The sequence below is a fragment of the Telopea speciosissima genome, chromosome 10, assembly GCF_018873765.1.
Source record: "Telopea speciosissima isolate NSW1024214 ecotype Mountain lineage chromosome 10, Tspe_v1, whole genome shotgun sequence".
Lineage (NCBI taxonomy): Eukaryota > Viridiplantae > Streptophyta > Magnoliopsida > Proteales > Proteaceae > Telopea > Telopea speciosissima.
Genome location: NC_057925.1, coordinates 39,328,000 through 39,456,369, shown reverse-complemented (window position 1 = coordinate 39,456,369; position 128,370 = coordinate 39,328,000). Strand labels below are relative to the sequence as shown.

The window sequence follows — 128,370 nt, the reverse complement described above, 5'->3', positions numbered from 1 at the left end:
GAGAAGAAGCACTTAGCGGACATCGAACGACGAACCTAACTTCGATTTCTAAGTCAATCGGTGAGTAGTTTTGGGTTGATTCTTGGGTTTGTATTTAAATGCATACTATCTTATATATATTGCATCATTAATAAACATGTTGCATACTTGCATTTTATAAACTTGCTTATTGAAATGTGATGATTATGTGATTTGATCATGGACTTTAGTGTTTCTGCTGGGTTACAGTGTCGAGAAGTACTGGTACCGAATCCTATGAGTTGTATCATTCTTGCATGTCATATTGGCATGTATGCGCTGTGTCGTGCTGGTACCCGGGTGCTAGATAAAATGGGATGTTGATGCACCCAGAATACCTCTCTACATGATAGGATTCATGTAGTATAACTATGGTTAGGTTATCGTTCCCTATGCTACGAACAGGGGTTTAGATGTTAGGTAACTAAGGCTCTTTGCGTGCCTGAGGAGTGATACGAGGCTAGGTTAGGGATGACCATGTAGACGCTGAATTTTTTCACCTCCCCAATGATGACAACAACCAGACACGAAAGATTGAAAACGTCCTTTGAAACCCCTTTTAAAACACCAAATAACCCAAGCACCACCCCATTTCACCTCAGAGGGCACGCACGACCCTACTATCCTACACCGCGGCAGAACCGGCAAGCAAGATGCAACCCTACGCGGTAGCGCCACATACGTTGCATGACATGCCTTGTGGCCGTGCCATACATACTATGCGGTGCCGCCACACAGCTTTGCACATGCCCAGAATCTGATTTTCCCCTATTTTTACTGTAACGCCCCCAAACCGGCCTAGGGGTAAGGGTCGTCACCCAAATCCACAAGATCGAAATGGTTTTAGATAGATGAACCAAAATTGAACCATTAGTCATAATCTCCAAATAAATCCTCAATAATACCATCATATAACACAGCGGAAGACTTAAACAGTTAAATTCAGCATTCGATTAATATGAATTCGAATATTTAAAACTAAAGTGTTGGTGGCACCACAACTAAAAGTAAGAATAAATCCCTATTACATCCATCCATCCAAATATTAAAATAAACCATGTATCAAGGTCAAATCCAAATCCAAAATCATTACAACCATTCTAAATAAAAGAAGGATAAACGATTCCACACCAAATTTCAAACCTAAATTCTAAGTATTAGTTGGGCTTTCATTATTCCCAAGTTCAGGTTCAAATTCTGCCAAGACAACAGATTAGTCCCAAGTTCGCATTTAGATGGGATACCAAACGAAATTGGATGGGCCTCAAATTTGAAATAATATTTCATCTACATGTCATCTATAATCCCACCAAAATTGGGGCCCAAAATCCTCACTCATTAAGAAATACAATTCTTTTCCTAACAGAAGATAAAATTTGTCCAAAACTGTACACCGTAACAATACCACCTTAAGAATCAATCTCCTATATTCAAATGATCATGAAATAGAGTATAAAAATATTAAAATGTATACCTTCAAAAAAAAAAAAACGAGTCTAATGAATCCTCTTCTCTCTTGCTCTTACGTGAAATTCTTTTCTCCCTCTCTTTTTTTTTGTTTTTCCTCCTCCTTCTTCTTCTTTATTTCTTCATCTTTATTTCTTCTTCTTCAATCCTTGTTTATTTCCTCTTCTTTAATTCTTCTTCTTTATTTGTTAGAATAGGTTTCAACCCCCTTTTAATTAAATTTTAAGTTTTAATCTCTTAATTTATTTTACAGTTTATTAATTCATTAAACTTTAAGTTTCTTCATTCTCTCCCTTCCCTTAATTTATTTCAACTTCTCAAGTACACTTGACAAAGTGAATCTTTCTTCTCCTTTCAATATCGATTACAGTCCCCAAGTCAAAAGTCAATATTGTGTCTACCAAGCTATCCAAAGCAAAACAAATAAAATTCCTTTCAATTGCTTCCCTCAAGAATTGATCCTTAGACCTGTTTAAATCCATATGGGGTCCTAACCACTAGGCTAACCTCTCTTAGATGTTAATAAACTTATAAATAAATATATTTGGATACTAGCAACATATAACCATGCCTAAAGAAGGAAAAATAAATAAATAAATAAGCATACCCTGTACTACTACTAATAAAATACTAGCAAGGTTTTACCTCTAGTGTGCATGCTAACAACCACAATTTCACCCTTCATTGGTCCATTGGTACAGATTCTGCACACAAAGTGAAAAGTCCAAATTACCCTTATATTTTGGGCAAGGGTATTACATCCCTCCCCCCTTATAAAAATTTTGTCCTCGAAATTTACATACCTGGATCGGTAAAAAGTTGTGGATGCTTTCTCTGCATATCTTCTTCTGTTTCCCAAGAAGCCTCGTGAATGCCATGATTATTCCAAAGAACTTTCACGTATGATATGGTGCGGTTCCATAGGACTTGTTCTTTATGATCCAAAATACGAATAGGAGTTTTTTCATAGGATAGGTCTTCTCTTAGCTGCAACGGTTCATAACCGAGGACGTGCGATGGGTCTGCAACATATTTTCTGAGTAAGGAGATGTGAAAGACATCATGTACTCCAGCTAAAGTTGGGGGTAGTGCAAGTCGGTAAGCTACTGGTCCAATCCTCTACAAAATATCGAATGGACCAATGAATCTGGGGCTAAGCTTCCCTTTCTTGCCAAATCTTACTACTCCCTTCATCGGTGCAATCTTCAAGAAAACACTGTCTCCCACATTGAATTCTAGCTCCTTCCTTTTTGTGTTAGCGTAGCTCTTCTATCTGTCTTGTGCTGCCTTGATTCTTTTTTGTATGAGCTGTATTTTCTCCTGAGCTTCTTGTATCAATTCTGGTCCCATAACTTTTCGTTCACCAACCTCATTCCAATGAAGAGGAGATCGACACTTCTTGCCATATAATGCTTCATATGGGGCCATACCAATGGTCGCCTGAAAACTATTGTTATATGTAAATTCAACCAGAGGTAAGTGTTTCTCCCAACTTCCTTTCAAGTCTAGAGCACAGGCTCTCAACATGTCTTCAAGTATCTATATCACTCTCTCGGACTGTCCATCGGTCTATGGGTGAAAAGCTGTACTAAACTTTAGTCTTGTCCCCAAGGCTTCATGTAAGCTCTTCCAAAATCTGGACGTGAACCTCGGGTCTCTGTCTGACACTATCGAAACTGGTACTCCATAAAGTTTGACTACCACATCAATATACAACTGCATCAACTTCTCCAGAGAATGCTTCATAGAGTAAGCAATGAGATGTGTCAACTTAGTCAGACGGTCTACCACTACCCAAACTGAATCATGTCCCTTAGGGGTCTTTGGTAGTGCAGTGATAAAATCCATGCTTATATGCTCACATTTCCATTGCAGAATTTTCAATGGATGCAACAATCCTGATGGTCTCTGATGCTCAGCTTTCATGTGTTGACAAGTCAAACATTTTTCTACATACAGAGCAATTTCTCTCTTCATATTATTCCACCAGTAATGTTCCTTTAGATCCCGGTACATCTTGGTACCGCCCGGATGAATGGTGTAAGGAGAATAATGAACCTCCTTCAACATTAAATCTCTCAGCTCAGTGTCATTTGGTACACACAAGCGAGTGCCATACATTACAACCCCATCCTCTGTCAACTGGAACTGTGTTTGTTTCCCTGCCTGAATTTCACCTCTGACCTTCATTAAGTAAGGGTCTATAGTCTGAGCTGATTTGATTTGGTCAATCAATGATGGTTTGATAGTCGATTTGGAAAATAATGATGTGGGGCAACTGAAAATAAGTTCTAGTTCCAAGCTTATGATGTCCTCCTGAAGTTGTATTTGTTCAGTCAAAATGGCTACTGAAAATCCTTGTGACTTCCTGCTCAATGCATCTGCAACCACATTCCCCTTCCCTGGGTGGTAGTGAATGTCACAATCATAGTCTTTTATTAGCACTAACCACCGTCTCTGTCTCATATTCAATTCTTTCTGGGTAAAGAAGTACCTTAGACTCTTATGCTCTGCGTAAATCTCACACTTCTCACCATACAAGTAGTGCCGCCAAATTTTTAGCATGAACACCACCGCTGCCAGTTCTAAATCATGTGTGGGATAGTTCTTCTCATGATTTTTCAATTGCCTCGAAGCGTAGGCTACCACCTTGCCATATTGCATAAGTACGCAGCCCAAACCTCTGTGTGAAGCATCACTATAAATAACCATCCCTCCAGTTCCTACTGGTATCGTCAACACTGGTGCTGTCACCAATCTGTGCTTCAATTCTTGAAAACTTTTCTCACATTCCTCTGACCAATCAAATTTCACACCCTTCCTGGTAAGTCTAGTCAAAGGCACAACAATTTTGGAGAAGCCTTCAATAAACCTTCTATAATAACCAGCCAAACCCAAAAAGCTTCTGATCTCAGTAACTGTGGTTGGCCTGGCCCAATCTGTAACTACCTTGACTTTAGCAGGATCAACTGAAATCCCACTAGCTGATATAACATGACCCAGAAATGCAACTTGGTTGAGCCAAAAATCGCACTTGCTTAGCTTGGCATACAACTGTTTTTCTCTGAGTCTCTGCAGTACAATCCTTAAATGTTCCTCATGATCTTCCTTGTCCTTGGAATATATCAAGATATCATCAATAAACACAATAACAAATCTGTCTAGGAAGTCATGGAACACCCGGTTCATCAAGTCCATAAATGCAGCTGGTGCATTAGTCAACCCAAATGGCATAACCACAAATTCATAGTGGCCATAACGGGTCCTGAATGTAGTCTTTGGTATGTCTTCACCCTTGATCTTCAATTGATGGTACCCAGATCTCAAATCAATCTTGGAAAAGATACTTGCACCCTGCAACTGATCGAACAAATCATCGATCCGGGGTAAAGGGTATCTGTTCTTGATGGTCACCTTGTTCAGGTCTCTGTAGTCAATGCACAATCTCAAGGTCCCATCCTTTATCTTCACAAATAAAACTGGTGCTCCCCAAGGAGACACACTAGGTCTAATATACCCTTTCTCTAATAATTCTTGCAGCTGGTCTTTTAACTCTTTCAGTTCTAATGGTGTCATTCGGTATGGTGCTTTAGAGATCAGTGCCATACCGGGTACTAGATCAATGGTAAACTCCAATTCCCTATCGGGTGGTAACCCAACAAGGTCATCAGGGAACACATCTGGAAAGTCCCTAATGATATGGATATCCTCCAACTGTTGCTCCTCTTTCTTTAAATCAAATAGAGAAGCCAAAAATCCATGGCAACCTTGAGCAAGTAACTTCCTTGCACGCACTGCTGATATCAGAGGCGATGCAGGTTTACCCGTCCTTAACCCACTAAACTTAAATTCAGTCTTATTCTTGGGTTTAAAAACTATCTCCTTCTCATAACATTGTATACTAGCGTGATAAGTAGACAACCAGTCCATGCCAAGTATGACATCAAAGTCTGTCATGTCTAGAAGAATTAAGTTTGCTAACATCTCTCTACCCTCTATCTGAAGCAAACAAGACTCAAACACAGTGTCTGCAACCAAATTCTCTTCAGATGGTAAGGTCACCAATAAGGAGGGTTTCAATGGTCTAGGGTCAACACTAATCTTCTCAGAAAATGATTTAGATAGAAAGGAGTGTGTCGAACCTGAGTCAAATAATACATTGGCAGATATGGTAGAAATGTTTAGTGTACCTGAAAGATGTTCAAGGTTTTAGTTTTCATTTCCTATTTTTAGATGCAATTCATCAATCAATCAAAGTAATATATCACTCCAACGCCAAAATTTCTAGTACACAAGAAGCTAAGACAAGCTACCCTATTGATAGGGGTTTAATCCTAGGTGTAATATCTCTATGATTAAGATCCGATGCCACCAATTCTAGTTCATACTCTACTATAAAACTCTGCTCTGATACCACCGCTGTAACGCCCCCAAACCGGCCTATGGGTAAGGGTCGTCACCCAAATCCACAAGATCGAAATGGTTTTAGATAGATGAACCAAAATTGAACCATTAGTCATAATCTCCAAATAAATCCTTAATAATACCATCATATAACACAACGGAAGACTTAAACAGTTAAATTCAGCATTTGATTAATATGAGTTCGAATAATTAAAACTAAAGTGTTGGTGGCACCACAACTAAAAGTAAGAATAAATCCCTATTACATCCATCCATCCAAATATTAAAATAAACCATGTATCAAGGTCAAATCCAAATCCAAAATCATTACAACCATTCCAAATAAAAGAAGGATAAATGATTCCACACCAAATTTCAAACCTAAATTCTAAGTATTAGTTGGGCTTTCATTATTCTTAAGTTCATATTCAAATTCTGCCAAGACAGTAGATTAGTCCCAAGTTCTCATTCAGATGGGATACCAAACGAAATTGGATGGGCCTCAAATTTGAAAAAATATTTCATCTACATGTCATCTATAATCCCACCAAAATTGAGGCCTAAAATCCTCACTCATTAAGAAATACAATTCTTTTCCTAACAGAAGATAGAATCTGTCCAAAACTGTACATCGTAACAATACCACCTCAAGAATCAATCTCCTATATTCAAATGATCATGAAATAGAGTATAAAAATATTAAAATGTATACCTTCAAAAAAAAAAAAAGAACAAGTCTAATGAATCCTCTTCTCTCTTGCTCTTACGTAAAATTCTTTTCTCCCTCTTTTTTTTTTTGTTTTTCCTCCTCCTTCTTCTTCTTTATTTCTTCATCTATATTTCTTCTTCTTCAATCCTTGTTTATTTCCTCTTCTTTACTTCTTCTTCTTTATTTGTTAGAATAGGTTTCAACCCCCTTTTAATTAAATTTTAAGTTTTAATCTCTTAATTTATTTTACAGTTTAATAATTCATTAAACTTTAAGTTTCTTCATTCTCTCCCTTCCCTTAATTTATCTCAACTTCTCAAGTACACTTGACAAAGAGAATCTTTGTTCTCCTTTCAATATCGATTATAGTCCCCAAGTCAAAAGTCAATATTGTGTCTACCAAGCTATCCAAAGCAAAACAAATAAAATTCCTTTCAATTGCTTCCCTCAAGAATTGATCCTTAGACCTGTTTAAATCCATATGGGGTCCTAACAACTAGGCTAACCTCTCTTAGATGTTAATAAACTTATAAATAAATATATTTGGATACTAGCAACATATAACCATGCCTAAAGAAGGAAAAATAAATAAATAAATAAGCATACCCTGCACTAATACTAATAAAATACTAGCAAGGTTTTACCTCTAGTGTGCATGCTAACAACCATAATTCCACCCTTCATTGGTCCATTGGTACAGATTCTGCACACAAAGTGAAAAGTCCAAATTACCCTTATATTTTGGGCAAGGGTATTACATTTACTCCCTATGGCCCTATCGTGCAGCCCCACACATCCCCAAGAGGTCCACCAAGCACGATTTTATCTATAATAGCCCCCTTCTACCCCTCATTTCAACACAACACACTTCCAGGTTCGTGGGAGAGGGGGCACCCCCAAAGCTCCATTTTTTCCTCTTTTCCTATTTTACTTGTTTCGAGGCCCTTCCCAAACCTGATTTCAAGCCATTGAGCCGAGTCCCTCTATCCGAAGCCCCGGGTTCCCCGAATCCACCATCCCCGATCAATTTCCACCCAAGCCTCAGGAATTTCCCATGGCCTAGTCACCCTACCCGATGTTTGAATACCTACTTTACGAAGCTTCCAACGTCATTATTCTGTCCGAGGTCCTAGTGCCAGACACCCGAGTGTCTGGATTCCAAAACTACCCAATGCCTTTATTTTGTTTGAGGTCTAAGTACCCAACACTCATAAGCCATTACTCTGTCTGAGATCCTAGAATTCGACACTTGTAAGCCATTACTCTATCTGACGAAGGACAAAGCCAGTCTCTTGCCTCCACCAGAGCTGGAGGATGTTATCTGTCTCGTATAATTACATTGCTTTAAAGCATACAGGTATCTATTTCCTTCATTGAACTTTAAATTTGGTATAATGTAAACTTTTAAAGCATTCTGGTTTAGTGTATAATAGTTAATGTAAAGTAGATTAATTTTATTTGTGTAGTTTATGCATCATTTTATCCTTGCATGTGGGAATAGGACATTCATAAAGAGAGAATATTCAAAAATAAGCATCTTGTAGAAAGACTAGTTTATCCGGGCATGGGTGCCTAACACATTCCCACTCTCGTAACTTGACTGCTTACCCTGAATCTCTGATCAAACCAAATGAAGTCCCATAGCCCTTCACAAGGCTACACCAATGGGTCCTAGGCCCTAATCCTAGGTGGCGACTCCATTTAATTTAATTGTATGACCCCCATCCCCCGATAATTTGACATAACCCCCTGAGAAGACGCATTCCTTCTCTCCCTCCAACCAAGGAACAGATAAAACCATCCGTGCGCATCGGCTGCTCAGGACGGATCCTCACAGTGGCGACTCCGCTTGGGAAGCTTATGGTCAAGCTTTTAATACTAGACGCTACTGTTGAATACAAGAATATTTTTCCTTAAGCATTGTTTGATTGATAACATGTTTGGCTAACCCCTTTTGTTGTACTAATTACATTATGCATCGTGTTCAAAGTGAAATCAAATGACGAGGGTACTCCCTATTGTGCCTCTACCCTTGGGGAGGTGAGGCACATCATACTAAGTACTCTGAGATCGGATGATACCCGCTTCTGCCACTACTATCATGCACACACACACGACATGGAAACACACAGCCCCGTGGTTAGTCATTGGACCCCATGTGTAGTCATGGATAATTCACAACGAAGCCACAACCCTTGATATTTACTGTATGAGTTTAGAATCGTCGACGAGGATATTCACTAGTGTGCCGTGGGGTACTAAGCTACTCAAAAAGGGCACTAGTTTGATTACTCTGAGATAGCGTGACCTACTCTCCAGGTATATTAAAAGAATCACGTGCCTATAATTCGCGACCACAAGCGATAGGTATATTGGTTCTGTCAAGAGTGACCTTGTTCTATCCTATCAACCTACCTATTGCATGCATCATATAGGAAATTAGACCATATATGATTAGGGTATGCCACAAACTAATGTTGCAACCCTTTGGGGCTAAAAGCAAGGTTTTTGATAGTGTATCTCCCTTAATGTAAATTACCTACCATGGGAAAGAGCTCTATTCATCCCTCGAATGTCCCTTGATAGTCCCTCGATGAAAGCAACATGCCTATCCAAGGTAGTGTATCAAAAAAGTCGTAGCCTCGATAGTCCCTTGAAAAATGATGCGCTACCTAGGATAGTATGTCAATGATGGAGCTTTGATTGTCCCAAAATGAAGGTATTCTATATTCGGGTACTTTTATGTATATTCAGGGTACAGGGGTATTTTTGGCATATTGGAAGAATTGGAAAAAAGTGCATTTTTGGAGCCTAAATTGAGAAAACCAAATTTGAGGAGTTCAATGCTACACAAGCCCGGCCCAATGGAGACCTCTTGTATTTTTGAGTTCAGGGGGTGGCCCCCACCTATCTCCACTGAATTTGGTCTTAGGGGATCATGTGCATAAAAGATGCTGAATGGAAGGATTTGATGCAATCTAAGCACCAGTTTACCTATGGATCGACTCACATGTGATCAAGGGCAAGATGGGAAGAAGTTTCACCGAAGACCCAAGGGCATAAATGTAATTTTAAAAAATTGGGAAATTTTTAGAAGATATTCGATGTTGGGCTCATATCGTCCGAAACATTAATTGGAACAACTTTAATTCTTAAATTGGGTTCATCCGGGCCAGGATGGAGAGTTATTTTCACAAAGAGGATTTTGATTCTCTCTCCTCCCTAATATCTCTCTCTCATCCCACTACGGTTCCTAACTTTCCTACTTCTCTCAATTCTCTTTTCTCTCTCCCATTTCTTCTCTTCCCTAAAATCTCTCTTCTCTCACATGTTGCCTACATCTCTCTCCCATCTCTCCTAAATCTCTCCCATCTCCCCATGGCTCTATCCCCTAATCTCTCCTAAAATCCTCCACGATCTCATCTCACTGAGGATTTCCATTCCCTCTCTCCCATCTCTTATTATATCTCTTCACTTCCTCAAGGTTCCCCATCGTGGCTTTTATCACTCTCATCTCTCCCATCTCGGACTAGCTCTCCTTTTCTCTTTTATTCTTCTTCTTCTAAGGATTTTTCATGGACAGCATTCCATAAGAAGACCAGCCTCACCATTGAAGCCACTCCAACTCTCTACCTGCGTATCACGTTCATGGAAGATCACCATTACTACCCTCTGTCTCTTAGTGCCATGAGAGGCTAAGTATTATCTATCTTTGGGTGTAGATGAACCAATGATAGTTGTTATTTAAAATTCCGTTTGCATTCTTAATTGCTTGATGTTGAGACCCCATCCCTATTTGGATAATTTTATTTGATGTATTTAGTTGAGGAATTTTGTTCTATGATTCAATATTTTTTTCATTCAACCAATTGTATTTTATTCTTATGTGGTTGTACCGATGATGGATTATAGCTGAACAAACTAAGCGTACCAAGCCCTATAGCAAAGGTCGATAGTACTCGTCAAGACATTCCATACCTAGGAAGAACCCTACATTCTATGGTGTTATTAGGCCTATGGTTATAATAACCCGAAACATCCAACCGAATTGAATAACAACCCATTGGGGATTCAAACCCTAAAGATAGTCTTCTCCCGTATTTGCATATCGTTGTTAGCTTAGATTCGTTTCTTTCGTTCATAGTTTAAAACCAGATTTATTGCACTTTAATTTTCATCACTTTCATCTAATCATCTTAGTAATTTAGCCTTCTAGTTTCCCGTAGATCGACCCCTTACTTGCTACTTGCTAGATTAATTTAGGGTTTTATTTTTTTTACTGGTTAACGAAACGATCAAATTTTGGCGCCGTTGCCGGGTAACTGAAGCACAGTTGCTAAGATTGATTTGTGTTAGTGTGTTTTAGTTCTAATTTTATAATTCCATAACTTTATTTTTCATTTATTTTTTCTTATTATTAGGTTAGTTTTAGTACCGTATAACTAGCATTCTCTTTGTTTTTACAAGAAACCGAGTAGATAGAGCAAGGACGGATTTTACGTTTGGACTGCTCCTTTTAGTTTCGGTTCTTTTCTAGATTTTATGTAATTAATTTTATTTCCTAGCATTAGATTGGGTGTTTTGGTTTAATTTTAATTTTCCCAGCCCCTTAAGATCATATGTGTAACCATTCATCGGGGGGCAACACATGGAACTGTGTAACCCCCAACACCAGGTAAATATTTTTATTAGTTTTAAATTAGGTTTTTTTAGTTTTTAGTTCTACTTTTATTTTTATTAATTGTTTTTGTATTAGTTATCATGTTTTACTTTACTAGTTTTAGTTTTTGTTTAATTAACACGTTCAACCTATGTTGTGTTTTATGCATGATCGGCATTCTTTGCACCCCAACCTGACTACCCTTGACCTGGAAATAGAGCAACTTTAGCTAGACTTAAGGATAGTAATAAAATGGGTGACGAGGATCAGCCAAGAAGGCCGCTGAGTGAGCACTTCACTCCAACTGCCTATGCCCATACGTCTTGTATTCAGTTGCTTCCCATTCAAGCCGCTCAATATTAGATCAAGTCCAGCATCATACAGATGTTACCATCCTATTATGGACTTGCTAATGAGGAGCCTTACAAGCATCTTGATGAGTTCTTAAAGGTATGCTCTATAGTCAAAATCCAAAACCTCTCTGAAGATGCCTTAAAGTTGCTTCTGTTCCCAGGATCCCCATATTAATTCCTCGAAGTTCATCTGGCGCTTCTGCCAGTACTTATAGTCGCGGTTCCAAGAAATCATCAGCTAAAAGGGGTTATCGTGTTCGTAAACCCCAGCACGATTCCACCATAGGAAAAGGGGTGGATGAGATCCCCTCCATACTAACAGAGTATAATCTGTTGGAGATTCGAGATGTTTATGTAATCCCATAGTCTATTAACCTCAGGGTTCCATCTCCCGAGGATAGGTTAAACCAACCGCAACCCAACGAGACTGACCTCATTCTAGATGCTTTTGAGGCAGGGCTCCATTATTCTCTTCCTACCTTTATTTCTTTTCTCCTTAGGCATTGCAGGGTTACCCCCAACGAACTGGTCCCCAACTGCTGGAGGTCTGTAGGAGCCTTCGTTGTTAGATGTTCTCGGTTAGGTAGACATCCTTCTCCTGCTCTGTTCATCAGTTGCTTTACCTTGAACTCAAATAGCGGTCATCCGGGGTGGTACTATCTCCGTCAACTTGACATTCCTGCTATGGACAAGATCCTATTGGCCATTCATGGCTAAAAATAGAGGTTCTTCTGGGCTTTATTTAAGGGGCCCAAGTGTCCCAGTGTGTGGGGTTACCCAGATACCACTGCCTAGAATAGAATCCCTTTCCTTGACCCTGAGGATCGGTCCACTCTAGAGAAGATGATGACCGACAAGGAGCGTGTGGAAGTAGCTGCTATCGACGCTCTAAATATGAATGATTTGGAGAGGGGTGAGCACCTGGGGGGTTTCCTTTTACCGTCTCCTTCCCATAGACCTTTGCGTTGTACTAACTTTCTTTTTTATGTTGGTTGTAGTGGAATTTGCTTTGGATTCCCTTACTATATTCATGGAGGCCAAGAATCTCCAGGTAGCCAAGGATGTTGTTCTTCCTTCCCTGGATAAGAGCAAGAAAAGAAAAGTGCCCCCAATCGAGTACGACAAGGGTCTCCCTAAGAAGGGGTTGAAGAAACTTCCTTCCCCGTCTTCTTAGGATCTCAAAATTCGAGAGCAACATTCAGATAAGGGGAAGACATCTTCCTCTTCCAGTCATGCAACACAGGAGGAGGGCTCTCTCACAGTTTTCAAGGATCCCCTGCCTTCGGATATGACCAAGAAGAGCAAGGGAAAGGAGAAAGTAAGCTCAGATGTGTTTGTCCCCAAGTGGTTGATTAATACCGGCCAAAAAGTGATTGGCAACACAGCTGCCGCTGAGAATCTGGCCCTAAACTGCCTTTCTCCTACTGACCAAGACTTGCTCTCAGAGATGGATGATGACACGCTGGAGAGATCTACCCTTGCGCGGCCTTATGAGGTAATATTCCTTTCTTTCTTTGAAGCTCGGGTTTCAGGTGACCCTTGCTAATTTTTCTTGTTTCAGGCTTTGTCTTTTGTCTCTGGATTGGTGGAGCGTAAGAGAAAAATTGCCTCCGTGTATACTGAACTGGAGAAAGAGAGCCAGGAGCTGAAGAGGGCTAGTCATGAGTGCGATGATCGGATTTATCTTCGGGACACCAAGGTGAAGGACCTGAAGGCAGGGAAGAAGACTATGAAAAAGGCTCCGCCGAGGCAGAGGTGAAGTGTGCGGCGGCGGAGAAGCAAGCTAAGTCTCTCTCTTATTCTTATGAGAAGACTAAAGAGAAGCTGCGTGAGAAGGAGCAACTGATCAAGGATCAGAAGAATGAAATTGCCACTTTGAAGTCCCAGCTTGAGGATCCCTGCACCAAGGCCGTAGAAGAATATATCAGCTCGGAGGCCAACACCAGAGAGCATCTGAATACAGTCTCAAAGGTTTTTCTGAAAGTGGCTTATTCCATCTGGCGGCAAGTGAAGGAAAAGTAGCCCGATTACAATTTACTGGAGATTCCCCGGCCGCATCCTTCTTCTGTTGTTCCTTCTGTGGCTAGCACTGAGGTGGGGGTTAACCTCTTCAGCTGGTGTGGTGGAGACTAAGACCCTGGCTCCTGAGTAGACTGAGGCAACTACCCCCGTTTCTGAGTAGGTCACCGAGCAGAATACTGGGCTGAGTACTGAGCTGGGAGAGGAGAATCTTCCATTAACCAGCAAAGGGCACAGTTCCTGCCCCAGGATGCTCTTATAGTTTAGTTCTCCTACTTTTCCTGAGTCTTTGTCATGTGTCGCTTTTTTTTCTTTTTTTTTTTAAGATGTAATTTGTCTCTAGGGCTCTTAATGAAGAACGATCATATTCTCCTTACTTTTTCCACGCTTCTTATCCCATGCTAATTTCTTTGATTTTACACTTATCTGACCATGACCTTTGTCTTATCTATAGGATAATTTTCTTGCGCCCGATAGCACCCCATCTGTCACCGTGGAGTGAGAAAAGGAGTTACAAACAAGCTCAAATAACAGCGTATGCCAATGCGAATGCTATGCTGAGAAAGCGTTATTCTCGTCTTAAGAATGAACTAGATTACTACAAGTCCCTTGAGAGCTGGGGAAAAGATTTGCTGGCAAGGCTGGAGTTTGCTCGGGATATTGTAGATAATGTTGCTGACTATCTCTGGACTAAAAAATATGCCACTGTCAATCTTACTATAGAGCACGTTGTGCGGTCGACGGCCTTTCAGCGCTTTAGCGAGGATAAGGCACTAGAAGGTGCACTGCGTTTGTACGACAAGATAAAGGAAGTTGTCCTCCATTTCAAATGGGTGAAGATTAAGTTGGGCTTCAATCCTTGGATTCTTGTACGGGAGGTGGTGTTGGATCCATCTTCCCTCTTAATACCGTTCTTTCCTCCTCCTCAGGATGTTCCAGGACCTTTGCCCCCCAATCCTCCATGCCCTGAGTGTAGATATGTGTAGGTAATTCATTGTGCCTCGGGCAGCAATAGCTGTTACATTTTATGTATGGAATCATCATATTGCTTGGTATTTGTCTGGCTCATGTTGCTCAGTTTATTTGTCTTAACGAGTAATTCTCTTCTTTTCTTTTCTTTTTTTTTGTGGCACTTGCCCTTCCTTTTGGCAAGAACTGTCTTTCTGACAAAGATCTTTTTTTAGGGGATTTTGTTTGTACTTCCCAACGTAAAACATTTATTGCCCGTGCCTTAATTAACACTTTATTTATTGTGCCATTAATGGAACTTAAGTAGGAGCCGAATCGCTGCCTCCGTAGTTGAACCCCTTCCCAGTTCTCGAAAGGTTTAGTTATGATGAGATTGGGCCACGTGGGCCAAGCAGTTATTTCCCTTAATTTTGATGGTTGTCTTTTGATATTCTTCTCTTGGATCGAATTGTCGGTTTTGCCCGTTAAATAGTGCCTTTACTGTCCACTTCTGCTATTCATAGCAAAGCCATAAGTCCCCTCTGCATATGTACTTCCTGTGGTTTTGTTGAAGCTCTCCCTCTTCTCTAGTCTCTTAGCTGCCATTGCCTTTATGGTTATACAGGGTGCATGTTTTTGAAGGCTTATCCTCTTGTAGATGCTAATGTTTTTGGCTCCGATCTTCAATCGACATTGGCCCTTACAGCTTCAATCCTCAATCGACACATATTGCCCTTCGGGTTTCCAGGCTTCTGGGCCATCTCTCTACATAGTGTGCCCTTATCATTGCTTAGCGAGGTTATGCTGTTGCAGAGAGAATGAGAATCTTGAGGGGGCTGTTTCCTGCCAACCCTAACCTCTTCAGGATTCAAGGTGTGGTAGTTTTGCACAAGCAGTACACTGGAGAACCTAAACCGGTGGCGCACTTATCATCTTTTACCTCCTCGTCTCTTACAGATGTAGGAGACCAGTAATGGGGGCTATTTTGGGCTTTGGAGGAGCTTCAAGATGTCCTGATGGTGATTCCCATTTTGGCAAAGTAGTCCCCCCTTGGCTTCTCAGGGTCGTTTTGGAACAAGTCGTATTGCATCATGAATGTCGGTGTTAGTCATACACTACCTGATGTTCTTGTTATGACTACGCCTGTTTCATATTTCTCGTCCCCTGGTTCATGCATTCTTCAATACTCTTCTCGGGAGGATCAAGACAAGGCACATCGGGCTTATGGGTTAGGCACATTTCGATCTTGCCCGACTTTCATCTTCTAGGAGAAGAATCCACTTGGAATCGAGCACAGTTTAACCTTTGTATTTGCTGCACTGGTAGATGTTTGTAACAATCTCATGTACTTGTACTAGCATTTTGAAATGTCAATAAAGAACTCTGTTGCTTCTAACTTGTGTCTGCTTGTATTCTTTCTATTGAACTTTGCTTTCTGTGCTCAGTCTTTTAGCTCCATAGTAATAAAATGAACTCTAGACCTTTTCTTTAGCTCGTTGTACAATTCATATTCATGTTCATATCTCCGTTCTCTTCATTGGGGAAACACCCCTATGGTGCAACTCACCATTATGGTCGGATAGCCATTGTTTTCATTAGGGAAACGCCCTTATGATGCAACTAACCATTATGGTCGAATGACCATTGTCTTCATTGAGGAAATGCCCCTATGGTGCAACTCACTATTGTGGTCGGATGTCCATTGTCTTCATTAGGAAAATGCACCTATGATGCAACTCACCATTATGGTCAGATGACCATTGTCTTCATTGGGGAAACGCCCCTATGGTGATACTCACCATTATGGTCGAATGATCATTGTCTTCATTGGGAAAACGCTCCTATGGTGCAACTCACCATTATGGTCGGATGACCATTGTCTTCATTGGAGAAACGCCCCTATGATACAACTCACCATTATGGTCGGATGACCATTGTCATCATTGGGGAAACTCCCCTATGGTACAACTCACCATTATGGTCAGATGACCATTGTCTTCATTGGGGAAACGCCCCTATGATGCAACTCACTATTATGGTCGGATGCCCATTGTCTTCATTAGGGAAACGCCCCTATGGTGCAACTCATCATTATGGTCGGATGACCATTGTCTTCATTGGAGAAACGCCCCTATGGTGCAACTCACCATTATGGTCGAATAACCATTGTCTTCCTTAGGAAAATGCCCCTACGGTGCAACTCGCCATTATGGTCGGATGACCATTGTCTTCATTGGCACATCATTAGTAACAACATATAAAATTTACTTAAATGAATAATTCTGAATTTTTATTGCAATAATAAACCATTGCTATAGTTTGCTGAATAAGCATTAACATTTTTATTTGCCTTAGCCATATGAGACTTGGAAACAATTTCTACTTTGATTCAAAACAGATGAGAACTGACCTTATTGATAGAATTTTCGTAAATTTTTTACATTCTAAGACCGTGGTATAGGTACTCCCTCTAAAGTTTCCAAATAAAAAGTTACTGGCGCCACTTGTTTGGAGATTCTGTATGGTCCTTCCCAATTGCGCGTTAGCTTTCCTATGGATCTCGGGTCAGAGGTTTCTACCTTGCGGAGAACCAATTCTCCTTGATGGAATTTTCTGAGCTTCAACTTCAAGTTATAATGGTGTATCGTTCGCTATTGGTGAGCAGCATTCCTTACCCGAGCTATTTCTCGGATTTCCTCCAATAGGTCTAAATTTGCTCTTAACTCTCCATCATTAGCTTCAGGATTGTATAATTTCACCCTCATTGATGTTTCCCCTATCTCCACGTGGATTACTGCCTCAGTTCCATATGCTAGCATGAAGGGTGTTTCACAGGTCGCAAGCCTTATTGTCGTTCGGTACGCCCATAAAGTGCTGGGCAATTCCTCTACCCATAATCCTTTGACTATCTCCAACTTCTTTTTAATTCCATCCAGTAGGATTTTATTCATGCCTTCTGCTAGGCCATTGGATTATGGGTGCGCTACCGAGATCTTTCTCAGTTGAATTTCATATGGATCACTAAATTCTTTGAACTTTTACTCAAATTACTTCCCGTTGTTAGCGATGAGAGTTCTTGGAATTCCATATCTATAGATGACAGAGTGGAGGAAGAATCTCCATACTTTCGTAGCTGAAATTACTGCTAAAGCTTCTGCCTCTACCCATTTAGTGAAGTAATCCACGGCCACAACCACAAATTGTCTACCCCCTGATGCCTTCGAGAAAGGACCTAGTATGTCCATCCCCCACTGTACAAAAGGTAATAGGCTTGAGATTGAGGTGAGCTCAATGGCTGGTTGACCCGTGATCGGCACAAACGTTTGGCACTTAAGGCATTTGCACACAAAACTCATTGCTTCCTTCCATAGTTATGGCCAAAAGTATCCTTGCATGATGGCCTTGTGAGCCAAAGCTATACCCCCCAAGTGTTGTCCGCAAATGCCTATGTGGATTTCCCTTAGAATATATTCTGCTTTGGATGGCCTGAGACATTTCAGGTATGGCATGACATATGCTTTCTTGTACAGCAATCCCCCAATCGTCGTGTAACGTGCTATCCTCATCCTTATCTTCTTGACTTCTTCCTTGTCTATAAGGAGTGAGCCCCTTTGGAGATAGGCTATTAGGGGGTCCATCCAGCAAGGTTCCATCTCAATGGGTAGTATATCCTCCACTTCTTCTATGCTCGGCGTATTGAGCACGTCTATGTACACGGTTCTGCCGAGGTCTTGAAATTTCGAGGTGGTTAGCCTAGAAAGTGCGTCTGTTGAGGCATTATGTGCTCAGGGTACTTGCAGTATTTGAAAGCTGGTGAACTCATTAATTAAGTTGCGCACTTTGCCCAGGTATTGTGCCATGCACGATTCCTTCGCCTCATATTCTCCGTTTACCTAATTGACTACCAATTGGGAGTCACTATGCACTGTGATGTTCCTCACCACCAAACTCTTATCCAAATTCAGTCCTGCAATTAGGGCTTCATATTCTGCTCTGTTGTTTGTGGTTTGGAATTTGAATATCAGTGCATATTGTACTAAGAATCCCCCTAGGCTTGTCAATATCAGGCCCGCGCCAGAACCATTGGCATTAGATGAACCATCCACAAACAAAATCCAAGCCTCTGATACCTCCTCCATCTTCCCCTCTGGTGCTATTTCCTCATTTAGTAAGGTGCATTCAACGATAAAACCTATAAGGGCTTGGGCCTTAATGGCAGTGCGTGGCCTGTACTGAATGTCAAATTCTCCCAGCTCTACCGACTATGCTATAAGCCTTCTAGAATGATCGTGCTTGGCCAAGATTTTCTTCAGAGGTTAATTTGTTATTTCCTCTATGGTATAGGCTTGAAAATAAGGTCTCAACTTCTGAGCTGCCGTTATCAATGCATAGGCATACTTCTCCACATTCTTGTATCTGGTTTCTGCGTCTAGGGGTACCTTGCTAACATAATAGATGGCTCTCTGTACCCGTCCGTCTCCTCGGACCAGTACAATGCTTATCACTACTGTAGTAATGGCTAAATAAAGCTGTAGAGTGTCTCCTGGTTTTGGCTTGGTCAAGAGTGGTGGTTGGGCCAAATACCTCTTCAATTCGGTGAACACTGTCTGGCATTCATTCGTCCATTCAAAAGTGAGCTTGGTCCCCCTTGTTTCTCTCTCCCGCACTCGATTTTTCAAAGCCTTAAAGAAGGGTAGGCAGCGATCACCCGAGATCGAGATGAACCTCCCTAGCACTGCTACTCTCCCTGTTAGCTTTTGCAATTCTTTGACTCTGCTCGGTGGATGCATTTCCAGTATGGCTTTGATCTTAGCTGGATTAGCCTCTATTCCCTTTTTTGAGACCATAAAACCAAGAAACTTCTCTGAGGTAACGCCAAAGGCGCATTTTGTTGGGTTCAACTTCATCTTGCTTTTTCTCAAGACTTAAAACGCCTCATCTAGGTCGGAGATATGGTGTTCTGCCCTCAAGGTTTTTACCAGCATAGCATCTACATATACTTCCATATTACACCCTATCTGACTCTTGAAGATGTAGTTTACCAAATGTTGATACATGGCTTCGGCGTTTTTCAATCCAAAGGGCATACGAGTATAACAATATGTATTTCTTCCAGTGATAAAAGAAGTTTTCAAAATATCAAGCTTGTACATCCTAATCTGATTATATCCTGAATAGGCGTCCATGAAACTCAATATCTCATGGCCAGCCATTGCACCTATCATTAAATCAATACGAGGCAAAGGTTGTAGTCTTTAGGGCATGCTTTATTCAGATCAGTGAAATCAATACACATTCGCCATTTGCCGTTAAGCTTGGCACCATTACAACATTAGAGAGCCCTTCTAGATAGATGGCCTCCTCTATAAAGCTTGCCTCTAACAGCTTGGTTACCTCCTCGACCACCTTTTTCTGTCATTCTGGGGCACGTAAATATATCAACATTGGCTCTTAGGAAATTCACAAGGGCCCTCCTTTGCTCATCATTCAGACTTGACCCAATCTGTACAGTACCTTCTGCATCTCCTTTAACAATCTCGACGGGGACCAAATCCTCCGCTGGCTCTGTTCTCTCATGCTCTATGGTATCCCGGTTATCATCCAAGTTGATTAAAAGCATATGTAGCTCCTTTCCCTTGGTTCTCAAATATCCCTCGTAGCATCTCCTAGCAGTTGTCTAACTTCCTCGGTACTCCCCTATTCCCTGATCAATTGGGAATTTCATCACCAGATGTGGGGTGGAGACCACTGCCTGTAGAGCATTAAGCCCAGGTTGTCCCAATATTCCATTGTGGGTAGGGTTTATTTTCACCACCAGGAATTTCATCTTCACTATAGAGAATTTGGGCTCCGTCCCCACTGTCACCAACAGCTCAATTGACCCTTCAACATTTACCAGGGCCCTATTGAATCCATACAGGGGGATTCAACCCTCTTCAGCATCTCGGGTTTCAAGAGCATCTTCACAAATGCATCATAGTACAAGATGTCAACTGAGCTTCCATTATCAACAAGGGTCCTTCCCACTGTACAATTGGCGATGGTCATCTTGATTACCAGAGCATCATCATGGGGAGACTGGATGTCAGACAGATCTTCATCTGAGAAGGTAATATGATGCTCAGTCTTCCTCCTCTTGTCGGGTACTTCTGTTTGAAACACACTCCGAACATGGTTTTTTCTGGAGTTGCAAGTCTTGCCTCCCAGCCCTGGGCCTCCATATATTGTAGTTATTTCTCTCATGGGGGCATTTTTAGCAAGTTGTTTCCCTCAGGCGTGGTCTTCTCTGTCCAACCGAGCAGGTGATCTTTGCTTCAGCTCGGGTTCCCGTGCATGATAATATTGCCTCCTATCATTGCCATCTTTCTTGACAAATCGGCCTAGGCGGCCTCTTTGGATGAGCGCTTCTATCTCGTCCTTTAATTTCCTGTAGTCCTCAATGTCGTGGTCATGATCTTAGTGAAATCTGTAGTATTTGTTCTTATTGCGCTCATGCGCAGGTTTCACCATCTTAGCTGGCCAACGCAAGGTCACCTGGCCCTTTATCTCATTCAAGATATATGCTTGGTTGTGAGTGAGGGCCGTGTAGATAGGCTCTGGTTCCACATCACCCTTGGGCACCTAAGCCTTCTTGTCCTCTTTCTTCATTCTACCATCCTTCTCATCTCTGCCGCTCTTTGAACCGCTCTCCCCGACCTAGATGTCTTTCTTCTCTTGACCTTTCTTCTCAGGTTTGTCTTCTTTTTCTTGCTCGGCGGCCAGAGCTTCAGCCAGATTGATATATTTCTCACAGTGTGAGAAAAGCTCATACATATCTCCTAGTTCATCCATGATCAAGGACTTCTTCAACTCGGTATCTTGGATGCCACTGTGCAACGCCTGAAACTTCACCATCTGGTCTAGATTTCGCACCTCCAAGGCTTCTTTATTGAATCTTGTAAGAAAGTTCCTGATTGACTCATCGGGGCGCTACTTTACGGCCAGAAGATTGGCGGCCCACTTCTTGTGGACCCTCCTGCTTACAAATTGAGCCAGAAAGGCTCGCCCCAAGCCTACGAAGTTGGAGAGGGAGCGCGGCTGGAGGCGTGAGAACCATTGTTTCGCCACCTCCTTCAGGATGGAGGGAAAGGTTCTGCACATTATGGCGTCTGAGATGCCTTGAAAGAACATCAAGGACTTAAAGGTTTCCAGGTGATCTTCTGAATTTTTTGTGCCCACGTATTGTTCTATGGTCAGCATCTTGAGCCCCTTCAGCAGAGGCTCCATCCGGATCTCATCCGTAAACTCCAGATCAGTGGTGAAGTGGAAGTCATGGTTAGGGGCTAGGTTCTTTACTTTCATGACCTCCTGGATCTGATCCTGTAGTTCCAAGACTTTGTCGTTCAAGGCTTGTTCAACCTTGGTCATCTGGGAATCCTGATTCCTGGCGTTCCCCGGTATTTCTTTGTTCTTCCACCTGGTGTTGTTCGCGTTGCTGTGGTTCTCGCTATGGCCCAAGGAATGAGTTCTTTCTCTGTCCTATGGTAGGCGTGGGGGTATTTGGATTCCATGTAAGAAATCGCGTTACAACTCCATCATTTGCTCCATCTTGTCCTGCCAGTGAGTTTGCAGAGCATCAAATTGTTCCACCATCACGTATCGTGGTGGGTCTCCAGGAAGTCTTGGATGAGATTCCTCATGCTGTGATTCATTTACCTTGAGGATAGGATCTTCCGCCGCCTGACGAGAGCCTGCAGGTTAGCCCAAAGTTCCCCCCAGGGCGACGGCAGGAGGAACAGTTGGAGCAGCGACTGCTGCAACGGCGGCGACGGCGACGGCGGCCCTGGTGACTTTTGACTGATTTCTGGTGTTAGTCATGGTGGGAACTTCGCGGGTCTCTGTTCTTCATTTCCCACAGACGGCGCCAAAATGTTGCACAAAGAATGTTGTCGGAGGAAAAATCCTCAAGCAGTTCAACTTTCAAGCTAGCCTTGGGCTAGGAATGAATTAGGGAAAAACGAAGTTAACCCTGCAAAGTCTCTTGATTTCTTTATTGATAAAAAGAATGGATCTACACGAGCACTAGGGCTCTAATTTATACAAGTTTGGACCTAACCCCTTTCCTTTTTAGTAAGACGGTCCCTGCGTGCTCAGATTAGGAAACTATGATAGGAACCGAGATTCTCTCATTAAATCTTTGGATCCTTACATACGTGGCACGTGAGTTACGATTATCAGCGTGTTCCCACTTGGAAGTTTTACAACCATCTTTGTTGACATGTCTTGGTTGGTATAACTGTCTCGAGCGTGGCTCTTCGGATCCGGGTTTGGGAACTGGTTTGCTTGTGGCCCAAGGGAGACCAATGTAAGACAGAGATTGGTCACATAAAAAGTGGTGTATCAATAATGTAAATAGAATGCATGTTACATAGTCATTTTAGGCATACATCATAAAGAGAGAATATTCATCATCCATCATCTATAATAGGAAGACCGGGCTTTCCGGGCAAGATGGGTGCATGATACCTTCCCATACTTGTGACCTGACCCCTTACCCATTCTCTAACCTGATTAGATGGAATCACGAAGTCTGTTTCCACTCATGTCGGATAGGGCTACACCCATTAGGTCCTAGGCCCTAATCCTAGGTGGCGACACCATTTTTTTTAAGAAGCATGACCCCAATCCCCCTGATGATCTGTCGAAATGACATGCCGCTAATTTAAGTAGACTAATCTCTGTTGCCATAAGGCTGGGGAACCCCTCGTCCCGTGGACCGCGGTACTTGCACTAATAGAGTTAGTACTTAGGGATACAGAATTAATTTTTAAAATTCCAAGAGTTGTAGACGTAATTGTTTGAAGCCCCAGGGGTGGTAGACATAAATTTTCCTTTAGGGAATGAATAAGGAATCCATTATATATGTAATACAATTTAACATATTTTCAAGTAAGAACAGTCTCAGTAGTTACATTAATTTAAGCAAGAATAGTCTATTATGTTGCATGTTGCACAGTCCTAAGCAAAACAATCTCCCGATCCCATTTACAAGCTTTACAATTTGGAGGTTCTTCATCTTCAATTGACAACTACCCAGCAGAATTTATCAATCCATTTCTCTTATATTTGCAAACTAAATTGGTACAGATGAGTTCAGTTGGTTTTGGGAGAGAAACAGTACTAGTCCATATTTCACCGATTATCTCCTTCGATCACTAGCTTACAGCATTTTTGGATCTTTATTGATGATGATAATGAACATCCGTGCTCCCCCTTTTTTAGAATTTCTAAAGTTTATGCTTTAAATGGGTAATTAGTGCACAAGAGGATTAATCCGAGCATGTATGCGGCTTCTTCATGCCCAAGATAAGTTGCTTTCTTCAATAACTCAATTCGTAATTCTTGTTTCTTTCTACTAAAATATTTCACCTGAAAGCAAATAAGGCCCCACGTTAGCTACCATAATTATATTTCTAAATCGACAAAGAAAAATTTGCAAAATTTTGAATTCTTGATTTATTAATCACACATTAAAAAAAAAAATTTAACCCGCCATGGAATTGCCGGTAGCTTCTCTAATGAGACCCTTCGAAGCACTTCTGCGTCAACCCCAGCCCTGTAGAATTCTTTGCAACTGCAAACCAATAAGACGAGAAATTTTAGATAACCCTTCAAAGGAAAATGGAATCAGTAATAGTTGATGCATGAGGAAGGAGAGCTCTCTAGGGTAGCAAGCTATGAAACTACTAATGGTTACCTCAGTTTCATGTTGAAGAGGTCTATCACTATAGAAGATCCAACTCGAGCTAACACCTTTGTGAGAAGCTCCTCTAGCAGAGTTCCAATGGATGGAAGCAGTTGTTTCTTAGTTCTTTTCATCATCTTTGGACGACCAATGAGTGAGAGTGAGAGAGAGAGAGAGAGAGAGAGCAGAAAGAGGGTTTGAAAGGCTTCCTCGTCTGCTTGTTGATACTCTTCTTCAGGTGGGGCTTGGGATATTTATAACGAACGTAAAACTAGTAAGAAGGAATTCCTTCCTTCCAAAAGCAGAACTAGGAGTTGCAATTATTATTATTTTTAATTTCTTGTTATAAACAATTGAAAAATCAGGTTTTGACTGGGCTCTGAGTCAAGTCAAATTTTTGAAAAAATTGGTTAAGAGTCGTGTAGACTAAATCAGGGTAAAAAAATGAGATTGGGTCATAAGTCGTCTAAGTCAAATAAGACTCAGTATTTTACCCAAGTCTTGACACACATAGTAAGTTTAGTTGTATTTTTTTTAATTAAAAAATTGATTCACTTAGAAACTAAATTGATAAAATAGTAAATCCGCACTCTAAAAGAGTAAGAAACCCTCAAGTCCTTGTCTTTCTTCTCTTGGTCAATGATATAAGTTCAAAATGCATTGATATTGATTTTTTTTTTAATTTTCACATATTTTTTGTATTTTTTTATTTTTATTAATCTTTGCATATTTATTGCATTAAAAATAAGGAAAAACGTGACTCGTCTTTACGGGGTTTAACAAGACCAAGTCACCAAGTTTTTCTAAAAGACGAATCGAGTCACAAAACCTGATTTTGCAACTATTACTTATAGTTTCTATTTTAATTCTTTTTTTGCTATAGTTTCTATATACATAGTGAAGTTTATTGTCAAGTGGGATTCGAGTTAGTTTTAGGAACCAATTTCAAGAAGAAATTGAAAGAGATTTGACAATAGAACCGGGTTTTTATTAATTGGGGTCGGGGTAAAAGTTTTTTTTTGATAAGAAAAGTAAAATCTATTAAGATCAAAGGTTAATACAGCAAGGAGTATTGGGAACATTTTCAAACACACATCTAAACCAATTTACAATAGCAGACTTAGGACATAACTTAACTGGTATATTTTTAAGACTAGTAGAGATCTTGACAAAATGTTCAAGGACTTCAAGAGGCCAAGGGGAAAGGGATGGAGTTGGAAGAAGTCCAGGTAGAGCTTCATTTGAACACCAAACTTCTTTCAGCTTCAAACCTCTCATAGAAGCAAACTGAAGTCCACTGAGAATACCGAGCAGCTCCGGTTCCAAAAAATGGTTATTTTTACTTCGTCCAGCAGTCAGATAGAGAAGTTTCCCATCCATCAAAAAACCAAAGGTCCATCCGAGCTTACCTAAATCTTTGCAATCAAATCCTGTGCAAATCAAAACAGGAAAATCTAACATAGGTAAATCCAAATTAGAACAAGAAGGATTGGTAGGGAGAGTATTTAAAGGAGAGTCACAAACATTAATACAAGAAGAAAGTGGAGGTGAAATTTTTAATTCTTTTAACCACTGATTTATTCGACAAATGGCCTGATCAGGGTCAGGATGCACAGATTTAAACAAAAGATTGTTCCGAACCTGCCAGATCACATAACAAGTAATAATAAACACAGAAAAAAACCATACTAAAGAAGGATTGTCAAGCTGTCGGTCCAGCAAAGTAGAGATGCAGAGATGTTTGAGAGAAGGAAATGAAAAGAATTCAGTCCTCAGACCCAAAGGACCAGCTACCCAGATGTGCTTAGCCCATTCACAAGAAAGGAATACATGCCAGAGGGTCTCACAACAAGTGCCACAGAGAGCACAAGTGGGATCGATCTGAGTCCATTTCGAAATATAATCCTTAACTGGAATCCCTGCATTTAATACATGCCAAAAGAAAATTTTAAATTTAGTAATCAATTTAAGTTTCCAAAAAAATTTCCACCAAGCGACAAAAGTAAAATCAGCACAATGGGAGGAAGAAACAAAGGCAGCCGCCAGCTTAGTTTTAAACTGGCCATCCTTAGAAAGTGAGCACCACCAAGAATCAGGAGAATGCGATAATCGGTTATTAATGATATGGGGCAGAAGAGAAGGTGTAACCTCTCGAACACGGTCAACATTCCAATTAAGATTGGAAAGAAAAAGATCCACTTTTTCAGGGAACCCAAGGATCGGACCAAAAGTAAGTATTCTTACCATTACCAATTTTTCGAAAGCAAAAAGTCTGAAGCGAAGGAATGATTCTAGTGATACTGTTCCAGCACCAAGAACCTTTCCTAAGACGAGTTTTAAAATCAAACAAAGAACCATGAGGAAAATACCTAGCTTTGAGAACCATGGGTCGAGGTAAAAGTTCCCACATGTGGATGTGGTGTCAGAGCCGTCGTAGAAAGTCCTTTTAACTCAAAGTCATCATCTGATTGTTTACCCCCAAAAAAAAAAAAGGTCATCATCTGATTCGGAAACTTCATTTACTAAATTGAAATTGAAACCAATTTAATAAACTATTTAGAACTTTTTTTTATGAAATTGTAATTACACAAATCACATACCAATCCCAAAAGGTTAATCGAATTTTAGGATCGTGGAATGTTGGATATATACAATACACACCATACTCACACACTCACCCTTCTTCATTTTTATGAAAGTGTAATCACACAAACCACACACCAATGCCAAAAGGTTAATTGATTTTTAGGACTGTGGAATGGCGGATATACACAACACACACCACACTCACACACCCGATGTGGGACTAAATCCACATACCCCTTCTTTTTTTGATGAACTTGGCACCAATAACAACGTATCTAACCCAAAAATAAATTATTACAAGAATAATCCCAACCCAGAAGAAAATGAGCCGAAGCATCTCTTTTATCTTGTAGTTTCTAGTTTCTTCTTTTTCAATACTTTTGGATTGAGTTTTCTGGTCCATAAACTTGGCCCCATTTCAAAAATCAAACCAAAGAAAATTAAGGCACTGATACATCCAAGATTCACCGGACCAATCAGCGGCCGCCATGTGTCACAGGGCGACCCACTCTAGAACCAAGGAGAACCAACCGGGGGTCCCACCCAAGCACGGCCACACCCAGGCGCGGCCTACACCTAGGCGCGGCCTCTCACCCAGGCGGGCCTGCACCCAAGCTCGGCATCGTGGACGTGGACATGATGTACACTGACACCGGGGCCACTCGTCTATGACCTAATCATGTCACTACAGACTCATGTCACCACCAGGACTCTAGGCCACCGCTTAGAAGTCACGTCACCCAGACGGATTCAAGCACCAATGACGTTATCACCACACGCGAGTATCTATCCGCCAAGGATCTTGATACCACCAGGACACTCCCTCCCGCAAGGAGATGACCAATCAGGATAGAGCCCTACTACCCAGGGCCTCTATCCACTCAACGGCACACTCGCCATCAAACTGGGACTCTCCACACCGCCATACACTACTATAAAAGGAAAGGTACACCACCCTCAGGGGGACATCTAAACTCATATTGAATAATCACTATTCATCTATTTGCTCAGGAGATCTAACTTTGGCATCAGAGAGCCCCAGGCCGGAACCACACCGGTTCTCTCTGTTGACCCCTTGGTCCACTTGGAGGTGACGGCACTCGCAGGACCGCTCAATGATTTCTTGACGCAACAGATTGGCACCGTCTGTGGGAACGACGCTAGCCATTACAGCTACTAGCTCGCTTCCATATTCATTCAATGGCACGAAGGAAGACTACCACCACCAACAACGGAGCAAGGAATGGATCACCACCCCCAGAGTGCTCTCGCCGCAGAGCCAATGACCAGGACCATGTCCCTCTGGAGGAAGAGATCCCCCTTAATGACCAGTTTGTGGTCGACGAACCCAACAATGACGAGGCAGACGATGTGGTGGTGGAGGTGATACCTGACCCTAATGCTCCAGCCACTGTGGGTCAGATCAACGACCTACAACGATAGATCCTCGATGAACAACGACTCTTTCGAGAATACTTGACATAGCGTGCAATGTCTCACCGCCGAAGGACGTCGCCATCAGCAAGGGTGGAGTCCGTACCTCGACAAGAGCCGAACCCTAGGAGATCATCTCCCAGGGGAGTGGGATCAGAGAGACTTGCGCAACAGGCAACCCCCACTCCGCAGCGGGGGGAGCCTTCCCAGCATCCCAGGAGAACAAGAGACCTCTCGCCACAGTCAAAACATGGGAGGACGCCAACACCCAGGGCGAGGGTGTCTAGCCCGCAGAGATCGGTCCGGAGGTCTGTGTTCGACGGACGACTTGAAGAAGGTCACATACCACGACGAAGCCGGACCTATAGAGAGGAAAGCCCCTCACCTTCACGATAGGGTTCATTACGGCGTGATCATTCACCATCCCGCCAACACTCAAGGTGGGAGGGGACATCCAGGAGAGAGCATGAATGGGGTCGCAGCAAACGTCCAGTCAGGCGTGAGGGATAGACACGGGACGAGGAGCTCGATCGAAGACTCCGCGACCTGGATGAGAAGCTGGAAGGACTGAAGAAGTAGACCAAAGGCGAGACACATTCCATACCTGGTCAACACCCATTCTCGACAGAGATCATGTTAGCCACACTACCTTCCAGGTTTCGACTACCCACCTTTGAACTTTACAGTGGTACCACTGACCCTAATGACCACATCAACTACTTTAATGGCAAGATGACACTGTACGTGGTCACCTGTCGGGCATTCCCTACATCCCTCAAGGGAGTAGCCACATCATGGTTCTGCAGGCTACGACCGAGATCTATATGCTCGTTCGCAAAGCTATGCGACCAGTTCGTCACCCGCTTCCAAAGCAATGTCAAGCAGAAGAAGACCACCGTCAATCTACTGAACATGGTACAGAACCCTGGGGAATCTCTCAGGGAGTACGTTAGTAGGTTCACCAAGGAGTCCCTGGAGGTTCGAGACTTGGACGACCAGACACAGTATGCAGCCCTAGCAGGAGGCATCAGGGACCTGGACCTGATCAAGGACCTGGCACGTCATGAGACCAGGACTATGAAAGAGCTCCTGGAGCGGTGCAACGAGTTTGCAAATATGGTCGAGGTACTACAAGCTAGAACAAAAATAATCAAGGCCAAGCCGCAGGACAACAAGAGGTCAGCACCTGATGACCGCAAAGAAGGTAAGAGGTCGAGGACAGAGCGTCGACAAGAGAAGGGCGACCGCCCATCTGGGAGGACAGACCGTCGCCCAGAGAGAAGTGAGAGGGCAAGCACCCCTGAGTTCACACTACTAAACACCACCAGGTCCCAGATACTCATGCAGATCCAAGACCGTGACCTACTCCATTGGCCACGACCCATGCTAGCAGGACCAGAGAAGCAAAACCCTAACAAGTATTGTCTCTTCCACAAAGAGAATGGGCACGACACAGAGGAGTACTATCAATTGAAGAGAGAGATAGAACAACTTATAAGAGCAGGAAGCTTGAACAAGTATGTGAAGGGGAGACATGACAACCGCTCAGGCCAAGGAGACAGAGGTCACGACGGAGACAGAGTGGAATCGAGACGAGAAGAAAGAAGAACAGATCGAGAGAGAGACCGCCCAGAAGAGCGGAGAGATGCAACAGAACCTAGTGGCACCAAGGGACCTCCTATCCTCACCATACTTGGAGGACCGGGGCAAGAGTCCACCAGAAAAGCTAAAGCCCATGCCAAGTTCGTGGGAGTGGCAGAGAAGCCAAGCAAGATAGCTAAGACCGAGGCGGTGATCTCCTTCTCAGATGAAGACCTGGAAGGACTAAACTTTCCACATGAGGATGCCCTGGTAGTACAGGTGGAGGTAGCCAACCGACCTGTACACAGGGTACTGATAGACATAGGGGCGTCTGTTGATGTACTCTCCTTGGACGCCTATCGACAGTTCGAGTTTGGGGACGATCAGCTCAAACCAGAGCCCACTTACCTCCATGGATTCTCAGGTGCCACCGCCTCCATCAGAGGTACCATAGAACTACCCATCACCTTCAGGGTACACCCTCGACAAGTGACTATCATGGTGAATTTCATGGTCGTCAAGTCCGTGGTGTCCTTCAACGGCCTCCTAAGGCGACCATCTCTGACAGCCCTTAGAGGAGTCATATCGCCACTTCACCTGAAGATGAAGTTCCCCACTGAGAATGGGGTAAGCGAAGTCCGAGGAGATCAGAAGAAAGCAAGGGAGTGCTACGCCACCTTCATGAAAAAGAACAATGGTAACACCCATGGAATGGCACTCTCCCTAGAGAACATGATCAGTGACCAGAGAGATGAACTGATAGAGAGAAGGGGAAGACCAGTGGAAGACCTCATCCCATGGCCCCTCAGCCGGGATGACCCCTCCAAGGTCGTACAGGTTGGCTCGCTACTAAGCAAGGAACAGAAAGAAGGGCTTGGACACCTCCTCTAAGCGAACATGGATGTCTTTGCATGGTCGACCTCCGACATGCCGGGAATATCACGTTCCATAGCAGAGCACCGACTACATGTCGACCCAACCAGGAAGCCCATTCAACAGAAGCGACGTAACTTTGCCCTCGACCGACAAGCAGCAATCAAGGAAGAGGTCGAGAAGTTAAGCCAGTCAGGGTTCATCAGAAAAGAGAAGTTCCCAACCTGGCTCGCAAATGTGGTCATGGTACCAAAGCCAAGTGGGAAGTGGAGGATGTGTGTCAACTACACCGACCTGAACAAGGCATGCCCAAAAGATAAGTACCCACTACCCAGGACGACCTACTGATCGATGCCACCGTCGGCCATGAGATGCTGAGTTTCATGGGTGCTTACTCCGGGTACAACCAGATCCTCATGCATGAGGGTGATGAGTCCTACACCGCATTTCGGACGGATAAAGAGAACTACTGCTACAATGTCATGCCGTTCGGGTTGAAGAATGCAGGGGCCACCTATCAGAGGATGGTCAACAAGATGTTCAAGGAGCAGATCGGGCGCAACATGGAGGTATATGTGGATGACATGCTTGTGAAAAGCATCCACTCCAACCAACACCTGACCGACTTAGAGGAAGCATTCACAGTACTGAGGAGGAACCTGATGAAGCTAAACCCTGCAAAGTGTGCCTTCGGTGTAACGTCAGGAAAATTCCTGGGGTTCATGGTCTCAGTACGCGGAATAGAAGCCAACCCATCCAAGATCAAGGCCATCCAAGAGATGGCACCTCCTCGAAACGGTCAGGGAAGTGCAGAGGTTGAATGGAAGGGTCGCCGCCCTTTCCAGGTTCGTGTCACGATCAGGTGATAAGTGCTTACCATTCTTCAAAACATTGAAGAACCTCCGAAGCCCTAAAGATTTCACATGGACAGGAGAGTGCCAGAAGGCGTTCGAAGAATTGAAGGAGTACCTAGAGAGCCCACCACTGCTTGGGCGACTGAACCTAACGAAGAGTTGCAGCTCTACCTAGCCGTCACACCTGTGGGTCAACGCAGAATCTCTGAAGGAAGAAGACAAAGTCCAGAGGCCTATCTACTACGTCGGCCATGTTCGATCGATGCGAGACCAGGTACACTAGGATCGAGAAGGTAGCCTATGCATTGTGATCGCAGTTAGGAAGCTACGACCATACTTCCAAGCCCATACCATCATGGTCCTCATAGACCTACCTCTGAAGAAGATACTCCACAAGCCAGACGTCTTCAGATGATTAATAGCATGGGCGGTGGAGTTAAGTGAGCATGACATCAGATTCCAACCAAGGATAGCCATCAAAGGCTAGGCTCTTACAGATTTTATTGCAGAGTGTATCCTGTCTGAGATCGAACCAGAGATAGGGGAGCCCGAGGAGAAGGATCACGAATCATGGGACATGTTCGTGGATGGGTCGAGTAACGCGGCGGGAAGCAGTGCTGGCCTCATATTAACCAGCCCCGAAGGATTCTTTATCCAATATGCTCTCTGATTCACCTTCCAAGCATCCAAAAATGAAGCAGAATACGAAGCACTACTAGCTGGACTCTGGGTAGCCAGAGCCATCCAAGTCACACATCTATCCACCCGGAGCGACTCCCAGCTTGTGGTGAATCAAGTGAATGGAGAGTACGAGGCGAAAGATGATAGGATGGCATCATACCTAGCACGTGCTCAAGAATTGATCGAGGGTTTCGTGAAGTTTGAGATGGTTCGAGTTCCTAGGGACGAGAACGCCACCGCCGACGCCCTATCCAGGCTAGCCAATGAGGAACTCCAAAATTTGGCTAGTGCAGTCTATGTTGAGATCCTGCATGAGCCAACATATAAGGAAAAGCAGGTTAACGAAATCGAGGAGGGACCTAGCTGAATGGACCCTCTACTCAACTACCTCCGAACGACGTCTTACCGGAAGACAAGGCCGAGGCAAGGAAGATCAGGATGAGAGCTACAAAGTACACCGTCCTAGATGGGGTACTGTACAAGCGGGGGGCAACAGCACCACTACTCTGGTGCCTAGGACCCAAGGGGGCAGAGTACGCCCTAGCAGAAGTCCATAAGGGGATATGTGGAAGCCACATGGGGGGACGAGCCCTAGCCTACAAAATCCTCCGCCAGGGACTATACTGGCCACGAATGCAAGAGGAGGCCATCCAATATGCCAAGAAGTGCGAGCAATGTCAGTTGTTTGCCCCAGTACCCCATCTACCCGCCACCAAGCTGACATCAATCCTCAACCCCATACCTTTTGCCATGTGGGGACTTGACATCTTAGGCAACTTCACCACAGCACCGAGAAACAGAAAGTACCTGGTCGTCGCGATTGACTACTTCACCAAGTGGGTCGAAGCTAAACCCTTGGCCAAGAAAACAGAGACAGAGATGGAGAAGTTCATCCGCGACGACATCATCTACAGGTTTGGGGTACCACAGATCCTCGTCTCAGACAACGGCAAACAATTCAACAACCCCAAATTCTAAGCATTCTGTCACAGCTACAACATCGACTATCGGCCTGTATCGGTAGCATACCCACAGGCCAATGGTCAGGTGGAGGTCACCAACAGAACACTACTGGAAGGAGTCAAGAAAAGGCTAGAGGGAGCCAAAGGAAAATGGGTCGAAGAGCTACCAAGCGTCCTGTGGGCGTACCGAACTACAGTACGGACACCCACAGGAGAGAGCCCATTCCGCCTAGCATATGGCACTAAAGCATTGGCGCCAGTAGAGGTCTACGCCATGTCCCATAGGGTTCTACACTTCAACAAACGTACCTCTATCGACGGACTACGGGCGAACCTAGACTTTATAGATGAGGTCCGTGAGAGAGCACTACTAAGGAACGTCGCTTACCAACAACGTACTGCCAGGTACTATAATGCCAGGGTCAAGGAAAGGCTATTCCACCAGGGAGATCTAGTCTTACGAAGGGCAAGTGCATCACAGCCACAGAAGGCAGGGAAGTTGTCAACCAACTGGGAAGAACCCTACATAGTCTCCAAGCAGATACGTCCAGGGACCTACCGTTTGAAGACTCCGGGGGGCAAGAAGGAAGACCGTACCTAGAACTCAGAACACCTGAAGAAGTATTACCAGTAGAAGCAAACAGCTCCATCAATAGTAGCAGTCAAGTAGTAGCAGTAGTGGTAGTGGTAACAGCAGTAGTAGCAGCAGCAGTAGCAGTAGACGACATCACTGTTTCAAGGGCAATTTGAAAATTTTCATTCAAAATAAAGAGGTGTTTCAGTAATACTTGTCTTCTTCTACCACTCAATCGAATCACTGCCACTACACCAAGGCATTACGCCACCACGGAGGCTTTATGCCTAAGGCAACATGCCACCACTAAGGCTTTATGCCTAAGGCAACATGCCACCACTGAGGCTTTATGCCTAAGGCGTCATGCCACCACTGAGGCTTTATGCCTAAGGCGTCATGCCACCATCGAGGTTTAATGCCTAAGGCGTCATGCCACCATCGAGGCTTAATGCCTAAGGCGTCATGCCACCATCGAGGCTTTATCCCTAAGGCGTTACGCCACCACTGAGGCTTCATGCCTAAGGCGTCATGCCACCACTGAGGCTTCATGCCTAAGGCGTCATGCCACCATCAAGGCTTTATGCCTAAGGCATTATGCCACCACTGAGGCTCTATGCCTAAGGCGTCATGCCACCATCGAGGCTTTATGCCTAAGGCGTTATGCCACCACTGAGGCTCTATGCCTAAGGCGTCATGCCACCACTGAGGCTCTACGCCTAAGGCGTTAAGCCACCAAGGTCCGATGACCACCAAGGCGCAATGCCACTACCAAAATCCCATGACTATCAAGGGTCATAGGGCATCAACGCGCAATCAACCACCAAGAGACAATGCAATCAAAGAAAAGCAACAGCGATCACATAGAGAAGTCATAATAGTTACAACTCAAGTTCAAAAAGGAAAAAGGTCAAGATGTCTACGAGATCGGTACGGCCATAGGGTCAAGGGACCACAGAGGGGTGGGTCACCTCCGACCCAGCAGGAGACATCATGTCCACCTCGAGAAGGCGCGGAGCAGCACCCCCCTCAGGCAGGGCAGCCTCCACCTCTGACACTGGAACGCTCTCCACCACCGCTACACCAGGAAGCACTGCAGCAAACTCAGAGAACCCCAAGACAGAGAAGTCATAATCGAGGGTCACCTCCAGGACACAAGCGGCTAAGTCCCGGACCCCTCCCTCATAGGTCGGCTGAAGCTGTACCTGATATAGCTCCAAGAATGCCGAGGACACCTAGAACACAGCCACAGTTCGCTCGCCTATAGATGCCAGCTCCGCCTCATGACTCCCCCTCAACGAATGAAGCTCCTCCTCCAAGGCAAGAACCCTGGCCGAGCTCTCGGCCGCACCAGCAGAGGTCACACGAAGCTCCTCAGACACCTCTAGGAGCATCCCGGACGCCACCGCGAGCTCCTCCGACGCCCTCTGCGCGTCGGCCTTGGCCCTCTCACGGGCATCAATTTGTCCCTAGAGCTCCCTCTCCACATCACGCAGGGTGCGCTGTATCTGCACCTCGCGAGAAGCATGACTCTCCAATCGAAGCACCGCCTCAGCAACACGGTGATGGACCTACAATCAACATGGCAAGCGATAAAACACTATAAGTATAAGTGGAGCAGCGAACATGACTAGACAAAAAAGGGATAACTCACCGAAGCCATATCATGGTAGAGAGTCTGGGCCAGACACGCATCACTAAGCCTCTGCAAGGCCACCCTCGCAGTAGGGAGTCTACCCCTGTCCACCCACTCCCGCGATACGCCGGCTCCAGCCAAGGTCGAGCCCTCCGGCATGCCCAAGGTGATCACCAGGGACTCATCCATCGCGGGAAGATCAGTGGCAATACCACCAGAGGAACTCACCCCTTTCCCCTTGGAGAGGGGCAATGCAGAAGACCTGGAAGAGGCGACAGATGGAGGCAGAGGCACAAAGCCCGGAACACCATCATCATCAGGAGAAGTACGAGGAAGGGGGACACGCACACCAGAGCTCGTCACATGGGTATGTCCTGGACCACCCTTCTGCTTCGCTCCAACAGCTACAAGCATAGAAGGACCACCAACACCTGTCACTCCAGCAGATGGACCACCCTGAGAAGCGACCTTCCTCCGTAGATTGCCACCGAGCAAACTGAAGTCCAGACGCATATCCACTGCATCGACATCCCAACCAGTCAGATGACATATATATTCAAATACAAACATGCCAATCAAGTACAAAAGACAGTTCTCTTACCAGGACTCAGCTTCTAGAGGGACAGGAAGGCCTCCAAGTCCAACTCCTGGACGTGGAACGGATCGCGATCCAGGCACAGCTTGAGGGAGTCACCCTCAAAATCACTCAGCTCAAGCCCCTGGTTGACCCTCTTGGGGTCAATGACTTCCCTAACAGTCAGTAGTGGGCATCGAGGGACCATGGCAAAAAAGAAGCGATCCCTCCAATACTTCACGGTGCTAGTGATCCTCGTGAGAAGCTCCACAGAGGCATAGGGCCCCTTGAGCACGCGGCGAGCAAAGTGATAACATCTATGATTCCCTTTCTTCAATAGATAAAAGTGGGAGAACAAGGGAACAGTAGCGGCACGCCCCAGGCGGGCTAAAAAGACATAAAAACCCAAGATCACCCTCCAAGAATTGGGCAACACCTGCCTAGGGGTGAGGTGCCAATGCTCTAACACCAACTCGACAAAGCGAGGGATAGGCAGGCCAAGGCCCTAGAGAAAAAAGGAACGGTAGAGACAGATCTCATCCGCACGGTGAGAGAAGGCATACTCGCCAGGTCCAGGAGTACGCAACACGACCTCAGCGGAAATATGGAACTCCTCACGAAGGGAGACCAAGTCAGAAGGTGACAAGATGCTAGCAACATGGCCTAACCTATCAGTAGGACAGGCGACTGAGGACGCCACCCCAGAGGGAGGGCCAACGATCCCTACTGGGACCAGAGACACTAGAAGGTCCCACACCTCCATCAATAGCATTGCGGGAGGGTATAGAGGATGGAGTACCCACAGAAGAAGGCGATCCTGGGGAACGCTCCTCTGAAGATCCAACCCCGACTGAAGCAGGGCCAAGGTCACCCGGAAATGACATGAACGACAAGATAGGAATGGACTACTTACTCGAGAAAGCAATCTCCGCGACGAGAAGCTGGCAAGAAAAATGAAATGAAGGCCACCTGCAAAGTATAAACGGCAAATCCATCACAGACAAAAAGAAGAAAAGTGGAGAAGCATGAGGGTCCATCACACCCCCGCCGCGGCCATCATAGGCGCTGCCTCACACCCGCAAGCGGCGGCCACCCAGCGGCCACACGCCCCCAGGCGGCGGCCACCCAGGCGCGGCCTCACGTCCCACAGGCACAGCCTAGCGCCCGCAGGCGCGGCCACCCTAGGTGCGGCCACACCCGCAGGCGCGGCCTCACCTAGGCGCAACCCTGCATAAAAATAAAAAAAAAAAGAAAAAGAAAGAGAAGGGGTCGAACTTACCTCAGGGGGAAGGCGATCGCACGGGGAGTCAGACACACGACGACACGGCTACACCACTGGCACGATCAAGTGACAAAGACCACTAGAGGCAAGGCACTCAAGCCAAGCACCACTCAAGCCCTCCAAGTAAACAAGGCACTAAGTGAACACCAAGCAAACACAAGGACCCAAAATCAAGCAAAATGGATACTAGTCTAGGTGACCCAAAGACAAGCACATGGTGGGCACCAGAAAGTGGAATGCAAAGGAGAAATTAAAGAAGAGCAAAATGGGAGACAAAAAGTAAGAAAGAGAAATGAGAAGTGAAAGAAGAGAAAGTGAAGGAGAAGAACATATATCTACAAAAAACAAAGGAAGAAAAAGTGTAGGAGGAAAGGTTTGAACCCCCAACCTCTCCACCTCACTAATAGATTTACAGGCAAGTCCCGCAAAGAAAGTTTATTCGCGGTGGACCCCTCACTATGTAAAGGCATCTACTCTCTTGGACATCCTATCTCAAGAGAGTGGGGGGCAAATGATACATCCAAGATTTATCGGACCAATCAGTGGTCACCACGTGTCACAGGGCGACCCGCTCCAGAACCAAGGAGAATCAACCGGGGGTCCCACCCAGGCGCGGCCAGCACCCAGGCGCGGCCTCTCACCCAGGCACGGCATCGTGGACGCAGACGTGATGTACACTGACACCGGGGCCGCTCATCTATGACCCAATCGTGTCGCTACAGACTCATGTCACCACCAGGACTCTAGGCCACCGCTTAGAAGTCACGTCACCCAGACGGATTCAAGCACCAATGACGTTATCACCACACGCGAGTATCTATTCGCCAAGGATCTTGATACCACCATGACACTCCCTCCCGCGGGGAGATGACCAATCAGGATAGAGCCCTACTACCCAGGGCCTCTATCCACTCAACGGCACACTCGCCATCAAACTGGGACTCTCCACACCGTCATACACTACTATAAAAGGAAAGGTACACCACCCTCAGGGGGACATCTAAACTCATATTGAATAATCACTATTCATCTGTTTGCTCAGGAGATCTAACTTTGGCATCGGAGAGCCCCAGGCCAGAGCCACACCGGTTCTCTCTGTTGACCCCTTGGTCCACTTGCAGGTGACGGCACACGCAGGACCGCTCGACGATTTCTTGACGCAACAGGCACCCAAGAAAAAAATGATAAACTTGAACATTTCTTTCCATTAATGTACTGTTCTTGAACACCCATGAACTATTTAAAATGCTGAAAATTTTCTTTTCAAAGTATTTTTGTTAAAAATATCAGTGCGTTGCTGCTGTATCTTGCAAAACTTTACATGAATTTCTTTTTCTTCGACGGTTTTCCTAATGAAATGATGCTTGATGGCTATGTGATGTATCCAGTTGTGATAGACTGGGTTCTTTGCCATAGCAATGGCTGATTTTTGTTAAATTGGATCTCAGATCCTTCTTCTTGCTTATCCTCAACCAAATTGCTTGTGAAGATGCTAACAAAGCTGAATCTATTCAGATTCAACTGAGGATTAAATAATTGATTGTTGCTTCTTAAGATGGCCAACAAAACATGCCACAACAACCCATAGCCAGAGATGCTTCTCATATCATCAACAGAATCTCTCCAATCACTGTCACAATACCCAACCAATTTCAACAGAATTGGTTGAGGACCCATAAATGCCTCTCTTTCGGGGGAGAGAATGAACTCCAATGCATGGCTTTGGTCAACTCAGAGGTTGGGTAAGCGTCACTACAGACATGGGTGGGGGGGGGGGGGGGTGGGGGTGGTTCGACACCTAGTCCGCCAGGCTGAACTGATCTTCCTAAACCAGATATGTTCTGATAAAATCGTACGAAGTAACAAAAGCTTGCAATTACAACATTAAATGAAATATATACAATTTGTTAGTAAGTCCAAAGATGTTGAAATTACCTCCATCAGAGGTCTACAGTCAAATAAGACTCGATATTTTTACCCGAGTAATGACAAACTCGACGAGTTTAGTTATTTTTTAAAAAACCTTAAAGCCGGTTCACTTAAAAATTGAGTTGAATAAAATAGTAAATCCGTATTCTAAAACAGTAAGAAACCCTCAACTCCTGGACTCCCTTCTCTTGTTCAATGGTATAATCACAAAATGCATTGATTTGTGATTCCTTTTTTTTTTTTCTTGGTTTTCCAATATTTTTCTATGTTTTCCTGATTTTTTTTATTAATTTATACATATTTATTGCATTAAAAAAAATTAAATAACGTGACTAACCTCGACTGGGTTTGACAAGGCTAAGTCACCAGCTTTTTCTGAAAGAAGAGTCAAGTCAGAAAACCTAGTTTTCCAACTATGCTCGAGACTGAGGATGGTACATTGGAAATGTGAGAAACATTTTTTCTAAATAAATTTATAAAATTAAGAAGCAGGTTCATGCACGATCGAATTGGATCTTTATCCTCTCCAATTCCCAATCCCCCTAACAAGGTGGGGTGCAATGACCACCCTACTATCCCTGCCCAAATACTTTGCCCTAGTGGAGTCCACCCCCCTTATAAGAAGGATTGGGAACTAGGTCGGGCAGGGAACTAGAGGAGATAATTCTCCCGATCGAATATGGGGATTGAACACCTCATCAAATAAGGGGTGTTTAATCATTTCGAACCCCCCCTCCCCATTATCTCCATCTCGTGACTATATATATGACCACGTATCATAGAAGAAGATTCAACTAGCGCACATAGAGCAGGAGTGCCTTCTCACCATCCGATTCAAATCAGACAGCAATGGGGATGTTGGCCCCATAACGAGGGATTTGATACGATAAATTCAAGGATTTTTATCTGCTTCATTACTGACATGCTCCATTTTGCTCCATTACACTTTAGATGATTGACATGTGTATCTAACTAATCCAACGGTTAGAAAACCAAATTAAAAGTTTACTTTTCTTTTTTTATTTTTGCATTTTAACTTTCAGTTTTTTTTACTTTTGGTTTTTCTTTTTTTTATTTTTACCATTCCGTCTCATTCTCTCTCTCCTTTCCTGATCTAAAACCTTTCGTTTCTCTCTGGTCTCCGGCCACTCTGAAGAAAGTCTCCGCCGGAGATGGAGCACCTATGATGCGATCGCTGCGGTTTGCACGGCGAGGTGTCTGGTCCAAGCTCTTCCGTATCCAACCCCTTTTGTCTCTGTGTACTCTTCCCAATCTCAAGAGGAGAACGGCAGATCTGGTTTGCAATTGAGCCCCTGCTCCAACAATGGATTTTTATCTAGTGTGCACGGCGAGGTGTCTGGTCCAAGCTCTTCCGTCTCCAACCTCTTTCGTCTCTCTCTGCTCTTCCCAATCTCAAGAGGAGAACTGCAGATCTGTTTTTCTTTTTTGTTTTTCTTTTTTTTTTTTGTAAGTGCGATCGAGGGCTTGGCCCTCCCCCCATTGATCTGATTTCTTCCTTTAACAGCCAAGTTACTCACTTGATGGGTAAGGTTCTTAATAGTTCAGATAGTTACGAGATAGCATAATGAATCGCCAGGTAACCAGACTACCTGCATAGTAATCCCAAGTCATAGTTCTAAAGCTCAAATAGATCAGAGCTCGAGTCACTGTCTCCTCCATCATCCACTTCATCAAATTTCCTCAAGTTTTTCTCTGATATCCTATCTTTCTCTAAAGAACCACACCCATAATTCTTGCTTTTCTCTGAAAACCCATTATAGATATTGAATTTTTCATCCAACCAAGCCAAATCCATGTTTCTATTCTCATCTAATAACTCATTTTATAAACCCATTGATGACCGTACCTGCCCATTGTGCTTTGACAAAGGCACCACTTGCGTGTGATCAGAATAGCTTAGAAAATCCTTATAGGACTTCGTGGGGGTATCTGCATAAGGAGTGTTGGCACTTTGAAAATGGCTAACACTGCTCCTCCTTTTTCTTCTTCTTCCTGGACTTCCAGCTTCTAGTGGTCAATGGTAGAAAGCTTTGTCAAGCTCAAATCGTCCTAGCAAACCTATGTAGGGATAATTACCCGGGGTAGCCAGCTGAAACATACCCTTTTCATTGGAGTTCTGGAGGATAATGGGAGAAAGACTCAATAAAATAGCAGAATTTTATGTCTTGATTTTTTATTCTTTGGGTCTCCTCATTTCTCGGTTTGTTCTTTGGATGTATTGCTGTAGTGTTTTAGATGTATTACTTAATGAGTATGGTGGAAGATCATAAAGGGTTTTCAAGTTAAAAAAAATAAGGGAGCAAAATATATTGATGTAATCATGTTGGTTTGGAACAGATTTGGATCTCATTAAGGTTGCAAACACTACCTGTTTACCAACCACTATCCATGTGAAGCTGTGAACAGCTGGACTAGTTGACTAGAATTTTGTAACAGAGAGCTCAACATGTAACAAGTGCAGCTGCTGGAAACACTAGTCTAAAACCTTCCAGTGGCGTGAAAAAAAAAGGAAAGTGTTATGTATGTCTCGAATTCTTGGACCTGTTTTGAAGAATGACCTGCTCCAACATTTTTTGTGGCAATCCGAATGGAATTTTTTCTGAGATCTGTGATGGTAGCAGAGGGCTTGGGCCTATCCCCATCATTGATCTCGTTGGCGGTGCGGGGGCGAAACCCCCGCGGCACGGTTCAACCCGACCCAATGGATCGACCTGGATCCGATGGAAGAGTATTTATGTTCCTTACCCCCTTTATTGTAAAGAGAGAGGAAGATTTTGGGGTTTTCGTTCTAGGGTTTCTGAGAAAGAGCAGCAGCAGTGATTTGGGTGTTCTTGAGAGTTGCCATTGTAATTTTTCTCCGATTTGCATAGTGAATCATCTTCGTCTTTGCCCGTGGATGTAGCACACCATATTGGTGTGTGAACCACGTTATATCTCTATGTTCTTTTGCTTGATTCTTGTTTCTTTTCGTGATTTTGTTGGTGTTTGCTATAACAGAAAGAACTCCACATGATATTAATAACTTCATCCCCAATCTCTTTCAAACGATCAAGGATTAAAAGAGAAAAACATAAGATCCGTCAGAGGCCTGCCTTATAAATCTTTTGACAAGTTTGTGTTGTTCTGGGGACATAAGACAGTCCATCCCCTTACAAATAAATACATAATCAGTCCCCACCTTGAGGGGGGAAAAGCTGAGAAAAATGAATTCCATAATTTGAAGAGAGAGGGGCTTAAGAAAAAGAACACAAGAGATCTGCTTGCTGACAAGCAATGAGTAAATAGGTGAACAGGCTACCTCCCAGTGGACATCACTAACTTGACCTAAATGTAGTCACTAATTTTTCAGGAGATTATGGACTAGTCATTACCAAGACAATGCTTTAACAACAACAATAAATACTCAAAGCAAATTTTCCTTCAGAAAGAAAATAAAAATTTGAAAAAACAAATTCTAGTAGAAACACAAAACAGTACAGACTTTCACAACCTCTTATACAGGTAGTGTGACTCAGTCACCCCATCATTTCTGTTTAAACTTTTTAGTTTCATGAAAACTGATTATATTAAATAGAAAAATGGTATAACCAACTTAGAGGGGAATGGTGGTTCAAAGATATTTCATTAATTTTAATTTTCTTTTCTATACTCCTTGATTTACTTCTGTCACTCTCCTTCTTGTTGTATATCAAAGAGAGGATGTACATAGACAAATCAGACTCCTGAGCAACTTAAAAGTGTATTTAGAACACCAGCATCTATAAAAAAAATGATAATACATGGCATCCCAGCAAATGAATCCACGAGGTTTCGATATCAATTGCCCTGAGAACGAGAGGCATCATAATAGTTTCATGTAACTAGAGCCAAAATTTCATCAATCATCTCCAACAATCTGTACTTTCTCTCCAACTTCACTGGTTTAGCTTAGAGTAGTGTTCCCAGTCATCTTGGTCAAATGGATCTTCAATAGATACGATTGGGTAATCGGCCACAAATGACTTGTAAAAATCTTTAAGGGCATCTCCTCAGATTTTTTGTGACCCATCATTGTTCTTTAAGGGCATCTCCTGAGATTTTTTGTGACAAAAGAGCTTAGACTAGACACCTCCCTGTGCAAACCATATAAAAATCCACTGTTGGAACAGGAGCTCAATCGCGAACCAGATCTGCCGTTCTCCTTTTGAGATTGGGAAGAGTACAGAGAGACGAAAGAGGTTGGATACGGAAGAGCTTGGACCAGACACCTCGCCGTGCAAACCGCAGTGATCACATCACAGGTGCTCCATCTCCGGCGGAGACTTTCTTCTAGAGAAACGAACGGTTTTAGATCAGGAAAGGAGAGAGAATGAGAGGGAATGGTAAAAATAAAAAAAAGAAAAACCAAAAGTAAAAAAAACTGAAAATTAAAATAAAAACATAAAAAAAGAAAAGTAAATTTTTAATTTGGTATTCTGACCGTTGGATCAGTCAGATACACATGTCAGTGATCTAAAAGTGTAATGGTTAACTTTTTGGGATTGGTGTGTAGTTTGTGTGATTACACTTTCATCAAAAACAGAGTGTAATGGAACAAAATGGAGCGTGTCAATAATGGAGTAGATAAAAATCCTAAATTCAAAGACTGATAAACATCACAATGTAAGCAAGCCTAACGATTAGAATGGTTTGAGGTATCAGTCCCGGATCCGTATCGATATCTACCAACACTAATACCGATACTGGACCAATACTAGATCAGTGAATTGCAAGGAAATGGTACGAATAATGGGTATGTTTGTCAAAATACACTCAGATATTGGTATATTTGAAGGTTAAACCATCTTATATAACTTTTAAAAAAACAAAACCGATCAAGATCTGATACAAATATCGATCCGACCAATACTCAGTACCTCAAACCATGCAAGCGAGACAACTGAACAACACCCAGACCTATAAAGGATGCTCCTCCCAAGTAGTAAAAAAAATGGCAAGAGATCGTCGTCTGCTGATGTAGCGCCTGCACTAGCATAGGGCGAACAAGAACACATACTAGGCATCTACATAGATACGATTTTTTTCATTTTATGAGAGCGGGGCGGTACTTTCACGCAATCCTGTGTCATTGTGCAGGACATGTACAAAAACTGGAAGTATCAACTACAACAACAATACACAAGTAACATCATGATGACAAGAATCATTCACCAACCAAACTAGACGCTCCTTCGTCCACTTTAGAACTTTTGTGATAAAAACCCGTATGAGGGCCAATCTATATACATGCCCCAACACCCCCGCCCCCCAACCTTAAAGGCCAAAGCAATCCTTCCACCAAGACAGACCCAAACCCGCCTCTCCTCTTCCCCCATAATGCCTTCTTCCCAAACCATTCCAACCTAAACTTATGTATTAAGGAATCTTCTCACAGCTGCCAATTCCCCTGCAACTATGGCTGTACCCTCTCCAATCGAGGTTGGTACACGAGGCACTGTTGGATCCCTCGTCCTACAAGAGATTGACTACTTCAGCAAACTTGAGTTAGCCAGCCATGGAATCCCCAAGAAACCTCAGTCACAGATTACAGACATCACATCCACCATTAATGGCTCCCAACCCAAGTTTGGGTTTATGATCATGGCATCAAAGAAGAAGAAGAAAGAGGGCACAACTGGCAGCAGGGTTCTACCCAGCATCTGTTCTCTAGTGGAGGTTGCTGATAGTAATCAACCCAATGGAGTTCCTAGCTTCTCTTTACAGAAACCTGAAGACTGATGTGAAAATTTTCAAGCTCTAACTAAAGCTCTGAGAAAGCTTCGAGAAAGAGAGCTTCCGGAACTGGTGGGTGATTGAGTTGGACCATGCTCTCTCATGGCTTCCACATTTTAGATCAACAACTTCCACAATGTAAGATCCTTTCTTATCAGTTTTCTTTCTGTTATGACTATTATCAATAACAATATCATCAGATCCAAGCATTGGGACACTGTGTGCCTTGTTTCGGATACTTGATCTTGCTTTTCGAGTACTTCCAGGGCCTCCATGGTTACTGCTGCTGCCTCTAGTGCTTGCTTCATCCACTACAGTTCTTGATTGCCTTTTAGTCCTAGAAACACAAGGAACAGAGACTGGGATTGTTGGGGATTTTCTTAGAGATGATTTTGGTGATTGTGGTGACCTTTTAACAGAAGCCAATTCCCTGCCCATCAAGGAACTGATAGTCCCAGTGGCCCCTATCCTAACAGAGCCTCCTCCAGCTCCACCCTTTATAGCATCAAGTGTTGAAACCATCATCATCTTTGCTCAATTGAAGGTATCCGTCCTCACTCAGGGAAGAAACAACTCTATCCTCCAAAGTCCCACCACAGAGAAGCCTTATCAGTTACTCTGTACATGGAAGTGAGACGTAGAATTTAGTATAGAATTATAGGGTAAGGATTTTGTTCAAACTGGAATAGATATCTCTGTCAATAAATTTCACGAAACTTAAGAAGGAAATGACGAATAAACAGAAATAACTACAATTCATAACCGCTGTTACATAGACATAAGCACCAACAGAAAAGAATTTTAGCATTGAAATGAAGATTGAAAGACCTAATAAACAGAAGAAATTTTCAGATTACTTGATTGGAATGTTCTTGAGAAACCCAAAAAGTCTAGGGATTCTGTGTAAGAGAATAATAAGTGAGAATTGGAGATATAAACAATTAGGGTTTGGGTAATCACAAACTACGCAGAGATTCAGCAAGCGTGAAATACTGAAATTCCGAAGTCCAGATTGAAAGAGAAAAACAACATAAATCATCTTTCCTTTCAGGTGAAAGAATTGCGATCGACGTAAAAAGTTCCAACCAAGCCCCTCAAAAAAGTAATAAAATTGAATTTAAATCAAAAGTTGTAAAGGAAAAATCAGATCTTTCCAGTGTGAAGAACCCTGCAAACCTCGTAAATCCCATTAAAGGTGGATGACACGGACAAGACATGGTTCTAATAACACGACGGGGAATCGGATCGAGAAAGTATTGCAAAATTCTAAATTTAAGGTTGAAAGTGATGAAAGATGATCATTGCAAAATTCTAAATTTAAGGTTGAAAGTGATGAAAGATGATCTAACCTAAAAATTAAGAAATATCTTCAATTTTCTCGTCCTGAAAAAATTTCTATGGCCCTAGAATCCAAAGAAGAAAAATAATCATCATTAGTAGATCTTAAACAGCATTAGCATACCAGTTTACAGAAGATCATAAATACCCTAGAGAATAATGGATCTGGAGGTGAGCATTAAGACATACTGCAAGAGGCCATAGAGAAAACTCAAAATTTCACCTCTGCAACTTATCCAAGCATCGAAAGAAATTCTTCTCCACAAGTACACGTGATGTCGCCTTCAAATGGATCTTCCCCCGCCTATCTGCTCCTTTCTCTCTCTCTCTCGCTCTCGCTCTCTCCCTCCTCCGTTCTCTCTTCTCTCTCTCTCTCTTCTTCTCTCTTCTCTATCATTTAAACTGAATTTTGTGTGTGTGAGAGGTTCGGCGCTGAAGAACAAGTTTCAAAAATCGGTGAATCGGATTAAGAATCGGCCGATACATATCAGAGTCGGCTAAGACCGATTCTGATTTCTGGTATTCTGACCGGTAAAAGCCTAGATTCCCTCGATTTCTACGATTTGAGGCTGATTCGGACTGATTCCGGCTAATTCCAAACTGATCTGATCTAATCTGAATTGGGAATCGACAAAGGTCTTTTCCATCACCGATTCCTGGTTTTAAAGCACTGCTGAAGAATGAAGGGTCACCATTTGATCTCATCCGACTTTCCTAAGACACCATTTAATCGCATGTTATCACCTACATGGTTTACATGGTTTCAGAAATCAAATCGGAATCGGAATTGGAATTGAAATTGGAATCGAGTCATAAATCCTTACAACTTATTTTGAAATCAGCCTAGCATATTCTTTTTCAATCTTGTCTATGTTTTTTCTTTCTTTCTTTAAGTAGAAAATCAATAAAACATATTTCTTGTAACAACATTTACAAGTCTTTTAAATTAAAATATCTAAAAAATCATAGATTTATGAAGTCTTGTTTCATTTTCATTATGAGGGATTCCAGGCCAATTTCGAGTGATTTTGATCAAATTCAAATTAGAATAGTGGACGTAGGGGTGTCAATTGGTCCGGTTTTGGGCTATCCAATTTCTTAACGGTTACAGATCTAAGGGGTCAATTACCAAAAAAAAAAAAAAAACAGATCCAAGGGGTCCAGATTAGAACCGGACCAATAAGCTAATCAATTCCATATCTGAGATCTTGGACCATTAACTAATGGGTGGGTCGGTTCCGGTTCCTAAATGGTTCCAAGCAATCCAAAATTTAAAAAAAAAAATCTCTAACACTTGCTCTACATATATTTAAAACATCACAATAAGACAGCAACTTTTATTTTTTTTTTTGTAAGAAAAAACTTTACTGATGGAAGATATGTGTACAACCAATGACATCAGACGAACAAAGGTCGTCAAGCCATGGAGTGGAAATTGGCCAATCTGTCATACACATGATAGACATAGGGTCTTTCTTGCCAGGGCATCAACAACAGAGTTCATAGCCTGTGGAACAAAAGGAAAAGATATTGAAACAAAAGAAGAACCCTGTTTTCGAATGTCATCAATGACCGCTGCTACTTCAAGAGGGAGGATACGAGTACGATCTTCAATATAGTTGATGATCTCCTTATTATCTTATTCGACAAGGAGATTTATGATTCCTGAATCGTGAGCCTGCTTAAGAGTTGATTTGATGGCTAAGGCTTCTCCTTGAATTGCAGAGGCTACAACATGGGGAATGGAAAGCACATTTATAGGATAGTCGTTATGATTTCTAAAGACAATACCTAGCCCACCAGTAGCACTACCTTGGAGGGAGCAGCGTCGCAATTAGCCTTAATTGAACCCATGGGAGGGACCTCCCACCTTTTTCTGTGATAAGAAACGCTCGTTCAGCTGCTCTTTCAGGGGTAAAGGCCGATTGGTATTCAAGAAATGCTCTTTCAGCTACTAAAATTACTTCAGGAGGCGACCAATCTTTAGTCTTGAAAAGCCCATCATTCCTAGCACACCACAAGTACCAACATAAAAAAGAGGCACGAGAGAGAGTTTTTTGAGCAAGCTTCTTGTCTTGGCGTTCTAAGAGGTCCCAACTAGTCAGCCACTCTGATAATTTTGGAGTCCTATCCGATGGTGGAATGTAAGATAAAGAGCTCCCCATACCAAACTGCTTTGACAAAAGAACACTCAAAAAGTAAGTGATCAACTGATTCATTAACTACACCATATTTATGACAAGCTGGGTCAATTGGGATGCGGCGTTTGGAGAGACCTTCGCCTGATGCCACACCTTCATTACATGCTCTCCACATGAATGGTTTTATTTTTTGTAGAGTCTGAAGAGACCAAATCCTCTTCCATACGCTTTCAAGAATTTGATCCTAGTTGTATAAACGAGATGTAGATCAAGTAGGGGTGTAAATGAATAGCCGAAATCCATTTTCGTATACATTTCCGTATCCATTTAGCACTATCCGAATCTGTCTGAAAGCTAAACGGATGTGGATACGAATAGGCTATAGCTATCCGAAAAGCTGTATTTACATGTAAATGGATAAAATATATGATCCGTATCCGTGTCCGTATCCGTTTAGCACTATCTGAATCCGTCTGATAGCTAATCGGATACGGATGTGGATATAGTACTATCCGAGCCGAATCCGATCCGTTTACAGCCCTATGCAGATGGCCCTAAGGTTGATTTTTCATCATTTAGACTCACCAAGCGATTATAAGCAGATTTAACAGAATAAACACCATTTGTCTGTCTTCTCTTTGAAAAAGACTAAGCTGAATTTTTTAGATCGCTGCAATGTCAATAGGTTGGAAATATTGTTGTAATAAATTCATTCTCCATGATCTAGAGATTGAATCTATTAAATCAGAGACTCGTGAAAGTGTGGACACAAGTTGGATGGCTTATTCCCGATCTTGCAGCTACTAAATCAGTCTTGCTATTGAAAGTTGAGCCACTCAAATGTGGATTGAAGGGGACTCCCGGGCTGGCTGTTCAAAGCTGGCTCGCCCTTATAGCTTATGGTGGCTTATGCACTCTATTCACTATTGGCTCGTTGCGTTAACGACTCCACCCGATGGGTCTGCAGTTATTACCAGAGTAAATGGATACTATGAGGAGTTGGAGGCTACCAAGATTCCACGCAGGAAGGGCTCGTGCACCTTGTTGGTCGTGCGTGACAAAGCTTGTGATGGGATAATGTTGGAATCCATCTATCATTCCAAATGTCCACCATGGTCCCATCCCCAATACTCCAAATCAACCCCTCTATCAAGACTTCGTTAGCCCCATAATGGTTTATTTCCTATTCTTGCATTAAGAAAATTAGCGTTAGAAAAATAAATGGATTTTATAAATTGGGCCCAATGGGATTCAGGTGAGGACCATAGGCGCCACACTGCTTTTGCCAAAAGAGCTTAATTCTGAAGTCTTGGGTCCTTAAAACCAAGACCACCCCGATTTTTTGGACGACATAACCTTGACCAAGATATCCAATGGATTTTTGAATCCCTTTTCGAATCTCCCCAATAGAAATTAAAGGCTGTTTTTCTAATTGAATCATGGTGAGAAGCATGGAGCTTGAAATGTGATCTGACATAGTTTGACATTGGAGAGATCCCTACCTTGAGAAGAAATTCTTTACCGGCATGCGAAAGAATATTATTCTTCCATCCTTGCAGCTTGTTTAGAGCTTTCTCTCTCACATCTTGAAAGAGATATTTTTTTGAGATACCAAATTCCGTTGGTAAACCCAAATATTTTGTGGGTCCATCACCATACGGGATTTTTAGTGCACGAGAAAACCATCTCTTGAACCTCTCTTGTGTATTTGGGTTGAATGTCAAGCTTGATTTCTGCAAATTAATGGATTGACCTGTGGTCTTGTAGTATAACTCAAGACAATCCTTAAAAAATGAAATTTCTTGAAGCTTTACCTTAGAGAATAACAAGCAATCATCGGCGAAAAGGAGGTGTGTAATGGGAGGTTCCTTGTGCCGGATCTTGATTCCATGGAAAGCACCCAAGTCTTTTGCTTGCTTGATGATCGAAGATAGAGCTTGAGAGCAAAGAATAAAGATTGCTGGAGATATTGGGTCACCTTGTCTAATTCCACGAGATGGAGTGATTCTGCCTTTGATGCAGCCATTAATAGAAGATTATAAAACACCGTCCGAATGCAAGTCATTACTCAGTCCACCCAAGCATGCTTGAATCCCAACCTCAGCAGCATTGCTTCAATGAAGCTCCATTCCAAACAGTCGTATGCTTTGCGCATATCCAACTTCAATGCAAGGAATTTATCGTTCCCCTTCTTATGCTTCTTGATGTAATAGAACATTTCATGAGCCACCATAACATTATTTGAGATCAAGCGAGTAGGGATGATGCCGATTGGTTTGGAGAAATAATTTGATTCAGCACTCCATGCAGGCGATCAGCTATAATCTTTGTTATGAGCTTGAAAATCATATTGCACAGGCTAATTAGGTAGAGTTGGTCAGCAATCTCCAAGTTGTTCACTTTTGGGATTAGGCAAATAAGAGTTTTGTTCAACTCTGATGGAATGTGTCCTGTATGGAAAAAATCAGCAACATAAGAATGAAGGTCACCCTTCACCAAATCCCAGTACTGTTGGAAAAAAAGTAGGGGAAATCCATCCGGTCCTGGGGATTTGAGGGGTGCCATTGCAAAAAGGGCTGGACGGATCTCCTCCATTGTTGGAACCTGTAGACACTGAATTTTGACACTCCTCTGGCGATGATGACAACAGGATACGGACAGACATCGGTATCTCTCTCAAGAAGGACTCTTGTCCCAACATCTAAGCCAAATCACCCTGACATCCCTAAAATGACTTATTAGACCCTTTTACTAAATGTTGAAGGAGGTACTGCTCACCTTCCTCAACCACGGCGCGGTGGACAGAACCCCAATACTAGAGCAGCCCATTTAAGGCCCAAAATCAAGAAAAATTGGCACTGCGCCCCCACGGTGCCATGGACACTCCCACGGCACCATGGGTGCCCACACGACACCAGTGTATTTTTTTCACAACCCCGCAAAGGGGTGTGACATCAGCCTACTGACATCATCCATGGCGCCGTGGAAAAGTCCCCCACGGCGCCATGGACACCTCTAAGGCACCGTAGAGGTGTTATTTGGCCAGGGGTGAGGGTCCCCCCTCCCTTGTTTTTCAGAGTTTTTCGGGCAGAGAGACCCTCCCAGTTCATTTTTTATCCCTTTTCTCTCCCTCTTGAGCATCTGTTGGAGCGAGACTCCAAAGGCATGGGTAGATCCTTCGATTACCCACTCGAGTAAAGAGCGGTTCTTATCCCGTAACTTCGTTATCCCGTCAGTGTATGGATAACGAAAAATCTCCTTCACAGCCATTATTCTGTCTGCATGCAAATAACGAGAATCCCTTATATAGCCGTTGCTCTACCCGAAGTGAGTGACAAAACCCACCTCATATAGTCCTTACTCTATCCGACAAGAGAGAGGCAAGCCGATCGTCAGTCTCCACCTGAGCCGTGGGACATCGCATATTTAGTATTTGGTGCATTTCCATTTATTTCTTGTATTTCTTGACAGGTATCTGTCTCTTTCCTTCTTATTATTTTTGACGTAATATAGACAATTAAAGTAATTCGCTTTAGTGTACATAGTAAATGATTTCTTCTTTGTCATGATTAGTGCATCATAACCCAGCCTTGCATGTTAGTATATGATATATTATTAAGGGAGAATATTCGAAAACAAGCATCTAGCAGAAAGACCGATTTATCCAGGCGAGGTGCGTGCCTAACACCTTCCCACTCTCGTAACCTAACTACCTACTCTGAATTTCTGACCAGACCATATGGAATCACGTAGCCCTTTCCGCTAACCCCGGATGGGGCAACACCCATTAGGTCCTAGGCCCTAATCCTAGGTGGCGACTCCATTTCTTTATGAAGTATGATCCCACTCCCTATGATGATATGTCGGAACGATACGCCGTTATTCATCGGAGCCAATCCTTGTCACCATAAGGCTAAGGAACCCTCGTCCCGAGGACCACGGTACTTACAGAACCATACACAAATAATTATTGAGATCATGAGTAACCATAGGGTGAACTGCATCTAGAACTTGAGTCAGGGCTACAATATCTACAGGTTCTGTAGAGTATAGAGTAAGAAAGTGATTACAAAGAGTGTTTGTAATAGGCTGTGTTGAGGTCCAGTCACCTGAAGGTAATTTGAGCTTCATAATTTTGTTTCAGAGATGATGTCTCACAATTGATAGATGAAAGAAAGATGTATTCTTGTCACCTCCCTGCAACCAGGAAATTCTAGACTTCTAGCGCCACATTTCCTCCTCCTTTTGAAGTTCCACCTCCAAGAGCTTGTGTATTTCAGATTCTCTTTTATGGGACAAAGTCGTGGCTAGCCCTTGAATATACTCTAGTTTAGCTTTTAGGCTTTTGATATTTCCCAAAATATTTCCAAACACCTCCTTGATCCATTTCTTGAAGATCCGGTGACAATGTTTGACTTTCCTCATGACTTGATGCACAGTTGAGCCTGAGGGAGAGATAAACCATCCTTGGGTTGCTGCATTTTTACAGTCCTCGTGTTGCAATCACATTGATTCAAACCTGAATGGTCTTCTACCCGGAGAGGTACCATCTTCTGTGACAATAATGAGAGGGGAATGATCAGAGCTAATGGCTGGCCTCACAAGAACTATAGTATTATCAAAACATCGCTACCATTCAGAGTTACACAAGGCACAATCTAAACGAACTCTAATATTAGAGGTGTCATCTCGCTTATTATTCCATGTGAAAGACGGACCATGGAATCCTAGATCAATAAAATTGCAGTCATCTAGGAATTCCCTGAATGTGTCTGTGTCTCGAGAGCTATGATGAGACCCACCAGCCTTTTCATACCAAAATAGATATGAGTTGAAATCTCCAAAACATATCTATCTCCCCTAGCGAGATCTCCCAGTATTTGCAATTTGATTCCGCACATGTTTTCTTTTATGCTTCTGAGGATCACCATAAACACAAGTGAGATAGAAAGGCAAAGTGTCAACCATAGTTGCCTCAGCATAAAAAAACCTTGACTTAGCAGATAATAGAGATAGGTTTATAGTAACTTTTCAAAGCAATGCAAGATCTCCTGCAGCTCCTTCTGGGTCAACTATAGTAAAGCCATGAAAATTCCATGTGCGACAAAGTTTTTCAATTGCTACTTTTTTTGCATTTGGTCTCCATCAGGTACACTATATCCGGCTGTTCCGTCTTGAGGAGATGATGAATGGAACGGACTATCGAAGGCCTCCCCAACCCTTGACAGTTCCATCCAAGTAGCTTCATTTCTTCTCGTGGGGCTGGTTATCTCCAGCCTCCACGGGGGTATGCCATAAAAAATGAGTCATTTCATTTCGGTATCTTCCACATGATCAGAGTCGTTTGAGGTAACTCTTGGCCGCTTAGGGGATTGCATGGATTGGCTTTGGGTCGGCTTAATGGGTGTGGAATATGGGATGACTTGATGAGTTGGGCTCAAGGCATGTGAATCTGCCAGGCTGGAAATGGAACAGTTTGATAAATGTGGGAGGAGGGATGTTAATGCTTGGGCAATTCTAGGGGTATGTGGAAATTATTGGAGATAATTTAGGAGTTGGGTTCCTAAATTACCGTTGGGAGGTGGAGGGTGTAACTGATTTGGATTATTAACATTCATTGAGCTAGTCCATATTACCTCTTGTTTTGTATTCAATTAATAAGTAGGAACACCACCATCCTTGATCATAAGATAGGATTATTTTAAGGTATATTCTTAAGTTAGCATTCCGAACTGGACTTTTAAATTAACAACCAAATCTTTGGTAAAATAGCATATGAGACAAGTGGAACCAGTCAATTTGAAAGACTAAAAAAATAAAGGGTTTGACCTTAGCTCTCATGACCTTAAGTCTTAAGAATTATATAATATGGGAGAAGGAATGCCACCCGGTCACACATTGTGGAGTGCCCCTGCGTCAGACACATGGACGCGCAAAATAACTGGTGCACCCAGGGTGATTTCCACATTTTTAGGGGGGTGCATTGATCATTTCACACACCCCTATGTCTGGGTGCAAGGGCATTCCACAATGCACAACTGAGTGGCGTTCCTTTTCCCATATAATATATACGGTTAGAATGTGAATTTGTTCCAGTTCCAACGGTTCCTAATTGGTCTATCGGTTCTGGAACCGTTAGGAGATCAATAACTTAATTGGTAGATTCGGAACTGGACAAATAACTTTGTGGTAGATGGACAAATAACTTTGTGGTAGATCTAGAACTATTGGGTGGGTTGGTTAGAGTTCCTTGCAGATCAGTTCTGGTTCAGTTCCCGATTCCAATCCAAAATTGACACCCTTATGTGGAGGCCAATCTCGTGTATGCTTTTGGGATTTTTTAATCTTTTTTTTTTTTTTTTTGTGAAGGTTTTTTAACCTTGTTTAATAGCAATTAAGAATACTAGATAGAGTTTCCATTTGCAACACATTGAAAGTGGGAATATAAAATTTTAAATGTTTGCTGATATAATTTGAATTTTACTAAGTAAGAGAGAGAGAGAGAGAGATAAATGGAAACTTAGTAAATTATTTTAGATTATCATGGGTGATGACACTCTCATAATATTAGATAGTTGTAGGTAACCATTGACCTAATTTCAAAATCCTAAATAATTATTCTCAAATATTTTTGTTCCAATTTTTATTTTAAAAAATCCTAATTAATTATTCTCAAATATTTTTATAAACGTTATTTTTTCCAGTAAGAATAATTATTGGATTAGATCGCCTTATCTCAATATATTTTATATAAAATCTTATGTATATTCTTTGATATATCTTATTTATGTGGTTGTATTAATCACATGTAAAGCTGACAGGTAGCATTAACTCTATTTTTAAATATTACAAATAAATCAGCTAACCAACCCTATTTATACTAAGGAAAAAAAATTTCTAAATTTGCAATTGATAGAGTGCTCCTTCACCAAACATGCGCTACTTTTATATGTGGTGGGCTGGTTTGACCTTTTTGGTCATTGGATGGATTTCCATTGGATTAGTGACATTTTAGTTCCTTAACTAAGTTGTATTATCTCAATCTCTCTTCTAAATACTATTCAAGTCAATTCTGAGAGAGAGAGAGAGAGATGGAAACTTCAGAAAATTATTTTAGATTATCACCGTTGATGACACTCTCATATTGGACAGTTGTAGGTAATCATTGACCTAATTTCAAAATCCTAAATAATTATTCACAAATATTTATGTCCATGTTTTAAATCCTAATTAATCATTCTCAAATATTTTTATAAAGGTTATGTTTTCAATAATAATAAATTTTGAATTAGATCACCTTATCTCAATATATTTTATATAAAGTCTTATGTATATTCTTTGATATATCTTATGTATATTGTTGCATTAACCACATGTAAAGCTAACACATAGCATTATTTTTATTTGTAAATATGACAAATGAATCAGTTAACCAACCCCTATTCATACTAAGAAAAAAAAATCTGAAAGAATAGAGATTTCTACTTTTTTTCTTTTTATGCGAAAATAAAAAAAGAACATATATATATATATATATATATTAAATAATAGAGTTAATTAACACATACAAAGGTCCCAAAAAGTACAAAAAAAATAAAAAAAATTCTGATTGAGTATGGCATGTGTTGCCAGCTTTTTGGTTAAGTCACCAATGTTAGCATTCGCATTTACAAAAAAAATTAAAATCCTTGAAATTCTTGGTAGCCTCAGACATTTGGAGGATATTTGGAAGAATTTTCCATGGCCAAGTAGTAGATGATGGAGCTAGTAAAAATAGACAGATCTTTTTTTACTGCACCACACTACTTGACTAGTTTCATCCCAAGGAGGGAGGAGAAATTGGATCGGGAGCTGGTGGAACCATTTAAATTTGTGATGTAGATTGATAAAATTGATTAAAACATTAGTAAGAAAGATGCCAAAATAAATCAAGACACTTGATGAAATCTTTTAGTGGGCTTCTAATAGAAACAAATTTTTTATTTTGTCCAAATGAAATTTACAATAAGGATTTGGAATGACTTCTTGTGGGGTTAGGCAATCTAGTAGTTAGATGGATGGAGGAACTTTATGTTGCTAACTCTACAGATGAATCTACTTAACCAATTGGGTTATTCTCTCTCTCTCTCTCTCTCTCTCTCACCCAATAGCAAGTAAAGATCAACAATGCCGTTTACTGAAAAAACATCAACAGTGGTCTTGAACAAGAGTGACTCTCTATCATAGTATCCTTACAAGGATTAATTGTTTAATTACTTATAAATATAATTTGAATAAAGAGAGTATCTAAATTTTATATCTAAAAGACTAGAATTTCTAGGATTACAACTTTGATGAAGTGAATAAGAGGGAAGAACTGAAGTTACTTTTCAGAAATATGACATTGGAAAATTAAAAAGAAAAATTGGCCTAGCATTTGGGTAAATTTTCAATGACCAAGACACAGGGGTAGCAATTCCTTACCTTTTCAATGAATTTATATTTACAGTAAAATGCCACTTTTGAGAATGCAAATTTGGCAATTTGAAGGGTGGGTGTGAGAAAAGGGTACATATTAACTAAAAGTAGGGCTGTAAACGGATTGGATTCGGCTCGAATAGTGTTATGGACGGATTCGAATAGTGCTAAACAGATACGGATCGGATATTTTATCCGTTTACATGTAAATATAGCTTTTCAGATAGCTATAGCCTATCCGTATCCGCATCCGTTTAGCTTTCGGACGGATTCGAATATTGTTAAACGGATACGGAAACAGATTTCAGTTATTCATTTACACCCCTAACTAAAAGTCACATTTCCATGACTCCATGAGAGCAACTTTTGTTTTGTTTTATTGGGGGGTAGAACATGAGAGCAACTTCAGTATGGGGAAAAGAAAACTGTGGTGTAAGGTAGGAGAAAAGGGAAAAAGAAAAATTAATGTATGTATAATCATTTGGTAAATCGAGAAATTGGATGATGAAAATATACATTTTTGAGAAATTGAAATATTTTAATTAAGACTTCGCTTCGAAAAGTGTAATTTTGCTGGGGAAACTATCAACATTCATGGGAGTGTGACTTCAAGTGCGACTTTAATCAATTAGGAATTGGGAAAGGAGGGGATCTAAACTCATATTGTAGTGTTGGGGTTGGGTGTGTCTTGTATTCTGCGGGTCCACATAATTGTAATTGGGATGGATTTTGGGTCAATTACATGTACGGGATTAGAATTGTAATTATGTGGAGATTAGGGTTTTGGGTTTCCCTATATATTACATCTGTATGAAAAACTTTGATAGCAAGCAAAGGGGAATACTTTGTGAGGTGGAGAGTATGTCGAAAGTTTTTAAGGAAATACTAGAAAATCTCTGGTTGTCTCGGGTGGATGTAAGCAATCTTGCCAAACCATTGTAAATTCCTTGTGTTATTTGTAATTATTTACTTGGATTTTTCCTCACGGTTGTGCTTTCGTCCCCATCAAAAATGTGACTTTAGTGAATCAAGAAGGAAGGGAGAGGAGGGGGGGGGGGGGGGGGGGAGAGCCCACTTATATTTTAACTCAAGTCATCCATCCAAGATTGCAGCTCATTTGAATTGGAAAAAAAAAAAAGACTATAATTTTAACTTAGGTCACACTTTTGTAGAATGACTTTGTCAAGGGGAAAGCGAGTAGAGAAGAATAGTCCTATGTTAGCATGTATAATGAATCAAGACCTTGAAAACTCAGATCTTGAGATTCATTTGAAAAAGGGGAAAAAATCTAACTTGAACAAAAAATTATTGTGTGACTAAGGATGCAATAGAGGTTAATCTTTACTCCTTCCAATTAAAGAGCACACTTTGTCATTTCAGATTTGAGAACAATGGCATGAAAATAGAAAAACATCATCTCCACAGGCTGAAGGAGGGGGAAAAACTCCTATCTAGTGCCAAATTTTCCATCCTATGAGCACAATTTAGTTATTTAGATTGTATGTTTGGATTTTAGCCTCACAAAGTTGAATAATGATCCTCTTCCTTTTAGTTTACTTAATAATTATACAGATAATTATATCAACTTTAATCATCTTATATGAAATTGTTAAATTATCTTAGGTTGGTTTGTAATGCAATAACAGTTTATTATTTGCAATGATTTTCCATAATTATAATATGGGACATTGTCCAACAATGAAAGCTTATCTGCCACTTATTTGTTCATATTTAAACTTTGTGGATAGATTGACCATGTCATCATCTAACAATCTGTTATTTGAAAAGAAAAAAAAAAAACAAAACAAAAAGCGAGGTGAGGGTTTGATCATGTAGGTTTTGCCTTTGTGATAGAAAGATAGAAAACAAAAGAACATCTCTCTTAAAAGTCAGTTAACCTTTTGGTTGGTGTGTGGTTTGTGTGATTACACTTTCATCGAAAAAAAAAAAAAAAAAGAACATCTCTCTGAGTAAGTTAGGATGTTATATCATTTTTTTTTTCCGCTAACAAGGGTATCCAGGCCTTTGGCCTAACTATTCCCCCGAGTCCATGCGAGCCCCACAGTCACAGGACCGGGTCATTCAAGGATTTAAGTGGAAAGCCGATTAAATCCAAGGTGAGTGGCCTCAAGCAAGTAAGAGGAGTCTAACACAAGTCACCTGTCGATTTAGACTAGCGCCCATGCCAACTCCTCTACCTCAAGCAAGTAAGAGGAGTCTAACACAAGTCACTTGTCGATTTAGACTAGCGCCCATGCCAACTCCTCTACCCCCTTGGGGTTAGGATGTTATATCATTTTTACTAAGAAACTAGTATAAATAGGGAAAAGGCTAGGCAAGTTGCCAGGGTGCCTACCATGTGTCATCCTCTCTCCTCTCTCTTTGGAAAAGACCCCCTTGCCCTTCTGTGTCTAACCTTGTGAGTGGTGCATGTCGTGAGCTTATCAAAAGTTAGCGGCATGCCCAACCCTCCCTAATAAAAATAAATGAGAAATAGGTTCCTAAAGGTTCATGGTATGAACCTTTCATGCATGCCTATTTTAAATGCCAAAGAGACTCAAAGATCCCCTGCTCACATGTTAAGTATTGGAGTTTGTCACATTGTAAACAGAGCTTTGAAACTCTAAGAGTATGAGAAAATACATGGTAATGGTTAGGTTGTTAGAACACTATACTTATGTATAGACATAGGGATGCATTAGAATACACGACTGGCTTGAGTCATGTTTCCCTTCATTCTGACTCTCAAGTTCTATTCTGTTGTTTCATTCCGGCTGTCGTTAAAGATAACTATCATAGTTGGGGACATTCAACTTCTTCTTACCTCTACCAAAAAAAAAAAACTTCTTCTTACATGTATTTATTTCCCATGCTATCTCTAAATGTGCATTTTTTTTACCCTCACCAAGGTCTTTGACAGTCTTCTTTGTCGAGAATATTCTAAATCCTATATGTATGTTTTTTATCCATGAGACTTGTTAAAATTTCTACCTTCGTTGGAGAATTGCGACAAAAAAATAAAAATTTAAAATTCCACGCGCATACAACGACAACCTATTGCCCAATTGTTAGAATAATCACATTATTTCCGTGGTGATAATTAGGAGAAAAGTTTTTTGTGAGGGTGTATCGCCCATGCCCAGATACATGGGGAGAATGATCGTCCCGCCCCCCATGAAATGCGTTAATGGCGCCCCATTTGATGCCCCTGTGCACTCTGCCATTGGCTCTCGCATGTGCGTGGAGCCGCACTCCCGAAAAGAAAACACTTCCCCAATTTTTATTTTTTTGGTAAATAGAAATTTTATTCCAAAATAGGGTAAGATGAGCACAAGGCATCCTGATTACAAAGGTCAAGGAGCCAAGGAGAGGAAAGTAGCCAAGCTGTCTATCTTGCCACTAACAGGGCCTTCCTAGCAAGAGAGTGTGCAACATAGTTTGCATCTCTAGAAACAAAGCAAAAAGAGTGAAACAAAAATAAAGGAGCCAAAAGCTTAATGTCCTCCAAAATAGTAGCAAGATCCAGCGGCGGGGGGGGGGGGGGGAGATCCTTTTGAAAGTGAATTCATCAGGAGAGCAATCACCTTGGAACAGTCTGATTCAAACAAAATGGAAGAATACCCTACTTCTAAAGACCATCGCATCCCAAGAAGAATAGCCAGGGCTTCACCAATAACAGCATCGTCGAACATGGTAGGATCAGAGATGGCGAACAAGGGTAGGCCTTTATGATCACGACCAACTACCCCAAGACCTCCATTCCATTCATCAATGGGAAGGGTTGCGTCATAGTTCAGCTTCACGTGCCCATGAGGTGGAGGAAGCCACTTGGATCTACCTTGTAGCACTTGAGGAGTTGGATCTGTAACATGATGATTGTCCTTAGAGACAGAGCTGAACTCCTAAAAGGCCCATTGTGCGTTAGAAAACACATCCACAGGAGTCCACATATTCCCTTTGAAAATCAGCTTGTTGCGCGCGATCCACAGGTACCAGCAAACAAAGGATACAAGGAAGAGGACAGCAGTACCTTTCTTTTTATCACTAGCATGAAAGCGATCCCAAACCGACAACAATTGAGATAATGATGTAGTACCATCGGTTGGAACAATAAAAGAATGTTCGTTGCCGAACCATGTAGCTTTTGCGAAGGGGCAACCAAACAAAATATGATCGCATGTCTCCACTTCATGGCTGCACCTCTTACAACTCGGATCAACCTGAATCCGTCTTTTGAGGAGGTTATCACCATAGGCTAGACCTTGCGCACAGGATCTCCACAAGAAATTCTTGATTTTTGGGAGAGACTTACAATGCCAAATATGTTTCCACACCTTTGTTGGGATGTCGTCCCATTCATGTCTGTGGGAGGAAGACGCTTGAGATGAAGCTTGAAGGTCCCTTTGGTTTATAAAAAAATGATAGGCTGACTTGACCGAAAACCCCCATTACTGGCACCACCCCAAATAAGTCGATCCTCCCTTAGTGTTAGACCCAGTCTGATCTTTAGAATCGCCTCCTTGTCTGCTAAGTTAAAATTCTGATCAACAATAGCTCTATTCCAAGTGTGATTTCTTTGATCGATGAGCTCACTCACAGTTGGATTTCTGACCAAGAAATCCAAAGAAGTTTTTCTCCTCATCCTACTGTCCCTAAAAGAAATCCAACACTACTCTTCTAGTTGCATTGTGATGGGAAACTGGAAGGACGAAGTGAGAGGCTGTATAGGTTGCCATAATGGATGCAACCGATTTGATGAGGACCTCCCTCCCAGCTTGTGAAAGGAGTTTTTGCTTCCATCCTTGAACCCGCTTACAAGTTTTAGAGATAATATCTTTATAAACACATCAGCCTTTGACACTCCAATTTCTGATGGTAGTCCCAGGTATTTGGTTGGTCCATCTCCATAAGGAACCTCAAGGATCCAAAAAAAACCATCTTTTAACCCTTGGAGGAGTGTTGGGGCTGAAAGTAAGAGTAGGCTTGCTTAGGTTGACCTCCTGACCACTAGCCTTGCAAAAGAGGGAGAGGCAATCATTTAATTGATTCACTTCTTTAAGTTTGACTTCAGAAAATAGGAGGCAGTCGTCCACAAAAAGCTGGGAGATGGGGGGAGCTCAGTTTCTGACTTTGATCCCCTGAATGTTATTGTTACTTTCCTCTCTTACAATAATTGCACTGATAACCTGGGAACACAAAATAAAGATAAACGGAGACAAAGGATCCCCCTGCCGAATACCTCTGGTGGGGGTAAAAGATCCTCTCTCAACACCATTGACCAGTAAGGAGTAAGAAACAGAAGAAATACACTCCATAATGAGGGAAACCACCCTATTACAGAAGCCCAATTTAATGAAAGAAAGGCCATTCCATCCTATCATAGGCCTTTCTCATATTTAACTTAAGCCCTAAAAACTTTTTTTTTTCCTTTCATGAATTTTTTTATGAAATAAAAAATTCATGGGCAATGAAAATACTATCAGAAATCAATCTACCCGGAACAAAAGCAGACTGAAAGGGAGAGATAATGTTATACAAATCATTCCTCAGGCAAAAAGCGAGGATTTGGAGATCCCCTTAATAGCAACACCACATGTTGATTGGTCAAAACTGATCAGCACGCTCCGGCAAGGGGGACTTGGGAATTAAGCAAATGAAAGTCTTGTTCATCTCCTTTGGCATGGTTCCGGTGGTAAAGAAATCAGCAACAAAATGGTGAACATCCTCTTGGGTAATATCCCAGAACTTCTGAAAGAATAGAGGAGGGAATCCATTAGGTCCAGGGGACTTAAGAGGACCCATCGATGATATAGCACTCTTGACCTCCTCCATCGACGGAATAGTGCACAACTAATCATTCAAGCCATTAGAAACCGTTGGTTGAATCGCTGAGAGAACACACTGAATAGTAGAGAGGTCAGTTCGTTGAGACATAACCACACCTTTGAAGTGACTAAACAGTTCACTAAACACATCTGCTTCTGTATTTGTCCACTCCCACTAGCTATTTTAAGCTTCAAGATGCAGTTTCATTGCCTTCGTTGAACCATGGTGCATGAAAAAAAGGCTGAATTCTTATCACCACTTTGGATCCAATCCACTCTTGACTTTTGGTGTCACATCACCTCTTCTGTGGCTAACTGTTCCTCAAGCTAACTAGTAATACGTGTGAATTCACCTAGATGGGGGGTGAATAGGTGAAGCTAGTGGAAATAGTGCAAAAATAAAATAATTACGAAAACTAAGCAAATAAATTGCAAAAGTAACACAATTGTTTTATAGTGGTTCGGCCAATTATGCCTACGTCCACTCCTCTCACCTTAGAGAGAATTCCACTAATAAGAATCTTGAGAATGAGCAAGAGAACTCTTACAACTCTTGATTAGGAGCAAGAGGACTCACATCACCAACTACTCTTGATTAACGAGCAAGAGGACTCAACACAATTAACTACTCTTGATTTCGCGCAAGAGGACTCACAACATATAATAATGAAAACTTTACTAAGTAAGGATTACCTCAACCTTAGTGAATGTGTAGCTAACTTCCACTTTGAAGCTTCAATGCTAAGTGAATACAATTAGCTAGAGAGGAAAGTGAACTTAAATGTTTTGACGAATGAATGCTTCAACACTTTGAATGTTCAAGTTCGAATGCCTTTGTGATGCTTTTGATTAGCCTTAATTGATTGTAATTAGTCCAAATGAGCTTACCTATTTATAGGCAAAGGTGCTCAAAGCATCTACGGCTTAATACTAATTTCGAAGATAATTCTGTCCTAATCCGGTATGCCGTTTCCCAATTCGGTATGCCGGATCATGGAATCTATTCGTTGTGTAACGGCTAATTCCCAACAGTCATATTGCAATTCGGTATGCCGAATTCTGATTCGGTATGCCGGATTGTGATTCGGTATGCCGGATTGTGATTCGGTATGTTGGATCAGATTTAGCACATTCCGGTTGCTCTCTGTGAGCAAACCCTGAGATTACAAACAAACATGTCAAGATGGATTCGGCATGCCGGATTGGGATTCGGTATGCCGGATCAGCTGATTTTGCTGAAAATGGCTAAGTCCATGTTTGGACAGGTGTGGGGCCATTTTCTTAGGTTAGGTCCATGTACAAACACCTCCTAGGGTCACTCTACATGTATGCATGCGTGAGTGTGTGCATTACAAATGGACTTAAACTTTAAATATATCTTAATACAAAAACATTGAACACATGCTTTAAAAACTCTTGTATCTCATTGAGATGCTTGAACATGGTCTTTGAACCTAGTCCTTTTCTCAGTCTTTTTCTTCACACCATTCTTTGATACTTTGTCTTGGTTCAACAAGTTTGTATAAGCTCCTCCTTACTTGATGCTAATTTCTTGTAAGGTCTCTATACAATAAAACACAAGTTAGTTCAACTAACTTATTTGTTATCATCAAAATTATATAAGGTGATGTGCGGATTTTACCCCAACAATACGGTTGACATCCTCTTGACAGTAGGAAGAACCAGATTGGCTTTGAAGTTCCTCAAGCTGACATTTGAGAGATTGGATGTTAGACTGGATACACCCAAAGGTCTCACGGTTCCACCTCTTTAACACCGATTAACACTTGATGGGCTTATGAAAAATAGGGGGGGGGACTCTAAGACTTGGGTAGGCATAATCCAAGAATGATTAACCACCTTCCTACATCCCGGGTGGCGAAACCACATTGCTTTGAAACGGAAGGGCCTTATGCCGGAAGATTTACCTCCCAAGGTATCCACAAGCAAAGGATTGTGATCCGAACAGAAGGTAGGCCTAATGAACACCGCAGCATTAACAAAGTCTCCATTCCGGGTTGGCCATGGCCCTATCCAACTTGATCCGAATGTTAGCTTTCCAAGTCCGTTTATTTGACCAAGTATACATAGGCCCATTAGAACCCAAATCAATAAGCTGCATTTGTTTAGCATTTCTCTAAATGGGTCAACATCACGCAAGCCAGTTCAATTGCCTCCTGATTTTTCATGCCAATCAAGAAAAGAATTAAAATCGCCGATGTATAAGCACGGATCCAGCCGAGGGGCTCCAAAGGAGGTGATTCTATCCCAGCTTTCTGTCTTAGGCTCTTCATGGGATCACTATAGACACAAGAGAGGAAGAACTTATCACCCTGATCAGTAGAAACTACAAAGTCAATAACTCCATCATCTAAGAATAATACTTGAACTTGAACATGTTGTTGCCACCATATAGATAAATCCTCTGAAGCACCTTTTGCATTGACCGAGAAACACCCATGATGCTTCATCTGTCTCTTTAATTTCTCCATTCTATCAGCCTGACTTTTAGTCTCAATAAGAAAAAGAACATCCGGCACATCTGATTTGGAGAGGTTATGCAAGGCTCGAACTATCCGAGGGCTCCCCAACCCTTGGCAGTTCTAGCTAAGGACTTTCATAATCTCTCGTGGGACTGATAAACCCCAATCTCCACGGGTCCAGATGGTAAAAAATGCTCACTTTTGAGATGTAATTGGCTCTCTTCCTCTTGGCAATAGATTTGCTCTTCCACTGACTTTTTCCCATGCCTTGCCCTCTTAGTCTTACCAGCCATACGAGAATGATTAGCAATATTGATCGAGGGGCGAGCTCTGGGTTGCTGCTTCTAAGACCTTTGGGAGAGAGTCATACGACTTATGGTGGTGGCTGGGTGATGCTGAGAGGTGAGTGAAGGGGTGGGTTTAGAAGGCTGGGAAAGAGGGTGTTCAGGATGTTGGGGGTTAGAACAAGGTGGGTTCATGGTTTGGGACCAAGTTTGGCCCTGGGTATGGTTCGGGCCATTGGTGTGTTCAGACCAAGGCAGCCGAGTTTGGTTATGAGTCAATGGTTGGTTTTGGGGTGGTTCACTGATTGGATGGTTACCATATGGGCCAGGGTGGCAAAACTGGTTGTCGGGTAGGGGGAGAGCTAAGGTAGGTAGGACTTGTTGGGTAAAGAGATTCTGGGGTTTTGATTTACCTCAATTGGTTGTATAGAGAGGGACCTGTGGGTCATATGGTCTAGGAGGTTCAGGACAACCTCTGCATGTTCAGGTCTGCAGCACAGGTATTCCTAGATGGGAAGAGGCAAATTGAAATGTTGCTCACATGATTGGGGTATGATAGAGTCGTTGGGAGGTGGAAAGGATATGTGGTACAAGGATTGATGTATGGCGGTGGCTAATGAAGGACCTGGGCTATGACTCTCTGGAAGATTCTTAGTAGATGAGGTGCTTGACGACAAGACTTGACCATGCGCGGGGATCGGAGTATTAATTACCATGTCATTCCTTTTCGGTACCGTACTGCTTAACGACAGAATTCTGCCATCTGGCAGTGGTTGCAGCTGTAGTGTGCCTTGGTGAATGCACATGCTGTTCATCATCCTTGTGTAGGAGTTAGGGCTTCTGGTCTCGGCTCTGACTGATTCACCGCTGCGGCTTGTCTCTGAGCCCACATTACTAGGGATATGTGAAGGCCCAGGTGGAGCCATTAACTCGTAGTTAATGATGGGAGCTTGATGGATTAATCTCTCGTCAGGAGTTGGACCTCTTATCTCTGAACTACACTGAGGGCGAGGTAGGAAATTGCACTGTTGATTCTATATGCATCCATGAGACTGTCGGTGTCAAGCCTGTTCTTCAAACATGATGGTGCATCTCTTATCTTCATGGCCTATCATGGCACAAAAATAGCAAAATAGTGGAAGCTTTCTCATACCGAATCTGAACAATGGAGGATGTACCTTGAGGGCGTTTAATGGTCAAGAATGTCCGAAGTTTCTTCTGGGTGTTGATACGAATGCGTGCTCGAATAAAAGTGACCTTCCTTCTGAACTGAATGCCATCAATGAGCATTACCGATGTTGTATCACCTATCTTCCTTGCTAGCCGCAAGTCACAAAAGATAAACTCCCATTGTTGTAGGGAATTCCAAGGTTCCAATAATAACAAATTACCAACCACTACCCATGGACCATCATTTAGAACAAACATTCTTCTTATCCATGGAATGGTGGAAGTGAAAAAGGAACCTACGAATCTCCATCGGAGTGACCTCAATGTTGTGGCGAGGGTTCCAAGCCGCAATCAAAGCTTCAGAGACTGGCTGTCTTCTGAAAGGTCGTCCTTCAAGGACGAGACCAGCCAAGGTGTTTTCCCAGACTCTAGCGACTTGCTGTTCTTCATCTTCATTGAGGACGAAATCATCATCAGATTCCTTTGTCAAGGTTTCAGACGGCATAGGGTTTTCATCTGGGATGGCCAACGACGATGGTGAAGAGGGTATTTGGAATCCCAGAGGGGGCGGGAGTGAGAGGATCTTATTAGCAGAGAGCAGGGGTTGCCCATCGGGCGGTAGCAGGTTCAATGGCATGGCAAAGATTTAGGGGTTTCAAAAGACGAGAAACAACAATGGGATTAGACGGTCGAAAAAGTCATGCACAGAGCAGAGCAACTAGACCAAGCAACTAGACCAACCATAAGTTAGAGCAGGATCAAGGTTCCAGAGGGTAAATAATGAAAGCAGTCAGTGAGGCGAAGAAGTTTAAACAGAAGTAGGCAAATATGAGAATTGTAGGTAGGAGATGTTGCAGCAAAGGTAAAAGGAAAGACACCAGGAAACCCTCACTGAAGACAACCATGACGGATAATGGCTAAAACACCATGAAAGAAGATTGAAGCACCCAGATGAGGGACACGCTCAAGGCGGAGAAGATATAATTTTTTAGAGGTTGTAAAATATCAATAACACATATAACTATGGCTGGAAAATTTTAAATCCTTTTCTGGTATCACTCCTACTCACTGTATTTTGTTATAGAGGGGGCGTTTTAGATAAGTAGATAGGGAATAAATTTATTAAATAGAACAAATGCCCACACGTGCATTTGCACAACTTATGCTCAGCAAGTAACCCACCTAAACAATAATCCCCCAATGGATGCACCATTTTATAGAACACTTCCCCAATCAGCATATAGAAAAGGTTGCGTGTAGGGACAATTTTTTTTTCAAAATTGGATCATTTCTTAGGCGCTGAAACAACAGAACGGGTAAAGGATTACTTCACACAACTCGATTTGCCTTCCTCTCTCTCTCTCTCTCTCAAACCATCTACATTTCTTTTTTCCCTTTCTGTGGGTTCTGTGATCAGTAGCATTTGCTGCTACAATGAGCTCACAAACTTCCAAGCCATCAAAACCCTGGAAGCCTCCAAACTATTCGACAACAGCATTGTCACCAGCTTCAAGATCCTCATCCTCCTCCCTCTCTTCCCACCTCGCTATGATTGAACTGAAGCAGCGAATTCTCAACTCCCTCTCCAAGCTTTCCGACCGAGACACCTACCAGATCGCTGTCGAAGACCTTGAGAAGATCATCCAGACCATCTCCCCTGATGGCAATGGCGTGTCGATGCTTCTCAATTGCCTTTACGAAGCAACCAACGACCCCAAACCTGCCGTTAAGAAGGAATCCCTGCGCCTCCTCACCCTTCTCTGCTCCACCCACTCCGATTACACTTCCACCCATCTCACCAAGATCATTGCCCACATTGTAAAGAGGCTCAAAGACCCCGATTCCGGCGTACGCGACTCTTGCCGCGATGCCGTCGGAGCATTATCGTCCCAGTACCTGCGGAGTGATGCTGAGAATGGGAATCTTGGGTCGGTCGTGGCATTATTCGTAAAGCCTCTGTTTGAGGCAATGGGAGAGCAGAACAAGGTGGTCCAGGCTGGCGCAGCAATCTGCTTGGCGAAGATCGTTGAGTCCGCTACAGACCCGCCAGTTGCCGCATTCCAGAAACTGTGCCCCAGGGTCTCCAAGTACTTCAACAATCAGAACTTCCTTGCCAAGGCTGCCCTTCTGCCTGTTGTCTCTAGTCTGTCTCAGGTTGGTTCAATCTTCAATTTGGTTTCTGTTGTCATTTGGATCGAATTGTACAATCATCTTGAGTAAAATGTAGGACTTGCTATATTGATTTCAAAAACTCAATCGTATTCAAACAATTCCTGTTTTGCTTTATCCAAGCTGATTTAGGTTTTAATACACGCCTTAGAGGTGTGTGGATGGTAGGCAAGTTCTTATTTTGTCTTCTAGATTTTCCTGTTCTTTCCTTGTGTGTGCTTGTTGTATCAGAACAATGTTAGTTAGTAGCTGTGTTGTGACTCCTATTTTCATGTCTGCACTTTGCACATGGGTATCTAATTACTGCATTATTTTGGCCATTGATGGTAGACCAATGAGGTAGCAAGTCTATGCCAAAGGATGTGATCTTAGAACCTCTAATATAGTAGAGTTTTCATTTTGTAATAATATCAGGTACTGTAAATTGCAGGTAGGGGCAATTGCACCACAAAGCTTGCCAGTATTCCTGCAAAGTATTCATGAGTGCCTTGATAGTACAGATTGGGCAACACGCAAGGCTGCGGCCGATACATTGACTGCTATAGCTTCTTATTCAAGCCAGTTAATTGCAGATGGGACCACTTCCACGATAACTGCCCTTGAAGCTTGCCGCTTTGATAAGGTACTTTACCTATCTATTCTCCTGCATGGGTTTGGTAATTTTATTGTGCAAAGGAAAGGAATGTTATTAAGCTTGTAAGAGAGTGCGGAACTTAAAACTTCTGATTACATTATTTTCATTCTTGGGCAAAGTCATTATGACATTTGGAAACAGAATAATTGATACTTAGACAGAAAAAGCAAGCTATTCTGAGGATTCATTCAGCATACCACTTCATAAATCTTTTTAACCAGAATGCTTTTCCAAAAGTTGATGTACTCGAGTTGAATATTTAAAAAAAATGAAAAGATTAGACATGGGAAAAAATTCTGTACTGAGGCTTCAATTCACTGTTCGAGTTTTGGCCAGACGTCTGTATAGTTTCTTTGACATTGAATAACACCCCCCCCCACCCAAAAAAAAAAAAGAGAAAGAAAAGAAGTTTGAGGAGTTTAGCTCATCTGATTGGATTCTTGGCCGGAGAGTTCTGCTTGTCAGTACAAATTGGTTGCTATCTACTCTCCTTGTGTCAAATGTAGAGTTGGTTGCAAATGAATAGCTTTACACATTCTTAAAAAGTTACAATCATAACCATACATATATACATTGCTTATGAATTATATATTAAGGATCCATGTTATGTTGCTGAATGTTGATTTGATTTTTAGTGTTTCCAGTTTTGCTAGTGCTTAATCCGGATGCCAATTATATTCATTTACTTGATTTTGAACCATCCACTGGGAGAGGCCTAGTTGAGGGGACATCAAAGATGGTATGGAAATGATTTCATTGTCCATTTGCTTGGTCTATTTGGTAGAAGAGGAATGCAAATTTTTCTAAAGTGAAAATAAAGCCAGTGTCAGGGTGGCCCAGAGAACAAAGAAGTTGGTTTCTTATTCGGAGGACAAATACATATGATGTATGTGACATTTGGGATGATTTTGTATTAAGGGTCCTATATGTTGGGGACTCCATTTGGGTGCATGTCATCCTTATACGTGTTGCTTTCTCTCTGTCCATTATTAATACTAATGCTTACCTATTTTCAACAAAAAAAAAGGGGGTTCTGTTGCATTACGAAGATCTGTTGGTATTTCAGGTGAAACCTGTTAGAGACAGCATAATAGAGGCATTGCAGCTGTGGAGAAAGATTGGAGGAAAGGCAGTGGATGGAATTCCAGGTGAGCCTAAAGCTATGAATCATGGTCAGTAGCGAGGAATGCTCGACTACTTAAATTTATTGCATCTGTTAATCTCTCTTCTTCTTCTTCTCTCTTTCTCTCTCTCTCTCTCATGATTGATATCCCAGATGGTAAAAGTTTGGAGTCAACTGAGTTGGCTGGTAAGTCCGATCCAAAAAAGTCAAATCCTGGTCAGACAACAATGGAGTTTTTGGCGAAGGAGACATCTAATGGTTCCTCCGCTAGTTTTGATTCTCTCTCCAAAACCAATGGTGGTGGCATTTCAGATAAAACAGTTGGGATATTGAAAAAGAAAGCTCCTGCATTAACTGACAAGGAGTTGAACCCTGAATTCTTCCAGAAACTTGAAACCATGGGTTCAGGTGATTTGCCTGTGGAAGTGGTGGTCCCTTGCAGATGTCTTAATTCTTCTAATTCCCAAGATGAGGGAGAATTGGAGTTTACTAATAGAGATTTAAGGGACAGATCAAATCAAAATATGGACCCTGATATAGTTCTTCAGGGATCTGAATACATTAAGTACCATAACCTTGATAGAGGAGCTGTTGGTGAGTTCAATAAACTACAAGACCCCAATGGATTTACACGGGATAAATGGAATGAACAGAGAGCATTGAGAGGAAAAGACATGAATGCTGTTGGGGCATCTGAACAAAGAACACCGTGGGGAAAAGACTCAAAACCCATAAGGTTTGATGCTGATGGGAGGAATGCAGTTATTCACAAGGACAATTCTAGTGCACGTACATGTTTCACCAAAATGGATGGTCTTTCTGAAGGATCTCTCATGAATAACAAAGGAAATTGGTTAGCTATTCAGAGGCAGTTAGCACAACTGGAGAAGCAGCAAGGCCACCTCATGGACATGTTGCAGGTTTGTTCAATGAAGATGCATTTGAGAAATTGGTTTTTGGACATGTTTTGCTAATGAAATCTTTTGAAATTGCAGGACTTTATGGGTGGGTCCCAAGACAGTGTGATAACTTTGGAGAACAGAGTCCGGGGACTTGAGAGAGTTGTTGAGGGCATGGCACATGATTTAGCAATGTCATCAGGTCGAAGAGGTAGTAACTTTATGGTGGGATATGAAGGTTCTTCTGGTAGGCTCTTCAGCAAGTACAACGGCCTCCCTGACTACACTAGCACCAAGTTAGGCAGAGGCAGTGATGGGCAGATTCCACTGTCAGAGAGGTTCCTCCCATCTGATTGTATAGTTTCAGGAGTGAGGGGAAGGGACACACCTTGGAGATATGAGGTGTCTGATGCATGGGATTCTTACAACCATGGTGCTTCTAGAAATGGGAATATGGGCTCTAGAAGAGCTCTAGGTGAAAATTCAAGTAATGGTAGGTCATCTAGAGCTGAACATGATGGTGAACAGGTTGACCAGAGAACTTGGGATAAGGGACCTGGACCTATTCGGCTTGGTGAGGGGCCCTCTGCAAGAAGTTTCTGGCAAGCATCAAAGGATGAGGCTACTCTGGAAGCAATTCGGGGAGCTGGAGAAGATGGTGGAACATCTCGAGCTGCAAAAAAATTTGTTATTCCAGAATTAACTGCTGAAGCTATGGGAGATGATAACGTAGGTCAGGATCGGGGCCCCATCTGGGCTTCTTGGAGTAGGGCTATGGAAGCCTTTCATGTAGGTGATATTGAGTCAGCATATGCAGAAGTTTTGTCTACAGGAGATGATCTGTTGCTTGTGAAGCTGATGGACAGATCAGGTCCTGTAATGGATCAGCTCTCTAATGAAATTGCAGCTGAGGTTTTGCATACTGTAGGACAGTTTCTACTGGAACAGAATTTGTTCGATGTTGGTTTCTCTTGGATTCAACAGGTTTGAGATTTCCTACACCCTTACTGCTTCTTTTCATTACTGAATATTCCATGATACATGATAATTTCAAAAGTTCTCAAGTATGTCAATTTAGTTTGAAAATGATCCCTACCTCCCTGTGTACATTTATTTCTTTCCATTGAGAAGTATGGGCTCACTGAATTGGTGTGCCTACCGTATTGTGATATTTCACATTAGCATAATGTGTGATTTATACTGTGCATATGTGACCATAGTCCTTAATGGTTGGTCTTATACTCAAGTTTCGTGAAGAGTATAAAACATAGTTGTCATTTGTCAAGGTACCTTGGTGACACAAGGCGGCAGAGGGGTGCCTAGGCAACAAGGCGCCCAAGGTGTGTATTTTATATATATATATATATATATATATATATATATATATATATATATATATATAGCGAGAGAGAGAGAGAGAGGTCCAAGCAGCCATTAAGGCTATGAAAGATAGTTTTAAGACATGGCAAAGGACTAAAGAAGTAGAGGATCTAAAAAGGTATAAATTTGCCAGAAATGAAGCTAAGAAGATTGTGGGGAAAGCAAGGGTAAAGAAATATGATTTCTCTAATAATCTAAACTCAAAGGAAGGAGAAAAAGCTATCTATAAGATAGCTAAAAATAGAGAAAGGAAGAGTAAGGATTTTGACAACATTTGATGTATCACAAGTGATGATAGTAGAGTACTAGTAAGGGATGAGGACATTAAGGAGCGATGGAAGACGTATTTCTACAGCCTATTTAATGTAGACTTTTCTGGTAATAGGGCACAGGAAGGCTGCATTACTTATCTTGACACCACATGATTAGATATCAACACAAAATTAGGGTGTCTGAGATAAAAGAAGCTGTAAGAAAGATGAAAGTAGGCAAGGATCTAGGCTCAGTTTGGGTCATAATAGAGGTGTGAAAGAGCTTAGGAATCTGTGATTTATCTTTGTTAACTAAGTTGTTTAACAAGATTATGAGCGCAAAGAAAATGCTAGATGAATGGAGGAGAAGCATTGTGGTCTCGATTAAAAATAAAGGTGATATTCAGAACTGCATAATTAGAGAGGCATAAAGCTAATGTCATATGATGAAGTTATAGGAAAGGGTTATTGAAACCGACCTGAGGAAGGAAACTACTATTTCGGAGAATCAATTTGGTTTTATACAAGGAAGATCCACGATGGAAGCTATTTTCCTGCGTAGGAGACTCTTGGAAAGATATAGAGAGGGCAAGAAGGATCTTCATATGGTCTTTATTGACCTAGAAAAATCCTACGACAGACTCCCTAGAGAGTCAATCTGGCAAATACTGGAAAAGAGAAGAGTGTCATGTAAATATATGGACATTATTAAAGATGTATGATGGTGTAGTGACTAGCGTAAGAACTGTGGGGGTCAAGCTAGTGAATTCCCAATTTCTATTGGGTTATACCAACGTTCAGCTTTAAGCCTTATTTGTTTGCGCTTATCCTTGATGATTTAACTAGAGGCATACAAGATGAAATTCCTTGGTGTATGCTCTTAGAGGATGATGTTTCATAGAGGTTTAAGGTGCGATGGATGAAGTAGAGAGGTACGTCCAGAGCACTGTGTGACCGGCGTATTCTTTTAAGGCTTAAAGGAAAGTTCTATAGGACTGTTGTATGACCGGCTATGATGTATGGGGCAGAATGTTGGGCAGTTTGAGAAGCTATGTGTAGCAGAGATGAGGATGTTAAGATGTATGTGCGGAAAAACTAGGAAGGATAAATTAAGGAATGAACGTATTAGAGCTGACTTGGGAGTTGCCCCGATAAATGACAAGCTCCGAGAGAGTCGTTTGAGGTGGTATGGTCATATACAACGGAGGCCTAGGGATGTCCCAACAAGGAGTGATATGATCCCGATTGAAGGAGCTAAAAGAGCTAAGAGCAGGCTTAAAATGACCATAGGAGAAGTTGTAAGGAATGACATGCATAGGCTAGGTCTTATACCAAGTATGACCTTAGATAGAGGCTATTGGAGGGCAAGGATCCATGTAGCAGACCCCATTTAGCTGAGATTCTCCTGACTTGCTGGGTTGTGCCTCTTTCATTTTTCTTTTATTTTCCATCTCTCATTTGTCTTTTATTTTTATTTATTTTTTCATTTCTCATCTCATTACCCACCCCTCTTTCCCCATCTCTTCACTCCCTTTTTCTATTTAGACCTCAGTTCTCCTACTGTGTTTTGTTTGGATCCATGTAGCCGGCCCCATTAAGTTGGGATAAGACTGAGTTTGTTGAGTTGAGTATGCTTTTCGCTGATGACATTGTTCTGGGGGATGAGACAAAGGCGGGGATTAATGTCAAGTTGGAGTTATAGAGATCAACCTTGGAATCAAAGGGTCTTAAGATAAATAGAACAAAGATAGAGTATATAGTGTGTAACTTTAGCCACATTAGGATGGTTAATGAGATGGTGAATATTGCTGAAAAGGAGATCCCACAAAGTGACTATTTTAGATATTTGGGCTCAATCGCAAATAAAGAAGGTGATATAGAGGATGGTGTTGCCCAGAGGATTAAAATAGGATGGATGAAGTGGAGAGATGTGTCTGGAGTGCTATGTGATCGGTGTATTCCTTTAAAGGTTAAGGGAAATTTTTATAGGGTTGTCATACAACCAGCTATGATGTGTTGGGTAGTTAAGAAGAGTCATATTAGAGCTGAGTTGGGACTAGCCCTAGGGGCAGACCTAGATTAACCATAGGAGAAGTGGTGAGTGAAGGAATGCATAGCTTAGGTCTCGTATCATGTATGATGTCAAATAGAGCTGATTGGAGAGCAAGGATCCATGTGGCAGACCCCATTAGTTGGTAATATTCTTGTATCAACATGGAAGCCGTATCAATGCAATATGGTATATTATTCAAATAACGACACTATAGGAAAAAACCAAATTATAATAAAACAAAGCATAGGATATAGTGTAAACATATTCATCAAAAAACAAAGCAATAAACATAAATCACGGTGAAAGTGTAAAAAAGAACTTGTATAGTATAAACATCATTCATTATATATTCCTTCGTAAATTAGCATACACAATAAACAAGAAAATGGGCAATTGAACAATATTGGCATATACGAACCAATAATAGGACTAGAAACAGAATATATTTTATATAATATAAAATAATAAATAAATAAAAAATTGTCCATGAGGCCGTACCTGGCCATGGCATTGACATTCAAGCATAATTATCAAGGCTTCGCCAAGGCGTCGCCTTGGATGCCTTGGGTGCCTAGGCAGGCACCTTGCCGTCATGGCAGTGTCTCCTTGATTTTTGGCCCTCTAAAATGCCATGGTCACCTTCCCGCCTTGATAACTATTCAGTCAAGTTCCTATTCCGACTGGAAAAATAACACATTTCATGAAACGTTATACACATTGTATTTGGAGAAATTACAATAGGTGAAGCATATTCAGATGCGCCTAGCATTGTTTGTGCTTGTGGTTGTAATTATACCATAATGATGTCAACAAAGAAGCTGGCGTCCCGTATAAGTGTAGATCGGAGGGGAGGGATGAGAGGAGAATTCCTCTGCACTTGGGTGATTCAGAATTCATGTGTGAAGGTGGTGATGGTGGGGGCAGATGGCGAAGGTGGGGGTAGGGGAGAAAGAGTGTTGGGGATGGGGCTGTGGGAATTGCAGGGGCAGGAGAGAGAGAGAGAGGCCGGGGGAGGGTGGAGGTTGAAGGTGGTGGGTCGGTGGGTGGGTGCAAGCGAGGGTCACAAAGAGAGGCCAAGGCCAGGGGTAGGGACGGGGTGATTTGCAGGGGAGGGGAGAGGGGATTGGGGCAAGAAAGATGCGTAATCCAAACATACTTGCCAATAAGGGTAAAATTGAAATTTTCTAAAGTTTGGAACTAAACCAGTTAATAAGGTACTGCAAACATCACTCAAACATGAGGTAACCTAAATGTCACTTTCTCAAACTTAGGGTACCTCAGCTGTAATTTATCCTAAAACAAAGCAATATAAACTTATTCATTATATGTTCCTTTGTAAATTAGCATACACAATAACACGAGAACATGTGCAGTTGAACAATATTGGCATATACGAACCAATAAATCAATAATAGGACTAGAAACGGAGTATATTTTAAATAATAATAAATAAATTGTACTCTAAGGCACCCATCCAAGCTACAAGGCTCGCCAAGGCATCCAAGGCGATGCCCAGATGACCAAGATGATTGCCTTCCCTCCAAGTAAGGCGTTTTGTTGCCTTGGCCCAGATAATCTGCTTAGATGCCTAGGCAATGCCTTGACAACTATGGTATACAAGGTGAATTCCATTTGGGTTAGAAGGAGCTTTGGCAAGAAAAGTGTGGATATCATTTGGACACAATGTTACATTTAGCATGGCAAATACCTTATATGTAAAGATTGCTTTGGATTGAGAGGATATGCCATCAATGATTGACCTCAGTAGATTTATAAATAGTCTCTTTACTTCTAATATGTGATTAGGATTTTTCTTGGGGTTTCACTTTTTCTCTGAGTATGCTCAATAAAGAAAAGAAGGCACAGCATGCAGCACGTTTGGCTTGTGAGGGCTTGTGTCACTTATCAGTACATAATCTTTTGGGAGCATATGTTAGTGGCCAGGCTCCTCCTTTTACCTTTATATGATGTATAAGACCTTCACAGAAGCTTACATGGTTTGTTTTACAACCAATAACCCCAACCCCCCACAACCACCACCACCACCCACCCACCCCCCCCCCCCCCCAAAAAAAAAAAAAAAAAACAGAAACTTACTTTGGTTTCTTTTTGCATGGAATGTTGCAGTTAGCAGACCTGGTGATGGAAAATGGATCCAACATCCTGGGCATTTCAATGGAAGGCAAGAGAGATATCTTGCTGTGCTTACATGAGGCCTCTTCCACGATGGAACTACCTGAGGACTGGGAAGGTGTCACACCTGACCAGGTGAGGTTGCAGTTAGCATCAGCTTGGGGAGTTGACTTGCAACAACTTGATAGTTAGTGCCACAATAGTTTCAAGTGTTGGTATTCTGTTTTTTTTTTTTGTGATCTTTGGGTCTAGTTGGATATGGTAAATAATGTATTCTCTGCTTTCCTTGAATCAGGATGACTAAATTTCAGGCAAGAACAAAAGGGATTTAGTTTGCGATAATATACCTTAAAAGTACCATTCTTCAGTGGGCTGTATCTGTTGTATTACAACATTAAAAAGGAGTAATCACAAGATGCAACCTATTATTGTACATTGTCACGCCATTGATTGATTTTGATTGCTTACAGATGCAATGCACCCCGTATTTTCTTCAAAGGAACAGTTGAGATACTAATATAGAAAAATAATTGTTTAGAAAAAGAAAGGCATCACTATGCAAGAAAATCTGAGTTCAACAATCACAGCTAATCAGAAATACAAAAGGGAAAAGTCCCTCCTATTTAGCCAAGAAAACTTCTATATACACGAGGCATCGCCCTTTCCCCTTCTTTTTTATCTTCAATCACCCCAAAAAGGAAGAAGCCAATAGAGCAGCAACCAAACTTCCTCAGCCCTGCCTAAATTGTGTTTGCATCATGATCAAAATGTGAAATCAAAGCGAGCTTGAACTACCAAGATTCCGGCACAATTTAGCCATGTTGGACAAAAACATTAGCATTAACATTGATGATCTTGGCCTGTGATGGTGCCAATTCAGTCCATTGAGTCCCGAGTGACTAAGAACCATGGGTTTTGAACCAAATCCATGACAACAGGCCACTTTGTTTACTTGGCTGCATACCAATTCTGTGCACACTTGGCATCAACAGATAAGTCAACTTTGAGAAAATTTTTGCCGTAGAAGGGCTTGGACATGCAATCAACAACTATGGCTTTGGCAACCTCTGCTGATTCCGTTGGTCCCTCCAGTATCACTTCATCGTGGACCTGCTTTCAACAGAAAGTCAAAGTTATCTTTGTTAAAAGATCAATTTTATTGCTCTTATGTGATATTTCCATTCTTATTCTGTGTTTTACTCAAAACGAGCCCAACCCCTCAAAATCATCATGTTTGAGAGCGACCCTAGATTCCAAACTGAAGTGCATATAACAGAGCAAAAATGCAAACTTAAACATAACTACTTAAGAATTATCCCGGAAATAAACAGTGATGCTTCTAGCTAACTGCAACCATCACCAAAAAAAAAAAACATATGAACTCAACCTGCAAAAGCAGCTTCCACCCAAGCTCTTTCAATTGTGTATTCCTTGATATTTCTAGCATGGCACACATAGCAACATCGGCAGCACTACCCTGTAAAAGTCAACAGTATCCGTGAGCCCATTAAGTGCTTTTGAAAAGAAGTGTGAAGAGTGTAATTGATTTACTGCAAGAATAAAAGCGGCACATGGAAAATCTTAAACCCAGTGCACCCAAGAAATGACACCAATTGGTTTACTATAAGAATAAATGCTGCATTCTAAGTTAATTATTTTCTTTGTTAATGTTAACAAAACAGATTTTTGAGAATGGCTTAAGTGATTGATGTGATCACTCAGCCTCTTTATTTATAGCTTTCAATAAGAGGGCAGAATTACAAATATGTCCCTGTATACCCGCCTATGCTAGCTACAGGGAATAAAATAGAAAAAAATCCAGAAATACCCTTATCGGGTTACATAACTCAACACTCCCCCTTAAGTTGGGGCATAGTTATCACACATGCCCAACTTGACTAAACTAGGATGAAACAACTTTCCACTTAGCCCTTTAGTGAAGAAATCAGCAAATTGATCATCAGACTTCACAAAAGGTATACAAATCTGCCCACTTTCTAACTTCTCCTTGATGAAGTGTCTGTCAATCTTCCACATGCTTGGTACGATCATGTTACACTGGATTGTGGGCAATGCTGATTGTTGCTTTGTTGTCACAGTACAGCATCATTGGACGATAAACAGAACCACTAATATTCTGGAGTAAACTCTGAAGCCACAATAACTCACATATGCCCTGGGCACGAAATTCGGCTTCAGCATTGGACCTTGCCCCAATATTTTGATTTTTTACTTCGCCACGTGACAAGATTGCCTCCTACAAAACTACAATAACCTGAAGTGGACTTCCTATCAGGATTACCACCCCAGTCAACATCTGTGTAAGCCTCAATGCGAAGATGTTGAATTGTATGGTGTATATCGTGGGGGTATACATGGGATTTTACTATGTAATTTTTCACTTTTTATCTTTCCTTTTTTCTTATCTAATAACTCTAAATAGTAGAGTTAATTAGAGTAAGGGTAGCAGTGCAATTTTCCCTTTAAAGATTCTTTATAAATAGAAGCTTGGCTGATTCTAATGAATCATTCAAACATTACAACCTAAAGGATTGTTCTTCTTTGATGAATTGCCTATTATAGTTCTCCTTCTCAGATTGGTGTGAAATTTTGAGGACTTCTTCCATCATCATTGAAGAGTACTCGATCAAGTTTTCATCCTATTTCATTGGAGATTTCTTGGGGTTATTGCTGTTGCCATTTTCAACAATCAATTTCTTGTGTTGCTGCCTTTTTTGGAGCATTTCTTTGGATCATCATGACTGGTTCTGGTTCTGGTTCTGGTTCTGACCTTACCTCTGCTACCTCTGGGTTTGATGGACGACCTTGGAGTGATTATCTTCCTCATGCAGCTGCAGTTAAGCTCGATGGTACCAACTACTTGATGCAGTCCAGATCTACCTACTTGACTATTGTAGGTCCAGATCTCACCTAGACACATTACTGGCACCACTGTTCAACCAACTGAGGAAGGTCCTACCAAGAAAAGATGGATTGCAAATGACTCCATGGTGATATCCTTCTTATTCAACTCTATGCAATCTGATATCTCTAGTGGGTACTTGTTACTTGATACAACAGTCCAGATCTGGGCTGGTGCAAAGGAGATATATGGTCAAGTTGAGAATGATGCCCAGGTGTATGAACTCCGTAAGAAGGTTCATGACACCACCCAGAAGGAACTATCTGTCTCTCAGTACTAGGCAGCCCTCTGAAGCTGATAGCAGAAACTCGATCATTATTCCAACTACCAGCCTACCAATGCTGCGGACATTGCTGCATATCGCAAGCATGTGGAGAAGATTTGAGTATATGTGTTAAATTATGTATACCAGAATACCGTGGCGGTATTCTGGTCATTTTAGAGTCGTATTTTACTTTATCTGTACCTCCTAGTTAAGTCGGCTGTACTAGGGGTATTTTTGGTCATTAGTTTGTAATCCTTTTTATTATAAATACAAGACTTGGTTGATCATATTGATCACTCAAGCAATTATTCTCTAATTCAGATCTCCTTACATGGCATCAGAGCAGGTTTCGAATTAGGGCAGTCCCTTCTCCTTCCATTCTCGATTTCCCCCCTTCCTTTCATTCTCGAGCTCTTCTTCCCCTCTCTTTCCCTTTGTTCTTCATCCTCCCACTAGGTCAGCATTGATGAAGTGATCTACAGATACAATTGCTGCCCTCTATCACCTCATTCATGTTATAAAAAAATTTCAGATCGATAGGAGCTTGTACACTGTCTGCGATATTTGAAGACTTCAAGGTTTTTTGGACTGATTCATCTAATCTGCCATAGAATCTCTCCACATTATTGAGGCTCAAGAACTGCAGCAGATTTATATTGGACAAGGTTCTATATCTTGCCACACTGCGGCTTCTCTCCCTGATCGATTTTGCTTTGATCTGCGGTTTTTTTTCAAAACCGCAAATATCGATCTGGGGTTTATACTTCTTTGTTGCTGCTGATTTTTGGAAGGTTACTTCAGTACTATTAGAAGCACACTCGATCCAAGTTTCAGCTCCTTCTGGTGGTTTTTTTATTGCAATATGCCCTCCATCGATTTCACCAAAGTCAGGGTTTTTTCAAAACCCTGAAAAAGTCGATCTATAGGATTTCACTGTCAGTTGCTGCTGGTTTTTGGAGACAACTCTTCTTCTATTTAAAGAGGTCTCCCCTCCAATTACAGCCCTTACCTTGGAGTTTTTATTGGGTTTCTTATCACCACAGCCCCTCTCTGTGATTTGGGCTTTTCTGCTATCCAATGGGTGACCATGAGGTCTCTACTGGTAGTTCTACTGCTGATGGGTATGGTAGGCATGACAACCGTGACCTTCTCCCTAATCCTATCAAACTAGATGGGAGCAATTACCTGATATGGTCTCGCTCTGCCTACTTTGCCATTGCTGGCCGTGGGCTTACTGGCTATATTGATGGTACTGTTGTTAGGCCAACTGAACCTGGTCCTCTTCTGAACAGGTGGATCTCCAATAATGGTATTCTAATGTCTTATTTGATTGGCTCAATATAATCAGACCTTGCCAATGGATTTCTACTTCTTGATACAGCTGCCCAGATCTAGTCTGCCAACAAGGAAACATATGGACAGCTTGGAAATGATGCCCAGGTTTATGAACTCCGAAAGAAAGTCCTTCATACCACTCAGGGGAGTTATCTATCTCCAAGTACTATGCTACTCTTCGCAGCCTCTAGCAACAGTTGGATCATTTTTCTGATTACCATCCCTCCACTCCTGGTGATATTGCCTCTTACAAGAAGCATGTTGACAAGATACGAGTCTATGACTTCTTGGCTGGATTAAATGTGGATTATGATTAGATTCGGGTTCAAGTGTTGGGCCACTCTCCTTTTCCCACACTTGAACAATCCTATGCGTTGGTCTCCACTGAAGAAAACCGTAGGCCTACTATGCTCCATTCTCCACCTACTGAGAGATCCGCACTACAGACTGCTTCCACTGCTGGAAACTCCTCTTCTGCTGATTCTACTAAGGGCATTGTCACTTGTAAGCACTGTAATAAGCCCTACCACACCAAAGAAAAGTGTTGGAAACTTCATGGGAAGCCAGCAGACTTTGAAGCCAAACGGGCTGCCAAGAAAAAACCAAACAAGAAGGCCCATCACTCTGTGTCTATTGCTACCAACCCCCCTACTGACATTGGTCTATCTCAGGAGGATCTACAGGCATTCCTACATGTGCTAAAGTCTTCCGCTGCTGTTGCCTCTACTATATCAACTACTGCCAATTCCCCTACTCCTTCAGGTTCAAACTTTACTCGGTCAGGTATTTCATTTGGTGGTCATTGTGCTTCTGTAGCTTCCCATCCTTGGATCATTGATTCTGGAGCTACAGATCACATGACCGGGTCCTTTAGCCTTTTCCATCACTATTCTCCCACTTTTGGGAAAGACAAAGTCAAGGTAGCTGATGGTTCCCTTTCTTCCATCTCTGGAAAAGGAATCATCAACTGCACTTCTTCTCTTCCTTTGTCTTCTGTTTTGCATATTCCTAATTTTACTACTAACCTTCTTTCCATTAGTAGTATTATTCGTGATCTTAACTGCAAAGTAACTTTTTTTCCTTCCCATTGTGTTTTTCAGGATCTGGCCTCTGGGAGGACGATTGGATTGGGTAAAGTGCACGGTGGCTTGTATCTGCTTGATGATGGTCGTCTCACTCCACCACGATTACCCTCTACCCACCAGAACTCCTTAGTCTCTTCTGAAATTTACCAATGCACTCTAGATTAGGTCACCCTCCATTAGGAATTTTCGCAACTTTATTTCCTACTTTGGTAAAAAAATGTGATAAGACTGAATTTTTTTGTGAGGCTTGTGTTCTGGCCAAACAGCCACGTTCAACTTATTTAGTTTCAAATAAAAGGAGTTCTTCGCTTTTTTATTTGGTGCATTCTGATGTTTGGGGCCCTAGTCGTAAGACTTCACTTTCCGGTAACCGATGGTTTGTTTCCTTTATCGATTGTCATTCTAAACACACATGGGTTTATCTTATGCACAGCAAAAGTCAAGTTTTTTCCTGTTTTCAACATTTTCATAAAATGGTCCAAACTCAGTTCCAGACTACTCTCAAGGTATTGAGAAGTGACAATGGCACAGAGTATAAGGCATAGTTGTCATGGCGTCGCCATATCCACCCCATGGCAGCACCACGACATGGCCATATCGGGCGACATGGTTGTTTCAAATTATAAAACAATTTTTTATGAATAATTTTTTTAAACCATTTTTTATTTTAATGCTTTTACCTTAACATAAAAAAAATTAAAAAACATATCAAACAAAAAACACTAATACACAATCACATATTCACATCAGCAATTTTTTTTTTTTATTTAGACAGGTTGTTTATTAGCTTTATTCACTCAATATAAATTACGTTCTTGTAATTGTTTTTTTGTTTTGTTACATTTGTAGTCACTTTCATATGAATCATATCTCAACTCTCATGATTTTTCAACTTTATTATCAGCAAGACTATTGCTATCAATTATTTGATAATCCATGATTTCACATACACTAATGGATATTACACTTTCATGAATTAAACCATAGTAGATTAGTAGTACACTTTCATGTTAATTTTTTATGTTATAGGGTATATATTATAGTATACTAAATGACATTAAAAATACAGAAAATAAAAAATAAAACATGGTCGATATGATCGCCATGGCGTTGCCATGGCAGGCGACATGTGGATATATCGACATGACACCCCTCCACCGACTTGGATCGCCGTGACGACGTGACAACTATGGTATAGGGAAACTCAATTTCAGAAATATTTTGTTGATTATGGGATTGTTCACTAGACTAGTTGTGTTGATACCCCAACCCAAAATGATGTGGCTGAAAGGAAGAATCGCCACTTGTTAGAAGTCGTTAGGGCGTCAGATGTTTTCACGCCATGTTCCCTCCCAATAGTGGGGGGATGTTGTTCTCACTGCAACCTATCTCATCAATTGGTTGCCTTTCCGTGTTCTTGACTCCCTCAGTCGGCTGAGATTTGACATGGGAGTTCCTCCTTTGTGGTTGCTCCCAAGGTGTTTAGTTGTGTGTGTTATGCTAGAGATATGAGATCTCGTGGCAAACTTGAACCTCACGGGTTGCGATGTCTTTTTTTAGGTAACTCTCCAACCCAGAAAGGTTATAAGTGTTACCATCCCCCTTCCCGTCATACTCTGGTCAGTATGGATGTCGTCTTTCATGAAAGTCTTTCCTATTATTCATCCTCACATCTTAGGGGGAGAGTTCTAGTTCTAGTGAAGATGTGTTTGTGCTTCCTTCCCTTGAAGTTCCTCCTCTCTCATCTCCTTTGGATGTTGCCGTATCTCCTATAGTTGTTGTCCAGCCTCCTTTGGCTGCTGCCCCATCTCCTATTGCTGTTGCCCGATCTCCTATAGCTGTTGTCTAGCCTCCTTTGGCTGCTGCCTCTTCATCCGAAGGGATTCCTTTACAGGGGTAGCTTGTAGAAAATAATGGTGGTAATGTTCCTAGTCAGGGGGAGTTGACTCCAGTTCAAAGAACCATCAGTGAATTTCAGAAGAGAATTGACAACTCCAACATCATCACCTATAAAAAGGGATGTACCAAAAGAGGGCAGCTTCAATCTACTGTAGCACCAATACCTATCCAGTTGCGACTCAGGATTCAGATCCTTCTCCTCCTGGTAAGACCTCTTCTTCCGACCTACCTATTGCTCATCGCAAAGGTACTAGGACTTGCACCCAACATCCCATTTCTCGATTTGTTTCTTATAGTTCTCATTCTCCATCTTTTTGTGCATTTGTGTCCTCTATTTCTTTTGTTTCCATTCCTAAAAATTGGCAGGAAGCTTATGCAGATGGAAAGTGGAAGGCAGCAATGTTGGAAGAAATGAAAGCATTAAAAAAAATAATACTTGGGATCTGGTAGCCCTAAAACCAGTGGGATGTAAATGGGTGTTTGTGGTCAAACAGAAGGTTGATGGGTCTGTGGATCGATATAAGGCAAGTCTGGTTGCAAAGGGCTTCACTCAGACATATGGGATTGACTACCAGGAGACCTTAGCTCCTGTTGCAAAGTTGAATACTGTTCAGGTTTTACTATCTTGTGCATTCAATCTTGGATGGGATCTACAACAGCTAGATGTGAAGAATGCCTTCCTAAATGGACAACTTGGTGAGGAGGTGTACATGGATATTCCACCAAGGTTTTCTTGTGACAGTAATCAAGGCAAAGTGTGCAAATTGTAGCGAGCACTTTATGGGCTAAAGCAGCCACCTCGAGTATGGTTTGGCCGGTTTTACAAGGCCATGATTTCTATGGGCTATAAGCAGAGTAATGCTGATCACACTCTCTTTATAAAGAAGGTTGGTGGAAAACTCACTGTTTTTATAATCTATGTTGATGACATTGTGGTTACTGGCAACAATGGTGATGAGATCAGCCGGTTGAAGAAGTTTCTTGGGCAGGAGTTTGAGATTAAAGATCTGGGGAAGCTACGGTATTTTCTTAGAATTGAGGTTGCCAAATCTTCTAAAGACATCTTTCTCTCCCAAAGGAAGTATGTCCTAGATTTGTTGGCTGAAACTAGTTTATTTGGATGTCACCCTTCAAATACTCCTATGGAGGCTACTGTCTGTCTCAAAGAAGAGGGTGAACCTGTTGATAAAGGCAAGTACCAAAGACTAGTGGGGAAGCTGATCTATCTCTCACACACACGTCCTGACATTGCTGTTGCTGTGAATACTGTGAGTCAGTTTATGCATGACCCCTATTCTTCTCATATGGAGGTTGTTCTTCATACTCTTCACTGCTTGAAGTCCTGGAAAAGGCATTCTTCTGTCTCCTCATGGTCACCTACGGATAGACATAGTTATCAAGGTGTTGCCATGGCGTCCAGGCTCCTTGGTCGCCTTGGGCGCCATGGCAGGCGCCTTGCCGCCATGCCGGTGTCGCCTTGAATTTTGCCCCTCTAAAACGCCATGGTCGCTTTCCCGCCTTGATAACTATGCGGATAGAAGCATATATCGATGCTAATTAGGCTAGTTCTACAGATTAGAAGTCTATCACAAGGTATTGTTCTTTTGTAGGTAGCAATCTTGTCACTTGGCGTAGCAAGAAGTAGAATGTGGTGGCCCGTTCTAGTACTGAAACAGAATTTCATGTTATGGCACAAGGCATTTGTGAGTTACTTTGGCTGAAAGGCTTGCTACAAGACCTTAGTGTTCCTGTTCATCTTCCTATGATGTTGTATTGTGACAACAAGCCTGCAATAATCATTGCACACAACCCGATTACCCGGTACAGCATGATCGCACTAAGCATGTTGAAGTGGATAGGCATTTCATTAAAGAGAAATTGGAACAAGGGTTGATTTGCATTCCCTTTGTGAAGTCTACTGATCAGATTGCTGATATTTTCACCAAGGGATTGTCTGAAAAGTTGTTCCATCTTAATTTAGTCAAGTTGGGCATGATTGACATATTTACACCAACTTGAGGGGGAGTGTTGAATTATGTATACCAAAATACCGTGGGGGTATTCTGGTCATTTTCGAGTTGTATTTTACTTTATCTGTACATCCTAGTTAAGTCAGCTATACTAGGGGTATTTTTGGTCATTAGTTTGTAATCCTATTTATTATAAATACGAGGCTTGGTTGATCATATTGATCACTCAAGCAATTATTCTCTAATTCAAATCTGCTAACAGTATGATTTCCTTATTGGTTTGAATGTCGAGTATGATTAGATTCGGGTTCAAATTTTGAGCAGGGTCCGCATTGGTCCTTACAGAGTAGAGTCGCCGAGCTGCTATGTTGAACATTCCTACTATTAACCGATCAGCCCTCCAAGTTGGGGCCAGCCCTAGCCATACTCTCACTACCGATAGTTCCGCTCATTTGGGTGCTTCTTCGAAAGAGGTTGTTCGATGTGAGTATTGCAACAAATCATTCCATACAAAGGCTACTTGTTGGAAGCTCCATGGGATGCCTGCTGACTTCGAAGCCAAACGTGCAGCCAAGGGTAAACCCAAGACGCTCATCACATAGAGACAATTGCCACTTCACCTCCTACCAAATTGGGTCTTTCTCCGGAGGAGCTACAAACCTTCCGTCGCATGCTGAGGGCCTCATCTGCTTCCGTTGCATCCTCCAATACCTTTGCACCAGCCACTTCATGTTCCCATTTTGCCCAGTCGGGTATTCCTTTCGGTGGTCATTGTGCATCGGTTGTTTCCACTCCATGGATTATAGACTCCGGTGCCAATGACCATATGACAGCTTCTTCCAATTTATTTCATAAGTATTTTCCTTTATCTGGTAAAGACAAAGTTCGAGTAGCAGATGGTACCCTCTCTTACGTATCTGGGAAGGATTCCATAAGTTGCTCTCCCTCTCTTACCTTGTCTTTAGTCCTACATACTCCTAACTTAATTACTAATCTTCTTTCTATTAGTAGTTTGACCTGAGATTTGAACTGTAAAGTAACCTTTTATCCTGATCATTGTGTTTTCCAGGATCTGGTGCATTTGAGGACGATTAGATTGAGTAGGGTGCATGGTGGTCTCTACTTGCTTGAGGGCGCTTCTACACCAACAGCCTTGCCTTCTCAGCTTCATCCAGTCCATCCTCAGCTTTCGTTTACATTTTCTACTACTTTGTATCAATGGCACTGTCGTTTGGGTCATCCCCCCTTAGGGATTTTATCTCTTTAGTTTCCTAAACTAGTTCAAGAATGTAATTGAACTGAGTTTTTTTGTGAGGCCCGTGTTATGGCCAAACAAACTCATTCTACTTATTCTCCTATTAATTAAAGAAGCAGTGTTATTTTTAACTTGGTTCATTCTGATGTGTAGGGCCCCTCTCGTCACACTTCAATTTCTGGTCATCGCTGGTTTGTTACTTTTATAGATTACCATTCTCGTCTTACTTGGGTTTATATGATGCAACACAGAAGTATTTCATTGTTTTCAGCTATTTCATAAAATGGTTCAAACCTAGTACCAAGCTACCATTAAAATTCTTAGGAGTAATAATAGTACTGAGTACACAGAGGGCCAGTTCCAACAATACCTAGCTGATCATGGCATTGTTCACCAAACCAGCTGTGTTGACACCCCTGCCCAAAACGGGGTCGCCGAAAGAAAGAACCGCCACCTCTTGGAAGTAGCCCTTGCTCTCATGTTTGCTCGTCATGTCCCTTCCCAATACTGGAGTAATGTTGTTCTTACTGCTGCTTATCTCATCAACCGCATGCCTACTCATTTCTTGGGTACTCGATCTCCTATTGAGATATTGGACGGGTCTTCCTCTTTTATTGTTCCCCCCTCCCGCACTTTTGGCTGTGTTTGTTATGTCCATGACACACATTCTCCTGCCAAGTTTGAACCACATAGACTGCGGTGTATTTTCCTTAGGTATTCTCCAACACAAAAAGGCTATGGGTGTTACTTTCCTCCTACTCGTCGTACTATGATGAGTATGGATGTTATCTTTCATAAGTTAGTTTCCTACTATTCCCCGCCTCCTCTTTAGGGGGAGAGTACTAATGAAGATGTGGCTGTCCAGGATCCTTTTCTTCCTATCGATGTTGTGGACACTGAGATTCCAACACATGGGGAGCCTATTTCTCAGGTTAAAAAAAAGCTACTAGATGATTCCAACCTCAAAACCTTTTGCTGAAAGCGATCAAAGAACAAGCAAGTTGAGATCACTACCACAACAACACCTGAACCTGTTAAATTGGAACCCTTTAAGCCAGAACCGAGCTCCATTGGTAATCCCTCTTCTCCTCAACCTTCTCTTGATCTTGATTTCATAGTTATCAAGGCGTCGCCATGGCGTCGCCTTGGACACCTTGGGCGCCATGGCGGTGTCGCCTTGAATTTTGACCCTCTAAAACGCCATAGACGCCTTGCCGCCTTGATAAGACCTATTGCTCATCGTAAAGGCACTAGGTCTTGTACTCAACACCCCATATCTCAAGTTGTTTCTTATGATGTATTATCTACTTCCTCCCGTACATTTGTTTCTTCTCTTTCCTCTGTTGGCATTCCACACAATTGGCAGCAGGCTCTTGCAGATTCGAAGTGGAAAGCAGCCATGGTTGAAGAAATGAATGTCCTAAAGAAAAACAACACATGGGACATTGTAGCTCTTCCTCCATGAAAGAAACCAGTTGGGTGCAAGTGGGTGTTTGTGGTCAAGCAGAAAGTTGATGGTAGCGTGGATAGATACAAGGCAAGACTTGTGGCTAAATGGTTCACTCAAACCTATGGGATTGATTACCAGGAGACCTTTACCCCTGTTGCCAAGCTAAATACAACTAGAGTTTTACTGTCATGTGTTGTAAATCTAGGGTGGGATCTATAACAACTTGATGTGAAAAATGTTTTCCTTCATGGAGAGCTTGATGAGGAAGTGTACATGGAAGTTCCTCCTGGTTTTTCATCTGACACAACCAGTGACCAAGTTTGCAACATGAAGTGTGCTCTATATGGCCTTAAACGGTCTCCTAGAACTTAGTTTAGTAGATTTCGTAAGGCCGTGACCTCTATGGGATTCAAACAGAGCAATGCTGATCATACCTTGATCATCAAGCATCATGGTGACAGGGTCACAATCCTTATTGTATATGTAGATGATATAGTTGTAACTGGAAATGACAGTGAGGAGATAAATCACCTTCAGGAGTTTCTCGGACATGAGTTTGAGATCAAGGATCTAAGAAAGCTCAGGTATTTTCTTGGGATTGAAGTTGCAAGATCATCAAAAGGCATCTATCTTTCCCAGAGGAAATACATCCTAAACCTTTTTATCAGAGACAAGACTGTTGGGTTGCCATCCAAATGATACCCCTCTAAAAGGTAACACCAAACTGAAGGAAGGTAATGGAGAACCAGTTGAAAAAGGTCGTTATCAGAGGTTGGTGGGAAAACTGATCTACTTATCTCACACACAACCCGACATTGCCTTTGCTATGACCCTGGTAAGCTAGTTCATGCATGATCCCTATTCCACTCATATGGAGGTTGTTCTTCGCATTTTTAGTTACTTGAAGGCAGCTCCAGGAAAGAGAATTCTCTTATCTCCACATGATCACTTGAAGGTTGAAGCCTATACAGATGTTGATTGGGGTGGCTCTTCAAACCGTAAGTCTGTTACAGGATATTGCACCTTTGTTGGAGGTAACCTAGTTATATGGCGCAGCAAGAAGCAAAATATGGTGGCTAGATCAAGTGCCGAAGCTGAATTTCATGCAATGGCCCAAGGCATTTATGAATTGTTATGGCTTCAAGGCTTACTTCAAGACATTGGTATTCCTACTCCTCTTCTTATGATGCTATATTGTGACAACAAGGCTGCAATTAGCATAGCTCACAACCCAGTTCAGCATGACCGCACTAAACATGTGGAGATTGATAGACATTTTATTAAGGAAAAGCTTGAGAGTAGTCTTGTTTGTGTTTCCTTCGTGAAGTCTGAAGATCAACTCGTTGATGTATTTACTAAGGAGTTGAGTGGAAAGCTATTTCATCCTCTTGTATCCAAGTTGGGCATGATTTATATTTATGCTCCAACTTGAGGGAGAGTATTGAATTGTATGGTGTATACCGTGGGGGTATACATGGGATTATACTATGTAATTTTTTCCTTTTTATCTTTCCTTTTTCCCTATCTAATAACTCTAAATAGTAGAGTTAGTTAGGGTAAGGGTAGCACTGTAATTTTCCCTTTAAAGCTTCTTTATAAATAGAAGCTTGGCTGATTCTAATGGATCATTTAAGCATTACAACCTAAAGAATTGTTCTTCTTTCTTCTAACAGATGATGATCATGCGGAGACAGGAGAATCCCTTTTCCTGGAGCTGACTTCAAGTAATGGAGAATACGAAGAACAGCCATATGAGTGGAGTAGGGATCATGCATGAACTGACTGACCAAGCTTACTGCAAATACAATGTCCGGTATAGTGTGGGAGAGATAAATTAATTTTCCCACCAACTGTTGATATCGACCCTTATCAACCAGATCACCATCCTTCTCTTGCAGACGAGTAGTAGCTTCCAAAGGAGTGTCACATAGATGGCATCCTAACAAACCAGTCTCTGAGAGGTCTAGAACATACTTCCTTTAAGAGAGAAAAATGCCTTTGGGAGAACAGGCAACTTCAAGGAAATACCTGAGCTGTCCTAGATCTTTTATTTCAAATTCTCGTCCCAAGAAAGTCTTCAGGTGAGAAACTTCATCTCTATCATTACCAGTCATAACTATGTCATCAACATAGACTATAAGAAGAGTGACATTTGCTCCATTTTGCTTGATGAACAAGGTGTGATCAGCATTACTCTGTTTGTATCCCACAGAGATCATGCTTTATGGAACCTGTCAAACTAAGCCCGAGGAGATTGCTTCAGCCCATATAATGCCCGCTTCAACCTGCAAACCTTCCATGAGTCTTGTCACTAGAAAAACCTGGAGGAACCTCTATATAAACCTCCTCTTTCAGCTCTCCATGAAGGAATGCATTTTTTACATCCAATTGCTGCAAATCCCAGCCTAGATTGACAGCATATGATAGCAAAACCCGAACAATACTCAACTTTGCAACTGGGGCAAACGTCTCCTAATAGTCAATCCCATAGGTTGAGTAAAGCCCTTGGCCACAAGTCTGGCCGTATATCTGTCCACTGTTCTGTCCGGCTTCTGCTTGACAACAAACATCCATTTACAACCAATTGGTTTCTTGCTCGAAGGAAGAACCACTAGCTCCCACATCTCATTTTTGGATAAGGTCGTCATCTCTTCCATCATGGTTATTTTCCACTTTAGATCTGCAATCGCCTCTTGCCATTTTTTAGGAATGGAAGCAGAGGAAAGAGAAAACACAAATGCACAACAGGAAGAAGATAAAGCATCATAGGAAACAAAATTGGAGATGGGATGTTGGGTGCAAGACCTAATGCCTTTACGAACAGCAATAGGTAAACCAAGAGAAGGATCCTTACTAGATGATGTAGCAGAGTTTGGATCTAGATCAAGTTCTGACAATTGGAGAAGTGGTACGGTACTGGTAGTCTCAACTTGCTCTTTGTGCTTCCAGGTACAGACTTTATCAACAGGAATCTGACTTTATCAACAGAAATCTGACTCACAGGACTACGCTCCCCTTGAATAAGAATCAAACTGGAGACTGAAGTTGGAGGTTCTGGAGAAGGCGGCTCACCTTGAATAGGAGCCGGTGGCCCGGTAGGAGAGCAGACACATCTTCAAAACCTAGATCATGCTCCCCTGAAGATGTGGCTGAGAATAATACGTCAGGGATTCATGGAAGACAATATCCATAGTACCAAAGTACGCCGAGTGGGTGGGTGATAACACTTGTTTCTGGGTGGCTGAGTAGTCTTAAAAAATACACCGAATGCTCCGAGGATCAAGCTTGCCATGAGGATGATGGTTGCGAGCATAACAAACACAACCAAAATTTTTTGGTGGGACCACAAAAGAAGAACCATGGAGAAGGTCAATAGGGGCACAGCCATCAAGTACATGGGTAGGCATTCGGTTAATGAGATAGACAGCGGTGAGGATAGCATCACTCCAATATTGAGAAGGAACCTGTCGTGCAAACATAATGGGCCGAGCCACTTCCAAAAGGTGCCGATTTTTTCTTTTAGCCACCCCATTCTGGGCCGGAGTATCGACACAGCTGGTTTGATGAAGGATGCCATTTTCAGCCATATAATTTTGGAACTGGCCATCCATGTATTCCCTGCCATTATCATTCCGCAATATTTTTAATGTGGCATTGAATTGGGTCTGAACCATACGATGAAATAGCTGAAAACATCGAAAAACCTCACTCTTGTGCTACATCATATACACCCAAGTGGTCCTAGTAAAGCAATCGATAAAGGAAACAAACCATCTATGGCCAGAAATAGAAACACAACGGGCAGGGCCCCACACATTAATATGAACTAAAGTAGAGGGAGAAATACTGCTTTTATTTAATGGAGAGTAAGAGGAATGAATCTGTTTAGCCAAAACACAGGCCTCACATAACAACTCATCCGTTTTACAATCTTTAACTAACTGAGGAAATAAAAAAAGCTAAATTTCTACGAGGGTAACCAAGCTGACAATGCCATAGATGGAGATCCAAAGAAGTGGCCAAATGTAACTGATGAGCCGAGGATGAAGCTGACAGTGGACAAGTCTGACCCGTGTCGAGTATGTAGAGACCACCAAGTACCTTACCACCCCCAATCATGTACCCTTTCACCAGATCCTGTATGACACAATGAGAGGGAAAGAAAGTTATTTTGCAGTTCAAATCTTTGGTTAGACTACTAATGGAAAGAAGATTGATAGAAAATGAAGGAACATGCAAAACAGAATTTAATGTAAGGGTAGAAGAGTAGCGAATGGAACCCTTTCCATTAATAGGAGAAAGAGAACCATTAGCTACTCGAACACTATCTTTTTCAGAACAGGGAGAATACTGGTAAAACACATGGGAAGAACCAGTCATGTGGTTAGTAGCACCAGAATCTATAATCCAAGGAACAAAGATAGCCGATGCACAATGACTACCGACTAGAATACCTAAAGTAAAGTAAGAACCAGAAGGGGCAGCAGGCGTAGATGCCGTAGTAGGAGCAGCAGAAGAGGCCTGTAGCATCTGATGGAAAGCTAGGAGTTCATCCTGAGTAAGACCAATGTCTGTAGAAGGGGTGGCAGCAGCAGTAGCAGTCGATTCAATAAGATTGGCCTTGGGATTGGACTTCCCACGGCCACGCTTCGCTTCAAAATCAGCAGGCTTCCCATGTAATTTCCAGCATTAAGCCTTAGTATGATATGGTTTGTTGCAGTATTCACACTTGACAGGGTCCTTGGAGGCAGCATTAGCACCATCCGTAATGGTAATGGAAGTGGGGCTGGAAGTAGTTTGTAGGGCAAAGCGATCAATAGTAGGAGTATGTAACATAGCAGCCCGACGAGTCTCTTCTGTATGAACCAAAGCAAATGACTGCTCTAGTGTAGGAAAGGGAGAGCGGCTAAGGACTTGCACTCGAATAGGGTCATCCTCCATATTCAGACCAGCCAAGAAGTCATAGATGCAGATTTTGTCGACGTGTTTGCGATAGGCAGCAATATCAGTAGCAGTAGAGGGCTTAAAATCGGAGTAATGATCCAATAGCTGCCACAAGCTTTTGAGGGCAGCATAGTACACAAATACGGACAGCTCCTTCTGAGTGGTGTCGTGAGCCTTTTTGCGTATCTCATACACCTGAGCATCATTCCCAACGCGTCCATAAGTCTCTTTGGCAACACTCCAGATTTGATGGGCTGTTTCTAGAAGTAAAAAATTGTCGGAGAACAAAAAAACCCAGAAAACCTGAATATGGCCAAAATCTCAGAAATAAGGCTGGAAGCAAGGTCGAGTGGCCCTCTTGGATGTTGAAAACACCTCTGAAAAAATCAGCAGCAATGAAGAACCCTAACCCAAATATCGATAGGTGCCAGGGTTTTGAAAAAAACCCCGAAAGGTGAGATCGATTTTAGTAAGGGACTAAAAAAAAAACTTGTAGTAGAGCTTGGATAGGTGCTAGGAACCGCAGATGAGTCTCCAACTGAGGAAGAGCAGCCTTCAAAGTGGAAAGAGCTTGATCTTCAAAAAACAAGAAGAACTCTGTAACAAAATAAAAAGAAAAAAACTGATCAGAAGAAGAAGATAAAGAAAGAGAGAAGATGAGAGAAGAGCCTACTAGAGATGGAGTAGTCTCGATAGTCTCGATTGTGAGTGTTGCTTCTCTCACGCAAGGAATATATTGATTAATCTTTCTAAATATGTTTCCTAAATTGAGGAAACAGAATTACACCAAATAACTGAAATAAGGAAAGTAAATAAAGACAAAATAAGACTACAACTGGCCTATTCGTACTATATGGACTGGCCAGCTATGTCCATGACTAATGTACCACCACGGTACATTAAGTCATGGACCCCCATACAACATTTAACACTCCCCCTCAAGCTGGAGCATACAAATCCCCCAAGTCCAGCTTGCTGAGATTGTTCCGAAAGGTAGGCCCAAACAATGGCTTTGTAAACATATCACCCAACTAATTTGCAAAAGAAGTAAATGGAGTAGTAATCAGCTTCTTCATAACCGCATCTCTAACAAAATGGCAATCCACTTCAATGTGCTTTGTACGCTCATGAAACACTCGATTCTTAGCTATGTAGATAGCAACTTAATTATCACAAAACATCTTCATAGGAGGAACTAAAAATCCCATCTCCTGAAGGAGATTGCAAAGCCACATTAACTTGGAAGTTGTATGAGCCATTGCTCTATATTCAGCCTCTGCACTAGACTTAGATATAGTAGCCTGCTTCTTACTCCACCAAATTACTAAATTTCCTCCAACAAAAGTGCAATATCCAATAGTAGAACGCCGGTCACTGTCAGAACCAGCCCAATCAGCATCGGAAAATCCAATAAGATCAACACTGTTACGTGATCGATAAATAAGACCTTTCCCTGGAGCACCCTTTAAATACCTCAAGATGTGATAGGCTGCCTCCCAATGCATTTGCTTTGGAGCATGCATAAACTGGCTAACTACTCCAACAGCAAAGGAAATGTCGGGGTAAGTGACAGTCAAATAAATAAGCTTCCCAACAAGTCTTCTATATTGGTGTACGTCATCAAAGATATCCCCATCTTTGCCAAACTTCTGATGAGGATCCATGGGAGTATCGGCTGGTTTAGAAGCTACTATGCCAGTGTCATATAGTAGGTCTAACACATACTTTCGCTGTGATAGACCGATACTCTTTTTACCCCATAGGACTTCAATGCCAAGAAAATAACTAAGGTGACCCAGGTCCTTCATCTGAAACTGCTTGTGTAGATAGGCTTTGACATCTGCAATGCCAGACTCATCATTACCAGATATGATAATGTCATCAACATACACCACAAGTACCACCAACTTGGAACCTCGGCGACGGATAAAAACCTGAATGATCCGAATAACATTGGAAAAAACCACACTGTCACAAAACTGCTAAATTTGTCAAACCATGCCCTTGGGGACTGCTTCAAACCATAGATAGCCTTTTTCAACTTGCATACACGTGCAAAATTCTCCCCCTGAGCAACATACCCTGGAGGTTGGTCCATATAAACTTCCTCCTTGAGATCACCATAGAGGAATGCATTCTTAATATCCATCTGATAAAGAGGCCAATTCAGATTAACAATAATAGATATAAGAACTCGAACAGAATTGAGGCAAGCAACGGGAGAGAAGGTCTCACAGTAGTCAACCCCATAGGTCTGGGTATAGCCTTTAGCAATAAGACGAGCCTTGAGACGCTCAACCGATCCATCCGGATTATATTTGATAGCGTATACCCAGCGACAATGGACCAAATCCTTACCGGGAGGCAAATCCCACCAATGTCCATGTCCGATGGGACAATAGAGCATCCATTTCCACATCCATAGCATCCTTCCAATGGCTGGTTCCATACTATTCCATAACCGGATTTTTAACAGTGGAGTTATCACGCATCCAAGTAGTGTAGGCAGCAGTGGAAACCTTATCTTTAGAGTCATAAGGAGGATCTTCAGTGAGATGTTGGACCTTATCCTTAGCATACAGATAGGTTTGTACAGCCTGTACCCATAGAGTGTAATTAGAAATCCCAGCCAGTTTAACACCAGTAATAGGTAGATGAATATGGTCCACAGTAGCTTTGGTCCCTTCCATAATATTAAACCAGAAAAGGAATAACAGGCAGTGAAGAAGTAACAGCAAGGTAAGGACCAAATATCAAGGCTCAATAGGACTAAGAACAAGTCATATGGCATCCACAACAAGTTTTATATATGTAGAATACACATAGCAGAACTGGCAGCCAGTAAAATAGCTATCGAGAAGCACAAAACAGGGGGTAAAACAGGTTTTGATAAAAATCAGAATAACATCACCTGATATAGATATTGAAGAATGCTTTGGGGAAGAAAAATAAAAGCCTAGAAGCTCAGACCAAGAAAGCAACAGTCTCAGCTGTTATAGAGAATATAGCAGTCCTAGAAAATCTAGGAAAAACAGAGTATCGCAGGTCAAAAACTGTAGTCCTTTAGGAACAGGAATAGGAGAACTCAAAAAGTTTCAAAACTCTGATCGAGTGACACATATATGTAGCAGAATAGAACCCCACAGGTTGGAGCAGTGCATCTAGTGGGATGAAGAGAACCAAAATTGAAAAATCCAAAAAAAAAAAAACTTGCGCAAGAAGATATCCTTCACTCAATCCTTAAAACATCAGTTAGCCCTTGCAGGGAATATATGCAGAATCAATCCTCACACAGTACATGATCTTCAGACATAGTATAGGATAGCAGTACACTCCTAGTTTGCTTGCGTAATCATCAACTAGGACATCATGTAGATAGGCAGCATAGGTTGCTGCAGCCAACAAGAAGGACGACTTCGAACTTGATCAAACCAGAATCGTAGAATGAACAACCTGGATTTAATCAATGCTCTGATATCATGTAACAAAATAAAAAGAAAAAAACTGATCAGAAGAAGAAGATGAGAGAAGAGCCTGCTAGAGATGGAGCAGTCTCGGTTGTGAGTGTTGCTCCTGTCACGCAGGGAATTTATTGATTAATCTTTCTAAATATGTTTCCTAAATTGAGGAAACAGAATTACACCAAATAACTGAAATAAGGAAAGTATATAAAGACAAAATAAGACTACAACTGGCCTATTCGTACTATATGGACTGGCCAGCTGTGTCCATGACTTATGTAACCCCACGGTACATTAAGTCATGGACCCCCATACAACATTTAACAAACTCCAAAATCACAGAGGAGGGGGGGCTGCAGCAACTATCGACCACAAGTAAATTTAGGTCATAAAAATAGGGCAGGTTTGAGGGCAGTAGCTAGATCATATGATCACCTCATTAGTGCTGCCCTACGGTGAAGGAAGAGAACCAAGAAGAAAGAGGAGAGAAAGATCGAGGGAAAGAGGGAGGGAAGAAAAAATGATGGGAGGATAGAGGGTTTTGAAAACTTAGATCAGAGGGAATTTGGCTCTAATACCATGTTAACAAAACAGATATTTAAGAATGGCTTAAGTGATTAATGTCATCACTCAGCCCCTTTATTTATAGCTTTCAATAAGAGGGCAGAATTACAAATATGTCCCTGTATAGCCGACTATGCTAGCTACATGGAATAAAATAGAAAAAAAAAATCCCAGAAATACCCTTATCGGGTTACATAACTCAACAATTAACTTTTCTTCCTCCACACACACTGACGTCAATTGCATTGAATTGAGTTACCACTGCAGCACTATCAGCTGCAACCTCAAATCCAACTACTATAACAATAAAAGGCAAATCTGAATCTGATGAGTTGATCACTGGCTAGTTGGATGCTGTCAAGGACAAGACCAAAACCTTGGACATGAAAATGGTACTTAGGCAAAGAGACCAAGCATGGTGGTCAAGGACCACTTCAAAAGCCCCTATTGTCCCCTGGTGTAAGGTGGTTTGGTTTAGCAACAGCATTTGTAGACAATGTTTCATTGTTTGGAGAGCTATGACTAATTCACTTCTGAGTTCCTTTTTCAAAGAAATTCGTCAATCCCTAACTGTTGCCTCTGTTGGAACTCCTTGGAAAATGTAGAGCACTTGTTCTTGTTCTTTTCCTGTTCATTCTCAAATTCTGTCTGGAAAGGTATCCTAGGAAATGTTAGCACCACCCTTGAGCTATCCTTCCTTTTCATAGAGAATGGAGGTGGATCGTGAAAAACTTCAGTGGCAAAACAATATGTGACACCCTTGGTAAGTTGACCTTTGGTGCAATGATATATCATGTATGGTGGGAAAGAAACAAGAGAAGATGGTCTTCACCATCGTGCACTGTTGAGAAGATTTGGGCTTCCATCACCTTTGATGTCAAGAACAGGCTACTTCGCATCCACTCTGTAATGTAGTCCTAGGTAGGAGTAGTCCCACTAGGAACCAGGGTAATAGGATCACCAAACAAGGCTGGCCGATTGGGACAGCTTAGGCTAATTAGGGCAGATTTAGGGTTAGGGTTAGGGTTTTGAGCTAGGGTTTTTATTTGGTAATGATGTGCAGGTTTTTAGGAGTCTATTGGTGTAGGTTTGGATTGATTTGGATGATGTTGGAAATCAAGGGTTTCGGGTTAGAGGCCTTGCAAAAATGGAGTGTTTTCAAGATCTAGGGTTTAGGGGTGGATTTTGAGAAAGGGGTTTATAGGGTATTAATGGGCAGGTCTAGGGGGTTATTTTGGTATAAAGAAGTTAGGGTTTGGATGAGTTACGAAATTCTGCAATTTAGGGCAGAATTAGATTTAGGGTTTTTGGGTTTTAATGGGGAAGAGGGGAATTAGGGTTTAACTGTAGGAATGAGGGCAGAATGGGGGATCGAATGAAGGAGATATCCTGCTGGAACTATGGTGTAAAAGTGGGACAGATCTTATGGTGGAAAGGGGCTGGACAGGTTAATTAGGATTTAAAACATTTAAGAAGTAAGGGGGATCGATTAGGGTTAAGTTGGATGGAGAAGAAGAAGGAAACTTGCAGAAACTGTAAACACTTACTGGTTTTGCAAATCTGCCACAACAGCAGCTTGAAGAAGCTTGAATTGAAGAAAAGAAGGACCTCCCAATCTACAAGATGCAAGGAGTCGATCGGAGTCCACCAATCCCTTCACCTTGATATTACCCACAAGGTAGCCTTGATATTACTCACCAGGTACACTCAACAGAGCAGAGCAGCAGCTATGGCAACAAAAGCTTTTTCATTAATCAAAGTCATGTACCATGCTGGCCTCCCTTACAAACTTATATAGAAGACTCAAAAATAGACTTAGACACTAAAATGGAATGGCCTAACCCAATCCTTAACCTATTAGCTAGCTTAAACTGACTAGGAAACTGAAATAGACTCAAAATAGAGTCCTAATGACTTAAAAACAACTTAAACTACTTAAACAAAGAAGATTCCCTACTAACCAATAGGATATAAGAACCTCTTAGCCAATAGGATCACTTCACTTAAATTAGACCAATTGAACCAATTGGATGCAACCAATTTAACCCGGTTCAATTAGCAACATAAAATAAAAACTAAGTATGAAAATAAACTAAACTAAACTAAGGCTCCTACTAAAACCTTAAGTTTAGGGTGGCTTCTTCAATTCGAGGAGGCTAGGATCTGCATCACTCTATGTCCCGACAAAGAAAAGAATCGGCATCTTGCTTGTTCTTGGGATCTCCCTCTTATTGCTCCCCATCCCTAGTTTTGATGTATCCCCTTTATTTTTATTGCATTTTGCTTTAGTTGTTTGGGGGTTTCTCCCATTGCTTTGCCTTCTTGGCCTTTTGTTGTAATTTTGGTTTTTCCTGGTTTATATAATTTTCTATTCACCCCAAAAAAAAAATGCTATTACAGACACTAGTACTGAAAATTTTTTAAATATTGGTCTCAATTTCATCCAGTGACCTGATCAAACCATTCAAATCACAATCATGCAAGCACTGCTAGTTTGTTATTGAAGCAGAACGCATAACTATAAAACTGAAGGTGTTTTGGCACCAAAAAAGGAAGCCAAACTGTAAGGCAGGACAAGTAATCCTTAAATCATGATGCTTATGCCTCAAGGCCTCTCAATATTTGTATTTGGTTCCAGGTTAATTTGCCTTGAAAGGGATTCTTTTTTTCTCTGATATCTCAATAAAAAATACAGTAAAACAAAAAAACTGAGACACGGCTCGAGCTGTGAAGGGCCCAGCTCCAAAGACCCCATGCAAAGGAACAGCGTGATTGCTGAAAGGCCCATTATTTCTAGCCCACCAAAGACCCCCCGACAATAGATCCAGCAATAAGAATCCACAGCCTCTTTCCTTGCTCTGCAACTGTCGATTCAGCCAACTCTTAAAAAGAGAAAAAAATTCATAGGTATGGTCTCTTTCTACTCTTACCCCAAAAACACAAAACAAAAAACATACATATACATGATCTCCTTCCAAACCTGCATAGCAAAAGGACAATCATAAAAAATATGGGGACCTGTTGCTTCATCAACCTAGGACAAAAAGGCACAAAGTTGGGAGCACATAACTTCTAGAAGTCAAACAATTAAACTATTTATAAGTGGCCCAGAAAAAGAATAGAACCTTGATGGGATAACCTTTAGCCCAAATCAGGTCAGCAGGAAAGTCAATAAAGTTATCTTTTATTTTAAATTTTTTGGTAAAAGGGAAATTCAAGTCGGTAAGGTTCTCATTTTTTAGAGAAGCAGTCAATAGGGATTTGACTGAGAACTTCCCACGTCCTTCCCACTTCCAAATCTTGTATCTGCCAACCTCTTCAAGGTTGCCAGTATAGATATCAAGTATCTCCACTAGAGAAGCATATCGTCCCACTTCCGAATCATTTAGGTTCCTTGACTTCCGAAGTCCAAAATCTATTGTTATTCAGCCAATAAACATAGTTGGCCACACTATCTATTTCATCTCTTCTCGCCAAATTTCATGCTATAGGGAAGTCCGATGCAATTTCCCACCTTCATAGTAAATCCCTTCCAAAAATAGCCATGCGATTCATTATACCTTTCCAATGATATGTGCCATAAGAAGGATTTGCCTGCTGCATACTCATTTACTCAACTGTATTGCATGCCACACTTTGCTACAATACGCGAACACCAAATATTGGGAAGGATCAATTCATTAAAAGGTACTGAATTAGATATTAGAAGGTTTTAGAATAGAAATCACAAACTGCAATACTAAAAGTGACTGCAAATAAGACAGCAGAAGAAATGAAATTGCAACTTCGTACCACGAAAGTCCTAAATGTAGAATCTCAACAAAGAACTAAAAGCCTGCCATACTTTGCTACAATAAGCGAAGACCAAATATTGGGAAGGATCAATTAATTAAAAGGTACTGAATTAGATATTAGAATAGAAATCACAAATTGCAATATTAAAAGTGGCAGCAAAAATGAGAGAGACCTTCACACCATTGTGGTCACAGCTCTAAGCTCTCATGTCTGACTACCCTGGGGTGGGGCCACCACCACCGGGGGCCCCTTCTCCCTCTCCCCTCTCCCCTGCTACCACCACCCCCAACTCTGCTGATGGCCCTCCCCCCTCCCCCCCTCCCCCTCCCCAGGGTTCTACACTTTGTGCCCTGCTACCATCGGAACTTCCAAAGTTGCCAGGTATGAAGACGATCTTCTTGTCAATGAGGTCAGGAAATGGGAATACTGTCTTGTTAGTATTTTATGGGAAGCTGACCACCCTTTCCCATTGTCAATTTTTTTTTTTTTCGATGAATACCCATTGTCAAATTTTCTCTTGCAAAACAATGGAAGTTGCAGGGGAGAGCAGAAACATACCTCTTGGACAATGGGTTTTTCAGTTTCAAACTTTCAGAGGATGGAGACAAGCGTTGTGTGCTTGAAGGTGGCCCTTGGAATGTTGGCCAGAAGCCAATTCTTCTACGGCAATGGAATCGCTATCTTCAACTCAACTGCCAAGATTTGAGTTCCATCCCCCTGTGGGTCTCTCTGCCAGGCTTGCCGTTGTACTTCTGGTGTGAGACTGGGTTGAGTTTAGTTGGCTCAGTTCTTGGGACTCCTCTATACTCTGATGGATAGATGAAGACGCAAGATAGACTGGCCTTCGCAAGAATATGCATAGAAGTCTCCGCCGACTCCCCCTTGTCATCCTCCATTTTGGTTGTTGATGGTGAAGGATACTCCTTCAAACAATCAGTATGCTTTGACTGGCTTCCCCTTCAATGCAATACTTTCAAAGTCTTTGGCCACTCATTTGGGAAATGCACGAACAATATTGGGACTGCCTCTGACCTCTCCCAGCCCCAGTCCTTTGATTCCCATCATCCGCCACTCTCCTCGACTCCTGAAACTCAATATTGGGACTGCCGCTCTCCTCTCCCAGCCCCAGTCCTCTGATTCCCATCATCCGCCTCTCTCCTCGACTCCTTCAAACAATCGGTATGCTTTGACTGGCTTCCCCTTCAATGCAATACTTTCAAAGTCTTTGGCCACTCATCTGGGAAATGCACGAACAATATTGGGACTGCCTCTGACCTCTCCCAGCCCCAGTCCTCTGATTCCCATCACCCGCCTCTCTCCTCGACTCCTGAAACTCACCCTCCTCATCTTTCTCCTCTCCCATCTGTCCATCCTGAAGTCACTGGTAATCGAGACTTTGGTGGCCAATCCTCCATCACTTCCCTCTATCCCCCCCCAATCGTCTCTTCTTGTACTGCACAACCCCTTCCCCTTCTCGTGGTTGCCACCGCAGTCGGTTATGCATGAAAGACCGATGTCGTGCCTCTGCAACTAACTCTCCCTGTGGTCACGATTCTGCTAACCCCTTCCCCTCGCCGGTCCATCACCCCTTTGTAACCGCTGGTCCTAAGAGTATCAAAATGAAACCGGAACTGAATATTGGAACCGGAACCGACCGTTTACGATCGAACCGAACCGCACCGTAGAAAAATTATCCGGTTTTGATTTTTTAGGTTCTCTTTCCGGTTCGGTTTTGATTTGCACCTCAAAACCGCAGTTCTAAATCGAATAAGAAACCAAATAGAAACCGGTACCTCGTACTCAAATACTAGCACATGCATCAATTGGATTAATTAATAACATAATAATTAATTTAATAAACGTAATTATTGTATCATTCTTGAAACATAAAATAAATAAAATGTAATGGATTGATTATATATTATATTTGTTTAAGTATGATGTTAAAATGGATTAACTAAACCCTACTTTCTAATAAAATAAATAGTTTGTTTATCATGTGAGAGAGGAGAAGAGAAAAAATGGAAAAACAAAGAATAGGAAAGGAATAGAACGACGGTTAAGGATGGGAATTTTTATTTTTTTTATCACATAGGCATGGGAAATATGATGAGTGAGGGAGACTGGGAGAGAATGGGGAAACACGGGAATATAAAGGCCTTGAAAATTAAGGATGTCCTCATTACCAGTTCTCAAAACAACACTACACAAACCGCATGTAAACCGATTGTGAACCAGATAATGAAAACTGAATAGAAACCGGACCGTATGCAAAACGATTATGATTTTAGTTGATTCCTATCCGGTTTGGTTTTGATTTCTTCTTATCAAAATGTAAATTGCACCGCAACCGAACCGAATAACCAGAACCGCACCGATTGACACCCTTAGCTGGTCCTGTGACCTCCAGTCACAACCCTTTCATGCCTTGGGTTCTGTAGCTGGCTTTTCAGAGCCTGTCGAGCCTGCCACCTCCCCTGCCATCGCTCCTCCTCATCTTCCGCTTTCCTTTATCAGACCTATCGTCAATTATCCTCCCGTTCTATCACCTCATCCTTCTGGCACCCCTTCTTTCTCTGCCTCAACTGTTGGCTTGCCTTCAGTCCCCCTCGGTAATCTCCCTGCTATCCCTTCCCCCAAGGAGCTGAGCCTCCCTGCTGTCAATCCTCCTCTCCCCCCCAGTCGCTAGGTCGCCATCCCCTGCAGTACGCTTCTGTGCCTTTGATGGCCCCCTCCTTTCCACCCTCTACGAATAATTTTTCTCCGCCTGCTGCTTCTGCTGTCAGCCCTTCGAGAGTGGTGGTACCCTTCCTCCTATTGTCCCTCACCTCCACCCCTTCGTGTTTGCCACCAACGCGACACTAGCTCCCCTCCTTATCCTAAGAAGCGACCCTACATAGACTATTCCTTGCCCAACAATGAGAAGATTTTGCCTCTAAGCATGGATATCAGAGGTCATGCCCTTTGCCATCGCATTTCCGATCCTTCTACTCCTGGGTAGCACGTGTTGGTCGAGGTTGAGTTAGGTTACCATGTTGTGGTCTGGTTTTTACCCTTGTTAGTGTGTTGTGGTTGGTTGGAGCTCTTCCCCTTCTCTTTTGCAGGCCCTTGCCTTCCCCGCTGTAATGCCTGGGCCTTGTAATTGGTTTGTGCTTGTATGTTCTCCTCCCCTCCCCCCTTTTCCTTTCCATTGGTAATGAATTTTTTATTCATCCATAAAAAAATGTGACAGCAGAAAGAATGAAATTGCAAGTTTGTACCACCAAACTCCTAATTGTAGAACCTCAACAAAGAACTAAAAGCCTTCCAGAGTGTTTAAAACAATAGGTGAAAATGTCAAATAAATCCAAGAAGTGAAAGGGGTGGAAGAACTAAAAGTCACAGTGCATTGAGAAATCTACTTTCAATTAATATTTGATGGCAAAGACTTAATAATGGTCAACAAGAAACTGAGCAGAAGGGAGAAGAGGAGGACCTGCACAGGGGTATTAATAGCTGCTCTCTCAATGTGACCTCGTTGAAATTTACTAGCATGGGCCATAGAAGGAAAATGGCGAGCACGTCCTAGCAATGTGTGTACTTGCTGCGTGATCTGTGCTTCCTTTTTCCGCTCTTCTTGCCATTTCAAAACTTCTTGCCTCTCCTTGTACCAGAGAGCTACTGTTGCCTTTGCTTCCTTAACTGAAACCTGAGGATGAAAACGGAGAAACCATTATTAGCTCCATGATGTTAGTTTAATTTTAAACAATGGGATCACCGTTTCTAGTCAAGTGTAGTCTGTACCTTCCAATCTCGGGCAAGCCCCACAGGTGTTTTCCCATATGCAATGGAAAAGTTGAGCATTTTGGCTTTCCTTCTTTCAGAAGCATAGGCATCCTGAAATAAACAATAAATATATAGGAGAAATATCAAATATTATCTACAGATAAAGATGCACTGATTAAATAAATTACAGTAGTTTCAGAGCATAAGGAATATTGAAAAGGTCTCCTTCCTGTGACTCATCACAATCTTCAATAACCAGAGGAGGAGACAATTATTGGGTACACTAACAGGGTCCAAGAGAACCAACACAAGCCAGGAGAAAAAAAAATCCAAAATCTAGTACCGCTAAATGTGTATATAAATTTTTATTACCCAAAAAAATATGTTTCTATTTTAGAAAATTGGTGGGCAAAAAGAGATCATGGGTTCAACTCTTCTAGGGCCTACCTATCCAAAAAAAAATGATGGGCAATCATGAATCAGAAAAATAGAAATATTATTTTCCGAAAACATAAGAAACCAGACAACAAACAGAAAAATACACCAGGCCACGGGAGGGAGGGGGAATGTGCTGCATTAGACCAAAAAATATACTGTCTTGAACATCAAAGAGTTCTGAATTTCATATCAATAGATGAACTTGGAACAGTCAGAGCAATACCTCTAACAAATATAAAATATTTTCATTAAATATATTCTGTACTATACCCTGTTAACAGCATCTATGAGATTACAAGATAATCACAATCCATGCAACAAAAAGTATCATATGCCTGGTCTTCAACAATTTCATGCTTCGTACAATGCAACGTGAAAGCACTAGGTCCTCAGTTTTTACCTTTGTCAATCCCAAAATAGATTGTCTACTTGTCCCAGAATTGATTCTCTTGCTTCCACCATGCATGAATCAACATATACAATAAATGACAAGAAGTTCTGCATATTTACCTTCAATAGGGGAGCTGGGGGTTTCTCTTCACCAGGCTGAGGTTGCCATTCAAGCAAAACTCTTTTTTGTTCTACTGCTTCACGAATATGTGGGTACATATTCATTGCTGTCCTTGAATGAAAATCACCACCGGCCTTGAAGGCTTCCAACATGCTCTTACAGTTTGCAAGATGTGCCAGAATCCTAAGTTCCAGCTGTAATGTTAAACAATGTAGAACATCAAACCAAATCATTGGAAACTATTACATAAACCTTAAAAGGGTATGTAGAGAAGTAGATAAGAGTTGCAGACCTGTCCATAATCAGCGACAATAAGAGAGTTTCCAGGTGCAGCTATGAATGCCTGGCGAATTTTGTACCGGTCCTTCTCCAAAGCAGGCTGATTCTGATTTGCAGAAGGTGGCAACATAACATTAATAGCCTTTTCAACGTTTGGAAGAAACGGAACTAAACAAGTTCTCTTAATGGAAGTTGGGTTTCAGGAGTATCAATTATCAAGTTGTCAATCATAAAGATGCCTGACAAAGCATGAAATATACTTTAGGTATACCCGGCAAAGCATAAAATTTACTTTCTAAGTATATTCTCCATGTGGCTTACACAAACATAAATGTGATACTCAGAAAGGATGAGAGACCACAGAGAATAGGCACAATATTTAATCAGCAAGGTAATCTTGCCAAAAGAATTTCAGTGATTCACCTCCCAACCAGCAAAAAGAAAATGGCAAAGATCCACGAAACCCTACCCTATTCATTGAATCCTCTCCATTGAAGAGTCAATGAGAGATACAAGTTTACAAGGTGAAACATAAGTCATCCACATTTCACCAAAGAAGTGAGTCCAAATCTCAGAGGTGTTAAGAAATGTACCTAGAGGTGGGCAATGGTCAATGAATCATGCATAGAAAGAAAGCACAGGGGCTTCCAATACTTCCTAGAGAGATAAGGGTGACTTGCACCGAAATACATATAAATTTTTTTTATAGGGGGGGTGGTAGAAAGAAACCTATATATCGTTAAACTAAGTGTCAGAAATCTCAAAGAGGATGGGAGGAGGAAGCAGGCTGTAAAGTACAACTCTTCTGCATGGCCCGACTAAGAACAATAGAAAGAGCTGGTGGTGAAGACTTTACAACAGTTTGATTTGGACTAACCTAGGCATAGTGACATAATTTTGTCGCATCGTTTCATACTACATGCCATAAAAAGTAAAGTAAGAGGCCTCATAGTTCAATATTGATTCAATGAATCTATCAGACTAGTGTACTTACCAAATCCAAACTCAATCATTCATGCAATTAATAAAGAAACATCCAAAGATTTCAAATTTGATCACATTTTTAATCTCTATAATGAAAAAATAAGTCAAAAGCACAAATGAACTTATCAATTAGAGCTCATCAGCCACTAAATGAAATAGCACAAACCTGCAAATTTGGTCTCCTGGCTGATAGACGACCAGTCTCAGTGTTTATATTTAAGGAACAATGGACACGGTCATCCTTGCCTGATATGTGAGTGCCCTGCGGCAACAAGAAAAACAAATGATCTTGAAATCGCCTCCTACATTTTACGTTCAGAAGTTTTTAACTGAAATGGATAAGGGAACATAAGATAGTAGTGAAATAGACAGAATCTTATAAAAGCAGAGGAAAAGAATAAATTGGAAGGAAAATCTCAAAAACATTTGGTGTAAGATTACAACAACAACTCAGTGTTATCCTTGCGTTCCAATCTGCTCTATTCGAGGTCATACTTGCTATAAGGCCTAAGCTGCATGTCTTTCCTCACCACTTCTCCTAAGGTCATTTTAGGACTGCCCCTGGCTCTTTTAGTTCCTTCAATCTAAATCAAATCACTCCTCCATATTGGAGCATCCAAAGGCCTCCGTTGAACATGGCCATGCCACCTCAAATTACTTTCCCATAGCTTATCATAGTGATTTTCTTTTGACAAGTAGATAGAATTATTATTATAATTATTATTACTATTATTGTGTTGGTGTCGGGAGTGATTTCCATGTCCAGTGGACAAGGAAATTATTCTGTGTGGTGGGTATATCAGCCACATGGCAGTTTGGTTGATCCTGAAACTTTGTGGAAACCTTGTCCTCTTCATCTTCTACTCAGGTGTCAAGTTCCAGGCCAATTTGATTTCACCATTAGCCAGAAAAAAAAGGTTTTACAAATCGGTTAAAAAGTCAATTTTTTTTCCAAAATTAAAGAGTTGGCCATATGATGAGTAGGCTGCTAAATTTGACATGGCCATAGTGACCAAATCAAATTCAGATTGTCATTGTCATTATGTTATAAAAGGCTGTCATTTCTTATCTAGCGGTATTTTTTAAGCCATGTGGGTGGCTGATATATCTAACTGTTGGATAGATGGAGAGCAATCCTCAATGATAAGGCCCACCATCTAGGACTTTCCGAAATAACTTTCAGCCACAAAATAAAAGGAGGGCTGATGTGGCAATTCTAATTGTTGGATAGATAGAAGACCATGTGAATTGGCCATCTACCAAATTCTCAAACCCATCTCAATCATATGACTCGCAATGTATTGAACTTTTTCCTATTTATTCAAATCTTAAACAAAATTGAGCTGTTAGTTGTGTAACGTAGTATGATGCTTTTGGGCAGAGGCCAGAAATTTACCAGATGATGACATGGACTACAACTCAACTCAACTAAGCCTTTCCTAAATGAATGGAGTCAGGTGCGCAGATCCTGTCTTCCCATTCAACTTTGTTTAAAGCCATGTTTGTTGTCAACCCAAAGCCATTCATATTTAGATGATGACATGGACTACAGTTCAGCAAAATTTGAGTACCAAGCTATCTCGTGGCAGATATTAGAGATTATTTAGAATGGATAAGGAAGCCATTCTTTATCTCCAGACAAGGAAAATCACTCCAAAGACATGGTAATTGGCATGATTTATTTCACTGCTTACTTTCTATTTCTCTCAAAACATTTTACTTCCTAATAGAAAATGCAAAGAGGGAAAAGAGAAACACCTAGGCCATATTATCTTTGGTTACTCTCATTTACCCTCTTGGAAAAAAAATTCTTTTTGGTTTCTTTCATCATTAATAAAACAGTAGAAAATACAGATATCAGCTAAGATTTGTTTCCCTTTCTTAGTCATAATGCAATAGAATACAATCTCAATTATCACTTAAGAGAGACAGAGAGAAAGAGAGAACAGCCTTCAATTCCAAAATTATATCTATATTTTGGGTCTCATCCTTGATCAAGGCACATCTTAAAAGATCTGCTTTTACTTTACATATATGCCTGTTGTACATTGAAATACATAATCATGAATAAAGATGTTGTCCAGTCCGAATATCACAAAGTTCACCAAACAATGGGTCCCACTCAAAAACCAAAGGGGAAAAGAATGACTTTAATATGAACAATACCATTGAATATAAGATTCCAATCTGGGCCACCCCCATCACTTCTCTAATAAGCAGATGGTTTAAGAATAGTATGGTAAATTGCATGGTCATAATAATTTGATGAAATTGATTTTTGGCATACAGAATTTCCTAAGTCATGGACCTCTTGAAAGGTGCGCCTAATACCACTTGCATATACAAAAGTGAAGCATGCTAATGGCACAGACCTGTATTATTGTGTATATGACAGATTCACACCATCAAATCCATGCAGTAATATTTTAGTACTTACCATCAGCAGCAAGACATGGTAATAACTAATAACTAACAAGATATATAAATAATTTAAGGGAAAAAGGTGGGCAGGCGACTATGGTGTACACACCCCCTCACAGGCTCTCTCCCCTTTCCTCATTTAATGACGTGGATTCCCCCTATATACGAATCAATACCCATTGAAACTCCTCTCCCCTTCTAGGCGTGTATGATGCCAATGTAAGGGGACAGTGTGTCGATCCCTCTCCCATAATTTAATATAAGTATTTTTAGATAAGTGGAAAAGATCATTCCCGAGCTTATATTGGCCTCAAACCAAAGCATGACCTGTTTGAACACAATGGCAACAAAGAAGGTCTTGAGTGTTTCCTCAACCAGGTAAGGAAATCAAAACCCTAGACGGATATCATGTTTCAATGAAGAAGAGGTGTCTGTATTTTTTTATAAAATAAACCAAGATTCAAGGCAAGTATACAGGATTAAAGAAACCACCTGCAAAGGGAGTATGAAGTTGGATATCAAGGAGTCAATAGAGCAGACTTGACATAGAGCAGCAATGGCCTGGCAAGCCTCCCTTCCCTCCTTGCCCTCTCCAAATGCAGCATAAGCTGTTCCATAAAAAGAGATATCTATGTTCTCTTCACTAACACAAGTAGCTTGCTTTTCCTCAACTTCATTGACCATCTGTTCTGGAGGAAAGTCATCATTTCCATCTGACTGAGGTTCATATGCATCATTAATCAAATCATATTCAGCAGAGACCTTTCCAGCGAGGACCTTCAGGGCATCTCCACTAACTGAGGGCCAACCAGTAGCTGTATACATCTCCGTTTGCATTTCAACACCAAGGTTACACAGTGTAATATTACGATATTTTTTTGCCACTTTCTTCCCCTCTTCAATCACATTATCAACATTAGGCACTTTAAAAGTCCTCGACATTGGAAGGCTTTCATTAGGGTCCTTACTGCAGAGGGCATAGATGAGCACAGATGAGATACATACATGGATTTGCTTACAGAAAATTTAACTTAAGCACTAACAGTGGCATGTATTAAAAGAAGAAAGTTAAGGGAAGACAATGTTATAGCTACCAACATGCAAGTTAGAACAGGAAGCCTTTCGGTCATTTTTCTCAACAATATCACATTAAAACAAAAACTTTACCCTTGGTACATTCAGATGCAAAGTTGAACGATCAAGGGATTCAATACTGTACTTTCCACAATAACACTTCAAAACCTTTGCTTGAGGGATTCATGGTGATGAACCTCACTAAAAGCTCACGGGCTCCCATAACCTTTCTGGTAATCTGATGTAGTTCAAGAGAACAAGAAGGGCACCAGCAAACCAGGCCATCAAACTGGACCAAGAATGGACTAATATGTGTAATTTTGAGTGTCCAATGGGTTGTATGGGCCATGGGTTTTATATTTTCAGGTTTAATTTTGTAATGGCCAATTTTAAAGCCCAAATATTAGGGATTTAATCATTAAGAATATTAGGTTTCTATATTTTGAAGTTTCTATTTCCTGGTAAGTTTTATTTAGTTGCTATTTTGTAAGATCTCTCCATTAGCCAAGGAGAGTTTCTAGTTATGTAAGAAGGCAATTTATAAATAGAGGAGGAGGTAGTTCCTTGCCTCCCACAATTTGACAGACACTGAATGAGTGCTTTGTGCATGTGTGAGTGTGAGAGGCAACAAACACTGGTGAGATTCCAAGGTGGAGATTGGTGAGAAGCCATCTTCTAGTGTGTTTTTTTTTTTTTTTTTTTTTTTGGGGGGGGGCTGGGGAGGAGGGGGGGACCAACATATCCCTTTCTTTCTTTCTTCTTCTTTGGTAAGCTGTTCTACTGTTATTTACTATTAGTTTCCTTATGTGTAATCTCGGTTCTCACCTTATTTCTACCGAACCACATCTGACATTCTTGATCTGTTGTTTGAATTCCAAACTACCAACCCATTGACCTGCGCAAGATGCTACAAGGTTTAGAGGACCTTAGTTGCTGTTTTCCAGCCACCATTCCCAATTTAGTAACTTCTATTTCTCTGCTTTTCTAATCTGGTTTTGCAGGACTCCTTTTATGATTTCTTATTGGCAAACCAATAATCTCCGTTTATATGTTGTTTCTTGACTTTCTAAGTCTGGTTTTAGAAACTTGCTAATTCTGTAAAAATACCATAACTTCACACCTAACCATCAGATTTTGATCAAATTTTGGCGATGTTCTCCACCCAATTAGGTACATTCAAACAGAGGTATATCATCATCAGATAACCTGTTGGGGTCTAAAGAGATTCCCTTATTTCTGGTTTAATGTCCTACCTTGTGATTCTCGTTATAATGCTTTCCTGGTCATTAATGGTTAGGTGATTAAGAACCCATCACTATCAATAGAGAAAATAGAATATTCCAACGTATCCATATCTAGATTTGGTCTTAACCAGGTAATAAATGAACATATTAATACTGTATTTATCTTTTTAGAATCTTGCATCTATGTTTCAATAATTCCAATTTCTAATTCATATGTTGGTGCATACATATGAATTAGAAATTGAAGGAACTACAAGAGCCAGTGACACAGGCGGAAGGTTCAGATCTGTAATAGAGAGATCAGATCTAGATTATTGGTAAGTTAGGGATAGGACAAAGGGAGAAGATGAGGTTTTAAGATCAGATTCTGATCTTGGATGAAGAGAGAAGAGACGGGGTGGATAAGAGGGAGTATTGTGTGAGAGAGGAGAAGAGATGAGATCGAGAGGGGGAGAGAAAGAAGAGAAGATGTTGGGGAGAGGGGAAGGGGAAAGACTCACCAAAAATGTGAGGGAGTGGGAGGGGTCTGCTTCAACGCAGGTCTGGCCACCAAGGCTCCAATTTTTGTTTCATTCAATAATTCAAGTCAACATGTTACAAAAGGTTGGATACATGGGAATTTAAAGAAGAAAATGACTTTTGTACTTTAATAACTCCTAAAAACTATAACCAAGAAACATTAATGACTAACACACTATTCTAAACTAATTACTCACCTAGAAACTAACTCCAACAAAGCATTAAATTACCTAGAAACTAATACTAAGTAAAATTAATTACTTAACACAAACTCGGACTCCTACATAGAAAACTTAAAAGACCCAACTTGAAAACTGAAAGTCTAATTAAAGCACCTAGGAAAAGATATCAACTCATTAACTAAGCCTAGGAAAAGGAAAAGACACATTGGAATATTAGAAGACACTTTAAGAAAATTAAATTCAGGTCTGGTGGCTCTTTGGAGTTGACTTCATGGCGCCCCCCCAACAATAATATCTTAGGGACTAACCTTGGCCAGCTTAACCCATGGCTGGGCTTAATTGAGGCTGGTTGTTGGCCTTGCAGTTTGGGTCTAGTTCTGATGTGGACCAAAACAGCATGAGGGATCTTCTTCAGACTTGATACTGCATCAGCCAGGGGCAGACCTAAAATAACCTTAGGAGAAGTGGTGAGAAAAGACATGCATAGCTTAGGGCTTGTTTCAAATATGACCCGAATAATTGTTGTTGTTGGTGCATACATACATATCTATGTGGGTAAGTGTATCCCAAAAATAGATGTGCCACATGTAATAAAATTATCCCCACCACTGAATGCCGGATGCCCCCTCCCCTGGGTAAGAGGCTGACTATTACAAACTCGGCCTGATCACATGTTCCTAACTATCTGTTTTCTAGACTATTTTTGGATCTGTAATAGATTTATTCTCAATAAATGATACAGAAAAGCAAATTGGTGCAATTAATCATTCATGCAAAATTTGGTTTAGGGCAATGCTTCAGGATGTGTCCCTAGAACGGTGGTTCCTTTTGGTTCCAGTGCCTCATCAAACATCTCCTCAAATGCAAAATCCTCAGATTTCCCAATCAAGGATTAAAATCTCCAGAACATGTTTTAATTCATTAAAAGTTAAAAATATAATTCAAGTCAGAGACAAAGCTAAAACCCCAAGTTCACTGTAACTATGCTTGAGTCAACATGATTCCTTTCTATTGAAAATCAAATAAATTAAAATTCAAAAAATCACGTGTATTATAAGCAATAACAGGGATTATATACAGTTAAATAACGTCCTCCAACTTCCAAGTGTCATGTACCCACCCTTTTTGAAAATATTATTCACAGTTAATTACCATCTAGCAACATTAAGTACGAGGGATCAAGATAATTTGACAAAGGTGCATGGGTAAGGCAGTAATACCAACATTTAGAAACTCCAGGGTCAAACTAAGCAAATGGAAGATTATAGCAATAGAGTGAAGAACCCAATGAACAGTTTAGAAAGCAGTTGCACATGATTAAAGGTTGCAATCAACCTATCAACCAATTATTTTGGCTTAACCATGAAGAAACAGCAGAGTTGGCAGATGGAGGCCCAACCAGCTACCTCCACCTGCATGTCTTCCAAGTTCAATTATAAAAGGTAATTACCATACCAAATACTTAAACTACAGATCCCTTATCAAATGAAGTCAAAATGAGATGTCATCTACCTGTTAGTTATGCCACCGAAAAAGAGCTGCCTTAGCTGTGCATCACTTCCAACATTCATGTAGATAGTATCAGGACAATACCTAGAAGCCCACTTTCGAAATCTATCTCCAGCAACTTCTTTTTCTACAGTGGCCAACTTCTCTATCTCTGCAAGGTATGCCCGATCAACCAGCATTCCTTCAGTCTCCATTTGGACCAAAAGCTCACCAAATGGACGCCAATACTCCTCATAAAAATCATACCTTGATCCTCTGTAAACCCCATCAAGAATCCAGTCTTCAGTAATTAGCTTTCTTTGCAAGCTCTCAAAAAGCTTTAGTGTGCTTATTGAATCTAAAGCAGAGTAGCAAATCCAGTGTACCCTTTCTTTCCTTTGAAGCTCCTCAACTGGAAGAATAGCGATAAGCTTGCCTTCAGATCCATCTTTCTTTATCTTTTTCTTACCAAAGATTGTCTTCATTGATATCTTACCAATCAGTTCTCCCTCACTGCATTTTTGAGCATTAGACATTATCTTTGGGTCCCTTGTGAGCGCTTCAAGAGAATAGCCACCTAACATTCGTCTTGAAGAATCCCAAAGCCGTGCCATATGCATTGTATCAGCATAGAAGCCTGAAAGCTTAAGCCCGTAGTTCTCTATAACATGACTATCAAAACTATAGTTGTGCCAAACCTACAAAAAAGTAACAACATACTTTATCCATTCCAGGCTTGTAACTAACAAGTTAAACTAACCTCCCTCTGCAGCGTCCCCCCCCCCCTCTCCCCCACACAAAAAAAGGCCAAAACAAATAGAAACAATGTTATGTACAACTCTAAAAATATGAAATCAGTAAGAAAATATTGTATAGTCCTGCAGAACGAAAAAATTAAGTTAGAACCATCAGTTTCGTTACAAGCACATGTCAAGAATAAACCTGGAGCATGATGAGGTTATCCTTTTTGAGACAAACTTAAAATATGCACCCCAAGAAATCCTAAAGTTCAATGCAACTAGCTCAAACTAACCATCACATAAATGGGCTTCTTTTTCTCTTCATCAAGGTTTTTCACCCTCTTAAGAGCAACTCATACTGTTTCAATCATCCCCTTACAGATCACTTGGTCCACGAGATTTCCCAAATGGGGTTCATTCCTTGAAGGTATTGACCAGGATAGTTGTCAAAGTGGTGCATAAGCGCGTCCAGGCGCCCCTTTCTGGACGTTGCCTAGGGTCACCTAGGCGCCTTCTTGTTGTCGCCTAGGTGTCCAGGCCCCCTCCAATGCCATGGGTTGCGTAGTCGCCTTGACAACTATGCTGACCAGTGTAGGAAGCATCCAACAACACTATGCTCATAAGACTATGGAACTAGAAAGTATCTTTAACTCCAACACGGTGATGTTAAATGCTAAGATTATTAATAAGTACCCTGGTGCCACAGATCAAGTGAACCCCATGATAGATCTTACCTTTTTAATGGAAGGGTCCTCGAAGAATGGAGCAAATTCTCTCAAAATATCCCTACCACCACCATCAAGAACATCTACCCAGATACAAGACTTTCCATTTCCTAAGTCAAAAGTTGGTCCAGAATAAATACTGAAACAAATGACTTCACCATGATCAACAGGAGTTTCCTGCTTTACGTCAATCTTAGCTACCTGTAAATATCAATCAATAGGCAAAGAAAGAAAATTTATCAATATCAGCCATTACCCATTAGAAGAAGTTTGTTAGTTCTCTAGAGCAGAAAAGTAATGAAAAAATCGAACTATGTAACAAGGACAGAAATAAGTGTAAATAGATATTATTTTTTTCATAAATAAACATATATTTATGATTTTTCATAAACATGTATCATATTTCTTTTTATTTTTGTAGAATCTCTCGGATGTAGTCGTCATGTCCACTTAGGCCTACCCACATACCTGTGTTGATACATGTTGACACAGTCAGATAATGTTGAATGATAATGTTGAATGATGTGTCCATGTTACATAGAGTTTAGATATTTAAATCAACTGTATCTATAACTGTATACACAAGTAGTTAAAATGAATAACTACACTTAATGTGAGATACATGCCTCTGTATCACATGCATAGACAAGACCCTTGTACTGTGTTGTAAGCTTTCTCACAATATCCCTTGCAACCGAAATATGGTCAACCACAAGAACTTTATCATAGATGCATTCAAGCCTCCGTCGATGCTCCAGTGGATGAATACCATCTTTTTCATTGAGATTTATCGGTACAACATAAGTTTCAACTGATTCGCCATTGACAACAAGAGATTTTCCATTGGATGGATCCCTTTTAGTTGCTTCATTGAATCTAGCTACAGTTGAAGGTCTCTCTTTACTATACTCTAAGGGTTGGTGTGAAAATGAGCCATTCAGTTCACCTTTGTTTTGCATTACTGATGAACCAACTTGCCTTGGGTGATCAAAAGTGGGGTAGTCCCAATTCTTTGTCCCATTGTTGTTATGGCCTACTTCATTTGAAGCTTTCCGATGTGAATTCAGGTCCTCACCAATCAAATGTTCCCTCAAGGTTTCCTTGCTTATATCCTCAATCAAAACTACTTCTTGTGAAGGAGCTTGTTTGTTATCTGAGACAGACCCTCGGTTGAATGAGCCACGGAAATCCCCTCTTCCAGAAAGATCATTTACTCCAGAACTACAGGAAAGACCGGGAAACTCTAGTTTATCATCAGCACTCCCAGTATTAACCTCATCATGCTCAACCTGCTTGTCTTTTGCACTACTTTGGTCTTTTGGGATCTCAGGCCTCACATTGTGGTTCTCAATATTTTGACAAATTCTCAACCTAATTTCTTTCACTCTTTCTGCTTCCTTGAGCCATGGATTGATGTGTTCATTGGTGCGAGGAAACACAGTATCAAGAGTATTGCAGTTGCTGAGGCTAGAAGTTTTACTTTTTTCCACCTGGGAAAACCATTTAGGTGATGGATGGAAACTTTTTTGTTCATCCAATAAATCCACAGTATCCTTTTTTGCACATGACCTCGTAGAAAAATTTAAACCTCGTTTAAATTGAAGAGAACTACTAAAAAGAGCAATATTGCATTGAGGGCCATTAGCATGCTGCAGATGGTGTAGTTTCCGCCAGCCAGTCAAAACACTTGAATTATGGACGAGCAAACAGGTTGAGCTGAAAACAGAAGAAAAAGAGGGATAAATGCAAACATTTGACGAGCAAGAGGATTAAAATATAGTTCATAAACTCAAAATAATGAATTAAACTGAACATAATTCATGGCATATAGTGGAGTAGTTTTTTTCTTCTTGAAATTTCACTCGTGTCGCCTCATTAGTCCCTTTTGAGTAATTTCATGCACTTTCTATCATCAGCTAGCTTATGAACAATTTTGTCAGGCCCCCACTTACCTGCATCAACTCCCTTTATTTCTAGCACTTGAGAGGAAGTTAGGAAGGTTGGGGAGGGGGGGCGACTCTGGGTTGCAATATTGCAGGCACAATAGAGATGAGAAGCCCTGTATCCCCACCCCCTCCCCCACACCCAAAAGAAGAAAAGTAAGAAAATTAAAACAACAGGTATCCAGACTCTACAGGTTATTGACTATCATCCAACCATTAAACTTTATTAAACGTTAACTTCAAATCCTATATCTTAAGCTGTAAAATTCCCAACTTTCCACTAACATGTGTCAGGTTATCAAACTCCTCCACCTTTCGTCTCAAATCAACACCATATCACAGTCAAAATAATGGCCACCACCTGCTCTCCAAATCCCTATTCGCCCTTTTCCCGACTTACAATCATAAATTATTTCTACACACTCCAACAACAACAAACCCAAAAAAAATGAAAATGAAGGTCACAATGGGCTACAATTCCACAACACGAAAAAGGGTGAGGTTGTAAGCCCGAACCTGTGTAAGTCTTTACTGGAATTCGAAAAACCTTTAAGGAAAGCAGTCACTGTAGTTGAGCGGCGCCGGTAAGACGAGGACAACCAGATAGAAGGCGGGCAACAGGGACTAATAAGACCACTCTGAGTGGAAACCCCCATTGTCATAATCTCTGCAACTCTCCCAGTTGAGCTGCGCCCGTAAGCCGTCTTGGTCAGTGGTCGCAGTTTCGTGAAAAAATGTTGTTCGAGTGATTATTCCAACTCACAGACCTGTCTCCTGGTCGGAAGCAGAGGAGGGTAAGAACCCATAAAGGATGATAGCATGACCAGAGGGATGGAACGAGGTACTCTTGTTAAACTTGCAATTTTGCAAATTTATGAGAAGCTCAGAAGGCGGAGAAGGTTAAAACTAAAAACCCATCATGCCTGTAACAGTAAAACCCCTTCACCGGACAATTTATGGCAGGCAAAATACTTATCTTCGTCATTTTCCTTTTCCTTTGCTCCCTCCATTTTTTTTAATTTAATTTTGGGACGCTGTTCTCTGCGCTGCAGTGCAGTTGCCCTAGGCACATGGGGTGAGCGTAATGACCACTCTACCTTTAATGGTAGGCCCATGTGCTTGGGCGCAATCTGCGCTTGAGAACATTCTCCCTTTAATTTCATATATCTTATTCGGGAGAGACCAGTGGTACTTCTACCTCTCTCTCTTCTCCTTTCTTATTTATGATATCGTTTTGTCGCATCTCATTGATATACTCTTATATGTCTTCTATGTATCTCATTGGTACATTTCTTTTATAACATTTCTTTTATTTCATTCACATGATGTATTACTCCAAACCACAGACTCGTTAGTTGTGGTATCTAATTATGAAGACTTATAAATTAGATAAATAATATAAAGGGTAAATTATAGATCACCCCTTGATTTTCAATCGAAACTTAGATCACCCCTTGGTTTTTGAAAAAACTCAAATCACCCTTTGGTTTAGACCCCAAAATGACAAATCAGTCCCTACTGTTAGTTTTATGTTGTTAAGTGATGTCAGCCAATTAAATAAATTCAAATCCCTAAACTATTCTTGACCAATGTTGAAGATGAAGGAAGGGTAATATTATAAATTTAATTTTAATGTTTTAGTATAAGGGTAAAATAGTCTTTTCACACTAATAACTAACAGCAGACTAACACTGTTACCGGAGAGGGAGATATTTGAGTTTTTTCAAAAACTAGGGGGTGATCTGAGTTACGATTTAAAACCAGGGGGTAATCTATAATTTACCCTAATATAAATGTCATCTCTTTGGACAGGTTGACTAAAGGTGTTAAACTGTTAATTGCTCGATTTCAATTTTAACGGTTGGTTCAACAATGTTTTTGTATGATTTTATTTCAATTTTATAAAATAATAAATTTAAATTAAGTTGTTTAGTTTGCTTTTTTACTTTATATATAACAAATTGAAATCATTCCATGTGAAAGAATAGAGAAATAGCTTTTGGTGTATTTCAATATTGAAATTGAAATCAATTTTTAGGCCTATTATGTGGTTCACTTAAATGAGCATGTGTTAATATCAGGGGATATCATTAGATGTGATTAAAAAGAAATGCAAGCAAAATCACTCTATTTTGCCACCACCACCACCACCCCTTCCCAACTCCGCTCTCTGCACCACCTTCTCCCCCCAAAAAAAATATAGATAATATATTCTTAGAAATTGAACTACCAAATGAATTTCTTGTTCTTGAAATATTTCAAGTTAATATAACCAAAACAATTTCAATTTCTTAACAAAAAAATCTATTTGTTGACTATTTCATGAAATCAATCCAAATTTGAAATTTGAAATCATACCAAATCAGCCCTCATAGTTCTTGATGTCATGGACAAAACCCAAGCCAAAGTGATTATTAATCAGTTTCAAGTTTCTAAATCAATTTCAACTATAAAGTTTATATTGGCTTGGTTTTCAATTGTCATTGATTCTTTAAACATTCGATTTAATCGATTAAGTAATCAATTTTATTGTTCAATGGTTCGATCGTTCGGTTATTCGAGTTCATTCGTTTTAATGTTTTATCGTTTAAATAGTTCTCTACTGTTTAGAACTGCTGATTTAGCAGGTCAAAATCAAAATCCAACCGATAACCTTTTTTTATATATAAAATCAAAATTTAAGCAAATAATAATCGGTTTATCGGTTCATATTAGACGATTCTATTACATGAAACAATTTCGGATAGAAATTAAGACCCTTGGTTGGGACTTGGCAATTGGAACCTACCTTTGATGATCCTCATTACTTAGTTATGTCTCTCTTTCTCTATAAATAAAGGCTCCTTTCAATTTTTCAGATTTGCTTTGGGTGTATTGCTATTTTCATCCCTTTTCTCATGATAATTTCCTTCTTGTTTTCTTCACAAATGCTAGGAGAACCCAAGGTCAGCTATGTAAGATTTGCTCTTAGGTGGGCTAGCATAGTCACCTATTTGGTTTCCAAAACCGGTTTAGAGGTGTTGACTAAGGGTGGAGTGAGCTTGATCAAATATTTTTAAGTGATCATTAGTGTAGTATTAGGTCATATTAAGCACACCTTAATGGTATGAAAATCCAATTTTATGTGTAGACCTCAGGCATTAATCATTTGGGTTTTTAACAAATGCCCCCCTAAAAATGCCTATTTGTCCAAATGCCCCCTAATTTCAAAACATTGTAGCATTTTTTTCCAGTCCGTTAATTTGGGATGTTAAACGTTAGTTTCAGGGAATCTAATGACCAAAATGCCCCTCCAATTAAAAAAATCAAAATTAAAGAATAAGATGACCAAATTGCCTTCATCTTCCCCAAATGGTTTAGGGTTTGAAACTGAAAATGTTTTCCCCAAATCATTTAGGGTTTGGACCCATCTGTGTCTCGGCTTCCTATGATTCTATTAGTTTCAATCTTGCTTCTGCAAATCCACCATTCGCATTCCCCCACCTGCTCATCCTAGAAATTCACAGGAAACAAAGTTTTTGACCAATGTAATGATCTTCCCCAACTGAGCTCTTACCTGCATTGGACCTACGATTCATCGAATTCATCGTTGAAATAGCATTCGTGGCTCCTCCAGCAAAAAGCGATGGATGGGTTGCTTGGGCGATCAATCCAACGCACCAGCGATGATCGGATCCCAGGCGTTGATCGCTTACAAGATGGATGGGAAGATGATGGTGAAGACCTTCAATTTGAGCTCTTACAAGATCGCGTCATCAAAGATCGCTTATAAGATATGGACATGGAAGTAGAGAACTCATGCCCACCACCATGACCACGATTAACCAGGTTTGGTAGGTCAGTGGCACCGTCGTGAATGAAATTCCGGCCACCCACGTGATACGGAAGGAGAATTTGAACTCTAAGGGTACCCTTGATTTAACAACGAAAATGCAGAACAAAAGGAAACAAACACAAGTATGATAAACGATTTGGAGATCACTCAAATACCAATCAGTTTTAACAAACCCAATTTACCAAATCACTCACATACATAGAACCCTCACACTCGAAATTGGGGGAAACCCTAAAAAAACACAAAGGGCATATTAAAAAAAAAAAATTTAGTCGGTGTAGATTTGAACACCGATGAAGATGAGGAAGATGGTGATGAGAGCAAAGTAAATGATGGTGTGGACAAAGATGGAGATCCCACTTGTCTACATGTTTCCAAACTCCACCACTTTGTTCCTGCACGATATCTGGAACAACAACCCAGGCTTCAACAGCACGAACAGCAGCATCACCGCTATCAGCACCGGCCCCCATTTCCTTCAATCGATCTTTCAAAACCCTCTGGCCTCTACTGTGGTGTTTATCCCAAAAACTGAGCGGGTGATGGGTCCTTGTCTTACCTATAAACTACATGGGTCTCAATTTCTTTCTAGATGGGTTCAAATCCTAAATGATTTAGGAAAAAAATTTTAGTTTCAAACCCTAAACCATTTGGGAAGATGAGGGCAATTTAGTCATTTTATTCTTTAATTTTGATAGGTTTTAATTAGAGGGGCATTTTGGTCATTAGATTCCTTTAAACTAACGTTTAACATCCCAAATTAAAGGACTGGACCAAAATGCTACAATGTTTTGAAATTAGGGGGCATTTATAATTTGAAAAGTTGTAGGGGGCATTTGAACAAATGGGCATTTTTAGGGGGCATTTGTTAACAACCCTAATCATTTAATGGGAAAGGATGTACCAATTTGAGTTAAAGGGTTGGTCCATATCCTCACTCATATAAATAGCTCATACCGACCCATTATGTCTTGAGCATAAGGAACATATGAGTGATGAGAAGAGGGTAGACAAGGCCAACATAAAGAAGAGGTTTTGTGAAGAGAACCAACGAAGTGGGAGCTTCTTCACTTCAGCAATAGATTCATATGTCGTTAACCCTCTTTGTTTTTTATTGAATGCATGACTATTGGTCTTCATGATTCAATTCTGCATTTAGTATGAAACTCATCAATGGTATCAAAGCTAAGCTCATAGAGATCAATGAGCTACAATACTGGGTTTTTTTTTTTTTTTTTGTATACTGTGTTTACATCTGCAGCAGGCATGGCCAAAATCATAACTGTAATTATCCTATTTTAATAATCATTGCCTCAAGACCGTTAGATCATTATTTTGATCGCAACTGGCTAGCATGGATTTGAGATTTTCCACTTCTTCGGAACCCTCAACAGCCAGTCATTGTTTTGTCTTATTTTAGGATTTTATTAACTTTTCCGGCCATCTGAGGGTAGGGTTATTGTCACCGGAGTAAGGGGGTCCTTCACCGGTATCTCCACAAGTTGTTAACCGCTAGGTGGCAGCGAGTTGAAAAAATCCTTTCAAGGGTTCTCGGTTTTGCATCTGGGCATGGGGCTTTGATGTTTTTCTGGCAAATCGACCCTGACATACTGTTCACCGGAACCTTGCAGTTGTTCGCCCGCAAATTCCCAAACCATCGGCCTCTGGTTCAGTTATTGCAAGAGGAGGTGATAATGTTTTGAAACCCAAAAAAGGGATTTCACCTAACTCATGGTAGTCATTGAGCATCGCCAGCATCTGAAGTTGGAGTTGTGATCGTCGGAGCCAGGTGGCTGTTTGCCAGCATTTATCAACATCGTCGACTGTTGATTTGGTGGTCGGTGAAGGCAACAGTGGAGTTTAAAACCCTAAAATGGGTTTTCAGCCCATTCTATTTTGCAATTTGAGGAACAAGGAAAGGGAATATTCCCTCTCTGGTTCCTTTTTGTTTAATTAAAAAAAAGGACAATTTTCTTTAAACTAAAGTAGTAGGCTGCGCTAACGTGCGCTTGTCAGAGTGCTAAAATATGTCGCAAGTTGGGTCGATTCGCCAACCCGACTGTTTAACCTGAGAATTTGACCCATGACCCAAACCAGGTGAACGTTGACCAAGTCAACATTGACTTGGACCAAACTCCTTAAACTGGTTCAGTTCGATTCTGCTTGGTTCATTATGTTTTAGTTCAATCATGAACCAGTTATGATTAGTTGGTTTGACTATCGTTACAATTGATTCTGTCATGAGAAAAGAAAATTTTCAATTTATGTTTTATTTTGATTATTACATTACAAAATGTCACGATAGGACTCCTTTTAATGATGTCTTGTTATGTTTCAAAATGTAACGATAAGATATTTATAATATATACATCGTGATGTTCTGTTTCTGTCACGATAGGGAACACTATTGACTGCCAATACTTAGAAAATTATGTGCTTCATATTATTTTGTGATATTCTATTTCTGTCATGATAGGAACAATATAAATGCTCATACTTAGAAATTTTTTGTACTTTTGTGTTCCATATTACCTTGTGATGTTCCGTTTCGTAACAATAGAAACACTTGAAGTGTTTGGTTTGTACCTCGTTAGGTTTTAATTGACACGATAGGGAACTTTTGTGCATGGTAGTACTTAGAATTTTCTGTTGTATTTGTTTCATACTTAAAGAGGATTTCTGATGAAAATAAAATAAGCTTATTTAGTTTTTGGTGGCTTATTATTAGAAAGTCCATTAAATTGTTTACATAATATGGATCTAAGCCCGTATTACTTAAATGTGTTAAGGGTTTATTGTTGTTTTAGCCAATTAAGTCATTTGGTCCATGCGTCCTATTAGTTAATGAATTATTAACATAAAAAAATGTTTATGAACTGCCATGTTTAGCAAGTGCTAACTTCTTCACAGACTTGAACTCCCTTGTTTCAGATTTTATAGTGAACCAAAGATTGATGCTTCCTCAAGTCAAATCTGGTTTCTTGAAAAATATTTTCAATAGGTTATGGATGCTCGTATCCCTCTATTGCAAATGCAAGATGGTTGTGATTGGAGTCCTTCCCCTTTGGGACGGTTCTCTGTTAGATCATCATGCGACAAATTTCAAACAAAAAAGCCCAAGGTACCCTAGATGCCTCTCCTATGGGAGAACTCTCTCCTCCCTCACCAATCTATTTTTGGATGAAAGTTTCTTCATGGTCTCCTTGCTACAGATGATATAGTCAGTCGAAAAGGGATTCCAATTTCATCCAGATGCGATCTTTGTCATGAGACTGCTGAGTCACTATGCCACCTCTTTTTAGAGTGTAATTTCTCCGTGACGGTGTAGAAATTATTCATGAACCAGTTTGTTGGCAACACCATTTGATGCTCTTATCCCCTATTTCATATAGATGGAAATAAACAATAACAGGTTTGAAGGCAAAAATAGAGGAGTACAACAAATTTACAAGATGACCTTAAATGAGTTGAGATCTAGACCATCCACTTGTCATGGTTCGATTTTATCAGTTTCAGATTTGATTTGTGCTAAATGTCTAGGCATTCCTACTTCGTTTAAGAGGCCTTCCTTGCAGCTGGAGATTTTTTGGTGCCGCCCCCCACTAGCTAGGTGAAACTAAATGTGGATGGTTGTTCTCTTGACAACCCAGGGAGGTCAGGTAATGGTGGTATCTTTTGCGATGAAATGCTAGAGTTATTCATTCTTTTGGAGCTTTTGTTGCGTAATGTACAAGCTATGAAGCAGAATTCTTAGCCATCATGTGTGGTTTGAAGTTCGCCAAGGATTTGAGAGTTCACAAGCTGTGGGTAGAATGTGATTCAGCGGCATTGCTGACTTTGACTTGGTCTAATTTTGTTCTTTGGTGTGTGCGTCAAGATTGGCTCTTTCGTCTAGATTTTTTGGCGTCCATTGAATGAAAAATTACCCACTATTACAAAGAGGGTAATACGATTGTGGATTTCTTATCAAAATCAGTTACAAAGTGCGGAACTTCATTTGTAATGCAACATTTCCCTCCTATTATCAAAGAGCTGGAGATGGATGTTCTGGGAAGACCTCACTATTAAATCTCCTTTTAATTTTTTGTTTGGCGGATTGTTTCTCTAATCGATGGATTTACCGTAGGTGGGAGTCTCGATTTCTCTGTTTTGTTAAAGTTAGTTTATTGCCTGATTTTTTTCAGGTTGTATATTCTTTTATTTCTTTCTCTTGATACAAAGGATTTTTTTAACAAAAAACATGTGTCATATTAACTAGTCGAATCGGTGGGAGGATGGATTATGTACTCTGAGTCTTTTCATATGGTTCGATTAGTGGAATGATGTAATTTAATAATGAACTTTGTTTAAATTTTGGTACAATTTGTTTGACATGGTTCAATTCAGGCTATGGATTATTCATAGAAATTGATTTGGTTCGTTCTACTTGCTAAAATAATTTATAGCTGAAATAATTCATGAAAACGTTTCTATTTCAGAGAAGCAATTCCTATTAAAAAAATTATTTCTATTTTGGAAACAGGTTTTAGAAAAATTGAATTTCTGAATTAATTTGAAAGCTATTTTAAACCAATTTTGAACCATTTTGATCCTGAATTTAAAGGGTACCTTGAACCAGTGAGAGTATAATATTTAGGTCCAATAAAAAGGTAATTTAATTTTGCATATTGTGAAAAGAACATATTATAGTATACCCTCAATTTAAGGAACATTAACATAAATTCCTACATAAGGGTCCGTTTGGCTGTATTAAGTATCCCTTTGGCCTTTTAAGGTGTTATTTGGTTACATAAAGTATTCTTTGGCTGCGTATTGGTTGTTTATTCGTTTAATCATTTAATATGATTATTATGCTTTATTTTCTATTATGTTATGTCATACACGTATACAATATGCAACATCACATTTTGGACTATTCTAAGTGTGGGTTTACTGTCATTAAAGTTGTGTTATCTAACCATGTCACTAGGTAGTAAATAAAATCACATGTATATTATATACATTAAGAAACTCGTGACATTTTGTATTGTCATGATGTATTATATTTAAATCAGTGATGTATGAATAAAAATCCTGAAATTTTTTTTAATTCTACTTATTGAGATCATAACTAAAATAGTTAGTTATTTGTGACATTTAGGAGAACACAATCATACATTGTCTAGTATTTACAAGTTTTCCATTGAGGGGATAATGTTGCTATATATTCCATCATTTTATATCCCATAAAGTTATTTTAGACAAACTTATAAATATATAAAGATATTAATATTTTGAAACTTCTGTACAAAATGAACATAATGTTATCCACAGATTTGGATTTTGGCTTTGGCATTCTATTTATATAAATTGTTACTTAATTAATAAGTATATTTGATTGAAGTTCTGGATCATTAAAATAGTGAGTTTGGACTTATAATATTGTGGATTAAATACTTCTATCATAGTTTTAATAAAACCTACTTGTCAAATCTTATAAAAGGTAGACCATAAATTATGGAAGAAAATTAAAAATCATACAATTTTAGTTTAATTTATTGAAATGATTTCTAAATTCTATTTATGGCCTTAAATTAATTGTGTTTGGGTTCATTTCTGGAAGTCATTTTTATAGATCGGTTCTATATATCATGTTTGATCTAGAAAAATGTTTATCAGGAACATTTATTAATTCGTTTCTATGTTTACAGTTATTATTTTGGAATCTGTACAATATTATGATTATGAACCTATCAACCTAATGACAAATATGAAAATAAGGGCTTCTGTTCATAAAATTTGTGAAAAATGTCGACTGATCTGTAGGCGGGGACGAATTATAGTAATTTATTCCAACCCAAGACATAAACAAAGACAAAGATAATCTTTCTAAAATAAAACAAGGGACTCTTTAAAGGAC

The 128,370-nt window shown here is 41.1% G+C and overlaps 4 protein-coding genes and 1 long non-coding RNA gene across 7 annotated transcripts; 1 reads left to right on the top strand and 4 right to left on the bottom strand.

The window, feature by feature from the left end:
* Positions 1-23,851: 23,851 nt before the first annotated feature.
* On the bottom strand, positions 23,852-24,439 carry LOC122643550. Its single transcript, XM_043837163.1, has 3 exons — positions 24,315-24,439; positions 24,107-24,191; positions 23,852-23,986 (listed from the first exon to the last, which is right to left on the bottom strand). The coding sequence occupies exons 1-3, from the start codon at positions 24,437-24,439 to the stop codon at positions 23,852-23,854; spliced, it is 345 nt and encodes a 114-aa protein (XP_043693098.1).
* Positions 24,440-40,893: 16,454 nt separating this feature from the next.
* Positions 40,894-53,950, bottom strand: LOC122641441. The gene is made up of 3 exons (XR_006329905.1): positions 53,940-53,950; positions 50,495-50,499; positions 40,894-40,976 (listed from the first exon to the last, which is right to left on the bottom strand). It is a non-coding gene; the product is annotated as an uncharacterized LOC122641441 (long non-coding RNA).
* On the bottom strand, positions 44,921-46,739 carry LOC122641440. 2 transcript variants are annotated; one of them, XM_043834675.1, is made up of 2 exons: positions 46,599-46,739; positions 44,921-45,655 (listed from the first exon to the last, which is right to left on the bottom strand). In XM_043834675.1, exon 2 carries the CDS (start codon positions 45,563-45,565, stop codon positions 45,062-45,064), a length of 504 nt encoding a protein of 167 aa, XP_043690610.1. In that variant the 5' UTR covers positions 45,566-45,655; positions 46,599-46,739; the 3' UTR covers positions 44,921-45,061. The 2 variants fall into 2 exon arrangements, with proteins under 2 accessions (XP_043690610.1, XP_043690611.1); XM_043834676.1 differs by lacking the exon at positions 46,599-46,739 and having other exon boundaries at positions 44,921-45,267; positions 45,319-45,816.
* A 14,164-nt stretch (positions 53,951-68,114) lies between the features above and the next one.
* Positions 68,115-77,714, top strand: LOC122642047 (microtubule-associated protein TORTIFOLIA1-like). Its single transcript, XM_043835445.1, has 6 exons — positions 68,115-68,889; positions 69,335-69,526; positions 70,605-70,686; positions 70,815-71,581; positions 71,657-72,544; positions 77,372-77,714. The coding sequence occupies exons 1-6, from the start codon at positions 68,170-68,172 to the stop codon at positions 77,567-77,569; spliced, it is 2,847 nt and encodes a 948-aa protein (XP_043691380.1). The 5' UTR covers positions 68,115-68,169; the 3' UTR covers positions 77,570-77,714.
* Positions 77,715-78,057: 343 nt separating this feature from the next.
* On the bottom strand, positions 78,058-119,491 carry LOC122642046 (DNA polymerase I A, chloroplastic/mitochondrial-like). Of its 2 annotated transcripts, none has more exons than XM_043835443.1 (12): positions 119,153-119,491; positions 117,320-118,409; positions 116,703-116,894; positions 115,253-115,926; positions 111,214-111,688; positions 108,467-108,562; positions 107,330-107,422; positions 107,037-107,231; positions 106,107-106,199; positions 105,799-106,011; positions 78,765-78,854; positions 78,058-78,487 (listed from the first exon to the last, which is right to left on the bottom strand). In XM_043835443.1, the coding sequence occupies exons 1-12, from the start codon at positions 119,296-119,298 to the stop codon at positions 78,326-78,328; spliced, it is 3,519 nt and encodes a 1,172-aa protein (XP_043691378.1). In that variant the 5' UTR covers positions 119,299-119,491; the 3' UTR covers positions 78,058-78,325. The 2 variants fall into 2 exon arrangements, with proteins under 2 accessions (XP_043691378.1, XP_043691379.1); XM_043835444.1 differs by having other exon boundaries at positions 117,320-118,379.
* Between the last annotated feature and the right edge of the window lie 8,879 nt (positions 119,492-128,370).

Bases quoted from the DNA above. Each gene is read 5' to 3' on its own strand.
- LOC122641440 (XM_043834675.1), bottom strand. From the start codon at position 45,565: ATGATGATGGTTTCAACACTTGATGCTATAAAGGGTGGAGCTGGAGGA.
- LOC122643550 (XM_043837163.1), bottom strand. From the start codon at position 24,439: ATGATGAAAAGAACTAAGAAACAACTGCTTCCATCCATTGGAACTCTG. The intron at 24,192-24,314 runs GTAACCATTAGT...ATTGGTTTGCAG, and splicing joins CTCTTCAACATGAAACTGAG to TTGCAAAGAATTCTACAGGG. The intron at 23,987-24,106 runs GTTAAATTTTTT...ATTTGCTTTCAG, and splicing joins TACCGGCAATTCCATGGCGG to GTGAAATATTTTAGTAGAAA.
- LOC122642047 (XM_043835445.1), top strand. From the start codon at position 68,170: ATGAGCTCACAAACTTCCAAGCCATCAAAACCCTGGAAGCCTCCAAAC. The intron at 70,687-70,814 runs GTGAGCCTAAAG...TTGATATCCCAG, and splicing joins GGCAGTGGATGGAATTCCAG to ATGGTAAAAGTTTGGAGTCA. The intron at 71,582-71,656 runs GTTTGTTCAATG...TTGAAATTGCAG, and splicing joins ACCTCATGGACATGTTGCAG to GACTTTATGGGTGGGTCCCA.
- LOC122642046 (XM_043835443.1), bottom strand. From the start codon at position 119,298: ATGACAATGGGGGTTTCCACTCAGAGTGGTCTTATTAGTCCCTGTTGC. The intron at 116,895-117,319 runs GCATGTATCTCA...TGATATTTACAG, and splicing joins TCTATGCATGTGATACAGAG to GTAGCTAAGATTGACGTAAA. The intron at 106,200-107,036 runs GTAAATATGCAG...TGTTTATTTCAG, and splicing joins CCCCAGCTCCCCTATTGAAG to GATGCCTATGCTTCTGAAAG.